The sequence below is a fragment of the Atractosteus spatula genome, chromosome 12, assembly GCF_055471065.1.
Source record: "Atractosteus spatula isolate fAtrSpa1 chromosome 12, fAtrSpa1.hap1, whole genome shotgun sequence".
Classification (NCBI taxonomy): Eukaryota; Metazoa; Chordata; class Actinopteri; order Semionotiformes; family Lepisosteidae; genus Atractosteus; species Atractosteus spatula.
This window is the reverse complement of record NC_142717.1, coordinates 16,610,883-16,755,061: the sequence shown is the minus strand read 5'-3', so window position 1 is coordinate 16,755,061 and position 144,179 is coordinate 16,610,883. Positions and strand designations below refer to the sequence as shown.

Below are 144,179 nucleotides of genomic sequence, written 5' to 3'. Positions count from 1 at the left end.
AGCTCCTGAGGAAATACTGTATGTGTCAAGAAGGTAACCAAAAATGATACAGTCCTGATGTTTCTGGGTATTTCATTCCACTGTAAGGGTGCTTAGGAGAGAAATGAGTGACATCAAGAGGTAGGAAAGTGAAAAGAAACAACAACTAAGTGACTAAAGGGAGATGAATGGGGAAGGTGAGAGTGGGTACACAGAGGGATGTGGAACTGGAGACAGCTCAAGACAGTGATGAATGGAATACATAAAAACAAGGACCTAATATGATGCAAACAGAAATAGTGCCAGTGAAGACTGCTCATGAAAATGTGTTGCAAGTGAGAAAAGGCAGAGACTAAGTGAGTGATTCTTTTGGATCAATGTCCTGTTGCGTGATCCACTTTCGGCTAAGATTTAGCTGTTGGACAGATGGTCTCACATTTTCCTCTAGAATGCGCTTTTATAAAAAGTAATCCATGGTGGACTCAATGATTGTGAATCACCCAGGTTTTGGATAAGTTGGACAAGTTGGACAAGATCAGAACCAGGAAGGCTAGCTAGTAGAGTAGTTACAGTACAGCAGTCAAGTGTAGAAAGAACAAGGGCTTGGAGGAAGAGGGATGAAGAAGGGATATAGAGAACAGCAAGTTTTGAAAGGTTATTGGATTCAAGCAATTTCTAGTTATTGAATGACTCTAAGACCTATGAATATTATAGAATATCAATTTGTCTTGTTTGACAAAATATGAACTCAAATAATATCTTAAAATTTAAGCAAGATACCACACAATCTGTTTTGATTAAAATACATTCAAATATACATACTTTTTGAGTGGTTTTAAGCTAACAAAGGCTAAGACCTATATCATAGTACAACTAAGGATATTCTATTGCATTAAACTGTATGTAATTTGACAATGGTGTCCTTCCCCATCAGTACTTCCTCATAGTGGTTTATGACCTACATTCAAAATGGCCAGAAGTAGCCTCCACAGGATTGGTCACAATCCAAGCTGTCACAGACTTCCTAGAATCCCTCTAGCATCACCACCAACAATGAGCTGCAGTTTGTGTCTGGAGTGTTTGAGTCTTTCTTGGCTGACTGGAGTATTCAACACATCCGCACTGCAGTCTACAACCCAAAGGCAAATGGGGTGTGAACCAGACTCTCACATATGGCATCAGAGTCCATCAGAGTCCTTGGTGGGATTTTGTCATCACTGTCAGTTCCAAGACATGCACAATAAAGAGCAGACATTTGTGAAACCTGTCCGCCTCAGTCCCTGGTTTTTCATGTTGTAAAAAGATCTTTGGACCATTTAAGTTTTTAAAGTATTAAATAAAGAGACATATACAGTGATGTGAAAAAGAAAATACAACCCCTTACGATTCTATGGTTTCATCTAATCCACACCAAGTCCTAACAGTTAATAAATCTAACCTCATGTGAAAGATAACACACACATTTTACTTTGTCATTATTTATTTAACAAAAAAAAATCAGCCAACATTCAGTCTTGTGTGAAAAAATAAGTACACTCCTTGGTTCAGTATAATGTGGAACCCATTTTAGCAGCAATAACTTGAACTAAGCATTTCCTGTAAGAGTTATTCGTCTCTCATATCGCCTAGCAGGAATTCTGGTCCACTCCTCCTTACAAAACAGCTTCAGCTCCATGTTTGAAGGCATTCGTTTATGCACAGTTCTCTTTAGGTCCCGCCACAGCAGCCACAGAGGTGAAGTCTGGACTTTGACTTGGCCATTCCAAGATCCTGATTCTTTTGGATCAATGTCCTGTTGCGTGATCCACTTTCGGCTAAGATTTAGCTGTTGGAAAGATGGTCTCACATTTTCCTCTAGAATGCGCTTTTATAAAAAGTAATCCATGGTGGACTCAATGATTGTGAGTCACCCAGGTCCTGCAGCTGCAGCAATACAGACCCTAATCATCATACCACCACCACCATGCTTGACAGTTGATATGATGTTCTTGTACGCAGTGTTAGGTTTTCGCCAAACTTGTTGTTTTGCATTACAGCCAAACAACTTGACTTCGGTCTCAACTCTCCAGAGGACATTGTTCCAAAAGTCTTTTTTAAACCTAAGCCATGCAGCAATGTTCTTTTTGGAGAGAAGGGGTTTTCTCCTGGCTATCCTTCCACAAAAGCCATAATTGATCTGTCTTTTCCTAATAGCAGAATCATGAACTAATGTTTATTGACAAAGGTCTGTAGACCCTGGATGTACAGTAGCTTGGGTTCTTTGCATTTCTGTGAGCATCATATGTATGATCCTGGGGTCAATTTTCTGAGACACCCACTTCTGAGTAGATTGGTAACTGTCTTGAACTTTATCGATTTGTAAATTGTCTTTCTCACTGTGGAATGATGGACTTCATATACCTTCCCAAACTGATAAGCAGCACTCCGCTTTCTCTCTCTGAGACAGTTACGGATATCTTTTAATCTAGGCATCATGTGTTACCACAAACATGAGTGCTCCACACGAAACTGATAAAGTTTGCGATTTTACATACAGGTGGAAGTATTTCCATATGATCAAGTAATCATGTGAACTTGTTTGCATAAATTATTCTAATTACCTTCTGAATTGATATGGAAGTGTAACGGGTTGTAATGGACGCTGTTATTTTATATCGTTTTCACTGGGATGTTATTTTGTTCAATCTGTTTATCTGTTATCTACCCGTAGAGTCTACATTCGGTTTCAATCGGTTAATTACTACTTATGTCTGTGAAACACAGCAAGAAGGAGCTTCCATTGCCTTTCCTCCTTCACACTAAAAGCCACTTATGAGGAGACACGAGGTGACTGACTGATTATTTAAATATTTCCCTCCTCAGGTAAAAAGTGTATAAAACACGATTGTTATTTGCGGAAAATAGTTATCCATTATTTGTAATTATGACAAAAGTATTTCCCGGTCTTATTTGGGTGTATTTGTAAAATTATATCGAGTTATTAGAACAAAGTTAGTAGCGCGAATCCTCGAGGTTAGCGTAAAGGCCATGCGTTTGGTACGTTAAATGTTAATGTTTTAGTGATTAGCGAGTTCGTTCATGTTCGGTAATAGCCTTTGTTTTATCTCACTGTTCCCGGTTTTCTACATTTATGAGTGCTTTTTTATATTAATAAGCAAAGTGCTAACGCATTTGTATTGCCAGCGAACGTTATGTTTTAAAGAAATACTAACGTGGTCTCGGGATATCGCCGATTTGACTGTGTTTTAGCGCTTAGTTCTTTGTTTACTGAAATGTGTAATTACTAAGGAGAAGAATGAATAAGGCTGTATCCAGAATATTTTTTTATATTTAATTGAAAACATTAAGAAGCATTTTTGTAACTTTCAACTTATTTTCTTTGTGTATAATGTATTACTGTAACCTGTTTATTCTATATAGATTCGCACTAAAGCCACTGATGAGGAAACAACGAGTTGAGTGACTGATTATTTAATAATTTTCCTCTTCAGAGGCACTACAGAAGCAGTAAGGGGTTCACTTACTTTTTCACACAAGTCTTCTGAATGTTAGCTGTTTTTTGTTTAATAAATAATGACCAAGTAAAATTTGTGTGTTATTTGTTGCATGAAGTTAGATTTATCTACTGCTTGGACTTAGTGGGGACTAGACTAAGGTCAGATATGTCTTAATATGGAAAACCACAGAATCTAAAGAGAGTGTACTTTCTTTTTCACATCACTGTATAATTATTAAGAGGTTATTATGCCTGGAAGGGCAGCAGCTTATAGTCATTGGTTGCCTAGGCAGACTGTCACGTTTCCACAAGAGACTGCGGGTCTTCCATGGAGCGGAGGGCACAGGCCAGATGCCTCTTGGTTCGGCCCACTGCCTATCAGACGAGTACCCAATCATCTAACTGAGCAGGTGCCTATTTATTCCAAAATTGTCGCTCTGGAAGTGCTCTGACTTTGAGCCCTTTTGAGGATAAGCTCTCTGTGTGTTCATCTGACCACAGACAGTGATCCTGACTCATGCCTAGGAGAGCCTACTTCTCCTCCAGGTCCTGTCGATGACCTTGCTTCCAGCACCTATAAGCACTTCCACACACTCACTGGCTTTTTCACTGTCGGCTTCACACGCCGACACTGCTTCTCTTTCAGGTCTTCTCTACACTCTGCGCCTCTGGCTGAGCCTCCCCTTCAATTCTTGAAAAATCAAAAGACTCATGCCCTTGGTTCCTGCTAAAAACCCAGTACAACTGTCTGCAGCACATAGCTGTATTACAGCCTCTGATCCCAGTGTTCATTCTGTACTCCTAAGCCACTGTCTGCCATCCCTTGTCCATCAGAACAGAGGACTCTTTGTAAGTATTTAGCAGTGTGATGAGTGTGATTTAAAAACTTGAGATGCCTTCACTGTAAGATGTTGTGTCTATTGTTAAATTCTGTATTTATCTCCATGTGAATTCTAAACATACAGCTAGGGAAAATTATCTCCCATGGGACACTGGTACTGTACATATACAGGAAAGATCTAAGCAATAATTAAAGCTTGATCATAATAACCAAACGAGCTGATTATGTTAAGTTTATTTAAAGGAGGTAAGCTGATCTACAGATGCAGCCATTCAAAGTGCACGGTACAAACCCGTACCGCAGGCAACTCACTACGTCATACCGCGTCATAACGCGTCATACTGCGTTATGTGATTGGCTGGCCAAAATGACCGACAGGGGCACTCATGGTGCATTGGTCGGTTGAGGAAAGATTTAATCATTTAATGTCTTTACTGTGCACGTTTTAATCCGCTTAGTATTGATTATTTATATGGAATTTTACAACTAAAGGGAAATTTTAGCATAAAAAGAAGAGGAGCATAATGCATCTGAAGGTCATAATTGATATCAATTTAGGAACATAAATGTAAACGAAAAGACTTTATTTTTTCATTGACAAAAAGTAATACCACAGCATTTCGTTGATCCGATCACGCATTCGTTTCCAATCATACAAAGAAAGTCTTGAGAATCTCCTATTCACCATGCCTTTCACATGCTCATAAAAGATATTAATTTAGGAACATAAACATATTACTGTATGTTAACTGAACTGTATATGGCTGGTCTTGATAATTTAAAGAAAAAATACACACCAGTATTTCTTTTCTCCCTAAACATTTTAAGCATCAAAGTTTTATAAAACGGTCCCCAAATATGCGATTGCTGTATAGAATGAATTTTAATTTTAAAAATTTATTTAACACGAAAATTAAGCTGTTTACGTTCCTCTGCCTGAGAATATAGTCCCTCGTTGCTACGCAATGCAGAAACACAGCCACAAGTAACTAGCATTAGCTAGCCAATATGATAAAGGAATAAATGACTTTTTTTGTTTATTTCTTTAGCACATTTATTTGAACATTTCCATCGATTGTATAAGCACTGAAAAGCTGTCCAATCCCTAGGTCGTCAGGTATTTTCTTTTACTATAACAGACATAAAAACTCCCTTGCTTTTAACAGAGCGTTTCATAATTTCTAAGAATGAAAATAATTTAAACTATGTGACACTTATCATTCAACGAGAGCTCAAAATATCACAAGGATCCTCAAGACAGCAGAAAAAGATACGTGTATCAGATACATGAGAATCCAAGCTTTTTTATCTACGCTTTCCTATCTACGATAAGAAGTAGTTTTTAAAATTTCTTTATCACACAGTAAAAAGTCAAAATTCTGGGGTGTGCGTATACCAGAGAATATGGCACGGCTTCAGAAGGGTGTCAGCCAATCAGATTTCAGGACCAGAATTATCTGTTTTATAATAGGGAAAATAATATGGAATCACGTATCTAAAGAAATTAATAATGATATTAATTTAAGGATCTAAATATCTAAATCTATGTATCTGTATAGCTGGTAGTATTACTATATTCCGCTTTGTAAACACGTTTTGTTAACACCCGAATCACAGCGAAAGAGAGAGAAAAAAATTGATTCTGTTTTTTGTTATGGTCTGTAGCTCAAATCCTGCTTAACTAAAAATTAGACACAAGAAGAGTATTATTGGACAATGTTGTGAGGTTCTGGCGGAATTTCTCTGTAAACTGAAGAGTTATAGAGGAGACACGTTGTGTATCGCCTCTTTTTACACTCGTAAAAAAAACATTCCAATGTTAATGTGACACAGAAGATATTATTACTAATCTTGGGCTTGTGGTGTATTGGTTGTTAGTGAAAAGATTTCATCATTTAATCTCTTTACTGTGCACATTTTAATCCGCTTAGTATTGAATATTTATATGTAATTTTACCACTAAAGAGAAATTTTAGTAGCTGAGCATAAAAAGAAGAGGAGCATAATGCATCTGAAGGTCATAAATGATATTAATTTAGAAACATAAACATATTATGTAAACTGTATATTCCTGGTCTTGGTAGTTTAAAGAAAAAATACACACCAGTATTCCATTTCTCCCTAAACATTTTAAGCATCAAAGTCTTACATGTGGTTATTTCGGAAACATTTTTACGTGCTCCTTCTGGCCATATATTACTGTACCTTTATATACTTTGTGAAAATTGATCGTTTTAACCTTTTCTGCGAATACGCTCTTTATCGGATTAAACAAAAGCATACTTTTAGAATTGGATTAGTAGGGAATATAATATGGATTCGCGTATCTAAATAAATTAATAACAGTGTAACTCTATTCATGTACTGTTGCACAAACAGTAGTATAAGACTTTTCATTGCTATATGCTTGTCACATGAGTGCCTTGGTGGCGTGATAGGTTAAGTGACTGATTTATAACCCTGAGGTTGAGTGTTCAAATCCAGCTGTCAATATCGGTTTTCTTTTAACAAAAACATTTCTTTGAAAAACCAAAATAGCAATTATTATTGACATTTTTTATATTTCTAAATATCACAACATGTTAGTACTGTATGTACACAGCCCTAAAGCCCTACATTAATGTTGTGTATTCGCCTGGCGCTGCGCGGTTATCGCATCTCTCTCTCTCTCTCTCTCTCTGTGTCTACATTGTTTATAAACGAACCGGTTTCACAGGTATTTTCAAAGTAGAATAAGGGCAAGTCCACCTTCCCCCACCGACATGTTTTCTTAGAAAAACAGATTCACAATGCAAAGCTGTGTCAGTCTTCTATGTAAAAAAAAATCGGTTTGAACATTGTTATTGGCATTATTATATAGGATGGACACTGACTCAGGCACTCGTTGAATGAAAAACGGTGCTTTATTTTTCAGTACAGCTGAGTACAGAGAGACACACACACACTTTTTCATATATAAGATATATATTTTATATATATTATAAGATATAATGATGTGTTCCTGCTTAGACATTGCACAATTTTAAAAGCTATAAAAACAAGTTTCGATAGTTAATAACCAGTTTTTTATGTGCGAAACACGGGTGATTTTCTTCCTCCTGATCAGCTTAGAAATCTGTGTACGCTGTAAGGTTTTAACTTTTTAATTAAACGTTTAAAATACACGTTTTGAATATAAAAAATCATATTCTGTTGTCTTTCTGGTATGTAGAACAGATCAGCAGGTCTTTTTTTCCCCAATCAGAGGCTCACCAAAATTCACACTCAACCACATCACAGATCTGCCACACACATACGCCTCAGGACGGTGACGTGAATATGAATCCTTTCATATGGAAACATTTTGACACTGCGCTTAATAATCTTAAGAAGATCAAGATCAAGCCTGTTAGCCTGGTTTTTGCCTAAAAAAATCACACCCGAGAATGTGAAGTAGCATTAACTAGCAAAGGTGTTTCACAGACGTAGGCATAGTACGTAATTCAGGCTTTATGAACTCTAATAATTAATAACCCTAATTAATCGAATCCCAGGTGTGAGTTCATAAAGCCTGAATTACGTACTATGCCTACGTCTGCGAAACACCTGATCATATACTCTAAAGATTTCAGTGCTTTGTGTATATTCTAATCGCAGTGGGGGCATGGTGTGTGGGGACAGGTTTGGTTGAAATTGCATTGGAGATCTGTGTTCTTCACACCTGAAACATTTTCTCTGAAATAGTTTTCTTCCCAGTTTAGCCGATCTTTTGCTACATATGCATGCTTACACAGCTCCCTAGGTAAATTATCATACTTGACTGAGAAAGCTTTAGAGAACTTAACATTTTTACTATCAACAGATTGTAAGTATGACGTTCACATTGGCATTATTAATTTTTCACTTGAGTGTATGGTGGAGTGTCATCTGTCAATGAGAGCAGACCCCCCCCCTTAGGCTGGGCAAATGATTTTTTTAATTTTAAAAAAATAAAAAGATAGAATAATATAAACATTTACTGCAATACATTTACTTTGGTGGGTAGCCACGTCAGCCTGCAACGTTTCGTCTGTGAATCCTTCTTCAGGTGTGAGGGTCTTCAGCTCAAAATGAAACACTTGGAGTTTGTAATGTAGGGCGCTCTGAACGAGTTAAACTTAAATGCAGGAAAAATGTATTTCCCAGAAGCTATACTGATTCTTTTGGAAGCCCGTTTCCACCAGGGAGTAAAAAAAAACGCACTATGGTATTCTCTCCGATGCAGTGCAGTTAAAAACATATCTCTGATGCTGTTCCTAAATTAATATCGTTTATGACCATCAGACGCTTTTTGCTCCTTTTCTTTTTTCTAATGGATTGAACAGGGAGAGGCATTTCATGATGTACTTTTCACTGATGAAACAACAGTGGCTCTGGAACAGTTTTCAGCCATGTCGTTTTATAAAAAGAGGAGATATGTGAACAAGCAAAACCCAAAACAAACACGTATGCCATACGGCGTACGCGTTACTGAAGCTAAAAGTTTAGCCTTTGTCACTAATGTAACCACTAAATAAAGACATAAATATAGAAACCCCTACGTTACCAACTGTATATGGCTGGTATTGGTATTTTAAAGAAAAAATACACACCAGTATTCCACTTTCTCCCTGAACATTTTAAGCATCAAAGTCTTACATGTGGTTATTTTGGAAACGTTTTTACGTGCTCCTTCTGACCATGTTACTGTTTACTGTTACTGGCCATATTAAGTTTAAGTGCCTGCGGGGACTTTTCCTGTCCGTGGGGGGTGTACTGTCTTTCATTAGAAGGTTAGTCTATTCTGAGAATATAGAGGGGGTGGAAAGTGCCCACGGTCATTTAATTAGTATTAAAATTCGCACTGATTCTCTTGCGAAGATATGGACATAAGAATATTCGTGCGTGGTAAAAAAAAATGGCATAGAAACGACAAAGTGAAGGCTGTGAAAACATTCACAATGTACTTTATACACAAAGCAAGTGTTCTCACAACTCTAGGAGGTTTCGTGAAAATGCTACAGGCGTGCCAAAATCGTTTTTGAACTTTAAGCTGACTTTACCCCGGTTTTCATTTTCAGATTGTGAATCAAAAAAGGCATTTAATTAAACACGCGTTTGTGATTTTAATCAATTACTTTATTGATTGAAACACACAGTCTGTACAGATACAGTACAATCACATTCTCCTGTCTTCCCGTGGTGTAAAACGAATTAGCAGGTGATTGAGATAACATCACTAAATAAAATAACATCACTTTATTAACCCTTTACAATTTCTTGCATTAGGAATGATCTTTTCGCATACCCCAGCTTGCTCTCCATGAGACACACAGACACAGCAACATAACAATGCTCTCATTTGTTCTCATGTGTAAAAAGAGGTGATAATTCTTAATAATTCCATGTCGCATTAACTAACTCTTCAGTTTATTCCGCCAGACAGTACATGGATATAATTATATTGTTATTAATTTGTTTAGATACGCGATTCCATATTATATTCCCTGTTAATCAAATTCTAAAAGTATGCGTTTGTTTAAGCTGATAACGAGCGAATTCACAGAAAAGGTTAAAAGACTATCACTTTTCACAAAGTATATAATCTTAATATGGTCAGAAGGAGCACATAAAAACGTTTCTGAAGTAACCACACGTAAGACTTTGATGCTTAAAATGCTTAGGGAGAAATGGAATACTGGTGTGTATTTTTTCTTTAAATTACCGGGACCAGCCATATACAGTACAGTTTACATACAGTAATTATGTTTATGTTCCTAAATTAATATCTTTTATGAGCATGTGAAAGGCATGGTGAATAGGAGATTCTCAAGACTTACTTTGTATGCTTGGAAACGAATGCATGATCGGATCAACGAAATGCTGTGGTGTTACTTTTTGTCAATGAAAAAATAAAGTCTTTTCGTTTACAAAGACAATTACAAAGAATGTGGAACAGGGTAATAATTTGAGTTTACAGCTTGTCCAAGGTCATTCATTATTAATACTATTAGTAATATCTTCGGTAAAGACTTTGATGCATAAAATATTTCTGCATAATTAAAATATTTATGATAAAGGTGGTAGGTTGTGTACTTTTATGTTATATTTATTTATGATAAAGGTGGTAGGTTGTGTACTGAGCAATCTTGCTTTCATAAAATATACCAACTTTTTAATGTATAATGATTAACATGCTGTAATACACAGTTTAAATTTAAAAGTCTAAAGAGTATACAACTTAAGTTCTCAATTGAATAAAGATTGTCCCTCAGCAGTGATCGGGATTCGAAACCAGATGTTTTCTGGTGACAGCTCAAATGCTGTACAAGAGAGGTTAAGCTTTATTAGCTCCACCTACCAGTTTTACAAGGTGATTCCGGATACTATTAACATAATCTAATTTGCATACAGTATGATGCGGTATACTGCGACACGCCCACGGTGTTATACCGCAGCATACCCCGCTTGTTTTGAATGGCTGCATCTGTACAACCGCTTCAGCACAGAAAAAATATTATGATTTTATAACTATATTCCCAGTCTTATTATGTTGGCTAATAATTATGTCCCTTGTTTGGAGAAATACCCTTTATCAGATAATCATATTAAGAAAGGACAGTGGGGCTCCTCTCTCTGCATAACACAGTGGAAGCAGAATGATTAATGGGATTTAAAAAGACCTTTTTATTTTCATGGTATATAACAAATAGGTCAATGTCAATGGGGATATCCACAGTTACATTGAAAAGAAAAGTTGCCACACTGCAAACCTGAGCTTTTAATACTGCAAAGGACTCTCAAGGTTATCCACATGCTTCATGGTTCTGATATACAATGAATGCATCACACAGATTTAGAGGAAGAAAGAGTAGAGATTATATCACAATAGTCTTCTATGCAAAGGTTTTCAGGTATCATTTTTATAAATTCCAGAGAATACATAATTTTCAAATATTTGCATTTTCCTTTAGCTAAAGTAGCATTAAGGACATTAATAAGATAGTTAATTTTATTGTATTTAACAGGTATTTTTAAAAGTGTCTATCTTTAAAAACTTCACCACAATATTCACAATATTTCCAGAGCAATAACTTGACACCTTATAAATTTGGTTTTCACAAAATATAGTAACACCCAATTTACCTGTTTTTTATATTATGCTCATGTAATTGAAATCCTGTTTTTTATGAAACAGGAAATATATCTCAGGTTTTGTGATTCTTGTGATGCTGAACAGGTTAAACAAAAATCATGAATACTGAAAAAACAATTTTAAATGCTTCAGTGGAGTTGTATTTGTATTGGTTGCACAATTCCAAAAAATGGAGCAGTTATTTTCACCGAGACTAAAATGTGGACACAACGTTTGCTCCTCATAAAATTTCACATCATACAATGGCCATATGTATGTTGTATATCCCAACAACAAATCACCCTTCACAATGGTTAGCTACAAAGTGCTTTGCAGAATTATATTAATATATAATAATATGCTATTCTTATGATTTCAGAATAAAAATATCTATCTTTGTAACCTCAGGTAAGTGAATTTTAAGCAAAGACTCAACTATGAAGACTGAAGAACTTTCAGTGTCAGTCATTGAAAATTGTAGGTCAGGAGAAGAATTAAAAAAAAATTGTAATGTTAGTGTGAGATGGATAAAAATACTGCAGAAATACTTATGTTTTACTTGTGAATCAAACAAGAAGTCTTCACCATATAAATATAGCCAAATTGCACACCGAGGCATTGAGGTTAAGCATAAATCCATTTATGTTTAGATCAAACAGTTCAGGGTTCTTTTTTTCTAGTAGTGAAACATTCATTTTTTTAATTTAACAAGAGAAAATTACAAGTCATTCAATTTGTGATGTCTGCAAAGCAGGAGGATAGACTGTGGACACATAGTCAAATAAGCTGTGTAGATAATCAGCATAACAGCAAAAATTAAAATTGTATTTTCTGATGGAGTCCCCAAGTGGGAGTACAGTGAAAACAGTCTAGATCTGATCACAGAGCCTTATAGGACACTGAATATAAATACAAAAATGCACACTATAATTTATTTGGATAGATCACTTTATTAGCCATATACAATTTCTTACATTAGGAATTTGTCTTTTTCACATACAGTTGGGGTTAAGGGCCTTGCTCAGGGGCCCAACGGAGTAGGATTCCTCTGCCGGCTGCAGGATTTGAACCGGCAAGCTTCCAGCCACAGGCACGGAGCCACCACTCCACCCATATTCTGTTCATATTCTGTCCATATTCTCCAACCATAGAATGTTCTGGGAACTGCTTGATAGGTGTGATTTGAACCTTCTAAATGATTAATTAATGTTTGATCATTAGTGTTAAAGGCTTCTCTTAGACCTAGAAGAACAAGAACAGTAATGTTATCAGTGTCGGAAGAAAATTCAGAGTAAAGCTTTTTGATTTCAGTGTGTAGGATGAAAACCAAACTGAATTAATTCAGTAAAATACCATTTAACATAAGCTAATCAAGTAGATGGTTTGCAATCACTTTCTCTAAACTTTTTGATAAAAATAGATTAGAGTTAGGCCTGTAATTATTCAGATAATTAAAGTCCAAATCTAGTTTCTCAAATAGTGCTTTAAACTCACTGACCTCAAATATAGATGGAGAAGTACCAGAAAGTAAAGGGATACTAATTATACTTAATATAGGATGAAGTAAGCGATATGAAGTCAGACTTTTACTACAGTAGCTGGCATGGGATCGTATCATGATTAAGATGATGGGTACCAATGTATTTTTCTTCATTATTAGTCAAACAGGGCAATTCAAAGCTAATAAGATAATGGAACAAGTAATAGGTTTATTCCATGATGAAAAAAAGAAGAAAGAAAACATGTTTCGGCCGTGGATCTGCCTTCAGGTGTGTCACACCTGAAGAAGGCTCCACGGCCGAAACGTTGTTTTCTTTCTTCTTTTTTTCAGCATGGGATAAACCTATTACTTGTTCCTTTGCAGCCTACGCATGCTGACGCAGCTACCCACCTGAACTAATAAGATAATGGTCTGACAAAACTGGATTGAGTTGCTGAATAATAAGTAGGTCAAGTATTAAGATTATGAGAGCATGTAGGACCAATGTAAGACTGAGACTGTGGCCTGTGCAATGCTCTGGCTAGTTGATTTTCAGGCATTTAACGGTGTCCTCTAATAACATGAAAGCAGCCCGCCATGGAAACCATCCAAACTGTTTATAAAGCCACTTTTTTGACAGCACACCAGTTTGTCAGCCACCCATAGAGAATACCCTGCTAAAGGATACATCCCCTCTGTGCAATTGAGGCAGGGGGCCACAGAGAAAATTAAATGCTGAACTAGTTTTTTGTGCACAGTGAAACATCTTTTTGATGTTTCTCATTGTTTAAATTCTATATTGTTCCAGCACCACCATGAAAGTTGAAATTTAATTGCATAGCACTTCATTTATCTGATTTGTCATCCGTACAGGAAGTGGCTTCAGACATTTTCATATCAGGGCCACTGTGCCTGCACTAAAGAGACATTGGAAACTGAAGACATGGAGATTCCTCTTACTCTGCATCAAATCAGCACTCCTTGAACCTCTTGTTAAAAACGTTCAGCAGCATGAAACCCAAGGTTCTCGAATCCCCCAGGAAAGATTTTCATAGATTAGCAATTGTGCACGTTTCTCAGTGAAAGTGTAAGTGTGAAAAATATATACCGCTGACTTGTTTGTGGTGTACACACATTAAGCCTTTGCGAATAAGTCTACATTTCTGAAAGTAGTCTGTTTCTGAGTCCCTTGGTACTTCAGGTTCCTTTACTAGCTTTATTATCAGACCATTTATTAACATTGTTAACATGTTCCTTTACCAGGTCCATTTACTAACTTTCTTAAAAGATCTGTATTAAGAGACACCTTTATTAACTTGACATACAACAGAAGTTGCACCAAGCAATTTGTAGAAGATGGGTTCTTGTGGGTCTGTAAAGTAAGGAGTGCAGTAAATTTAAAAGCCAGAAATGTGCCATGGAGAAGTTTGCAGCACATAGAAATTGATGAGAGTGGATACAGTGAAGCAGGAGTTCATTCCAAGTGAAAGAAAGGTACAAGTACAAGAACTGTTAAAAACTTCAGATCCCATACTTAAGAGAGGTCTTCATTCAGCAATCTCTGCCAATGTACTTTATTTCAGATGTGCTGTTCACACTTCATTATATGATCTAAGATAGTTTTTAGATATTTTGGAGATTGGTGATATTTATAGTTGAAAATATCCTTGGGTCATCCAGTAAAATAAATGTGCATAACCTCCAACTTGCAAGGATTTGGCCAAGAATATACCTGAGCAGTTGGTATAGACAGAGCCACATGAGTTCTTTGCTCTCTGGCACAGCTTTGGTGAAAAGAGAAATAATTCAAACACAATTAAACAGATTAAACATATTTATTAACAATGACAGTATGCACACTAAACTACACACAACATCAATATACAACACACATTACACACATTACACTACGTACAGTAGTGTACCATTCAGAAAAATCCCAAACTCCAGACAACAGGCAAAAGGAATAAATAAGCTGCATTCTAAACAAATATAATCTATTCCTCTCTGCAAACCTGAATGCCATAAAATAAATGGGAACCTATCACACTATTTTAAAAGGCACCTACTACGCAGGAGAGGTAGTTTTTAACCAAGGTATTCTTCACTCAGGAAATCCAAGTTTCCTAAAATCTACACAATAGCAAGCTATCTTAGCAAGGTTCAAATACTTGGCTCCTATCAGGTATTTTTTGATGATCTGGAACAAGGACCTCTCACCTATCACACGCTTTATATTTTGTGTCCTCCTGTCTTCTCTCTCTTTATGGCTTCTCTTTTCTTTTTTCTACCAAGGGCCATTTGGATATTTATAACATTCGCGGGCCATACAAAATTATCAGTTTAAAAATTAGCCTGCTGTATTTGGTCAAATATTTAATTAACTCACCCCTAATGTGATGGCTGGAACTGCCTCTCTTTGGTGAGGCGTGTTATGTTAGCTGGTATTGATGATGTTGCTACTCGCAACTGCTTATCCAGGTTTGCGTCGGTCAGTCTGGAGCGCAGTCGATCAAACAGCCACTTGCTATCATTGAGTTCCCTGACAGGTTTTTCCTTCATCTCCATGAAGTGCTTGACTTCATCCCGCAGTTCGTAAAACAGTGTGTTAACACTTTCGCAACGTGTGCACTCCCAGCCTGCCTGGCACTGACTGTCCTCTGAGTCTCCGCAGTACAGGCAGACGGGCCGCGGGCAGCTGACGAGAAGCATGCGTGTCTGTCCCATCATGTACTCGTATGTATCCTGTCTATCCCGTAATGGATGTTCCTTGCTTGTCCCTCAAAATTTACGTTATTATTATGATTCACTTAATATAAATTTATGTTGCTATGAAAAAAGCTCCTAGATTTATTGAATTTCGAGTCCCGCCTGCGTAGGGCTGGGCGATATGGCCAAAAACATTATCACGATAAAAAATTTCATATCAGTCGATATCGATAATTATCACGGTAAATGTCAAATCATTATTTCTTTCAAGTTTAAAGGCAGATTTTTTTCTCCTGAGTGAAAGTTGAAGAAACCAGACAGTTAATTGGTAAATTAAACAACTCTTTATTTTAAGAACACAACACTTCCCAAACAGCAGAAACATTAAACAAATCTGTTAGCTGCCCGCTCTGCAACACGCACCCGCACTCGCGCAGTTTTTAGTGCGCATGCGCGTATCAGCGTAAAGCATGAACATTTATCGAACTTTTGTTTAAATTATATCGAGGAAAATTATATCGCGCTAATTATCGTTATCGAATTATCGCCAGGCTCTACGCCTGCGGTTGCCTTGGCAGGGCCAGACCAAATGATTTTGCGGGCCGTATACGGCCCGTGGGCCGGACGTTCCCCACCTCTGCTTTATGGTCTGTTCTTTTTTTCCTGTTCTGTCTTGATCTTATCTTAAATGGTGTCTTTCTGAGCTGTTGATTGACACTTAATCAGTTACCTAGAACCTTATTAAGGGAAATCAGTGTAAACTATACAATTGCTTTGATCACTGAATATAGACCCTCTACATCTAAGCAAACAACCCCTTTGCTTTGAAGCTTGAAATGTTGATACTAGCTAGGCATTGCCCATTGTTTCTAGATTTTTATGAGGCATATCTATAGTCACCTACATCTGTAACAATACATTTACAATGTTTTTAACTAACTTTCTTATCTAGCTAGCTGTAATCTCCAAAATAGACTCTTGGTAAGACTCTCCAGAGTATGAACATTAGCCTCCAACATCTATAATTGGGTCCCCCTAGCTGATCATAGGTGAGGAATTGTGGTGCTCTTTCTTTCTAAGAGGTTAACTTCTGTTCCATTGTACTTGTTCTACTTCTGCCACCCTGAGTCCACCTCAGGTTCAGGTTCATTGGCATCTGGGCTATGATTCAGACATTCTGTCCTGGTCTGTACACAGCCTTCTCCACTGTGTTCTAAATTTTCATCCTAGCTACTGAATGTGACTGGGGATGTGGTTAGAACATTGTCATTTGCACTTTTCCCATGATCTGGATCAATAAGATAGATACTTTATTGATCCCGTGAGGGAAATTGCAGTGCAACAGCAGCTTAACACAGACAACACAGCAACAGTGTAACGAATGATACAATAATAATACAATACATACAATACAATCAGTACAGTGAGAAGTGCACTAAGAAGAGTTACTCACAGTCCAGAACACACAAAGAACAAACCAGAACAGAACAGTACACAAAAAAGTTGTATTGCACAATATGAATATAAATATAAATGTATTGCACAGGTCCCTGGCATATATTGCACAAAAACGGTTGTAAATGGGAAAAGAAAAAGAACAGATGTATCAGTTTACTGTTCAGTCCAGAAACAGGTCACTGTCAATGTTGCCTCTGCCCACACGAAAGGTGGATGTGTTGTATAGTTTTATGGCACAAGGCAAGAATGACCTACTGTAGCACTCCCTGTCGCACCGTGGATGGATCAGTCTATTGCTGAACGTGCTCTTCATTTCTACAACCATGTCATAGAGGGGATGGGAGACGTTGTCCATGATGGCCTCTAGTTTGGACACAATTCTCCTCTCAGCCACTACCTCCAGGAGGTCCAGGACAGACCCAATGATAGAGCTTGCTCTCCTGATGAGCTTGTTCAGCCTGTTAGAATCCACTGCTCTAATCCCAGAGCCCCAGCATACCACCTTGTAGAAAATGGCGCTCGCCACCACCGACTGATAGAACATATGTAGCATTTTACTACACACATTGAAGGACCTGAGCCTCCTCGAGAAGTAAAGTCGGCTCTGACCCTTCTTGTAAATGGCCTCGATGTTCTTAGACCATTCCAGTCTATCGTCGATGTGCACTCCCAGGTAATCTTACAAGTCCACCATCTCCACGCCACTCCCATGGATGTTAACAGCAGTAGGTTTGACCTTTTTCCTCCTGAAATCAACCACCAGTTCCTTCGTCTTTGTTACATTCAATTGCAGGTGGTTCTCCCCACACCACTCCACAAATCTGCTGACCAGTCCTCTGTACTCTTCCTCCTGCCCACCCTTGATACATCCCACAATTGCAGAGTCATCTGAGAACTTCTGCAGGTGGCATGACTTTGAGTTGTATTTAAAGTCCAAGGTATAGAGGGTGAAGAGGAACGGAGAAAGAACCGTCCCCTGAGGAGCCCCTGTGTTACTACCTGTTCAGACACAGTTCTGAAGTCTCACAGACTGTGGTCTACCTGTCAGGTAGTCAGTGATCCACGAGATCATGGAGGCATCGACTTGCATCTCCTCCAGCTTCTTCCTTAGAAGTAAGGGCTGGATGGTATTGAAGGCACTGGAGAAGTCGAAAAACATAATCCTTACGGTGTTGCCAGCCTTGTCTAGGTGTGAGTAGGCCCTTTGCAGCATGTAGAGGATTGCATCCTCCACACCAACACTGGGCTGGTAGGCGAACTGTAGGGTGTCCAGTGATGAGCTAACCAGGGGTCTCTGGTGAGATAAGACCAGCCTCTCCAGTGTCTTCATAACGTGAGAAGTCAGTACAACTGGTCTGTAGTCGTTGAGGACAGAGGGGCGCCCTTTCTTTGGTACCGGGACCAGGCATGATGTCTTCCAGAGCACAGGGACTTTCTCTAAGCGCAGGCTCAGGTTGAACAGTCGCTGGAGCACTCCGCTCAGCTGATCAGCACAAGCCCTCAGAACTCTGGGACAGACGTCATCTGGTCCTGTGGCCTTACCCTGGTGCAGCCTCTTCAGCTCCCTCTTCACTTGGTCAGCCTGGCCTGGGGGATGGTGCTCATAGCGCTTTCAGTGCTGCAGGTGTTAATGGCGGAGGTGTTGGAGAGTGGCAGCTGTGGGGGATGGGGGGTGAGTAGCTGTTGGGGGTTGTAGCTGTAGGCGGCCATGATTGTGGGGGGATGGAGGAGGTGTTGGGCAGTCGCAGCTGTGAAGGTTTAGGGAACGTGTGGCTGTGGAGGGATGGGTGTTGAGCCACATAGGGCCCTGAATCAAACCTGTTAAAAAACTGGTTCAACTCGTTGGCCATCTCCAGGTTCTCCTCCGTTGCACCCCCAGCCTGTTTGAAGCCAGTGATCTCTCTCATGCTGCTCCATACGTCCCTCACCGTATTCCTTTGCAGCTTGTCCTCTACCTTCCTCCTGTAGGCGTACTTGCTCTCTCTTAACTTCTGCTTTAGTTCCCTCTGTACACTCTTGACCTCTTCCTTATCCCCCCTCCTAAAGGCTCTCTTCTTGTCATTCAGCAGAGCCTTCAGGTTGCTGGTGATCCAGGGTTTGTTATTGGAAAAGCAGTGTACGTCTTTGGTAGGGATGGTGTTGTCTACGCAGAAGTTAATGTAGTCAGTGACACAGTCCACCATGTTGTCTATGTCGTCCCCATGTGGTTCACACAGCACATCCCAGTCGGTAGCCTCCAAAGCACCACATAGATCCTCCATAGTCTCCTGAGACCATCTCCTCAAAGTCCTCATTGTTGCAGGTTGGCGCTGGACAATGGGCTTGTATAGTGGTGTAAGCAAGACAAGGTTGTGATCTGATCTGCCAAGGGGGGGAAGGGCTGTGGAATTATATACATCCTTAGCATTGGCATATAATAAGTCCAGTGTTTTGTTTTCTCTGGTCAGGCACTTAACAAACTGGTTGAAAGTAGGCAAAGTGGTGGAAATAGAGACGTGGTTAAAGTCCCCTGAAATAGCTATAAACGCGCTAGGGTGCTTTGCTTGTAGCCTGGCTGTGACTGTGTGACGTCACACGCTGCCTCTGCGTTTGCTGTGGGTGGAATGTAAACAACAACAAAGATGGCGCATGTAAACTCCCGCGGCAGATAGTATGGATGCAGTCCTATGGCAACCAGTTCAATGTCCGGGTTACAGACGCGCTCCTTAACATGAATATGTCCAGGATTACACCATCTGTTGTTGACAAGCACCGCGAGCCCCCTTCCTTTCCTCTTACCGCTCTTGGTGTTTCTGTCCGCCCACACCGTCTGAAAGCCACCAATGGTAACATTCGAGTCCGGAATAAGTTCCTGCAGCCACGTCTCGGTGAAACACATGATACTACATTCTCTATACTCCCTCTGACTCCTCACCAATGCTCCCAGTTCGTCTGTCTTGTTCACTAAGGACCTCACATTTCTCATAATGATCGAAGGAAGATAGGGTTTAAATCTCCTTCTCTTCGCCTTTCGCGTTGCACCAGCCTTACAGTTTTGGCTTCTCCTCCTCAGCTCCTCCAGAACTGATGGCTTCTCTCCAGTGAGTAAAGCCGGACGCATTAGCGCGATCAGCTGGTCCCGCGTGTAGACAGTGCCTCTGTAGCTATCGGCATTGCAACCCGATAGAAACAGAGGTCTGAGTATCAGAAAAAACAAGAAAAATTATCTCAGCTTCCTAGTATCCATTATGTTGTGATCGCAAATCTATCTGGATGATGATCTGGATCAATAACATTATTAACATGATGGATAAAAAAGACCAGCTTCCTAGATTTTAACCCACAACTATCTCATTAGATTCACAGTAATACGGACAATATACTGTACACACTCATCTTCACTATCCGCGTCACTGGTTTCAACTGGGTTTTGAGGTACGATTTGTGTTCTGCTGTTGGATCTTGTATTAATTCTTTACTTTGATTTCTGCAATGTAGTTTCCAAGGGCAAGCAGTTGCATGAGAGCAGTAGATTTCTGTACAGTACTGTGTGGTTGCCTTTTCCATCCTCTGGCTTGAGCTCATAGTCTGGACTCTCACCATTCCTGTTGACCACAATGTAAGCCTAAATTCCCAGCATGATCTCAGTTTCCCATGTGTTTGAAGATTCTTTACCAGAACATCGTCACCAGGCATAAACACAGAACATATCATTTTTAAATCATAGTGGGCCTTACTGTGGTCAGAGGACTTCTTCATAACTTCCATGGGCTTCTTTCATCTGTTGTTTCGACCTATGCACGTAATCTGTGTAGTCAACAGTTTTAGTAGTGGGTTCCGCTGACAATCTGAACAAAACATTAATAGGCAATCATGGAGATCTACCTAACAACAACTGGTTACAATTATAGGCAAAAGTAACTTTATTTAGGGACTCCCTCCAATTTGATTTTTGGTCTTCTGGTAAAGTTTTTAATGTTTCCAACAATGTACGGTTCATGTGCACAACCAGGCCATTTCCTTGAGGGTCATATGGTGTTGTTTTGGATCTGACTATCGTGCAAGGTTGCCGCAATTTGTATAAAAGCTGGGTTTCAAATACACCTCCCTGATCATGATCATGGTGTCACTTTGGGAATCTAGATCTCAAGACAATATCATTTAAAGATTGCAGCCGGCCTTCCAGATTTATTGAGTGTTGGATAAGCTTGAACAAATCTAGTGAAGTGATATAAAACTACACAAATATACTCATAGTCACCATGACTTTTCTCCAGATGCAGGAAGTTTACTGATACCAATTAAAAGGGTTCCATTGTAACAGTACTGGTTAAGGGTGTATTGACATACCTTTATACTTTATTAATATAGTGATTAACATCACTTAGGATAAATGGGGTCAATAAAACCGTTGAAAACTTGAGTGAGTTGGACAGCTCTCTTAGTTGTAAGGTGTCCCATTTCCTCATGCAGTTCTTGGTATACTTCTGTTTGTAAGTGGTTAGCAAAACCAACTGATTTCTTGTTTCAATTTTCCAATATAGTGTTCCGTTTTACGTGAAGTTTATTCCATTCTGGCAGTAATAATGTCTTTTGTTAGATTCTCTTTTCCTTTCTTGATCATTTGGTCCGAGATCAAGATTTTTCAAATTCAGGAAGGAAGCTTCATGGTAGAAAAATCACAAGGAACGTGGGGAAGGGCTGACACATTGGAAGTGAGAGAGGTGCTCCATGCAGATTGGTTTGCATTCTACAGACCTGTGGAATGTACGACAGCTTCCATAACATGTGTGAAAGAACATAGGTTAATGGGTTATTGTCATTATACACTGTAAATGTCAATGCATGGTACAGATATTCTTTAAACGTCTCAGTGATTGACTACTTCAGTGCTAAAAACTCTTCCCAGATGCCACTGGTGATTTTTCTCAGCAGGAGTAAGGGACCTGGAGCCATATGCTATGACACTATAGTGACCTCACTGATGCTGGTACAGCAGGACAGGCCATCACTGGTGGCTACATCAAGCAATCATTGAGCTGGCTTAATACACCCTGATGTTCTGATATGCAGATTATGGGATGATTTGAAAGGATCAAAATTGTACTTTTAACTGTAGATCAAAGACCATTTGTGTACCACCTTTCAGCTCCTCTTGCTGTTTTGACCATCCTTTGGGATTGGTGATATGCACAAAAGGTGTACAGAGGTTTAGCTTTTCTTGAAAAGTCTTTGATGTATTTCTTGTAATAACTGAAAACGCCTAATACTCTACATAATTCACCAACTATTTCTGGTGCCTTGTCCTTCAGTGCTTGCACCTCTGCTGTGTTTTCAAGATCCATTTCGTATCCCTGTTCAGATATGATTATTTCCATATATTTAGCTCAGTTATTATAATTATTAAAGAGTTCACGTTTATCTCCTCTTATTTTAAAGCCATGTTCTTGAGTTTTCTAAAGTACTTTTGTAAGGTTTGCCACATGCTCCTTAAAGGATGTACTAAACACCAGGACATCATCCAGATAAGGGAACCAAACGTAATCTCTTAGGCCTTCCAAATATCCCTCCATGCATCTTTGAAATATGGCTGGTGCATTCATTATGCCAAATGAATGCAAATACCAAATCCTAACCCATTAATACAGACACAATGGTGTTATAAATGCAGTTAAAGGGCAGCTTTCTCTTCCAAGAACCCCTGGAAGAATCCTTGGTCGAAAACTGAAAACCATAATTTTCCACCTAAATTGTCAAATATGTCATGAATGTGTGGAATTGGATGTCAATCTGGAATAGTTTTTTATTCAGCTCTATATGGCAGTTTGATCCTTTTGGAACTTCTACTATGGTGTCACTAATATGGCAGGTCTCCCAGGCTGCAGCTTGTTATTTCATGCTCAAAAACTGCTGAATGTCTATCAGGATTGTATTGTATATGTGCCCAACACTTCACATTAAACATTTCCCCTTTTGGAATTGAACTCTCCATATGCCAAAGATACTCTGTGGGATGCCCTCTAGACCAGTGGTTCTCAAAGTTCTATGGTCCGCGGACCACTTACACCAAGTCACAGATGCGATGGACCACCTATGTATACTTCTTACCCTGTAAAAATCATCACCTATTAATGTACTAAAATAACAAATTTTGAATTAAATTTGATGAACAGTACTAATATTTTTACAAACAAAGCTGCATATTTTGCAAATGTTTTTATTACGTAAAAAGTTAATGTGAAGAATGGAGCTGCTTTTGTTGAGCAATCAGAGAAGTGATATCTGGATCCAAGTTGGACAACTTTAGTCTCATGTCTGGAAGCAGATGAAGACATCACATCAAGCACACCTTCTGCTTCCTTGCACATCCCATTTATCAAGCTGTTGGAATTAGAATTACAGCACTGCTGGTATGGTGCACAAATTACCTCACTCACATTTTCACTTCTATTCTGCATCTTACTCGCACTTACGCTATCGTTTCTATATTTGCGTTTCAGAGTCCCAGATTTGAGCCAGTGCTCCATAATAACCCTTCTGCTTCCACTTCTTTAAATTACACTTTGAACTTTCAAATTCAAAGTAAGATATTCAAAAGTGAGAACAAAACGGTACGAACAATAATCAGTGTTGAACGGTCGAACCACACTCAAATATCAAAACATAAACAGCATAACCATGCAACTGGTGATGCACGGGTTGACTAGGGTTCAAAAAAAGATTTTAGATCGGGTTGGGCGGTTTGATATATGACCAAAAGCAAAATATTGCAGAAAACCGATCATTTGTATCTTAAACTGAAGTTTTACCATATGTAAGCCTCAGTTGGTTGTATCACAAGGCAAAGTGGGAGAAAAAGTAAACAAACAAACAACAGTGTATTGCAAAGAAAAAAACATAATGACAACTTCATTAGAGCAGATCAGGACACATCTCCAGTCAGTGAGATAAAAATAAAGAAGAGAGTGACAAAAGAGCCAAGTAGAGGTGTTTGGCGAGCTAGTCAATACAACAGAAGAAAAAAACCCAGGTTACGTTACCTGCATCAATTGTAAAGCAGTTTACAAAAATGACAGTCACTAGACTAGACTACGTTAGTCTGTTTAAAGTGAGGAATCTGGATATGCAGTTTCAATAAATATTGATCAAATGAATGTTCGAATCTTGTTCGGTGTAATTTCTAATAGAGCGGGTTTGGACCAGCTCTGGGTCAGTACTTTTATCATTTTAAATCGGGTCGGGCGGGTGTGGGTAAAAAAAAAACATCACTAACGACAGAAGGGTACAGCCAAGGAGAATGAATGGAAACTTTGCCCTTTCGGCAGACCTACGACTAGGCTGGTGCTCGCCCCATTAGTGACACACACAGTCCCTTTAACGGCTGGTGGAACCCCGATACCTAGAATCAACACAAAATTCCCTCCTCCCACTTTTTACAGCTTGCAGTTCTTAACAGTGCTCCTAGGGGGAGCCCCTTCATAGCGGACGCTACAATATTCTTTCCTCTGTCTTAAACAGCGTAGACTTGCTTTAAGAAAGATGATTAGGTCAGCCCGCGGACAACCTGGCGCACACTCCTGTACCACTGGTTGTCCGCGGACCACACTTTGAGAACCACTGCTCTAGACGAACACCAAATGGGATCCAGCAAGATACAGACCTAAATAAACTATTAAAAGTGTTCCAAATGACCTGTGAACTGAGTAAGAAGAGTGAAGCCCGGCAGGCAAATGTACAACAGAGAAAGGGGCCATGTGAGTGGATAAACCTGGAAGATGAAAGAGAACTGATATTACAGAAACAATTAAATGATGAGCTGCAGTTATTGCCTCCAGACAAAGCTGAAGAATCTGTCATTAATACACATAATTCTCCAGTGAACTGAGCAAAAAGAGTGAGGCCCTGTGGATTTAATAAAAGTAGAGGAAGAACTTGGAATCTGAAATAGCGACATGTGAGACACAAATCTGCCAGTTGCAGTCTAGCCATGTTGTAGCCACAGCCATGGGGCTAATTCAAGTTCTACAAGTGGTATGTAGGGTGGTCTGCTTAAACATGCAATGGAGGGTGCCAATAATAAATGTTTCACTATCCAATTAGACATTAGGAGGCATTTCATATTGTATGGCCAGACAGGCGTTATAAAAGTGACAGGTCCTGTGTTATGGTGAATCTTTGTTTTTGGTAAAGATATACAGTAGTTCCTGGGGTCTGCTAATGCTGTTGACTTCAAACTCTCAACAATTAACTCTTTGAAAGTAGGCATAGCTTTACAATGATTCACATAAAAATACTTTCAGTTAATGTAATTCATGATTACAAGCCAAATTTTCAATGGAAAATGGCTATGCCAAAAAAGCTGTCTTTCATCTCTCTTTCATGTTACTTCAAAGACCAACTCATTAAATCCTCCCAGAGAAACCTTGGAGAAATCTGCAAAAGTCCTTTTTCAAAAGTTCAAAACCTTTTCTTCTTTTACCCTGTGAACTTCATACCCTCTTAGGCATCAACAGAAAAGATTTGTCAGCACTATGGCACGTCCACATTTACAGAAATAATGGGGTTTCATTAACGGTCTTTTCTAATGACTGAATAACCTTTCCACATTCACCTCAGTTCATATTAACCCTGTTAAAGCAGATGATTTAAGAGAATTGACTACTGCTAATTTCTTTTAATTGCTGTGTGAGCTGTTCACTGTGTCTACTTTTGTAGGGAGATTAAAGTTTAATGTTTAATACTTTAAAATGGAATTGCTATATTGAGGTTTTTGCATTAGGGATTTTTTCTTACTGTGGATCATATACTATATATTCTATCTGCCCAAGAGAAAGAGCTGTTCAGTGGGAGGGGTGATAACTATTTTTGACCAGATGTGTTTTATCTCTTGTTATCCCTTTCAGAGGAATGGTAGAGACAATGTAATAAGGTGAATTCTCAATTCATATCAAATTTTATGGCTATCTTGTTCTTGTAGAATTACTTTTATTACATTATATTTTAAATGTATACAGTATTTTGTATTCTTACTGTTAACTCTTTGATCATAGTTTTATTATACTTTCATTGTTTGAATTAGGCAACTGCAGTGACTAAACATTTACTGTATTCTTGTCATTCATGAGTTTGAGTGCATCAAAGAGTGATGGTTCATGCAGCGGTATTGTAAGTTACCATTGCTACCTCACAGCGCTGAAGCCCTGGGTTGAATTCTACAACTGGGGTCATATCTGTGTGGAGTCTGTGTGTTCTCCCCTCTGGGTTCTCTGGTGTCCTTCCAAAGTCTAGAGGCATACTGGTAGGTTCATTGGCTTTTAATTGGCACATATTCTAATAACTAACTCTAAAACACTGTTAGATCTGAAAATTTGTAAAGGGAAGTGTGATACATCTTTCTAAGAAATAAGACAAATTAAAGTACTTCAAAATTAAAGTAAAGCTTTTTATCTAGTGACACAGCTCCACAGAGACACACAGTTGGTTTAAAACTGGGACAAATGTCAAACTCCTTCTCGACCACAGGTCTGCAGGGAACAAAAGCTCAGACATACTCCAAATCTGTTCAATACACCATCTTTAATCACTAAAAAGATTCCATTACTTCTGGAATATTAGCCAGTTACATTCCCAGACCTAAACAATTTTCTGATAATAACAGGTTAAAAAATCGATTTTTTTTAGTCTTGAACACAAGAATACAAAGGTACACAATTCAAGTAATGATGATAATGTTTCTTTATTAGCCCCATACAATTTCTTGCATTAGGAATTTGTCTTTTCATATACTTCAGCTTTTCTCCATGAGACACACAGACAAGGAGAAAAGCTTGTGGTCAGAGCTCAGGGTCAGCCATTGTATGGTGCCTCTGGAGTAGTGGGGGTTAAGGGCCTTGCTCAGGGGCCCAACAGAGTAGGATTCTTCTGTCAGCTGCGTGATTTGAACCGGCAACCTTCTAGTCACAGGCACAGATCCTTAGCCACAGAGCCACCACTTAGGTACTGCTGCTACAGTAGTAGTAGTAGTAGTAGTAGTAGTAGTAGTAGTAGTAGTAGTAGTAGTAGTAGTAGTAGTAGTAGTAGTAGTAGTAGTAGTAGTAGTAGTAGTAGTAGTAGTAGTAGTAGTAGTAGTAGTAGTAGTAGTAGTAGTAGTAGTAGTAGTAGTAGTAGTAGTAGTAGTAGTAGTAGTAGTAGTAGTAGTAGTAGTAGTAGTAGTAGTAGTAGTAGTAGCAAGTACAGTTCCAAAGTACTGAAAACCCTCAACCTTGCACCACTGGATCAACACTGAAACCTGAACCAGAGGACCCGCCCACGAAACTAAGGGGAAGGGGTTTTGTAAGCCTGCCATGTACTATGATATCTAAATTCATTAAAGTAAAGGAACAAAGCATGGAGGAAAGTGGGTTAGAATAGAACACCGAAGAGAAAAAAAAAATTATATTTTCGTTGTGCATGAAAAATAGTTAAGTTCCAAAGTCCTGATGAACTCACAAACATTAGACTCATTATTCAAACTATGCTCATCTGATACTCTTGCCTCAGTGATCCCCTGGCAAAACAACATTTGAAGTGTGCAATATGGGTTGGGTTAAATTCACTCAACTGAGACGAGGAGCTAAGCCTCAGCAATTAAACCTACATGTTAGAACTGTCAGCACGTGCAGTGGGTGTGTTGGACATATCGCCTGCTTTCCCTCAGGAAGGAGTTAAAAGCTCAGAAAATATGATGTTCAGCAGTCTATATGTTCTGGTATGCGCTGTGTTCACTTTACACAACATATTCAATAGACTTTCTTGTTCTTCTGGTACCAATCTTTAAACACTCTAAATCTGCAGATCATGGAGTTCATAATAAAAATTCAGCATGAGGACAATCCCCAGTTCATGACATTCTGTCTCTAGGGAATAAATACTGGTCGCTAGACCACTAAATCACTAGCCATTCAAGATTCAAGGTTTCTTTTTTTGCCACATACAAGTGTATTGGAATGCTTACTCATTCAGCTGTACCCAGTAACATTAGAAAAAAAAAAGGCACAAATGACAAACAGACATTATAATACAGCCAAGACAGTACATAGTGCAAACAGTGCAGTACCTTAAAGTGCAGGTGATGATAGGTCATCAGGTTTTGATCCAGTGGTGAAGATGGGTTGTGTACTGTAACTTGCTATCTTCTGTCTTGCTGCTTCTCTGTTCTTTCTTTTATTTCTTCCATTCTTTCTCTTGGGATATGGGTTTTGTACATTCATGGTCACATATGTTGCTGGTCATTTCTCGAAATTTCCACACTAATAAATTGTTCAGCCAGCCATTCAAATTGTGCTGATATCTAGCTAAATGCCACTGCTGCTGTGCAAATATATTAATGCTTCTTTTATCTATGAGTTTATAGTACCTATAAGGCTCCCTTGGGCAGTGAAAGTCTCTTTCTGAAGTAGCAATGATTAATATAAAAGCATAACTTAAAACACTCTTATACACAACAACACAATCATATTGTCTGTCCTAAGCTATAATAACAGCATGTTATGAAAACATTCATTAAAAAATCATGTGTTCAAAAATAACAATATTTTCAGGAATGTGCAGCGCCATGTTCAGCCCTGTGACATGGTAAAGAAGCAGGCTTGTGAATACATCTCTTTTAATCCAATAGAAATGTTGCTTTCGATTTTGAGACATCGCATTCTACTTAATTCTCTATGTAGATCATAAATATTTTTGCAGTGAAATGTCTGCTGCACAACCTGTACTTATTTAGTTTGCTACAACATGGCGAATTTGAGTACTTTCACAAAATTCACAATTTTGTGCTTAATTTGAAACTTGTTTCTATATAGAAAATGTTTCTATAATGTCAATAAATTAATTTTGTTACCGAGATTTAATAACCAATCTAAGATAAGCTGCCTTCTAAACTAAATGCAATACAACCTTCAGATAAATCTCTCTGCAAACCTGGATGCTACAAAATAAATGGGAACCTATCTCCATTTTCTAAAAATGCACCCATGAAGCAGGAAACTAACAATCTGGTCTTTTCAGATAATCTTGAACAAGGACCTCTCGTGTAGCTCACGCTTCAAGTTCTGTCTCCTCCTGTCTCCTATCTCTCATGGTCTGTTCTTTTATTCCTATTTTGTCTTGATCTGATTTTATCTAGTGTCTTTCTGGACTGTTGATTGACACTTAATCATTTACCCAAAACTAGGGTAAACCAAGGTATGACTTTATAATTTATCACAGTATCTCGACCCCCTACATCAAAATAAACCTCACCTTTGCTCTAAACATTACACACTTTATCTAGACTCTTGGAGACACTTCCTAATCACCTATGTGACCTGTGTAAATGGGACTGTACAGCAATTTTATTAATGTAGAACTGTTCATGACATTTATGTGTAATTTCCTGTTGTACCTTGTTTACATGTTTTTGGTTGCCCAGTAGTGTGATCTAATAAAATGGACTGTTCATCAGAGAAATTTCCCATTGACATAAATACTTATTTATGTATTGCTGGATGTATTATGTAGGCTCCTGGAAAAACTGGCGCTGGTGTGAATTTATGTCTTTCTGTACCCTGCAATTTACTGGCGTCCCATCCAGGCTGTATCCTGCCTTGTACCCATTGCTTGCCAAAAAATGAAAAAAATTATTCTTTAAGCATGTTTCAAAGTACTTGTATAACCAGACCTACTAGAATTCGCTAGGAATCACAACACCAAGAATAAAGCATCATAGAGCTAAACTGTGGCTTAACCCACTTGGCTGAGGGCTGGCCTCCCGGCCATAGGACAAGGAGACCAGGACCCCCATGCAGGGTGACCAAGGGGTAGCTGCAGAAGTGGAGATGGGGTGAAGGTGGGATGCCAGAGACATGCAAGAGAGAGAGAGAGATAGGGATCTTGTAGGTATTTATAGCGTTTCGGAGAGGAATGGACTGTCAGGAGCAATTGTTAATTATTGTTAGCTGAGTCTGATTGAACTTGGTTATTGTCATCCCTCCAGAACTTTTGTTATAAGCTCCATTTAAAATCGGGTAATCCAAATAAATCACCCTTGTCTGACTTCATACTCACAAACTCCTGCCAAGTATTTTGTAAAGCAGTTTGAAGGAGAATCTTTCCCCTCTGATTTTATGTAAAAGAGGTTATATGAGTTTGAAAAACATTTACTCTACCATGTTTTTTGCTTGGTCTAGATCTAACATTTGGAGAGGAAATTCTAATCAGTTGAAGGTGCCTGGTACTTTAAAAAATATATTTCTTTGATTTGCATCTTGAATGGAATTGTGTTAACTAAGAGTTTGTTGATGTTTCGCTACAGTCATGTTTTTAACAGAAGGAACGTTTTTTTTGAATGCATGATATGGAGTTTATAACGAAAGTTAGAGAGGGATGACAACAGCCAAGTTCAATTGGAATCAGCTGTCAGTAATTTGCAATCACTCCTGAAATCATTTCCTCACCTAAAATATAAATACTGTACATTATCTCCCATCTCCCTCACATTTCTTCATCATAAATGTGATCTTTATGCCACTCTTACTTCAAATTGCAAAGTAGAACTTCTGTCGTAGTGTTTATTTTTAACAAACTGGAAAGGGTTGTCTCTTATGATGAGTCTTGCTCTCTCCGTAGAGTTTGTATAGTCACAGCCCTTCCATTTGCTTCGGAGGCTACTGTATTTTCGGAGTCAGTGGTTAGCAATGTTAGCAATGCCTTCTGCATTTACCATCATCTCTCCTTCTGTTCATTCCTCCACTTTATTTGAATAGTTTTCGATTTTCATTGCTGCTTTTTTTGGAGGCAACAATTGGAAGCAATGGGTCCTTATCCGTTCAGAGCCATCTATAATCAACAATGGAAGATCTGCTCAACTTATCATGACATTCTTCAGTCATCTCAATGGCTTTCTCTTTTGAATCAGTTTCTAATTGTTGCATCTCACATCCCAGGTCATTTCAACAATATTGTCGATTCTATTTCTCACTTTCAATTTCTGAAGTTCAAGTATGTATCCCTGCAAACCAGCATCCCTATCCAGCTACAGTATATCGGCTATCTAGCCAAGTGGGTTAAGTCAAATTTTGACTAAAACACTCCATACTCCTTTCAGTACAATTAATTCTTGGTTGTTGTTAGTACTATTGAAACACGATTTGCAAATGTTACAGCGAGATTGCTTGTCCAGAGTAGCCTTGGTTTGCAGGAGAAATAGGATGGTCGTGTAGCTGGTTGTTTTTCAAATTATGGGATGACAATGGCATGTCTCAGTCTCAGCAAGGAATAGAATCTTGAAAAAGACTTGGGGATAAGGCTGGCTGAGGTTGAAAAATGAGTGACTGAGACAGTAAAGCAGCAGATGGAAAACTTGTGGGTACAGGCTGAATGTGAGCCAGGGATTTCTGGCTAACATCAAAAAGCTAATTGTAATATTCATTGCAAAGTGAAATAAACTGCAGCAATGAAAAAAGGTAGGAGAAGGCAGAGCTGTAGCACCATCCATTCAAAAAGGTGTATGTGAGGAGAGAAAAAGGAAGGGATAACATATAGTATTTATAAAGTTTCAGGAAAATAAATGACATCAGGAATGATTACAAATTACTGACAGGTGTGGCTGATTGAATTTGGCTGTTTTCATCCCTCTTGAACTACATTTATCAATATTAACAACAAACAGGCAACAATTCTGAAACTTAGTTTCATATCACAACAGCCCTGGCATTGGTCCCAAGGTATCAACTTCAGTTAAGAAAAACAATCTCCTGGTGCAGACTCCTCCTAAAAAACATCAGTTCTGTAACCTATTAAGCAGCCTTATGAAATGTCAGAAGTCAGTTATATTTATTGTGAACAAATCATTGCCTAATTTCAATTACCTACAAAAATAATGTTTTGACAGTTATTTCATTCATAGAGCATTTTATTAACGTCCTTTGTGCATTTGGAATTTTTTAATTTTACAGTATTGCTGATTTGGATGAGTTTAATTTAGTCCTCTCAGTTTTACATCACAGCTCTGCATTGAATCTACTAGCTGAGCTTTGTAAAAATGACAGTCTAAAGCATATCGAAAGCATTTTTTACCAGACATGCTGCTCATTTACTATTGGCTCCATTGACCCACTTATTCAATCTCTTTTAAAAGCAGCTGAAATCCCGGTTGACTGGAAGTCCTTGTTCTTTCTCTTTTCAAAGAACACTATAAGCAGATCCTAACTAATATAGACATTCATCCATTCTGCCTTGTTTATTTAAGATCTTGAGGAAATTAACACTGGCACCCCGTATCACATACCATTCTACCATTCATTTTATCACTGCTGCCAGCTATCTATATCCTTATTCTGATCAGTACTCTGATCAATTTGTTCACTCTGCATATTAGAGAAATGTTTCATGTGCTCATGTTTATTTACTGACCTTTCATAGCTAAATCACCTGCCTTCGTAATTTATGGCAGTTTTCTGTGCCAGCTTATAATTTAAGATGCATTACATTTATCCAACTGAACATACCAGCAGTGACTTTGGATGCAAGTGAATTAAGTTTGCATCTGTTATTGACTGATATAATCTGCAAAGTGTGCTGAAACTATCCATATCTGAGGGAGTTTTCCATTGTATCATGAAACCTTTTCTTCATAAAATTTACACTTAACACAGGGTCTTATTTCTGTTCTTTTTCTTTCACTGCTTTGTTTACTGATCAAGATGGAAGAGTGCCACCTGCTGCTCAACCATCACTCATTACAACAGCAACCTGGTTTTCATTTGGAGATCTCCCATCTCAGTACTTACCAGGCACAGCCTTGCTTAGGTACTGAGATGTGATGAGATCAGACTATAATGTGGGTAATGCTGCTGTTAAATTAAAACTCTTTGATAAATAACATAACTAGATATTTCTTAATTATTTTATATATTTTTAAGCATTTTAGAGTTAACCTTTTAAATAAGGAAACCTGCCTTGATTCTTGAACACAACCTCTTTACCAGAGGCTTTTTTTTGTGTCTCTCCACTACCTGCTTCATAATTTTGACATAAAATCTCACTTCAAAACACATGGAAAAATATTATTTTTGATTGGAAACAGATCGTTCTGATAAAGCAGCCTGACTAAAAAATTGAAAGTTCATTATTTTGCAGGAATTAGCTTTGATCATGGGACCTGCTGGATAAGTGTCATTAAGCTTATTTTGTACATCAAAGACAAATTTCATTTAACAAACCTCATCTATGAAATATACTTTTCCATTTTCATTATATCATGTATATACACTTTCTAAAAAAATAGAAGAATGTCCTAAAATCTGCATTTACCCGTTTTTCAGTTGTGAGACAATTGCTGACAAATCCCCCTTTTACAGGAAAAAAGTATAAATGTTGTGAAACTATGCTAAGAATGCTGAGTTTATGCTTTATACTTTTTTCTAATAATTAATTGAATTAACTGACAAAAATGTAGATAGACAGATGGCCCATCCAGTCTATTTTCTCACCCTGGGCTCCTGGGAGAGACTTGCTGAAACTCTTACCAAGAATATGCGGCTTTCTGGTCATGTATGGATGTTGGAAAAACATTTTCAAATATCTTGTTAAATGTTACCAAAATTTTTGTCTATTAATATATGAATGATAAATACCAACATAAAACAAGTACCTATCATTTGTAGGAATACATTACTATACTTCAAATACTAATTCTTCATCATTGAAGGGATCATACACATTACATAAATGTCAGAAGCATCAATAGTGCACAGAAACAAATGTGAACCCGCGAATAATTATATTTTATATGTACTGTATTTTTAAATTACAATTTCTTACCATGTCATTATTGTTCAATAATATCATGTTAATTACAACAATAGGTGTTATATTTGGTTATTTGTATTTACCAATTCAACATTTTCTGAAATGCAATATACAAAAAGAACCAGTGTACGTGAAATAATAATTGGACCAATAGTTTACTTTGTATAATTGGGGATATAGATAATTGGGGAATAAGTAAACAAGCACTAAATTTGGTCTGTTCTAAATAATTATCAGAAACATTGTGAATTTGCTCTTCACTACATTGAGTTTTTAAACAGGAATTGGTATAAGGTCAAGGCTGAATGGGTTTCTGGCAGCTTTGTTCTTACAGTCAGGCTACTGTTCCCTCAGCTAAAACATTTTTGCCTATATATTGCATTTTTAAGATGTTGACTGAACTACTGAAACAGCTTAGTGGAAAATGTTGTGCGACAAAAAAGACATTACTGAAGATCTCAAAAGAGAGACCTGGCCTTCAGAGAATGGACCTGAAGGCCAGGTCTATTCTCAAGGACCACAGTCACCCTAACCATAATCTGTTTTCTCTACTATCGTCTGGAAAATGATACCGTAGCATACAGACAAAGACCAACAGATTTCAAAACAGCTTTTTCCCCTCAGGCAATAAGACTGCTAAACAAACAACCACAGCAGCCACCAGAGATAACCCAAACGACCACTGATAAATAGTCCCCTTGAAACTGGTGCACCCGTGTGGTTCCTGGTACTTCGCATTCTCAGGATATAAATATCACTGCTAAATACCTCCTATCCCTACCATATCTCCTTATGTTATCTATTGTGTAAATCTTGTAAATTGTAAATGGTAATTTATTGTATTCTACATTGTAACCTACATTGTATCAACCTCTGTTGATTGATTGCAAAGAGTAGTTGATGTTCATCATTCTGCAGGCTTACAAAACCATATTTAAACATTTGAGGTACCATCCATTCATTATCATACAGATAGTCAACAAATGGAAAATATTCAAGATTGTGATTTACCGTGTCATCCTGCCAAGAAAATCATCCAGGAATTTACAAAGAACCCCACAGTAACATTTAAGGATCTGCAGGATTCTCTTGTCATGGTTAATATCAGTATTCAAGCCACAACCATCAGGAAAAGATTGAACAGGAGTAGTTTTCATGGGAGGATAGACAGACCAGTTGAACTTTTTGGCCACAATGAGAAACATTTTGTGTTGTAAATGGAGAAAGCAAACTTTTCCTTCCAATAGAAAAACCTCATGCAGCCCATCAAGCAAGGTGGTGGGAGATTCATGATTTGGGGCTGCTTTACTGCCTCAAGACCCAGGCAGCTTGCCATCACCACAAATCTGGCATTTTGTCAGCAAAGTCTGGAGGAGAATGTCAGGCCTTCCCTTCATCATGAAGCTAAGCCCAAGGTGGGTCATAAGGCAAGACAATGTTCCAAACAGATCTGTAACAGAATATTGGAAGAAGATTAAATTTTGCCTAGTCAAAATCCAAACCTTAAATAATTCGGATATATCTTATTGCATGTTTAATCTTTAAGGAATTTTCATTTTTTATTAACAATTTCATGAAGATTTTCTTACATTTCAAGCTTAAAATATACAAGAATACAAACAAATGTAGTGGATTCACAAATGTTTTCTAGGCACTGTAATCTATTTGTTAATCTGCTAATGGTTTACAATTGAACACTTAATTATTTGTGTAATTACTAACTTCTATAGTAACCCTCTGGCTTCATATTCAAAAGAGTGTTGAAACAAAACAGGTTTATGAAGCTGACTTTAAAGTGGAAGCTGTGAAAATTAAGTATTACACAGTCTCTAGTCACATACTGAACTTTTACTTAATTGCCTTGCACATCAAATAAGACATGGAGATTGTGTCATGAAAGCGTTCTTTCTGGACCCTATGCAGATGACACAATCTGGGGTAGAGTGGAGAAAACACAGGGAAAAAAGGCATGCAAGGATCAAGAATGAAAACAAGGGGCGTGTCCATAGTGCGCTGGTGTTCGGGAAAGGTGTGGCCGAGGGAAACTGTCCAAAACTGAGTCCAGTGGGGAATCAGAGAGTAGGCAAAATCCAGAACCGGGCAGTCCATCCAAGACAAACAGAATTAAAACTGGAACCGGGTCTGAACCATCAGGAACAGGAACTTTAAAACCTTGACGGGACCAGGCACTTCCAGGTCCCGGACTCACCTGGTATGGGAACCAATGCAGAGCCCAGAACAGAGTGAGTGCCTGGCTTTTATAGGATGGGGGGCAGGAACCAGAGGCAGGTGCAGGGAATGAGTACTGAGCAAGGAGGGGTTTATGATCATGACAAATTGGTATTCCACTGTTTCTGTCTCCAATCAGCTGAGTGAAGATCTGAAGAACTATTAACAGATGATTAACTACTTAAAAGTTAATCTTCAAAAAATAAAAAAGACTGTTTCTTATACTGGTAAGTATTTGGTTTGGAGTTTTGGAAGTTATTATGTTTTGTGTCACTTTTTGTGATTAAGCAAAAATATTCCGTTTAGTCTAATATGCTAAAACTGATGTTGCTTGTGCATCTTAACACCAGAATCTCACTGATACCTCACAATAACCGATACCTTGCTTTGCTGGTTTTTAAATGATAATGGACCTTGATCATCACTTTATCAAGAGAAGCACATTCAACAACCCAGCACTCCACTGGGTTCATACACTGGGTTCTGTAGGTAGCAAAAAAGGTAACTTTGGCATGACAGCAGCCTATAGTGAGTTTCTAATAAAATCTATTATCTTAGTACCTTAGAAAGTAAAAAAAAATATCTTCTAGGCTAAACTGTATGAAGATATTTTTACTACGTAAGTATCAGAACAAAACAAAACTTGCATGAAAGCAGCACAGATGGTGTCATATCAAACATATCAAAATTGACAAAACATCCAATTTAGTTTATAGAAGCTAAAAACAGCAATTTAGGTGAAGCAGTTTGTGTTTTTAAGATGGATTTTCCAAAGAACCCTGGAAGAGGTGATAATGTGCCAAGCGAAGACAAGATAACTGTTAGAAGGAGAGAAATAAGGGCATTAGATACACTTAATTCTCTGGAGCTAAATGCAGAGGGAGTGACATAAAAAGAGTTTAATCTGCATTACTTAAATCCTTCTTGTATACCTTAGGAATACATCAAAAGGAGCTTCAAGGAGCTCAGAGCTGTTTTTTGGTAAAGGAGTTTTTTTATGATGTTGGTATCATAATATATTGCATGCCAAAAGGGTTGGACAGTACTGTATCTGAATTACTGCCAAGCTTAAAAAGACAAGCACCAGTTTCATTTTAAAGGTTTCAGGAAAAATAAACTAAAGTAATACTAAGTATTAATATGAGTAGCCTCATATTCTGTTCTGTCATTTAGAAAAGTCTAATAGGAACCAAAAAACAAGTCCATGTAAATGATTTGATGCATCTAAAGCATAATTGAAAAACTACCAAATAACACCACTTGTTGCTTTTCTTGTTATGGAAAAGAAAAAAGAGGAGGTTAGTCTTTTGTAAAAGAAAATCTAAAAACTAATGTGATTAATCATACTTTGTTTTTTCAACAGCCACATATTCTTAATTTAACAGCTAATGCTTTTATCCAAGGTATCTTACTTGTTATAACACTTGTTATGATGCATTATAATTACATTTTTAACTTTTTATAAATTAAAATGAGTATAATTTATACATTTACACAGTGCAGTACAAGATCTTATTTAGGACAGGCGATAAAACAATGAATGGAGTGTATCATGAATGCTGAAAGAGACAGAACACACTACACTACACTACAGTCCACACATTAGAGGCAGAAGGTGACTGTAAACATGCAGAAGAGCTTGAGTTGCCAGAAAAGTCTTGTTCACTGGACGCAGGTTTCTTTTCAGAGGGAAGATGAAAGAGAAGAGGAGGCTGGAGACTGAAGAGGGAAGGGAAGGTATGACTAGCTTGCCAAAAATGTGCCAACAATGTTTCGGCTGTGGAGCCTTCTTCAGGTGTGAGCCTTCACACCTAAAGAAGGCTCCACGGCCGAAACGTTGTGCTTTCTTTCTTCTTTTTTTCAGCATGGACTAAACCTATTACTTGTTCCTCTGCAGCTTATGCATACTGACGCAGCTACCCACCTGAACTACTACAATATAATATTTAGGCTTTAAATGTAAAAGGCAGATTCATAGTGATTTGTTTTACAACAAAAACAACGTGAAGATCCATTTTTATCCATTTAAAGTCACATTGGACCATGTTGTGGGATGTTTGAAGCATGTGAGTCAAGGTGCTATACTGTACATTTTTTAGATTCTTAGATTCCACTGCCGTCATTGGGACATTGTATACTAACAGTGGCCACAACACTCTGGGAAGCACCCCATGCTGATATACTGTATCCATGACCCGTATTCTCTTGGCAATCCACACTTCTCTATTGTGGTCATCCATTACTCAATCTGGATCTTTACTCCTGGTACATTGACTACATCTTTCAATGTGCTATCAAACCACTTCCCTAGACTAAAGAGTCTTAATGGAAAAATGGGCTGTTTTGTCTGGGGACTAAAGGCAGCACACAGAGAGGCCTGGGGTCCTGGACAAGGGATGCAACCCCAGAGTGAAATCAGGCATGAAGATATGCGGTGTGAAGTGAAGACTGGATGAAAAGCTCTACCAAGCTGAAGAATTGAAGAGGAGCACCATCAGGCTGAAGAATTGAAGATAAGCCATATCAGGCTGAGGAGACAAAGTTCAAACTGCCCAACTCAGCCCAGAGTGGACCAGAGTCGAGGAGCCTCACAGCACGTGGTGTCATTTAGAGCTGATTCCTTTTACCAGGCACCTGTCAAAAGGGCTGCATGGGTCTGGAGGGCAGCCCACTAGAGTAGCCAGGAAAGCTTTGTCAGGCTGAAGACTTGAAGTGAGGAATACTAACTACTTCAGCAGCACAGGATGAGGGCGATTGCTAAAGAGCCCTGGTCATCTGGACTGCGGACATTGATCCCATAATAAAGCAGGGCAATCAACAGAAGGTGGAAGCCAGCGAAGTGTAGTCCAAATTCCAGGGTGGAGGAGCAGCCCGGGAAACCTGCTTAAGATTCCACTCAGAGCAACAGGGGAATATGAGTGTGAGAGGGCAGTAGTGCCAGGGAGAACATGACAGGAAAAACGGAATAATGAAAAGTTGCAACTGAGGTGCCAAGGCATTATATAGGAAAAGGGAGAATTGAATAAATGGGCAAGCCCTGGAAAATCCTGAGTCCTTGTGAGAAGGCTCCGATTTCCCAGGGCAACTACCAGTCGAGAGTTCCTGCAGGACAGCAGTCACAACAGAAGTAAACTATATCTTAGACAATGAGGGTAGATCATATAGATCATGGCAGGGAAATGGCAGATGTACTGAATGAGTATTTCATTCAGGTGTTCCCTAAGGAAAAAGTGCAAAACATACCTCAGGCAGTGTTTTAGTTCTGTATTAAATAGTTTTAGCATAGAAGAAGCTGAAGTGGTTCAGGTACTAGAACAACCTGAATAACTCTACAGGGCCTAAAAGCATCTTACCGATTGTCTTCAATGAAACAAAAGATATTCAGAAGCCACTGATGCCACTCGTACAGTTACTCAAGACAGGATTTGTAACCATGCACTACAGAATATTTAATATAATGCATTTCCAGAAGAAGGGTGACAAAACTGGCCCAGGTTATTGGGTCAAGTTATTATAGACCAATAAGTCTAACTTCTGTTAAATACAAGATTATGGAAACAATCATTGGAACTAAAACAGACATAATATCCAATGGAATAGTCAACATGGACTTAGAAAAGGTAAAGGTTGACCTTGTCCAACTACCTTCTTTGAAGGAGAAACAACAGTAATTGACAGACAGAGAGCATGCGATCTGGTGTTATTAATTGTCAGAAGGTTTTTCATTAAATGCCCCCTAAACGTTAAACCCTCAAATTACAGGTGGATGGCATTCAGGGAAATGTGCAACTGGACTGACTACTGGTTAATGGGAATCAAATAGTACATTTTTGGGGGGTAATTGTTGAAACTGGATGACTTTTGTATTAGGACCATTGTTTTTCCTAATAGACATAAATAGGAATTCTGGAATATGTCACGGGGAGCAGAATCCGATTCCCGTGGAGCATGTAGTTTAAGACCCTATGCGGGATGGTATAATCCAGAAGTGACTGGAGAAGGACCTCAGGGAAGACACGGGCGAAGAATGGATGGGATGACGGACAAGGGGGCAGTGAAGACAGTGATCCAGTGCGTGGGGGGAGTGCAGGCAAATGAGGCCGAACAAAGGAAGTCCAATAAGGGAAAACAGGGCGCAGTCCAGGATCCAGATGCCGGGAGATCTGTCCAAGACTGAAATAGTTAAAAACAGGAACTAGGTAACAGGGATGTGGAACCAGGAACAGGAACACAGAAGTTAAAACCAGAACAAGGCCAGGCACTCTGAGCCCTGGACCCAGATGGTCAGGATGCCATGTGGAAGCCTGTGCCGTCGGGCCACTTCTTGACCCGCTGGTAGGCGGGCTTCCAGGCGTCCATCTTCTAATGCTGAGCCCTGAACACCGGAGACGCCAGATTTAAATAAGAGGGTAACAGGGAACAGGTGCACATAATGACAATAAATAATACAAGGTGGAAGCCCTCTAAAGGAGGGATGATGATCATGACAGAATAGTTGGTACAGTAGTCAACTTTTGATTATACAAAATTTGGAAGATTAGCCAACACTGTAGAAGCAGCAAATTAAAAATTTTTAAAAAATTCAAACTCGGCAAACAACTGTGCTTACCGTTTATGTTGACACCACTACTTACATTGGCTTCTAGACGATGTGAAGAAATAAATGCAAACAAAATTAGGCTACATAGTAAAAAAATTTTGTATTTGTATATTTTTGTATAATATAACAAATTTGTATAATCCACTAGTTAGGCCTTCTTTAGAAGGCTACAGTATGTGCAGTTTTGGTCACCAAGTTAAAAAAATAGCTCTGGAATCAGTCAGCAGAAGAGCAAAACAATTGTAAACAGTTCTATTAAATTCTTAAAACAATGTGGAAGTGCATCTAACAGTGAGAAGAGGAGGCATTCCTTTACCCAAAAGGTTGTGAGTATGTGGAACAAGCTACCCAGCTATTTGGTTCAAGATGGTAAAAGGCTGAATCAGATCAAAAAAACCAAACAGGCTAAATGTGCTGCATGACCTCTTCTCATTTGTAAGATTTCTCATTCTTATTAGTGTATGTGGCTAGTCAGTGACAAGACTTCATTATTGAAACAGAACTGCTCATCACAAATGACCCTTTGAGCAAACAGGAAGATGTACCCTATGCAGTACCTTAGGGGTTAAGAGATGAGTGAGAAGTCTCCAGAGGGAATGAGGGCTAGACAAGGGACAAGGGCCGGGTCAAGTTCCAGGGTCCATAATGAAGGTCGGTGAGAAGGTTTCCAATCCAAAAGGGCAAGACAGATGATATGGTCAAAGGAAAGTTCCAAGGTTCAATATGAGTAGAGAGCAGGATCCAAAAACAAAGGCAAGGTAGGCACTCCAAAGAACAACCAATACCAGGCGAACAGTAGAGGATTTTGGAGGGTTTAAGTATTGTGAGATGGAGGAGGTGCACTGATTGATGGAGAGTCGTGGTTGGCTGATTGACAGGAATGGTGTCGTTTGACAGAAGTGCTCACGGCATGTGTGGAATTAGTGCAGGTGTGCTTCCATGTGAGAATGTGGTAGGAAGAGGGCGTGACACTGCTGATACCAGCCTTATTTCCTTTTTTCAGATACTGTAAGTATACTATTTTAATTGCACATTTGAGAAAAATAAACATTTGAGAAAACTACAGCATCCCCAGGGTTGTACCTTGGAACACTAATTAATCCAAGTGACAAATAACATGCACACTAGGGTTTCTGGAAAATATCCATAAGCCCTCAGTGAATGTGTTGGAAGCATGCCAATGATTTACAAACCTCAACATGACATGCTCATCATGTAAGCCTAATTTGTGAATTTCTGTATTCAACAGTTTTGATCCCAAGTGACTTCAAGGAGAACTGTTGAATCTTCAATATTTTTCCCTGATTTCTACAAGTCCTTATGGAATTGGAAAATAGACAGCTTTGTTAATTATGTTTAAAATGTGTTTTGTAAAATAATTCCACTTAAACCATTCTCCAGTCACAATATTCATCATTTTAGGTTTGTTGAAAAACCCTCAAACAAAATTGTATTGTCATTGTAATGTAGCGGCAAGGCTGCTGCTCCCTTGCCAGTCCCTCTCTCCTTCATTTCAGTGGTGCCTGATACAGAGAGGCCATTCCATTTGGTTCATAATTAAGGTGTTTTTCTAGCTGATAGAGTGTCCTGATAAGGAACAACACCCAAAGCTGAGATTCTCCAGCAACCCTAATAAATTGTCATCTCTGGCACCTCAAAGTCTGGGAGATTCTGGGAGAGTCTCATCCCAAGTTGTTTACAAGGTCAAAGTGCATGGTTACTAATCATCAGCCAATCAGGAACTGATAGGGCAGGTTAACCCCACATGGGTCTCGGATGCCCATGAAACTTTCAACCAATGAACGATAGTAGTTCCTCCAGGTAAAACAGGCAGCTCAGAGCTCCTCAGAGCACCTCCTGGACATTCTCAGCCTCAGAGCTCCTCCTGGACATCCTCAGACTCAGTTCGGACCACCACGTAACGGCCAGTGTGTCCGAGTGCAGGACTTTACTTTGTTCTAAGAGTCAAGAACGGAGGTTGCCAGCATGTAACCAAAGGATCCACCCGAGGTTAGCCCTCATGAACCCACCGCGAAAGCTCACCTGATCAACAAGTGAACTACGGTCGGAACTGTGGACAGCTGAATATAAGTATTCAGAACTAGCGCTTCATCAGGAATGAACCGGTCTTCTTCCTGTCTAAAAGGGTGTGACCTGCTTGGACCCACAGTCACTTTTCTCCTGTGCACAAACTAGTAAGCCAACACTAACTAGCCAGTCTTCAGAGACCATCAGCAGCGCATCGCAGCAGGAATCTCTCCCACCATGTCGCATGCCGCAACAGCACTGCCTGGCACCGAGCCAGAGAGCACCGATTGGACACAGCAACAAGCCTGCCACTGCTTCTTTGTGTCCTAGGGAGATCTGAATCCACACAGATTGGATGAGTATTCAACATTCTGCATTACAGCTCGAGAATTCAATTGTTACCTCAACCCCAGTTGATATCAATTTAATTCCTATGAGTGATGTACTTGCTTTTGAGTATCTAGTGTAGAAGTTGTAACCAAGTTCATTTACGAAACGGTCTAAATGATATACTAAATGTATGTCCTCTTGGTTTGTAACTCTTCGTGATTGAATATACCTTTTGTATTCTGCTAACCCTCACGATAAGATCCGTTATGTTTATATGCACATTTTATTACTCGTGTTATAGTATCTGTGTGTGTGCGTTGTTTGAGTTATCCCGCAAGGTTGGATTCTAATAGCCATCAAACGAATCATTTTGTGACTTACTGCTACAATTAATAATTATCCCAGTAAATGCACAAACCCCTACATTTACTGGTGCCTAGTGAGAGGATGCCTACAGTAACATCTGATTAAATCTAAAGCAATTGCATTTTTTGTCTGCTAGGCTGTGAATTATAAGGGATTATTTTTGTGAATCCCTTATACTTCACAAAATTTGTTTGTTCTACTATTTTATATGGACCTCTCCATGTAGCCAGAAATGTGCACTCCAAGGTAGAGATCAGGACTAACACTTTGTCACCTGGGTGAAATTTGCATTTTCTGAATACTTTTAAGAGCTTCATTAAAGCATTCCACTAGCTGATCAGTTTGTGGGTGATACACAGAGCTTCTTATTTGAAGAATCTGAAAAGGCCTACATGACTCATTCATGATTTGTGACATGAACAGAGTCCCTTGACTGGTAAGGTTCTCCTTCAAAACACCAACTGTAGAAAACAAAAGAACAAACAGTGGCTTTAGAGTGTCGAACCTCAGAGATAAGGCTTTGGGATCTGGTATTTTGGATCACCAGAATGTATTTAGCCTTTAGGATACTTCACAGTTGAACTTCCCGAGTTAGTACGCAGCTGAGTACTAAGTTGCCGTTTAGTTAGTACGGTACTTTCTAGAGATCATCTCCAGCTCCGAGTTCAGTTGCAGCGAAAAAATGTGTGGAACAAAGTTGGAGTTCAGCTGAACATTTCAATTAATCTGATTAGTAGGTTAATACGTAGGCCATGTTAATATACAATTATTACTTTGTTTCTTGTTTATATTTAAACAAAATTTCCTGACAAATTAATGTTAGTTTTTAACTAAAGAACTGATGAGGGTACGTAGTTATTAATGAGATACTTAATTGCAATTAGTCACAAAACAAATGAGAACCGCAGCTGCACGTTTAAGACAGAACGCTACCATATTATTGCAGCTTTAATTTCCTTTAACGAGACACTCCAGACAAACAAGCGAACACATTCCTAAGTTGTTACAAAAGACACTAACTAATGACCAGTAAAGTTAACAGTTTTATTTTTAACAGAACTGGAAATTAAATTTATAAAATTATTTCAGCAAAAAAAAGAATCTCCCACAGAAGCTTGTGATGCTCCAGCACTGGCTTCCCACTCCACTGTGCCCCCTAAAACAAAATACAAGAGTAGTAAGAATGTGCATATGCTGAAATACAAAAACATTATATGAGGTACTTATTTGAACTCCTTTGGAATGTGCTCCATCTTCATCTTCCGAAGGGCATGTTGCTGTGTCATGACATTGCAGGCCTCGATTTCCAGCCTCTAACAGAGGCTTTTTAAGTTGGTCATGCTGGACAGTCATCAGTCTGGGAAGCTGGCATTAAAGCTACTAGTTACTGACTTCCAGGCATTGGTTCGCCTCAGTATTGTTATGGAGCCCTTTTTAGCATCCTCCACTGTCTCCACAACATTCTTGATAAGCTCAATGAAATAAAGTTTTTGAGCCAATGTGTAGTTCTGAACTCAAAGAGCCATTGTTGCAATTCTTTCTTATAAAGTGAAATGAGGCATTTATAGGCTATACACTAATGATATGTTATAGTCAGCTGTGATCTTACACTGTGATTTTACACTTAATATTGTTTGCAAAGCTTTTGAAGTGTGGTCATCATGAATGAGTTCTGCAAACTGCCTGTGCAGCAAATATTTTCTGATCAATGCAATATTTTAAAACCATTATTAAAGTGCTTCTATATGTCTGATGTAATAAATAAATTAGCTTCATTACTCAATTATCTTGGTAACACTCCTGACCTTCTGCCCTCTACAGTCTGCTCAGCCACAGCCAAAGGCAATGAGTGGGCAATTGGAACAAATGACAAATCTCCACAACATTTGTTCTCTTTTATAAAGTTATTACACCACATTAACAGAGTCACTCAAAATCTACAAAGATGCTGAGCTACTACGATAGTTTTATGTGCTTGAAGAGTACAGTCTTCCCAAATTATATACAGGCGATATCGGAATTTGTATAACCTATTCATTGCATTTAGCGAAGGGGAGTAAAAATGCGGTACAGGCTTTAAAAAAATGGTGTCAGAAGACTAAGATACTGAAGCTTCAACTGTGATCCAAGGGAAGAGGAGGGCATCCCTTGGACCCCACACACCACGTTTTATTAACTCTGCGTTATTTTGGTTTTTGCCAATGAATCTTTTTTTTGTTGTTGTGGCGAAATTATAAAACTACACGAGAGCACTGTTTGCCGCACAGTTCACAGAGTCGTTGCAGCCATTGTGTCCCTACATACGACCTACATTGCTATGCCAAACGAAGAGGAGCAACAGGATATCTGCACAGCTGTTTACACTAAAACCAGAATCCCAGGAGTTGTCAGTTGCTATTGATTGTACACATGAATAGATTTGTTAAATATTAGTAAATTACACTTTTTTTAATACACACGTATTAATAAACTTCATTATTAATAAATGTGGTATAAGTGCTAAGCAATTTTAGTTAAATATAATAAATTGGTCTTAAGGTGGAGCACATGTTTAGACTGCAGCTGTGTAGTATGCATGGGTTGAACTCCTGTTAGTATGCTCGAATTGACTACTGTAATGCTTTACTCGCTGGGGTATCTACTATAAATCTACTCTGAACGAACTGCAGTATGTCCAAAATTCAGCAGCCAGAATCCTGACCAGGTCTAGTGCAAGTGTTCACATTACTCCTATCCTGGAGTCCTTGCACTGGCTTCTGGTCAAATTCTGTGTAGACTTTAAAATCCTCATGCTCACCTATAAGGCTCTGCATGGCTTGGCACCTCAGTACCTGTCTGAACTATTATCGCCCTACTCCCCACCTTCGCTCTTCTAATTCTGCTCTCCTTACTGTCCCCCAAGCCTGTCTACATTGTATGGGTGACAGGGCCTTCTCCTGTTATTCCCCCAAGCTCTGGAACTCTCTGGCCAAGGATATCAGAGAGTCACCTTCTCTAAACTCCTTCAAATCCAGATTCAAAACCCTCTTCTTCAGAAAAGCCTTTACTTAACTGGTTCCATTCTTCACCCCTCTGCTTTTCTTAGTACCACCATCCACGGTCTCCTCTATATATTGTAATTGTGTTTTATCTTGTGTATTCTTCTTATTTATTGTTGTTGTCATCCTGTAAAGCGCTTTGAGAAGCCACCTTTAAAGGCGCTATATATAAAATAAAGTTTATTATTATTATTATTATTATTATTATTACTTTCAGTTCATTGCAATTGGCCCACTATGTCTATTAATTCAAAAGAAGTACTTATCATAGGGAGCATTATCAGTCTTCTGGCACCTTGCACCTCATGCAGTATTCTTCTATCTATTATAATATATGGTCAAAATAACTGTTTCAATAATAATAATAATTCCTTGCTACTCCAAATGCAAGTCTTTCTGAGTTTCTGCTAAAAGTTCAGTTTGCATCTGTTGGTGATTGATTCATTGTTCTTTCAGTTGCAGCTGATTAGCTGAGCTCTTAATGCCTCCAGTTATACCCAGATTGCCTCATTCTGCACTCCAATGGCTTCCTGCTTTGCAAGGGTTTGTTTAGGATTGATTAGGATTAAAATTGATGCAAAGGTTGCTCTTTTTTTCAAGAAGAAAGAAGGGACGGAATTCAAGAAATGATCAATAGGGGGTGCCAATTTGTGGACCACAGACTATGTCCATGTTATACCAGCAGCCATATCACCCTGCAACTCACACTAGCAAACCACTGAAGCTAAGCAGGTGTGAGCCTGGTCAGTATCTGGATGGGAGACCTCCTGGGAAAAACTAAGGTTGCTACTGGAAGAGGTGTTAGGAGGGCCAGCAGGGGGTGCTCACCCTGCGGTCCATGTGGGTCCTAATGTCCCAGTATAGTGACGGGGACACTATACTGTAAATAAGCGCTGTCCTTTGGATGAGACGTAAAACTGAGGTCCTGACTCTCTGTGGTCATTAAAAATCCCAGGGTGCTTCTCGAAAAGAGTAGGGGTGTAACCCCGGTGTCCTGGCCAAATTTACCATGCTTCCTAATAATCCCCCTCTATGAATTGGCTACAGTACTTTGTTCTCCTCCCCCCCTCTCCCACTCTGACGGCAGGCGGAGAGATGAGCCGGTTGGAGTATTTCTCGGTCGCAGCTAATGGCAACGTCAGCTCAAAGATTTGGTTCAAACCACCAAATGGAGACTGGTGTGCCGACAAGAGGACCCTGCTGATGCGGGATTAACGCTAGGAAAGAGAGAGAGACTATGTCCATGTTCTCCACCATATGTGATGCAGCACAGGTCAGGTCATAACAGGGTACTCAAAATAGACAGACACACCCCAACATTTTTTCCAAATTTAAGGCTGGTATAATTGGCCTGCAGCATACATTTGTATTCAATTAAAACAGTTCAAAAGTTGATCTGGATGTTGACATATTTACCACCAGAGTGCTGATCAGTTTTGAACTGTTTGCACATCCTGTAAAGGACTGCTGTTTTGCTTATTTCTGGTGCGCTGTTGCGATCGAGTGATAAAAAAAAATGATATTCATTTTTAGTTATCCAAAATGGGCAACAGATCACAGTACACTTTTGCATTCAAGAAGGAGGTGACCCTGTGTGCTGAACAGCTGGAAGGCAGTGTTAGAGGAATAAAGCATGGTGTTTATCTCAACATTACTTGCATTTTATCTTTTAAACTTTAAAGATTTAAAGACTTTAAAACCAAGATTTTTTTTTCATTTCATCCATTTCTATCTGAAAGGTAACCTGCATTGTAAAGTTGTTTCCCCCCCCCCCCAGTTTCCACAGTATAACTTTCTGGGTGCAGGTTATACTCCTGGATGGCTTATATTTGGGTAAATACAGTAATGGTCTTTCATTTGCAATATAAATGAAGGAATTAATCACCATAGGAAAAATAAAGTAAAAAAACTAGCTCTTCTTTGAGCTTCTCACTATACTGTCGACCAGGCAGCTAAACAGAACACTAAATCCAAAACAAAGCAATAACAGTACTTTATCCCAAATGATGTTCCTGCTATGATCCAAGTCAAGCACCAAAGTTCAGTTATCCACACAGAGTTTGTCTTCTCTTACATTTCAATTTTGTCTCCTTCACCCTCCTTGCTTTCACCAAGACAGCTTCTGCACTTCTGCCAGTTGGATAGTCTGCCTATATTGTCTGGAACAGTGCACACAGCTTCTCCCTGCTCCATTGATTGCTGGCAGCCACCAATTGTGCCTGGCAGCTCAAATCAGCCATCTTGATAGGGGCAAAGACATCTAAAAACTGTAGAACGTTCCAGGAAAAGTATCGCCCATTAAGGATCTTGCCCTTCACAACATTACATTCAGGGCTGGCTTGTAAATTGAGAAACAGACTTAAGAAATTGCAGATCATTTGCTTCTTAAATTATGATTTAACTTGTGAGGATTCAGTTAAATGAACAGGAAATGATCACAAAACCTAGTTATAAAATTACATTACCTACATTCTCCTTCAGTGGCTGATTAAAAAATGTCTTAAATGTCTGAAAAATTGTTTATTCAACTTTGAAGTACTGTACATATTAGGGGTTGTTAATTACTGTTTTGTTTGTTTACATTTGGCACTCTATCCAACTTTTGCTACAATACAGTAAATTATTATATAACATAAAACACGGCATCACTGTAGCTGAACTAATTTGTATTTACCAATCACATTTACAGTTACTATACAATGGAAATCTTTGTTGTGAAATTTACAATGATTCAAATTGACAGATGCTTTCCCCATCACCAACTGTCCATCTATTAATTTTTCTAACCACTTTATCCAATATAGGGTCACAAGTTCATATCTTCAAGCAGCAGGTACAAGCAGGATACACTCTAGACAGGATGCCTGTCCATCTCAGGGCGCACACACATACACAAACACACACACACTCACACCAGAGCCAATTTTCCCAGAAGCCAATTAACCTACTGGCATGTGTTGGGACTGTAGGAGGAAACCAGAGCACCTGGAGGAAAAATATGTGAACATGGGTAGAACATCCAAACTGCACATGAATAGCACCTCAGTAATTAAACCAAGTGCCCCAGCGATCCAAGGCAGCAACGTTAACTATTCCGTCATCACCAACTGTCTCCTTGAAATGAGCGTATGTTCTACAATTTCCTCTCCATTTTAATGAATATCCAAGAGGTTAATACAGGTAAATAGTTAGAAATCCCTTAAAATAACCTTTTCCTAACCTTATGGTTCACAACTGCATTAACATACTGTAAATATCAGGTGTCCCATGCCTGAACATTTTGGACAGCAAGTCAGTGGGGCTGAGAGGGCTGTATGAGTACCCATATGTACAAGTTTGGGGTGATGGGTGTTTTCTTATGGAAATAAAGCTTTGTGGTGGCATCTGGATACTATCAGGAAAGCACCCTAAATAAATGGGGGTGTGCCAGCAAACAGTCATTGTTGGAGACGGAGTTTAGCTGGAGTGCATTTTGTCACTCTTTTATCTCTGTCCAAGCACTTTTCCCTTTGATTCCCATGCTGTTTAGAGCCAAGGACCACAGCTGGCCTTTGTGTGCCTTAACTGCACTGGAAGTTCTGGATTCATTGCAATATGTTTCACAGACACTTTATATGTGTTATAGGTTGAACAAAGAGGAAAAGGCAATTAGTTGGATGTCTGGCATTCAACACTACTTAAAAAAAATTAGAATGGGATAAAAAAAAGTCATTATTTCTACCACACTTGTGATTGTGGAGAAAGATAATGCTATACTGTACATGTGTATAGGCATTTACTGAGGACCCTTATTCCATAGACTTCAGGGTCATGCATGTGGTTTATATTCATCTGTAACCAGATCATCCTTAACTGGTTTACCCCATGCATATCTTTAAATAATTGAAAGAGTGCTGTGGAAAAGCAGATTGCTGGTTAAGTGAACAAAGAAATAAAATACTTATCCATCTTATTGTTGGGTGTGGGCTACATAAATACTCAAAAGGCTGCATAATTAATAGTTCATTATATTAATTATGGACATAGGCACATGCAGAGCGACGTAAAACTCACATAATTATGTTAATTAAATATTAATTAACTTCTTTCAACCTATTTACAGTAGCCTTCTCAGCGAGACTGCTGCTTTGTTTCCAGTTAAAAAAGAAGTCTCACTTTCAGGTGAAGCCTTGCAATCAGGCTAATTATATACTTTTTCATTCTCTGGATTATTGACGCTTAGAACAAATGCAGAACTGTTCATTCTGGCTATAAATAGGTGTACAGTACATGAAGAGCATGCAGTAGAACCAAGACCTGTAGCAATTTGAGAAACCCATCAAACCAACAAAAGTAGGTAATACTATTTAACTTTTACTTCCACCAACACCTTGTGTAGCTGTGATAAGTCATATCCATTCCTGTTGCTAAATGACTTTTCTAAAAGTTAACTACAGTACATTCACGTTTTAAGAAATCAGGAGATTTAAACTGTGGTTTAACCCAGCACTGTTTCCGGGAGCCTTTCATCAACCTGAGTGGTACATCCGGTCATCACACCCAGTGTTGGGCTTGTTTTCTAGCTATATAGGTTTCTGAAGTGTTTGCAAAGTATCAGAGAAAATTCCAGAATCCGGATCACGCCCTTAGGTCCCTTTAACTAATTTGGGGCGTTTTAAGTCCTCAAAAAACCTTCACAGCTACACCCAGTCTTAATTAACACGGTCTGTCCTGAACAATCCACACATGGGTGCAGTTCAGTTAACCCCCTGGGATCCACCCTAATTCCCTTTGATTATCAGTAAAAAAAATAGAAGAAATGCAACTCAAGTTCAGAAAATTACATAGAGTGAACACTGCACAGGATCCTAGGCCCATTATAGACCCCTGGACAATTGTACCCCATATTTTGTCACACCTGTCTACTGAGAGAACTGAATCCTTTTCACCTGCCTTTTAGCTAAATGACACAGGAAGGAAAAAATCCAAATAAAGGGGTTATGCGGAATAAACTAAATTCAGTTTACTGTATATTTAAGTGTCAGTTCACTGAGATTTAGAAACACCTGTGTGTAGAAAACAAACCTTTAATGACTTTTACTAATACAAGTGGGGTGAATCCTGAAACAAACTCAGTCCTAAAAATGCAGGACTTGAGTATTTCTCTATTTGTCAGGGTATTCTGTCACATAAACACTGTACTGGTGTGCTGCTGTACACTGCACTGTCTGTGTCCTGTTCCTGCACAATGTGCATTTGCACACCCAGTCACTCTTAACTCCCCACTGGAACTGACAGCCACCCAAGTCCCAATGTCTTCCTACTTCCTATCCAGAGGGGCAAATCTATAGAAATGTCAGCAGCAGAAACAGAAATGGAAGACCTACAAGAAATCCTTGTATTGCTCATTGATTTTCAAAAATTAAGACCATTTTTGTAGGCAAACGGAACTGAGAACCATTAGGGAGCTGTAGTCATACAGTGTGCTTTGAAGAAAAGGTTTACAATTTTTTTTAGTAATGAACTTTAAAGGATGGACACAGAGCTTACGTACAGTAAGACAGATATGATATCAGTTGAAAAATAGATGGTGTTCCAGCACCTTTATCGCCCAATAGTATACAAGTTTATGGAAACAATTAGAACTAAAGTAGAGGATCGCCTACAGTATATGGAAATCACACCTGAATACTATATTACTGAAAATATTTTTTTCCTAGATATTGTTTTCTTTTACCACCTTCCCCATGAAACACATAAAAAGAAAGTCCTTTAAATGACATTTAAGTTTAAACATCTTGATAATATACTGTATGCAACAGTACAATTACTTTAAAAAAATGCACTTTCACCTGTATGGTACATTCCCTTTATATGAATTATGTGTTATAACATACTGCTTTTGCAGTGAACATTTACTCGAGAGAATTTGTCATTTCAGTAGTTAACATTGATTAGCTTTAAGTAAAATATTCATCAAGGAAATGTATAAATAACAAGCATCAGAATGTTCTTTTATCATCAGATACTGTATTTCTCTCCAAATGGAGCTGTGTTTTCACACTCATTAGGCCAACAAATTCCAATATGAAAATCAATGAAATCCAAAATGATTGTGTGAATTCCTCACCTCCTAAAATTCAAAGTTATGAGGCACAGACTAAACGTCATTGTTGGCATCACAATTTTATTTTGTTGTCATTGCCATTAATCATTATGGAGCTCAACAATCCAATATAGTGGTCTGCAGAGGTGCCTTGTTGTTTTAGGCTCTATAATATTAATCAATTCCCATACATTCAGAGTTAGCATTTTTCTGAAGGCTACACACCTTCAAAATAATGAACAACAGCTTAATCATTCATAGCACCCAAAAAGGAGAAAAAAAACAATTATGACTAATTTCTATAATTTATTCTTGCTTTTCAGAATAAAGTTTCATAACACAAAATTTGAAACACCTTATATTATATAGACTGAGCCTATTGTCTGAAAGCAAAATGCACCTTGCAGTACATGATGTTACTCATGGCATCCCTAGTAATGCATGTTTAATCTAAGTGGAAACAATTGTGTTCTCAAATTGCAGGAGCAGTCACTCCTCAATAGGCAATCTGAAGAATACAAGATCAGCCAATCACAAGTTCCTCTGAGATCAGGAAAGAGATAAAAGCCACCTATTGTATGAAAGTAGTGTTGGAGAGATGAATGTAGCAGGCTTAGTATAAGGGCAAACAAAATAAAAATAATCTTCCTACACAAGAAATCAGTTGGTGCTTTTACCAGATGTGTACTCATTAAGCTGGAGGTCTTCAATTTTAAAAAGAAGTGACAATTCATTTTGCCTTTGGGAAGAAAAGCAGCATTTTCACTTGAGAGGCCACACACCTGAGTAATGCCTTATTTCTCACTAGATGTATATGTAGGCTGTCACTTTAGCTGTTTTCTAAATCAGAACACGTTAGCTGTGTTCTAAAATCTGAAAAAATAATGAAGAAATGTTGTGTACATCTTAATTTTTATTTTCCCACACAATTTCTTATTGGCCAGTTGTTCTTTTTGGCCAATGTTTGGCTTCTCCCCTAGTCTTTTCAAGTTGAAATGTTTATGGATTTCTTTCTGGATCCTTGAGCCAAGCCAACAGGAGCCCATCTCATTTAGATGTAATTCATCATATCTGTACAGACATCATTTACTTGTAGCCATGAAAGCTGAAACCTTCTGCACAACATGTCCTCATTCACATGTTGTGTTGACAAAGTTAATGTTGACAGCTTGTATGTTTGTGGGTTTTCTCCAGTTTCCACCAACCAAAAACCAAATGCTAGCCAAGTCAATTTGATTCTGAATTGTAACAATTTACCCATGTGTGCCATATGATAGACTGGATATCCCATCCAGGTCATACTCCAGCCTTGTACCCTCTGCTCATGTGTGACAGACCTACCTCTCAGCAACTGGCTCATGAAGTCTGAACACATGGAAAATCACTATAGACCACATAACACTGTTTAAGTTTCTTTCTGAACCATTTACCATACACCTTCAGCAAGAAACTACTCAAAAACATCAATTTATTATGAGTTTCTTTATATAACAAACTAGTCTAAATTAACATTAAGGGGCGGGGCGGTGTAGTGCGGTGCGGTGTGGTGCGGTGAGGTGGCTCTCTGGCTAAGGATCTGCGCCTGTGGCTGGTAGATTGCTGGTTTGTATCCTGTGGCTGGCAGAGAACTCTTACTCTGTTGGGCCCCTGAGCAAGGCCCTAAACCCCAACTGCTCCTGGGCTGACCCTATGCTCTGACCCCAAGTTTCTCTCCCTGTCTGTGTGTCTCATGGAGAACAAGTTGGGGTATGTGAAAAGAGAAATTCCTAATACAAAAAATTGGCTAATAAAATGATCTTCTCTTAACCTCATGTAAGAATTGGGCTCTTAGCCCCTTCACCAATTATCTAAGCTATCAATCAATTAATGCTCCATAGGAGAGCATATATACAGACAATAGAGGCATAAATGAACTGTTAAGGCGGGCTAGCTGAAACCGTTACCCTCAATACTGTTGGCCTACCACATTCTTGTAATTGTGCATTGCATTGCATTGCATCATACATTGTGGGAGACTTCTTTGTTTTTCTTTGTTATATTTTCACCTTTCTGTCAAATAACGAAATGAAAATATGCCAGATCTCATATACTGTAAGTATTACAGTAGAAGTAATGGTCAGGAATTTTTTTTTGCTTTTTCATAATTAGTGCACAAAAATATAGGCTATTACTCACTTGGCTGTCTTCAAATTTGAAGGTTGATTACCTTTCCTTATATAGCTGCTGCAGTGTCTCCTTGAAGTTGTCCCTGACATGTTTCTGAAAAATGTATGTGCCAAATCCCTAGAGAATAGGGCTCACCTAAGCGTATAACCTGCATCTATATCAGCGTTACATTGCACCAGGTTCTCAATAACCTTCAGCAAAGAACACCAAGAATTAAAGGAGAACTTTATTAGTCCACCGAACGTGTTCAATTCAAGCATTCACATCTGTATTAAAAATGTTCACTTTAAATACATGTGTATACATCATTTGTAATTCAACAAGATGGGACTTCGTTGAAAGGTGGTGAATACTTTTGAAAAGCACCATACATTTCAGTACTGTTTGGATAGTTGGAATGCTGTGTGAAAGAGTTTGAAGTTGTGTGAGCCTGCAAGCTGCAAAGGAACAAAAAGAGATTATTAGTTAAAAAACAGAAAAGAAAACAGTATTTTAGCTCTCTGTTGGGTTTGGTTAATGGTTTTCTGAATGTGAACAGCATCCAACACAAATCTGATTGCATTCACTGCAGTTATGCCATTATTTGGATAAAGTAGATTGATGCTGGTCCAAGGCTGCATTTGTTCTGACGTTTGGAGGAAGGGAGTGCACTATGTTGCTCTAATTAAGACATACAGTAGTAGGGGTGTAATGTGGATTAGAAGCTTTATTGGTTTGACTTGCCTGGCTGAGGGAATGTTCACCTTTATAACTAAATTCACTTCCACCATAAATTTAGTTAAAAACTCCATTAATACAACAGAAATCATGTAGAGTACCCCGCAATTGCATTTTATTCTGAATAATACACATTTGTCAAAGTTGATTCTTTTTTTTTTTTCTTAATTTGAAAAATTTGCATAAATTTGGAATTTATCACTTCTGGCAGGTACATGATATGTGTCAGACAGGAATGCCATCTGACTACTATGTTGTTTGTTTCTTTGTTGTTTGATAAAAGAGGATAAATTAAAAAGTGCATCCAAATGTATCTAATCATTCTAAAAGCTGGGTCATTCAAAATCGATCACTTAAAGGAGAGTATGGTACTTTCACAATAGATTACACTTCACTTTGGAATCATTCTCCTGGTTGGTTTAAATGGAATCTCTGAATTTTTCTTGTGTGCTTGTGTGTACTTTGTGATTGACTGAATTTCCATCCAGGGTGCAGATTTTCCAAAAACCACTTATTCCAGGTAAGAGTTGCGGAATTCAAAAGTCATAGGAAATGAGGCAGGGTTACTTCCTAAATGAGATGTAATATATTCCAGGGCACATACTGTACATACAAGCACACAGATGTCTGGAGACACTGAGTAACCTAGTCATTATGTCTAAGAATGTATAAGGAAACTAGAGCAATCAGAGAACTTGCATATTCCACACAGAGTGCCTTCAGCCTGGAATCAAACCCAGGACCCTAGTGCTGTGAAGTAGCAATGCCAAATTCCACACCAGCATGCTGCCAGAGTGGATATATAATATAGTAAAAAAGTATAGTAATTGTGATTTTAGTCTTAAAAACTCAGGACATGGTGTAAATTCTGTAAACAAAACTTGAGAAAAAATATAACATAGACTTTATCATATGAAACACTAGTTAACATTTAAAATTTCATTTTAAGTTTGTTTGCTCTAAAGGTGCCTATGTATATATTTATCATTATTGATGGGTTAGTTTGTATAGAAAAGTTTCTTATCATAGAAACATTTTGTTTTGTGAACTTTTTGCATTTCTCTGAAATACAAGAGCTTCTACTGTAACCATAAAACACTGTTCTATATTCCTCATGCATTCATCCAAACTAATTATCTATGTGAGAATGTATGTTCACCCTTATTAGCATTGTGAGGATACTAATTGTTCTCTGACCTTTTCGTGGCCTAGAATGTATCCTTTTTAGCAAGAAACAGTGAACTGAGGGACAAAAATGCTTTGAGGCTTAACAAAGAAAATAAGATGAAAGCACACAACTAGAAATTAAGTGCAAATTTATATAGCACACAAAAGAGGAAGTTCTTTAAATACTTTTTATATTTCTTTTTATACAAGTATTAATTGGAGTATTACAATACTGAGTAACCAAACAGGTTAAGGGACAGAATGGTTTCCTGTCCTGTCATTTAAAATCTCTTGAGTGCTTTTGATTAGGCAGTATATTAGATAGTAAGTATACAAGACAGTTCTGATGATTCTTTAAATTGTGATTTCTTCTGATGAGAACATCTGCTTATTGTACTGAGACCAAGAAAAGCTGCATTAAAAAGACAAACTCATCACCAAAATCAGGACAAAAATATAATTGAACTGTATGTAGTGTAGATTATATGTTACGTGTTTAAAAGTGCTTTATAACTTGGTCAGAGCAATTAAACAAGTGTGAATAACCTGTTAGGAATTAAGATGTAAACAAACATAATTGCATTTTGATTAAATATAGTTGCATCATATTCATATTCATATATGAACCTTTAATGTACATTTGTTGTGTTAATATGTTGTTATGCTTTTGTAAAGCTATTTGAAACCCTAAAACCTACCTATTGAAACATAAAAGATAAAAGATTATGAATATTTATTATATAATAATAGAATCAGAGATAGAGCAATCTCATATAATAATATAATAATACAGTATTCAATCATTTAAATAGCACCAACCCACTACTATTTAGACAGAAGAAATGTGGAGTGCACTTGGTTATGGCGTCATAAGTATCACCTCTCTTTCAGGGAGTTTCATGGAATGTGCTCCTTTTCTCACTGACAACAGTCTTTCAGATGTACAGTAGCACCAGAAAGCCTCCCAGAGAGCTGATTGATCCTCCCTAAAATAATCCCCACAGATAAAGGGTAAATGGAGGAAATATGTGCAAATTGGCTACAGCAGTGCGTAGGTTAAAATAATTTACAGTGTGTTTCTTATCAGAGCTATTTTTGGATCTGGAGCTGCTTCCTTTTAATTTGTTTGATTTAGGTCAGAAAGTAGGACAAATTTTAAAAGCAAAAAATCTTTTTAGATTATATTTTCCCCCAAATTATATTTATACAAATAACATGTGGTTACAAATACTCACTATGATTATAGTATAAGATAGTACATCTGCATGGGGATGTGATTTTGAGTTTGGGAGAGAAGCCTTTCAAGACAATTAATATTTTTGAAACTTTCTTTCAACTACTTTTTGGGTGAAAGCAAAAGGTTAGCTGTTAATTTTTAGTTTTATGGAGGGATTTAAAATTCACTTAAAAAAATGTTTCAGGAATTAATGTAAGAGAAGCCTGGTATATCTTGCAATTTACTTAACTTATTTTATTGAGAGAAATGTATATAGTAAGTATAGAGTGCCCAGCAATCATTCAGTCACCATAAATTGCCACAAAGAGGCTGAAAACTAAATCAGTAAAGTTAAATTCACCAAATCACACTGTACTCTGAGTGTGGCATGTTACTGAATACTTGGTGAATTACAGGGAAAAATGGCAGAATTGTTTAAAAAAGGATAGATTTGAACTGGCATAATACTGCAAAGGTAATTCAAATAAACATGCCATTGGAGACAGTAAGAACATGAATGCATGCCATACTAATATGAGGTAAAAAACAAAAAACTAAAAAAGGTCTATCTTACTATTTAGTATGACTGAATCAAAACCAATATAATGTAGTGTATATAACAAAATATACACTACCAGCATCTTATAAAGACAGACCTGCACATAAGGAGAGCACACTAGGTAAGTCAAGTAAAATGACATGGACTGTAAGAGTAAATCTGAATACTACATAGGAAATTAACAGAAGTAATTGCACATACTGTACAGCATTTCTAACTATTAAGATGCTGTACAGAGATATACTGCATTATTCAAGAAGCATCTCATTTTTCCTATTCTTAAGCAATCTGTTTATAATAACACTTTAATGCCTAAGTTTATTTTTATTCATATTCTGTCCAGGAATTCTTGTTTCCACTATTTGCAATCCTAGTTACTAAGAGACCTTGAGAAAATTGCCAAAGAATACTGAAGTGGTTAACTCTACACACTGAAAATAAATATAAAGAGTGTGTCTCAGAGATCAATCAGAAGTGAGATTTTGTTCTCTTATCTGTAAAGACCACAAGACATTTTCCCTGCTCCCCCCAGCTTATAGTTGAAGACATAATGAATCATCTGCATTCAGATGGGCTTAGGAAGAAGGACTGTCTTATTTAGAATAAATTTATTCAAGCTTCTGAAATATTTGTTGGCTTTGATTTTGTATTTCAATTGAATTAAGTATTTATGTTTTCTTCTGTCATTTATTCTGTGTAAATTATGCAAATTTGAAATACAAGGTTTTACTTTTTTTGATAGAATTTCATTCTCTTTTGTGAGGCAAACACAAATATACAAATCAATAAGGTAGCATTAAAATCCTGTGCCTTATTTATCTAAAGTATTATTTCTTAGACTTTTTTATTAATTGAATGAATGTATTCATTCAATATGCTAACAAGGTCTATCTGAAGTCCACAAACACTTGTAGGACTGCTATTTTTTTATCTCAGATTAATTTTCCAAAGATTGGTTCTCAAATTATAAGCAGTAGATATTCAAGGTAATGTATTTGGTATAGGGAAGGCATACATGCTCAGATATGCACAATGTAGTTAATGAAGTACCTTTGGAATCTGTACTGGCATCACTGTTCTTCTCAATTTATATCAATTTTCTACTGTAGAATATGATATTGTAAACAAACTAGTTAAATTTACAGATGATACCAAACTAGGAGGATTATCAATCTGTTAAATCAGGTCCGACAAGGTGTTGAAACAGGCTCAGTGGAAATTAGAGTCAATGAGCCAGGATATGCAGCAATCAAGATTATTAGACTGAAGACTACTGAGAAATACTTCTGAGGACCTGAAACTAAGACAAACTCAAGGCAGGGTTAGGGACTCAATATCTGAGCCCTGAGGAATCATTCCTCAGGGCTTAAATACTGTGCGATGTTCCCTAATTGGCCTGATAGGCCCGTCCTGATCTCGTTGAGGATGGCCCCAGTGAGTCTCCAGCATGTGCGGAATGCGCATTGGCAATTGGTGGAGCTAATTTCATCAATTTCCCTACGGGATTAATAAAGTATTATCTATCTATCTAATGCAGCAGTGCTGGAGCTCGTTGGGGCATAACACAATCACTGTAGAAGCTGCAAAAGAAATTCAGAAGACTTAGCTCTAATTTAAGACTGGGCAAACACCTAGCAGAAAACATTTAGCATAATATTAACTACAGTTACTAGGAATTAAGTGTTTATGAAAATACACCAGTTTCATGATCTAGATACTGAAGCAATAAAATGGCATAATTAAAAGTGTAAAATTAAAAACAAGGGATATTATGTTGAAACAGTACAATGCATTAGTAAGGCCTCATTTAGAATACTGAATACAATTTTAGTCACCATGACACAAGAAGTACAGTATATTGATGCTCTGGAATCAGTATAAAAAAAGTGAGCAGATACAGTACATTGCTGGACTATTCTACATTGACAGGTGTAAAGAATTAACCTTTTTAGTATTTAATAGTTCTCTAGAGAAAGGATTGTAGGAGTATGGAGTAAGCTATCAAAGATATATTGTTGAAGCTGGTATCTTGGCTTTTTCATGAAATGGTTGAATGTAATCATTTGATCAGTTACCTATTAAACACCAAATGAACAACATCTGCTGAATAACTCCTTCTCATTTGCAAACATTATTATGGTCATACATTCTGATCTTTGTGTTCCTGAAATTAGTATTTAATCCCTTGTAGGTTACAATGAACAATAAACATTTTCTTCTCACAAAGAGCTTCCCAATTCAAGTGTCTAATATAGGGGTGGAATCTAGTCCTGAAAGGCTAGATGGTCCCTGGGTTTCTTTATACGTGAGCCCTTAAATAGCTAATTAAGCCCATTAATTAATTAAACAAGTTGCAGCCTTACTTTAAGAAGCTGCAGATTTAAACAGATCTATAAACCCTACTAACAGTGATCCTTAAGGGCCAGAACTGGGCTCCCTTGCTCTAATCTTATAAATTACCCTTTTTGCTAGTAAAAAAAGCGCATATTTAAAAAAAAAAGGATATTCCTTTTTATTCCTAATACTGTACCTTGAAGTAATAAAAAGTTGTGATTTAAAATTAAATGAGTGTACAGGCAGGGCAAACTACACTCTGTGCTATGAAGAGGAATCATTGATTCTACACAGAATGTCTAATTCCTATATCTGATTCCTTCCTATGGTGTCACATTTTGTGAAATTATTTGAAATTTACTACCTGACCAACAAACCTCACAGAAACAGGTGTTTTTATTTTAAAATTATAAAAAATTATTGCACAAATCCATTCAACCAAGATAATTGTGCACCTAGATCAATTTCATTTTGTTTAATGATTTTCATATTATTTTAGTTTTTTTTGTTTTATGTTTTGAATGAGTGTAGCAGGTTGTGTAAGAAATATTAATTGTTTCAAAGTGTCAAGACTACAAGCTTTAAAGCAACAAAATGTGAAAACTTTAAAAATGTCTGAATACTTTTGCAAAGCACGGTATTTCTGTGATGGCATTTTCCATGGTGACTTACGTCTAAACATTTATTGGACTGTACATTGTGCAAGATGCACATACTGTAGTTCTGTGTGGTACAGCAAAAACTTCAGTAAAATGCCAGAAATTATACTGTATAAAACAGCTTTACAACACATAAGATGAAGGATGACTAAACAACTGAACAAAAAACAGAAACTTAAATTAAAAGTTCAACAGTTTGTGAGAGTTTATGAATTTTGTTTCTGTCTGCCCGACAACAGATTGGCTTGCTGTCCAGGGTGTATTCCACCTTGTGCCTGGTGAATTCGGTTCGGTGAGGACGAACACAGAGACTCAGACTTGTGGAGTTAAGAACTGCGCTTTATTTCTTCTCCGTCACCACCTGCCAGCCGCACACCCGCACCCAGCCGAGAGGGAGACAGAAGACAAGCCCGCTCAGAGCGCGAGCCTGCCAGAGCACGAGCCCTAGAGAGAGAGAGAGAAAAGAGGGAGAGTAACACCCAGGGGTTACCAGGGAACTGTTTACATGGAAAACGGGTGATCTCCCCAGACTGTACGCCCGTTTCACCGTGGGACAGCTACACTGGTCAGCGGCCTTCCTAAACCCCGCCCTGACCACTTCCACTCCTGTCCTGCCCCTCACCGCGTACCCCAGCCGGGCGCTCTTTGGCCGCTGCCCGGGGCGAATGCGCTACACTGCCCCCACCTGAGATGTCTGGCGTCCTGCTGACGTTGAATAGCCTGCTTACGTCCAGCACACAATCCTGCAGCCTCTGCGGCACCCGGTGAGTGTGCCCGCTGCGTCGAGGTGGAGTCTGGCGGTCCGCCGCCTCAGCCCCCCGTGGCCCGGTGAAATCTGGACCTGGCTGTTCCTCGGGCTCCTCCGCGCCCTCCCGTTCAGGCGCCCCCTCGCGAGCCCTGAAGGGGGCCAGGCGGTCTCGATGAAGGACCACCACCCTCCCTCGCTTCCCGAACCGGACACGGTAGCAGACCTCCCCCACGACCTCCAGGACCTCTCCGGGTTCCTCCCATGCCAGAGCCAGCTTCGGGCTGAGGAACTTGCGGCGCCGCGGATTGTAGACCCAGACGAGATCCCGGTCTACAAGGGGTCCCCCTACAGCGCAGATCGTAGTAGCGCCTCTGCCGTACCCCCGCCTGAGTCAGGCGGCTTCGGGCAAAGCTGTGTAATCGCAGCATCTGCTGCTGCAGGTCCCACTCATAATCTGGCCCGGCTGGCTGTGCCAGCACTCCTCCTGGTGGCAAACCAAATGCCAAATCCACCGGGGTGCGCAGTTCCCAGCCCAGCATGAGTGCACCCGGTGGACTCCTGCACAGCGGTCCGGTACGCCAAGAGGGCGAGGGGTAAGCGGCGGTCCCAGTCCCGCTGGTATCGCGAAACCAGGGTGGCCAGTTGAGTGGAGAGCGTCCGGTTAAAACACTCCACCAACCCATTGCTCTGGGGATGCAGCGGGGTGGTCCGTGTTTTCTTAATCCCCTCTTCCCGCACCCCCAGCCTGACAAACATCCCCTCCGGCAGGGCGTCGGCTAAGGTGGACGTGCTCTGATCGGGGAGGGCGTAGGCCTCTGGCCACTTCATGAAATAACCCATCGCCACCAGGACGTAGCGGCTGCCCGCCTTGGTGCGCGGAAACGGACCCAGCACGTCCACCCCCACCTGCTAATGCCTGATAATAGGCCATAGCTCCCCTGCGACCCTGAACTGGTAGAATCGATTAGAAAATGGATGGTGGGATGAAATGATGATTAATTCTGCAATGTTGCAGTGCTAAAGGCCATGGAGAGGATGTGTTACAGAGATGTCCAGCTGGACTGAAATCAAGGACAAAGATGACTTTAATGATGGTGTCATTTGGAGAACTTTGAGTTTGTGCCTGGGCTTTCAGACTCACAGATTTGTGCAGCAAATGTACAATTATTTTAGACAAATCTCACTGCTGCTTTCAGATGTCTTTGTATATACAGTAGTACTACATTACTGCTTTTCATCTTGGGTTTTGCTTCCCCCTGTTGTATCAACAGTACCATTGCATTTTTACACTAACAGTTTTTATATGTTTTTTTCATAATCTGTACTCCACTGGCCTGTAAATAGTGAAAGAATCACTAAGCCACAACGGCTTTTGCAATTGAGTTCCAAGATTCTCTCATACTAAAGTTTATTTAACATTGGTTAATGTTTTTACCTCAAATTCCTTTTTGGTCTGATGCTGGTGGGGCAGGTTCTGTGGATACAAAAAGGATATCACAAGGCAAAAACTCCTGTTTTGTGTTTAAGGAAGGTTTGGTCCAATAGGTTTAACTCTTGCTAATTGTTCCAGTTCTGCCCTTCCCTTTGCAATCACCCGGATCGATGCATTTATTCTGAGTTTGTTATGACTGTGTTCATGGGGCTTTGCTTCTTCTAGACTATCCTATTTTTTTCTGGTTCCACAATCAAAACTGCCATTGATGCATCTGTGTTGATTTTTTATTTTTTAGTTATTTCTCTTGCTGGTCTTTGTGTTTTGGTTTACTCATACACATAACACTTCATTTTGCCATTTTAAATAATCAGTATTAATGCAAATATGATTGACTCTTGAGGGCAATGGAGAGCTTTAAAGGAATATTTCCTGCCCTCCAAATTTCATCAGTGAAGTTAGATTTATTCCTGAAGGCTTCATTAAAGTCATTAATAGAAACTGGGGGAAGCTGAAAGAAAACAGAATTCATTTTTTAAGAGCAAGATGTTAAACTCTGTCAATTTCCTTAGACATTAGGACATATGTTACTATGGGGAGGCTCCAAATCAGCCAGTAAAGTGAGTTATGGTCAAAGATTAAAAACTGCTTTCACTATAAATACAACAGGAAATATTTCAGTGATTAAGAATTGCAATGTGTCTCATGTTTCAAGAGTCTCTCATGCATTTCAGTATGGTTCTGCAGCCCCCTGGTGTACCAAATTGTACATGAAAGATGTTTATACAATTTTTTATAAATGTTATTGAAGTTATAGACCAGGGATGGGGACCTCCAGTTTTCAAGTCATACATGTGATGCTACTACTTTGTAAATAGTATACTTTTAAGACATATAAACACAGATCATTTGACATATCCAAGAATTCTGTTAAGAAATTAATATTATAGGTTGGAATGACCATCATAGCACTCTGCAGCTGTCTGGGTCTCTCACCCTGTTTTTAAAACATTTCATATGCCTGTGCCATAAAAATGTTTTACAAAACTCTGCCATATCATAATGCTAAAGGAAAAAGTAAAGCACCTTGCAGAGATAAATCATTTAGACATGTATACCTTAATAAATTAATGCGAACCACTGGCATTACAGCCAAGGCTATTCAACCTGAGCTAATATGTCACATCTTCTATAGCAAAGAAAGTGAATACTTTTTGATTTTTTGTTTTAAATTAAAAACATTTACTCTTTAAAATATGGCCATTCCATGATTTTGTGCTATTCTAAGCTGTAAAAGTTATAAATTGTAATATTACTTGTGAATGTAAGTTTTGTAGCACTCTCATCTTTGCTGTAAGATAACAATATCAGTTGCAGTTTCAGCTGCTCCTACACCGAATGCTGTTAGTTTAATTTTGGAAAGTAGTAAACTGTGAACAAATATATTAACTTTTATTATATCTAACATGTAGTGAAACATTACAAATAACCCTTTACTTCTGTTGCAAACTATGGACATGTTGCAACGGTTTAAAATTAAAATCATGAGCATCAATCATGCAGTGGCTCAACTGCTTTCAAATGAAGGTGTAATTGATGATTTTGCCTCCAGAAACTCTAGGTGAATTGATTTATTGTTTTTTTTTGTAAACCTTTCCCATCTGCTCAGCCTAACCTCTTTCTTTGTTATTGAGCGCACTTGTTTTTTTATTTCTTACTTAATTTCGTATTTATTTCAACAACTCCTTTCTACAAAAGTTTCAGTGCAGTAATTTGTAAGTTATAATTTACTATTTATTGTTCCTATTTATTACTTTCAGTGCTGATATACATTATCTTTGTAAAATGTTTGCTTCTTGTTCTTGTTTTTAAGTTATAATGTGCTCCTCAAATCTGGTTATTAATTTATGCAATTAATGTATTTAATTGTTCTAAATAGTAAAATAAGTCTGGGGTTGGAGCTGATAATAATAGTGTATGGGAAAATCGTGATTCCCTTTACAAGATCTTGTCTAGGGCCCCCAAAAAGATAGGGCTGGCCCTGAGTTGGATTACACTTTCAAATATTTTCAGCCACATTATTATGGGGGATTGATATTGTAGAGCCTCCTTTTAAAGCGTAGAAAGCCCAGTGAACCTTTTCCTTCAGTGCCCTCACTACCAAGTCAAAACTCCTACATAATTTTAAGTCTGGAGTCATAACTAATTGTCAGCCCAAGGTTTCTGTAGCTGGTTGTGAGTTACAATGTGTTGTTGTTTCCCTGAAATCTGGCTTTCTTCTGGAGAACCATGACTCTGGTCTTGTCCGGAAGTGTATGTATGGTGTAAATGTGATCGGATGCGCAGCAGTTTGCTAGGAAGCTGATCTGACTTTTACTCAGTACACTGTGCTCGGTAAGGAAGGCCAGTATTCAGGCATTCATGATACTGCAAAATACCATCCCCAGATAACTATTCACACAGATGCCCTGGTACTTTGTCTCCAGTCCTATAGATTAGTCTTTGGCTTTGGTTTCACGCCTCAGGGAAACACCTGGCTCTCACTAAGAGATTGAAGAGTTTGAGCATCTTGTTGTTGACTCTGTCTCAGCCACAGGCCTTTTGTGGTCTGAGGGCCTGGACTTTGTCTAGTAGATCCTACTCTGTAATTGGTGAGTCTAAAGGGTTTTGTGTGTTTTTTAATAGCCAATTCCAATATTTTCAGTTTTTCATCTATGTTGTTTTGGTCTGTATTTATATCCATCTCCTGCTCTATGCTTTTCCACAGCTTTATCCCAGAGGTCTTTTAATATTTTCATGTTGCCCATAGTTAACTCTTTACTTTCAGATGCATTACCCAGCAGAGGAGCCCTACAGCAACAGCTGTTTTTATTAAAAATAATTATCAGAATCACTGCAACTGAACATGGGTGGAAGCTAATTAGCTTGTGAGATTTAGAAATCAACTGGTTACACCAGAGCCAATTTACAATTGCTGTTGTTAAGGTTTTGTGTATACCTTTTCATCCCATTTTTCAAGGTTATCGTTCATATTTACCTTTCAGAAGGTATAAGCATCTGTTTTTCACTTAGAGGTTGTGTGTTAGAGTGCTTGCTACCTTGCAGTGCTGGTGCCCTGGGTTCAATTCTGGACTTGGATTGTTCTCTGCATGGAGTTTGTATTGTATTTTCTGCCAATTTTTGCTTGGGTTTTCTCTGTCCATTGGCACCTGGAAAAAATGGCTATGTGAGTGTGTGCATTTCTGTGCCCCACGATGAGCGAGTATTCCGCCTTGTGCCAGTTGCTTGCTGGGATAGGTTCGCAGGGGGAGCTGGAGCCTGAATTCAATAAAAAAAGAAAAGGCATGGATGGTTGTGTTTTTAAAATAAATGTTAAATAAATTCTGATTTAATTTGTCTTCATTTCAGGCAGTAAGGCCACAAAATGTGTTATTTTGGAAAGGCCGTGTAGACTTTCTATAGGCAATGTATATTACATCATTTGTAATTAAAATCGGATGTCACTGGAAGTGGGTGAATACTTTATTTTCAAAACAATGTATTTTAATTAAGCATAAAAAACATCACATTTCTAATGTAATCTTATTAAGGTATATGCTACTCAATGCAATATTGAAGATGAAGAGTACAGGAACAGCCTTGCAGACAAATGATGATCTGAAATGTGAAACTAGTAACCAGAATCTTTTATGAAATGTATGATACAAATTGAAATGTTTTACATGAAAAACTCAAACTCATGCAATTCAAAATGTTAAAGATAGTTGATATTATACTGTTAATAACTTAGGCAGAGAATCAAATACCCTTTCTCAAAAACCCTTAATGTGTCTCACTTACTAATGAGAGAAAGGAGATTTGGATGAATATTAGTGCATAATCTGTATGTTTTGTGTTTATTGTTTTCATTATGTTCTATATGAAACAATTATTCTTTTCAATATAAAGATGAATAGATCTTATTGTTTTATATGGATTTTTGGAAAAAAACATTGTTGCACAATTTATGGGAGGATAGATTTGATTTTAGTGGTTTTTGGTGTTTCTTGATTATTTTAATACAATTATTTTTGAATCTTCAAAACTTATTGGTGTCTGTATGGTATAGGGAAGGGGTTGTGTATTTCTACTGTTCTGTATTAATTTCTATAAGGATTTTTAGCTTGGTGATATTGTTTATATGAATTATGTTTCTGAATATATTAATAATAAATGAATAGACATATGTATATATCATTTCTAAACTGTTTGAAAAACAATTTCAAAGTTTATTCAACTCTCCATGTTTATACAAGCCCTGTAATCCCCCCACACAACATCTGTATTCAGCAAATTAAGTGACCATATTTTCAACTTTCACATGCTTTTCACTATCTTGTTTAGCAAGTTCATAATAAATTACTCACACAAGAGTTTAATGATTGTCTTCTCCCCGAGTTACACTGAAAATATCAATGTCAAAGATCGCAGTTACTAGAAGGCCTGTTACATAACTGCTAACTTTCTCATTGGTGGTTCAGCAAAAAAAACGTTATATAGAATGATATATCAGCTTTGCTATATTAAGAATAACAAAGCAATTTTAGCATTTAATCAAAATTCACAAAAAGATAGTAAATACATCTGGGCCAATTTACAGTCATTTCTTAAAGATATTCCTTGATAACCACTCAAGGAAAATTAGGAAGCACAAAAATCTTTTAGAGCCTGTTATTCCAAGAACGACTTGTAATATCCTCATAAGTACCTTAGAAAATGATGACACTGACTTTTGTGTTGTAATGCATTTTGTTACTGTAACCCTGGAATTGCATTGGATAAAGACTGAAATAGATTAATTGAATTAAACAGATGTATATACTGTATCATGACCCTGAAACAACTTCATAGACATATTATTTTTACCTGGTCTGCAATTTGTTTCTCTGTTAGGTTCTTATGTAACCAATGTGTGTACATAAGGCACAAAAAATAGAAAAGTGCAAAGGTACACAGTGTGCATGATACAGAAGTGATCTGTGTAAATCTATGCAAAGTTATTTCATTCTGGAAGAAAAATACCTCAATACAAAGAAACAGTCCATTGTGCTTGTATCTTTTGAGAGGCATTAAACATCCAATATATTCTATTGGTTCAATAGCTCATTTGCATACCTCTTAGTTTATATAATACAAATATTACATTTTCATACAGCAAAAATTAATATTAAACACCCCTTGTATAACCTGCATGTATGCAAATAAATAAGACTGCCAACAGCGTTGACTATATTACTATGACAAATGAACAAGGAAGTGTGCTCAATGGTTTCCTGCCAAATACATGTGACAGTGGTAATAACAAAAATCATAATAATAATTCCTTAGACATATATAGCGCTTTTCTGGGCACTCCACTCAAAGTGCTTTACATGTGCAGCCCCACCTGGATGATGTGACGGCAGCCATAGAGCACACAATACACTCACCACACATCAGTTATCAGTGGGGAGGAGAACAGAGTGATGAAGCCAATTCAAAAATAGGAATTATTAGGAGGCCATGATTGGTTAAGGCCAATGGGAAATTTGGCCAGGATGCCAGGGTTACATCCCCACTCTTTTCAAGAAACACCCTGGGATTTCTAATGACCACAGAGAGTCAAGACCTCGGTTTTATGTCTCATCCAAAGGACAGCACCTTTTTACAGTATAGTGTCATCGTCACTATATTGGGGCATTAGGACCCACACAGACTGCAGGGTGAGCACCCCCTGCTGGCCCCACTATGAGCTCTTCCAAGAACAACCTTAATTTTTCCCAGGTGTCCTATCCAGGTACTGACCAAGCTTAGCTCCTTAGCTTTAGTGGGTTGCTAGTTGTGAGCTGCAGGATGATACAGCTCCTGGCATTAATGCAATTGTTAGCATGTTTGTCCTTGATTGTAGTGGTTTTTGAAAATTAATGTTGTTTTAAAACACACACTGCCTTTAACTGATTTGGATTTGTATTTAGTATAAAGCCGTGAATTTTCCTTTTATTACACTAGTGTCCTTGTTTTGTGTACTATACATCAGAATGTGCATTTACAAAAGACAAACAGGACAAACTGCCTTTTCTGAATAGAAAAGCATGCGAAATGCATCATCCAGAACATTAAGAATTAAGAGTGAAGATAATCAGACTATTCAAATTGACTTTTGATTGTTCGTATTGTTTTTGACAAACACAAAAAAGAACATAAATGAATATTTAGGTTACATTCTATGTGGCTTTTGAACCTTTTGGGAAAGGTACACTTTAGGATTGATGTAATAACAAAACGTAATTTATGGTAATACTTTCTTTGGCTTTATGGTAGTCAATACATTTTAATAGTTGAGTTTAGCGTAAGAAGAAAATAAAAACCTTAGAATAATAAAGTATGCAATTCAAAACTACGATCCTAGCAGTGCTGATTTTAGGGGTTCGCTCTCACAGAAAAAAGATCTGTAATAAAACTTATTTTTTGTTTCAACACAGAAAAGTCCATTTTTAATTGACTAGCTAATCATAATATAAATCAGTAGAAGATATACGGAAACAAAGACAACATTTGAAGTGCTCCTTTTCTATCGCCTGTAAATGTTTATACTGACATTTAATCCTAGAAAATGAGACAAGCTAAAAGCATATCAAGTGAAGGCAAGTTTAAAAAACCGCTTGTTTGGGGTTGATAAACTCGCATTTCGACGGAAACGTGCACCTAAGGTCAGTAGTAATCAACTATGTCGTTGTTTACTGCAGAGACTACCCCCCCCCCCCGCTGCTGTACAGAGCTTTTGATTGTTCTAGCACTGAATGACGAAATGCGGAACAAGCTGATGGCAGTTTACTGTCAACTGTGTAATATTAATCAGCAGTCCAGCCTGGAGCAAGGAAGACACTGCTGAGATAGTGGTTAGGATGACGTGTCTTCAAAAATATTTTCACTTAAGTTACTGTGCTTGATACCTGAGGACAAAAACAAACCCTGGACAATACTTTGTAAATATCCAAAATCGCGTAAATATCTACATGATCATACAATATTCATAAAAAAACAACTTTAACGCAACACGCACTCACAGGATACTCGAAATAATTAATTAAAAATGTAAAAACTTTTGAACAATACTCTTGTGTTCAAACGATTAAACATTTTCCAAATAAAAGGAAACCCTTAACGAGTAACAGTCCGTTTACACTATTTTTAATTTGGCCTATAAATCTTTCGTCATGACTCGGGAATTCAAAATCCCGGTCTGATTTTACTAGCAGATATATGAATTCTTTCGTCAAAACCTCCAAATACTGAAACTGGAAAACACTTCTCATTTTTGAGTGAAATCAGAGACTTAGTTGAATGGCAAGTTGTGAAATTTAAATACCTTAGCATGTTCTCGTCTCACAAATCATTTAATGGACGTTAACGGTAGCTGAAGAGCATTAAAACAAAAACATACAGAGCAGACGTGGTTGCAAAACCATCGTGTTTATTTAAGACACCAAAAAGTCCTGAAAACTCAGGAAAATTGGTAGAAAATACTTCGTTGCGAAGTGTACAAAGTGAGTTACTTTACACAATGCAAACACAGTCATTTGATTCCACGTTGGAAATCTAAAACGTGACGTTTTTCCAAACGAAATGTTCAGTTTTGACTTGAAACAGGGCAACACCTCCCCCATACATAAAGACCTTAACCCAACCCTAGGGCTGTTCAGTTCTGAGAAATGTCGGAACACAGAGCGGCTTTTCTTGGAAAACTACTCTCCCCTCCACTACACAACCGGCCAACGTGCCAATTCTCAGCGGCTCCTTGCTCGCTTCTTTGAAAAAGAGACACCATGCAGTCAAAACACTGCTGTCTTGGAATCCAGCCGGGGAGGGTGTGCAGAGCAACGACCTTGGGGTTTCAGATTTAGCGCAACCACAACAAATCAAGCCCCAGTTGCTTTCATGTTGTAAACAAGGCATGTGTTGTTGTCAGCTCTGAGCAATATCCGCACAAAGAAGGCCGTTAAAAAAGGTGTGACCCACAGATTAACACCCATCGATCAGATGTAAACGTGGGTAAATTTCCACCATTTTACAAATTACTTGCGTGGAACAAAAACAAAAGATCGTCCTCACTAGCAGAAAAGACGGCACCTTTTTGTTTACGTATTACCAGGACGAAAAAATAACGATTGCAATACATCTGAATATTTTACAAAACGTCTTTTACAAACGTCTCCTTAAAAAACAAAAATTAGGGTTACCAAAACAAACCAATTTAAAAAACGTTTCTAAAAAATGCAGCTGCTTTAATTCGCTTATTGTTATAAATATATAAATCACAGGTAGTTGTAGTATTATCAATACATATTTGAATATTTTAGTTCCTCTTTAAAGGTGGAATACGTCTTCACAGGAAACGATTTAGTTTATTCTCAGTCCCCAGCCCCTCCGATCTTTTGTCATTAAGGACGAAGATCCACCGATAGACATCGCACCGTCATTTTCTTCATTAGCACTGCAGGCTGTCGGCAGGTTTGCAGAGATCCGCACGGTCTGCCGTAGAGAGCTGGAGGCGCCTAACAGCCTCCTTGATAAGGTTTCCAGACAAAATCAATTCTTGCAGCAGCTGATGTGGGTCGTCCTCCTGGCTCGACACGTCGATTTTCTTGCGGTTCCAGGCTCTCAGACTGTCCCAATCCTTATCGCTGTAGTCCCCAGGGATGGAGTAAGGACTGGCCCGGCTCCGGAGACCCCGATTCCGAAGCCGAATGCAACAGCCATGCTTTGTATTGCTGCTAGTGCGAGTGTGTGTGGCACTGCAGCTGTGCTTTGTACTGGTGCAAGTGTGCTTGTCGCCGCTGCTGCTGTGACTGTGATGAAGGCACGATGACAGCGTCTTCTGACTGTTGGCACCGGCGCTGCTGTGCAGCTGCAGCGCTTCGCCGATCTTGGTCACCAGAGCGTCCACCTCTTTCGAGTCAACAGTGACCGACTGCTCCAAAAGAATGTAGTTCTCCTTCCGACAAGGCATATTCGCTTTCCTTGTTATCCAACGTTTCAAGTCCTCCTTCAGGCGAGGGTTTATTTTTTTAAAAAATGAATGAGACCCTACAACCCTCCCTGCTCACACCACGCTCCTCAACGGAAAGCAACCACTTGGGTTTGATTTGTAAACAATGGGTGACGCATGATCCGGATTGTACCATCTGGTGCAGGGGGTGTTTTTTTAAATAGAGATACAAGCCTTTACTCAGTTTCTAATTATTTCACAGCGTGTTCTACAAAAATCTTTTGGGAACTTTACAATAGATTTTGTTTCAGAAGAATTTTAATTAAATTTATATAAAGAAATTTAACAAGTCTTTTAAAGAGCAGCATAATTTATTCTCCCCCTCCTTTCTGTTGCAGACAGTGAACCCTTAGCAAAAAAGGGGTATCTTACATCAGGATTGGTCTATAATGTCACTATGGCCTTACATAACGCTGGGTACTGCAGCATAAACGTAGTTGTAGAAATACAGGGGGAAAACGCAGATATATAGTATGAAAGATGTCCATAATGAATATTCGTTAAAGTGCCTCTTATGTTTTTTAGAAGGGGGTTTTTCGTTTTAATGGTACATAACAACAGCAGCAATACCAAATCCTAATTTCAGCAGCAGATTATTGTGTATAACTGAATGTTTAAACATAACTCAATACACAGTAAATTATATGTCTCTATCGAGAACTATGCAGATTATTTGGAGTCTGGAATTTAAAATGTTCGTTTTCCTAAATTTCTGTATAGAAATGAGCATGTATTCCTTTCTGATGAAAGATTAATCCAAATTAGACGATAGACTAGCATACTGCACGTTTCCTGTATTATTTAGCCCCCTTATCATCATCTTCATTATAGAAAAGTGTCTATAGATTCGTTTTCAGCCTATATTTATGTGCTTATATAAGATATATCTTGAATCTTGTTCCCGTCTCTGCAAATGGGAGCGACAACGCAATCATAACTGCTAGAACAAATATGAACTATTTAGCTCAACACATAGGGTCATACATTCGTAAAACTACTAGCTGTTTTCCCAGGCAACAGGAAATTTAATTTAATTCAAAATGTCGCATTGCTGAATTTTATCTTTAAATGAAAGCGAGACGGAAAGTAAAAATAAAATCCACGCGCACCATTCTGTATATTTCATCATTATATTCATACAGTAAAAATAGCCTATATATGGCCTAGATGTTTCTATACAAACCTATATATTTATATAGAAATATTTTGGTAATATTTATAAAGTAACACTAAACATTCCTCCAGTGTTACATTTAACGTTGTACCAATGCACTTCTTTTACAAATAATATACCAGTTTCGAAATGACATCAATTTGTAACATTCCTTTAAATTTGACTTTTATGTGAGGCTTTAAAAGCATTTTCTGTTGCACGAATACACAGCCTCAAAGCACTGTGAATTAAAAAGGAATGCCTTCTTTCTTAATAACTCAAACGGAGTCCAAAGGTTTAAGTAATGTTCAACTGTGAAAGGAAAGCGATTTTGCAAATTTTCTTTTTTGATCTTAAACACGCAGCAGCATGCTATGGGAATGGCTATGTAGTTTTTCTGGCTCTTTCCCAACTATCAGTTGTTGCAGTAACATACACGTGAGTTAAACCCCAACTGGAAATTGCTTGAATGGTATGTACAACACAGGAAACGCTGTATATAGTGTGGTCTACGCACACGTTACTAAATTTTAAAGGGCTTTTAAAAGCCGTGACGCGTTTCTAAGAAACCAAGGGTTTAAGTGTCCGTTTTTCGGTTTCAATACGATTTCTCACTTGTAAAATATAACACATTTAATAGCGGTGGCATCTGGCGTCTGATTTCTACGCATGTGATGGCAACATGGACACAAATGTTAAGCTACAGCGGTCTTGTTATCATCTCGCTCTGTAAATTACAGTATATTGATGTTCTTGGAACCCCATTGTCGGTGCGGAGGCCCTATAAGAACAATCACACTTGCCGGCAAACCCAAATGATCAATATGCCTTATCGGAAAATCGCTAATTTGTTGAACTGCATATTTCTGATCGTATTATTTATTGCAAATATACAACTGACTTTGGTAATCAGACTTCTTGTTTCAGGTTTTGTAAGATGTTAGAAATTATGAGGGTCTCTGAGGGCTTGCCAGAAGTAAAGGTCATGCCTGATTTAGCGTCGTTAACTGTATTCCGAGACCGCATTTATAATGATAATCCTTATTATGTAAATTCGAGCAAAAGGCACAGGGATCCCAAATCGCCTGATTCTGCTTTCTCCGAATTGGAGTAGTAGGAATAGCCCAGGAGAGAGGTACTCCTCCAAGTCAGTCATTGCCACTGATGTCCATATAAGGGAGAGAAAGCGAACAGATTCACGTGGTGGGAGTGTTTTAACTGTGCTGCTCAAGTTGTGCTGTTCAACGCCCCACGTATACTAAACCACATGCAGCAACGCTCCCTTGTTTATGATACTACATAGCAAAACTAAAAATAAAGCCCTGCTACAAGGAAAATACTACTTGCAGGGTAATAAGGATATATTTCATAATACCAGAGATTTATCAGAGCAAAATCAACTGGGTTATATTATTCATGACTGGTTGGTGGGGAGAATGGTGGTTTATTGTGATCAATAAAGGACAGAAATAAACAGCTGTGTCAAGTCAATAATTTCTGTCTCCTGAGGGTTACATAGGAGCTCAGAGAGTCTCAGAGGGGCAATAACTGAAATTATTGCAATAACCTCTTTGTTCAGGAGTTACTCAGAGGACACATGTGTTTTGTTTTGGGAAGGGGATGCTGTAGAGGCCTGGACTGGATTTGGAAGCAGTAGTTTAAACTTTGATATGAGTTGAACTTAAGTAATAAAAAGTTGAAATACTTTTCAATAGGTGCAATAGGATCAGAATTTAATTGTTCATGGTGTAACATTTGATTTAGATGACAGTGCTTCCAAAAGCTCAACCTTTCCCTGAATGGAATACAGTTATGATCCATTTGTTAATAAAGTGAAATAAAGAGTGTATGGACTCTTCATAAAGGACTCACCATTTGACAAAACCTGACTGATTGTCACAGATATTCAACATGCCAAGTGTGTATAGTCTCATATTAGTGAACAGACTTAGAGATTTTAACCTCGCATACAAAAAAATTTAGAGACCTAATTATTAAAAAATAAAACTGACATTCAAAAAGTAAGTCGTTTTTGAGTGATCAAATCTTTTTTCTTTGTTGCAAAGGCCAAACATGGTAAACAGATAAGTAAACATTTCTAGGAAAATTACATTTTATAGACATATCTGAGATGAAGAATTTGAATGTTTTTGGTGCTGTATTGTGTATTTGACTCTCCCACTGTAATATACCGTATCACTAATTTGTACTCCTGTTGAAAAACAGTAACACCAAAATGCCAAAGTATTACAGCTTCTTAAAGCTTTTAAGGCAAAACAGTTGCTTTAAGTGGTTAATAATTACAGTGTTATATGTGATCTTAGGAGGGTGGTGTGGCACAGTCTCTGGACTTAAGACTGGTGGGTTGTGGGTGTAAGACATTACTGTTGTTCTTGAGAGTGGTACTTTATCTTGCTCCAGACCACCCAAATGTATAGAGACTGCCATTGCTGGGGGTAATCCATGGACTAGCATCTCATCCACAGAGTGGGAGTCACATGCTATTTTGTCCTTTTCACACCACAGAAACCAGGATAACCTTGGGCCTGATGAGCGGCTGTTGCTTTGATATGGCAATGACTAATATGAGAATGATCTGATGTTTTTGTTCTGAGAATTTTAAATCCTTTAATTTACTGACAAAGATAATATAGTGGATTTCTATAGGATCAACAATTAAACACAAACCAGAGGAAACTAAGAGGAACTGCATTTAATACTCAGAGCAGGTGGCAATTATTTATGCAACGGTTTGTAGGAGCTTGGAACAATCTACTCAGCCATGCTGTTGAAGCTGATACACTAGTATCCCTCAATAATTAATCCCAGATCAATCAGTTACTACCAACCATAACAGCCTTGTTTGCAACCTTATGTTCTTAAAATTGTATTGAGGTGATTTTGGACTACTATATTTACCATTTACAAATGCATCCAAGTTTGAGAACAGACAAATAATGACAACGTATTTGTCAAAAAACCATGTTAGCATTTCCAGGGTATGTGTTTTAAGTTTTACCATAAGCTACACAAGTCACAACTCAGACTAACTCTGTTGTGCGTTGGTCAACTCATTGTCGACACTTTTAATTGATATCACATCTCTATTTGATTCATTCCCTGAGTCAGACCTTAAAAGTATTTTTGTACATAGGAAATGTTTTGTTAGAACTGTAAATTGCAATATTGGAGTTCTAATACACTTCTGAATAAGCGTTTGTTCGTTTAAGTTTACAACCAAGAGAAAATCCATAAGGCAAACAATATGTAAAAAAATGTTCATAAAATGCAGACGAACAACAGAATACAGCATTTTGTCAGAAGGCTAGCTGCATTACTGAATGAAGTTTACAGTAAATCATTAGCAGGCAATTCAGCTGGTTCCCTCATGGGAGTCATATAGCAACTCTGTTTAGTACTACAGTTCACATCAACACATCTACAGTTTGATACTTCTGTGGGATTTATATCACTTTTTTCTATTCACATGCTTTTTTTCTTTTCTTACCTTAAATCATTGTCAGTAAGGTTAACAGATTACCTTAGTAAGGCTAACTCCTGAGAACAGAAGCATGAGCTTGAAAAGAGCACACACTGTTGGCAAAGCCATCTCTATTATTAAAAATCTTAATAATAGTAATGATGTTACTTCTGGGTATTATATTATATGTATACTGTATGTATTAGGTGACAAGTTTATGTTTTCCTGATTTATTGTGTAATTTCAGTCTTTATCAAATTTAATTCTTTATTCTTTGTGGTGAAGCTGTGGTCATGAAAACTATGCTAGAAGTTTGCAGCCACTGTATCTGGGGCTATCACTGATGTGCAAGGAAGTGCTTTGTGGTTTGTTGTTCACTCTAACACTTGAGTCAGCTGAAAAAAAAACATTTGCAGGTTGTACAGGTCTGAAGAATTCAAGGAAGTCTAAGCACGGTTCCTGTACATAGTACATAGTAGAAAAAAAACACAACCGGAAGTTAATAATGCCTCAGAGGGCATTTGTGAAGTTCTTGGTGATTCACAGTAGTTATATGTGTTTTCTACTGCCTGCTGACATGTGTTGCAGAGACAGCCCTATTTAAACTTAAAAGGTGGTGTGAACTCTTGGAATCATACCTCAATCTTTAAAGGCTAATATTGAAAATAAAGCTTCACAGTGTGGCTCAGTGTGAGACCAAGTAATGTATCTGCACAGAAAGTGAATCTCACTGCACTAGGATCTACATTTATTAACACAGTGGCTGTTGAAAAATCCAAAGAACATAGATTTTATGACTTACAATAAATCACAGGTTTATCACTATTGAGCTATTCAATGTAAAAGCATGAGTATATGTTACAAGCATGTTGCTTTTTCCAGCCACTGGTTTAAATACTATATCTCATGTCATATGTTTTGTAATATATAAGAAAAAATCTAAAGTTGTCACTTGTTTTTAAAACCATATAGGTCATGTACAGTACCTGTCATTTGTGAGTCTTCTTTGTCAATACCATTCTAAACCCCAAAAAAACTTCAAATAATACTTTCAAATAGGAGTGTGCCTTTGCAAAAGTTTATATATGCTTACAAAGTGATCAGGCTCTTAAAAACTGTATGCTGTAAAACGATAACATTTGATATACATATATATTCAACTGAATCCACTGGGAACACATGGAATTCACAAATGCAATAGACCTCTACATGACCACCAGAAGGATGTATCATAACATTGAGGGTACCCTAAGGAGATCATGCTCTTCATTCCTTGGGTATAAATACCCAGCACTTTAGTGATGTTAGTGCTCCTAGTTGTGTACTCTGTACAAGATAGGTGTTATTATCGGTTTTCTTTTTTATTTGCACGTTATGGGAGTTTAAGGTAGATAACAGTGTGTAGTGTTTGTAGTCGGCTCCAAAGATGATGTATAATTACAGACTGTATAATTTTCGTTATTTTTGGATCTCTTTGTTTGAAAATGATATGTTGAAATCTTAATCTTATAGACATGTTATCAGTAAAGATGACAGAAAGGTGAAGAGATCTTCTAAAAATCATATTGCTCAGTATAAGTCAATTCAGTTTTCTCATATAACTAATAAGCTTTTTGTTCGTTTTGATCAATATATAGGGTGGGTGTGAAGTGTGAATTTTCCTTTTTGCATATGATTAGATTAGTTATGTAGCAGTGACTCCCGAAGAAGGCTCCACAGCCGAAACGCTGTTATTCTTCTCTTTTCAGCATTAAATAAACCTTTACTTGTTCCTTTGTATCATGGTCATTTTATTATTTTAGCACATTCAAAATAAAATTCTATGAGTCAATTGCATCGAACTAAGGCGCCGTACTTAACTGGGATGATCCACTAGTAGATACGCAGCTCCGGACGCTAGGTTCTTACCGATTGCAACGAATTTCGCTGCTGAAAAGAGTCCTCCAGCTCAGGACTAAAAATGTTTTTTAATTGCAATACATCCGAAGTAACAGTTGCTGCCCTCTAGAGGATGCTAGAAATACAGGACAATGTTAGTACAACTCTTGCTACAGATGTACTGTATGAATTCAGCACCGTACTGAGCGGGACACTGGATCGCAAGGGAAAATTTCGAATACAGTAGCAGTTTATTACTAATATAAATGATATCGTTACTATGACATATTTTAAGTGTCCTTCGCTGTGAAATGTATTTTTATTTTGTTATAATTAATATAAATTAATTTATTAAAATTGCATTCCAATTGCAACACAATTAGACGTAAGTCTCATGTTTTAATCTTAAGGAAGATGTCATCAGTACTACAACTACTAATGCACGTAGGACCTGCAGTATGCGATTGAGTTCTGAACCATATATTAAGATAAATATTCTGTCAAATAAATATAAGTAAATGGGTCGTGACCTTTAATAAGTACGTGCAGTCACATCTGGGTGTCACTTGAGTGTTTGCTCTGCTATTTATTGTGCTGGGACTGGGGATACTGAGGAACTGTGGGTACAGTGGATGCAAAGTGGTACTTTATGTTGTTAAATGTAAGGCTATATCAAATAATCCATCTGGTGTAGCTACGTATATATTTATTAAAAACGAACATTAAATTATAACGAGCATTTGGCTTTATACATGACAAAGTAATACATATGTATAAATGTCTACCCACATATTATTGTAGCGCATTCGCCCGGCGCTGCGGCCGAAGAGTGCCCGGCTCGGGTTAGCGACGAGGGGCAGGACGGGAGTAGTAGTGGTCAAGGCGGGGACTAGGAGAGCCACTGACCAATTGTAAAACGGGTGTACAGAGTGGTGGGATCGCCCGGATTCGTGTAAATAGTTCTCTGGTTTCGCAATCCTTTTTATACTTGTACCCAATTGCCACCCTATCCTTGTGTAACTGTATCCGAAAAGACCCCTGTGTATTGCATTCTTTCTCTACTCGCGCGTGGGCGCTGTGGGTGAGCTTGGTTTGCCGGACGCTCGTCCGGGAAATAAAAGCGCCGCTTCTCATTCAAACGAGAGTCTGAATCAGTGTCAGTCCTCGCCGAATCCGAAAACATTACAGTACCATACTTGCATCGGAACAGGTGGCCTCCAACTTTGTTTCACAAGTTTTTTCATTGAAATTGAGCAGGTTACTGGGAATGATCCCAAATTAGTATCGTACTAGCTAGTACTCAACCTAATATGGTTCCTTATTAAATCTGCAAGGTGCAGTATGTTAATTAGTACATCTAAATAAAGCGTGTTGAACACAGAAAGTGGAACCTCGTGTGACATATCCAGACGGATACAGTTCAGTGTAACACCAGCCGGTAGAACCTGCACAGGAGGAGGCGGAAGTCACCGTGTTGTGTTGTGTTTTTGTAAGACAGCTTTTGGAATTTTGGAATTTGAGCATCTTTTTACAGCAAAACTCAGGTGTTGTCTTCCACAGGAAGGGGTCCTCTGCTTTCTACATGGAATACGCCCCAGGTAAGGTGATATGCTTAACCCTTTCTTTATTGTTGACCTAATCATAATGTATTTCGTTGACTTGGCTTGCGAGGAATAGACATAATTAGGAACAAGTAATAGGTTTATTCCATGCTGAAAAGAGAAGAAAGAAAACACAACGTTTCGGCCGTGGAGCCTTCTTCAGGTGACCTGAAGCACACCTGAAGAAGGCTCCACGGCCGAAACGTTGTGTTTTCTTTCTTCTCTTTTCAGCATGGAATAAACCTATTACTTGTTCCTTTGCAGCTTACGCATGCTGACGCAGCTACCCACCTGAACTAACATAGACATAATTATCCATGTTGGTGACGCCCCGGGTGGTAATAATGTAATGCATTTAAGTACATAATAACGCTTCCGTTTTTACACAATTTAAGATTAAATTATGTTGTACCCTACGTTTTTTTGTAGAATTGTCAGTTTATTGCTGGATCTATCGACATTTGGTATGTGAAATGTTATCTGTATTATGTAATTGTTTAGCTTTATGGCACATAGTGCAATAAGTCATTGGTAGGTCTCAAGGTTTACAGAAAGTTTCCCACGAAAGAGTCGAGTTTGGGGATGTAGCTAATTACACGTAGAACTACCTGTTCGATGATCAGACTAAGGTACTGTGAAATTGCTTTAGAAATATCACGTTTTGTAGCATTTTCACATAGACATTCGTTTGTGGTGGAAACAAGAACTTATATTTGTTTTAGAAATATAATTGAAGTTAACATCATGGATTCAAGTAACGTTAGCCTGGAAAAAAAATTAATCAGATTTAATAATATGTGTTTTTGTTAAAGGTGAAATGTATGACTTCGACAGAAAAAGAGGTATATTGTTTTTTGTAATATTTATTTATTTCGAAAATGAAGTATCTCAAACATACAGTATGGGTGCATAGCAAGAGAAGGTGCTATCACCCTGAGCACTGATTTGGTTGTGACACTGATAGCAGATATTTAAGTAATTAAGAGCAGTGCAATGAACAGGTGAAATTCTGTGGCTTTAGAGCACTGATGCAGTCTCATGGTGTTCTGTTTATACAGAATATGGGTGACCAAAGTCCAGTCCACAAGCTCTAACAAAAATACTTGTCTTCAGGGCCTCAATGTGTTAATCTGGAACTGATTCTTTGATTCTGATCACTGATTACTTTTTCAGCTGGAGTTATGTGTACACTAGATCTGTTTCTGAACCTTTCGGCATAACAGAGAACCACAGGCTGTTTTGTCTTTGGTCTGTTATCTTCACCTCAGTTCCACTTTATAAAACATTTATCAGACTTATCTCGCAAAAGTGATGAATCAGCTGTTGATTTCATGATTAATTACATGAATCATTGTATCCAGCCTTATTTAATATGCATGTATTTTCAGCTGTACTTGTTTATTAAATCTAGATAAACACTATGTATAGGAAAGGGAAATTTGTTAGAAATAGTGTAACTGTTTTTCTCAGTCAAAGTGTACTTTTTAAATTACGTTCACGCAGCTTGATACTAAGTATTAATGATAGTATGTATGATTTTCCCACAAATATATTGAATTATAAATGGTTTTTATTGTTGTTAATATACAGTAATAATTTATTATCCATACATTTTCTAAATGCTTCTTTCAATTCTGGGTTTGGGGGGGAGTCTATACTGGCAAGCAATGGGCGTAAGGCAGGGTACACCCTGGATAGGACACCCGTCCATCCTGAGGCAGACACAGACACAAACAATCACTAACTCACACCAGTGCCAATTTCCCCAGAAGCCATTTAACTTGCCAGTTTGTCTTTTGACTGTGGTAGGAAACTGGAGCACCGAGAGGAAACCTATCAGAACATTGGGAAAACATACAAACTCCACACAGATAGCACCCCAGGTCCAGAATTGAGCTCAGGGCCCCAGCTCTGCGAGGCAGCAATGCTAACCACTGTGCCACCATGCCACTCAATTAAATTCACTATATTAAGAGATAAGATAAGATCACTTTATTGGCCATATACAATTTCTTGTATTAGGAATTTGTCTTTTCGCATACCCCAACTTGCCCTCTGTGAGACACACAGACAGGGCGAGAAGCTTGGGGTCAGAGCGCAGTGTCAGCCATTTATACAGCGCCCCTGGAGCAGTTGGGTTTAAGGGCCTTGCTCAGGGGCCCAACAGAGGAGGATTCCTGTGTCGGCTGCAGGATACGAACCAGCAACCTTCCAGCCCCAGGCGCAGATCCTTAGCCACAGAGCCACGGCACCGCTATTTATCTAATTCAATTACAGCAGTATTTCCGTTTCACATTTTTGTGTTTGAACATTGCTACTTCCAATATAAAGAAAGTGAACTGTCATGTTCATATCCCCTGTGTATATCTGCAATCTGGTTTGTTCTAATATTCCTAATGAGTTTGATTATTTTCTGTCAGAGACAGAGTATTGTTTTCAACAGAAAATCCAGATGTGTACCGTAGCCTCTGGTTCCAGCTATAATTCACACAGTAGAAGAAATGCCTGATCTGTTTTCTCATATGTCATAGTAATGTAGACAAAAGAGATAGTTTCCGATCTAATGTATTTGTCAGTAGAAATCACCTATTGAAGGAGCAGGAGACAGTTTGATATCAGAATGTTTGTAATCCAGCCCAGCCGATAATTCGGAACACCTTGGTTGAGTATCTAGAGGGCACAAGTAATCTTTTTACAACATACAACATTATATATGTGCAAAAATGTACTTGCAAATTTTCATGGTAGAATAGTTAAAGAAGCCACTTCTTCAGTGTGATTATTGAGTCAATAAGTTACACAGTTTAATAGTTTTCATCTTGTTCCCGAATTCCTTAAAGATCTGCTTTTTAATGAACTGCTCATTCTTAATCCTAGAATTGGCAAAATAAAATAATTGCAGAAATTTAAAATTGTTTTTTATTTCTGAATGTGCATGTCATATTGCATTATATAAAAAAATATAGATGTATTCATGATGTTTCTTAAAAAGAAACAGAAATTATCTTTTGAAAAGAAGTTAAAAGGGATCAAGGTTAAAATAGAGCATTATGCAGTAGTAAATTCAGTTTTGTATTTGCCAATAAAGTGTGACATTTATCTTTTGGTGTGGCACCTGGTTCTTTGTCCAGAGGTGAAATGACAGAGGTGAGACAGAGGAAGGAGCAGAGATGTCAAGAATCCACAGACAAGGAGGATCTGAAGTCTCCCTCAGCTTTACAGAAAGAGTGTACAGGTGAAGTAACATTTCTGTGGAGACTATTTACTGTTTCTTTATCTTTCTTTAATGACCAAACTAATATAGATTTTAATATTTTTCTGTGTTTAACTTCCCATCTTTGCTGGCACAATGTCATTAGGTCAAAAGAAATGCAGTTTTGAACTGGAAAAAGGATGACAAAAGCTTAACATTTTGTGTATGTTATCATAAACAAATAAAAAGAACAAGCTCACAGGTAACCTGGTGGATTTTTTTACGGTTCCACTGCTCTTTTTTTCAAAGCTACAGTGTGAAATTAACATTGAAGAAGTTAAAAATATATTTAGGAAATTGTTGTTATTAATTAACTTTCCTTACCTAAATGTAAACTTCATAATCATTGTAAGTTATCCTCGATAATGGTATCTGCCAAGACAATACTGACAAAAAAGTGAACAAGTGCATCCCACTTGCACACTGTTGCTCAGTTTGCTACTCTTTGCACTAATTTGCCCTAGGATGCAACAGCTAAATGCAAGTGCTCTCTGAGTTACTGATGAAGCTCTTCCTATTCTCTTCTTTACCTCTGTGGTTTTCCTGCTGCAGCCCTGGGTCACCTAACTCACTCTCTACAAAACATTCCTGGTCCTGCCCTGGCACTTGCAGGAATAAGTCTGTGACCTTCAATAGTAACCAGCTCCAGCAACATTTTGAAATCTTGTTAAGTCCGTGTATGTAAATATAGTAGTCTCTGGCTATGAGAGCACTGTTCTTTTTGAGGGGTAGTTGAACACTGACAACAATATTAGGTTGCGTCAGTGGTATTAATACAAATGGCGATTTTAACTGTGACATTGCAAATCGCAATATGAATTCATATGTGCAGCCTCTTCAGGTGGATGTTCCAGACTACGGAGGTCAGGATTATTGTTCTTCGCAGCCATAAAAAATATGAATTTACATCAATAGACATCAGTTTCCAAACACTTGAAAGGACGGCAAACTCAAACGGGGAAATATTTCAGCTCGCATGACTAAAATGTCCAGACATACACTTAACAGGACAAATCTTGAGCTAAATCACATCCACATCCACAGTAATAATATTTCACAAGATGTAGAACAAAGCTTGTATAAACACTATATAAAATTAGTTTTTTTGTCCTTTTTAAACAGGTAAATTATTTTATTTTAGGACTACAGTGTCAAACACTGGTTAGATTTAGACTCGTACTGCAGCTAAATTTCTGTGTTCACATACTACAGTAGGTGTGGCACTTGGGTGTAACTGTAAACTGCTTTAGATAGAAGTGTCAGGCTAATAATAATAATAATAATAATTGCTTACACTTATATAGTGCTTTTCTGGACACTCCACTGAAAGCACTTTACAGGTAATGGGGACTCCCCTCCATCACCACCAATGTGCAGCATCCACCTGGAAGATGTGACGGCAGCCATAGTGCACCAGAACGCTCACCGCACATCAGCTATCCGTGGGGAGGAGAGCAGAGTAATGAAGCCAATTCATAGATGGGGATTATTAGGAGGCCATGATTGGTAAGGGCCAATGGAACAATGGGAAATTTGGCCAGGACACCGGGGTTACACCCCTACTCTTTTCGAGAAAAGCCCTGGGATTTTAAATGACCACAGAGAGTCAGGACCTCGGTTTTACATCTCATCCGAAGGACGGCGCCTGTTTACAGTATAGTGTCCCCGTCACTATACTGGGGCATTAGGACCCACATGGACCGCAGGGTGAGCACCCCCTGCTGGCCCCACTAACACCACTTCCAGCAGCAACCTTAGTTTTTCCCAGGTGGTTTCCTATCCAAGGTACTGTTCAGGCTCGCATCTGCTGAGCTTCAGTGGGTTGCCAGTTGTGAGTTGCAGAGTGATATGGCTGCTGGGAAATACACATACAGTAATACATATCCTGTCCACTAACCAATTCTTTCTCCAAGTACCTTAAATGACTAATAATTAACATCTATTTAAGAATTTATCTTTCAAGGGTAACTTTATCAAAACCCTTTTGAAAATCTATATAAACCATATCATATCCTGTTTTTGTATCCATTACAGCTGTATCTTGTTCAAATAACTCTTAACAAGGTAGCTAAGTAAAACCCACCTTTCAAAATTGAGTAAGAGTATGATAACTTATTTATAATAACCTGGTTCAGATCTCTCACCATTTTTATGGATGGGCACTAGTTATCAGTTTTGCAGGCAATGTCTCAAGAAACTGCCTGAAAAGATTTGTTAATGGCCTGTGAATAACATCTCCTTTAATTAAGTACAGCTGGTAGAATACCATCAGGCCCTAGAGATATTTACTGTAAATGTTTCTAGTACCTGTAACACATCTTTCACTATGCTAATATTATTTAATAATTGAAATTTTCCTGAGCCTAAAGCATGTTATAAGTTTCTTCTTATGTGAACATTGTGACTTTGTGAGACATTAAGTTAATAACCAGCTTTTTTCCCTTTCTTTGTCTAAAGGTTTCCCACTTTATCCTTTATTTTTCCTTAGGTGTTGTAATACTGTAATATTTATTATAACCTCCATTTGCAATTTTTCTGTTTCTGCTTTGATCTTTCTAACATACTTTTTAGCTTCTACTTGTGTCATTATATTTCTTTTTTTCAACTGAATCCTGTTTATTTAATATTACTAGGTGCTTTTTTTCATTTTATATTTAACTTAACTGTTTGGGCCTCTGACTTTGAGCTACTTCCTTGTGGAATTAATCTGTTTTGTTCTTCCAGAAGAATATGTTTAACCTGTTGCTATCCATTCTCTAATGATTATTTATCCTGTTCCATTCAGCTCATTCAGCTCTGATTTGTTCTTTGTAGTCTGATTCCTTTGATTTGGACTGTATCTGTTTCAATTATACGGTTTAAAATTATAATTCGATTATGCTTTGAAGATAACCACAGTTCTCTCACCTCTGTTTTCTTCGCTCTGTCTTAGCGATTTGAACATATTGCCTCTTGCAGATGCTCTGACAGACTACAAAAATGATTGTTAGCCTTGTGTACCATTTAAATTTCAGTTTCTGACATCCCCATTGATTTTTTTCCCAAATAAGTAAGGAAAATTATAATCTCCCATGACAGCCATTTCTTCCTTTACGCATTCACCCCATTCATTTCATTATTCAAGATTGTGTTATGACTGATCTGAATTAAGTAGTCTTTAGCATTCTTCAAGCACAAGTAGTGGAGAATACTGTACAGAATAAGTTCCTATGATAACCAGTAAACATTATTGACAAAGATGCCCATAAATATATTTCTATGTCAAATTTATTGTTTCTGTAAGCAGAGATCTTATAGACCAAAAACTAGTCTATTACAAATGCCTTCCTACAACAAATTGATTCCTTCCTTTGTGTTTCTATATGTATGGAGTATTATTTGAAGTATGACTTGCGTTTTGTTTTCACTGCAAAATAGAATGTAGTCATTCCAAATGCCTAGGAAAAAGCCCCAAATCTGAGAGCAGGATGAGCACTATATTCTTTAGATTTCTAATTGAAGTTTATATTTTCTCCACATTTTTAACCTTCCACCTTGAGTTAAAGTTGAGATTTTATATGCAAGTACTAGGTAACTGCACTGATTTCACAGAGCAATATTGGCTCCTCCTTTGTACTGTACAGTATATCTCCATGAGTTTATACAAAGCAGAGATATTAGATGCATGTACACCATTACAAATGTTCTTGAACAAGAAGTACTTACAGTACTTATGTGAAGTATAAATGCTTCCAAGCATGCTTTGGAATCTGTCTTGTTGTCTTAAAAGGTAGGGTCATATTTTGGCACAACTGAAATATTTGAAATTGGAAACATACCGCAGACCTATTCTGAGATGATTAGAGAAAATTCCCCGTGGGCCTGGGATAAAAATGTATCCCAGGCACAGATGAGGAAAAAGGTATAGAAAGATTTTAATGTATTAAAAAATTTTTATCTTAATATCTCTTGGAGCATGGTGGATTGGAATACACTCAGTCACTGCCTAGATAAGGCTGCCCCTCCAAACTGAGCAGCCAGGCAAGGAAGAAACTGGTTAGGAATGCCATTAGGGAGGTCAAAGACAATTTTAAAAATCTTCACAGACTTCAGTGGCTGATTTTTAAAAGATATCAATGGGTCAGCAATACCCTGCTTCACTCTCCATGATAGATGCTTGTATATGACTGAAAAAAACATTTCAAATTATGCATGAGGTTTGCAAAAAAGCACCTAAGTGATAGTGCATCGTTTTGTTGTCAGACAAGACAAAATTGAAAACTTTTGGTCTAAATGCAAAGCATAGTGCATCGTACAGTCAACACCATCCAGTCAAGCATGATAGTCGTAGTGTTATGTTATAGTTCTGCTTCTCATCAGCGGCTAGGGAAGCTTGTCAAGACTGAAAACTGGAACTGGAAACACAGATGGATCTGGCAAATCTTAAGAGGAAAACCAGCTTCAGATCTAAAACTGGAACAAAAATTCACCTTTCAGCAGGACAGTGACCCAAAGGCACAAGGTCAGAGTTACACTGGAGTGGCTTAGGAGTAAGAAACCATTATTATAAATTATTATCCATACTGGGTGTATGTATATATGTTATTACACTAGAAATTAAACAGTCACGTGGTGAATGATATAAAATATGGAATGCAATAGGGCAGTTCTTCAGAATTCCACTAGTTTGAAGCACCCACTCACCCCCTTTCTACCCACTTTATCCAATTCAGGGTTGTGGGGGAGCTGGAGTCTATCCTGGTAACAACAGGTGCAAGGAAGGAAGGACCCTGCATAGGTCACCAGTCCAGCACAGAAGTTGTCAGCAATTAAGCAATAAAATCAGTCATGCATGATGATTAGCATTGCAATTTTGATGAAAATGGCAACTTGAAAATGCCAGGGCCCCTTAAGGTGGGTTCAGGTTGAAAAAAATATGTAGAATCCCTATTCTAATTCTATATTTAACGGAGCCAAATGACGTGTGGTCAGGGGAAAGGAGTGCTAGTAAAGTCCTGCTGCAGCCTGTTTCACTACAGACTTTATTGGCCCAGTCTGCAGGGGTGTCTATAGTAAAACTTGCCCTCACATAAATACATGCGAAGGAAGACACCACTTTTGAGGAGAGTTTCGTCACAGGTGAAGCACTGCATTTCAGACCTGTGTTTGTTGTGTTTACAGGGGATTCGGAGACTTTTCCAAAGGACATGAGTGTAAGCTTGGTCACATTCCCCAGCACAATTTTTACAACACGTCCTGTTGTCATAAGAATCTGTAATTTTGATAACTAAATATGTTTCAGACTAAATTTGCATTATGATTCACCTTAGATAACTGAGACTATAAGATTTATCTGGGCTTTGTAAAAACATTTTATGGTTTTTATAGTTGAGGCTTTTAATACTTCTTGTGTCACAGAATTAATTAACATAACAGAGTGTACAGTAGGTAAATGTGGATTTGTTGCTTTGTGCTCTTTAAAGGAAATTAATACAGGCTGGTATTTTTAAAAATACCAGTAAAATCAGCTGTCATCAGAGATGAATCCTACTGATTTTAATCTAGCAAAAAAAAAACAAGAAAAAGAAGGTAAAAAAATTGACATAATATTTTCTCATTTGTCATGTTTCTTGTTACCGAAATTCTGCCAGTCTGTCCTTTCAGTATGATGGAAAAAGATGTAGGAGTTGTCTGGCAATGGCGTGAATGATTAATACAGTATGCTACCATGATACAATCTGATACAATCTAAGAATCCTTTTTTGGGATGTACTGAACTACTTAAGTAACAACGTGACTGTTTTTGTACCTTTTTATCACCATTTTAATCCTTCTAAACTGGACAAGTTGGACATTTGGTATTGAAGCTGAATGACCTGGCTGTGCCCTGGGAGGCCATATAACCTGTTTAGTAGTTAGTAGCTAATTGTTCCAAGGATCTCATCCATCCATTTCTTGAAAAAAGCCAGAGTTCCGGCTTCAGCAATATGGCTGGTTAGCTTGTTCCACACTTCCCCAACGCTGTGTGGTAAGAATTGCCTCCTGTACTTGTTTAAATTAAATGCTCCTGTTTAAATGCATTTCCACACAGTTTCTACATCTTCTCATTCATGTTTCACTGTTGATCCTGAAGACTTCCACTGGGTTGACTTTGTCAGTACCTTTGAGGACTTTGAATACTTGGATCGGGCCTTCTTGCGGTTTTCTCCATTTAAGACTTAAAAGTTTTAGTGCTTTTAATCTGTTAATAGTATTGGATATTCCCTTAAACTTTGGAATGTATCTGTTTGCTCTCCTCTGGACTGGTTCCAGAGCAGCAATATATTTTGTGTTGCATAGTGACCAAATTTTATACAAAATTTTAAATGAGGCCTTACTAGTGCATAATACAATATTAACTTAATGCCCTTTGTAAAAGATGTCTCTAAATAAACACCTTAGAACACCTTTCGTAGGCAGTCTCTTCTATCTCATTTGGTATTTTGTGTTTAATTTAATTTTCTGCATGTAATAGTCTACATTATTACTAGTCTTATGTTCTAGTCTACATTAAGGATTATTTTCTCAGTCTTGAACTATAACTAAACCCTTTTGATTTTAATTTTCTGCTACCATAATGTTTGCTAATCCCAATTTGTGCATGCACACCTTTTATGTAGTTTGTTTTCTGTTAATGTATTTCATGTGTGGACATACAAGTTATATGCCTGTGTGGTATGCTTTTGTAGTTGCACATGCTGTCTTGTTGGAGTCTTGTCTCATTCCTTCTGTAGAGCCAGGACACGTATCTGCCTGTTCACTGATATTTGCACCATGTTCCACAGGACTCAGGTCTGCCATGTAGGGCATCAATGGTATAACTCCCATTCTCATCTACCAAGAAAGCTGGTATTAAATAAGCAGCATGAAATTGTACTTTATTGTCACGTTAAGATGAGCCCACAGCAAGATCACTAAGTGGCGTCACAAGACTTGTTCAAGATAGCGCTGTGCAGTCAGTTGCCATTAATCACTAAAAGTGGAATTGCCTTCTGACTAGACAATCCTGTCCCCATTTGAACCTCCCCGTTGATCTTAGTGAGGTGTTGTGACTTATGGCCTCACAGATCATGACCTGTCATTGATGGACATGTTATGGTGTCAGGTCTTGCCAAGTTAGAAATTACTGGCCATGAAAGCCCCAGGGAATGCTGTGCATGTGAATGCAACAAAGACTTTCTTTTGGCAAGTGGCAAATCTTCTTTCCTGATTTTCACCACATCATTCAACGGGTTAAAGCATCTCACCATTTCATAATGAGGTAATTTCCTGCTATCATGATCAATTAATTAAAATGATACCAAAACATTTAATAAATTCATAAAACCCATAGACTATATTTCTCTAAAAACAGCACTCTAAGAATGTATGTTTCTTTTGATGTTCAGTATATGAATATTGGTTTAGTATCCTTCATACTTCTTGATTTCATTTTTAATACGAGCTTGTGAGAGAGGTGTTACTTTATGTATAAATACACTGGAATTATTGTCACATATTATAATGTTACTATTTTATTTTCAAAATGAGGTTCTGACTCTCATTGATCATTTTGTGTGCATGCCCCTTTAAAAAAGTAAATGAGGTCATGGCCTCTGTTTACCATTGTGCAGTCCTTGTTTTTGACGCTCTTCCGTAACACTCTCACATGGTAAATGGAAAAGAATGCAGCAGTGTTCCTCAGCTAGTTACAAGAAAACAAGGAAAAATTTGGAAAAGAGAAGAGGGGATTTTGTCCACCATGCATTCACTAATCCCTTTAGGGCCAACTGTGGAATAGACTCAGCAAAGGGCAGATTGAGTAGTGCCAGAAGAGTCTTTATTTCCTTCCCTGGGTTCCAGGAAAATGTTATCCCCCCCTCTTTAGTAAACACTGCTTTCTGAACAACTGCCACACGTGCTGGAGCACTATGTCTGCACTGCGGTTGGTCTATATCCAGGATAACTTGAGCCAGCCAGCTACATTTATGAATGTGTCTACCCTCATCACCCACCTCCTGTTCAAATGCCAGCCGTACACGCTGTGCATACAACAATAAGAAATGCTTGTGTGTACTGGGCTTGGGGTGGAGAGTTGTAAATCATTAATTACTTTTTAAATGCACTTGTTTCTTCATTTAGATCAATGCCTGTGAATGTTTTACTTTACAGGAGCTACCAGTTTGGGATTGTACACTGTAGGTTATGGGAAACAATATAAAATAGACCCTGAAAAGCACAGAAGTCTGTATAAATCTAAGGATGTTTTTTTGCTGGTGTTATGACACTCCTGGATGTCCTCATTAGTGTATTCTGTAGTGTACAGAATACACACTTATACACAGTATTGATTCTTGGACAGGACTTATAGTGTATCTGTTGACCTATAGCTCTGCTTCAATATCCTGTAATTTGAATTGACAATTTCAATAAATATACTTGGATGTTTTACTGGATCAGGAACAGCTGTTTACTCTATCAAAATAATAGCAGCAAAACATTGATCAGTTAATTTGGTTGAAAGGACATCAGTAATGCAGGAAAGTGTAGGGACAAAGCATATCATTTCCCTTGGAATTAAATGTTATTAAAGATTTCTAATAATCTTGGTGTGCCTTGACCAAGCAGTCTGGTGCCTCTGCCTAAGTGCACAAAAATGTAGCTGATGCCCCTCAGATAAGAGATATCATAAAGTTATATCAGTGCTATACATTCAAATAGACTGGAAGCAGTCCAAATCAGGACTTAGACTTTTCTCCAAGATGCCAGCCCGAAAGAGTGAGTCGATAAAGTAAAAAATTCTGCCCAAGATATTCTATCTGAAATGGAAGAAATGTGTTTGCAAACCCAATGTTATTTTCACCTCATCAAAGAAATTAAGACATTTGGACTCTTTCTTTTTGTCAACGTCCAGAATATTCTGAACAAAAAGCTATAGAATGGAACAAACTGAGTTCCCTTTTTGTCTACCTTGTGCACTCCAAGAAGTCAAAATGTACACAGACTGTTTTAAAGACCAAAGTCCGCAGGGCCCTACTTTGGCAGAGCTGCCTGAAGCCAATGCAAGTAACAATGCTCTCACTCTCCTGCGTTGGGACCCCCCCAGCCCAAAGAAGCTGCTGTGGAAACTCAACTAGCTTTTTACCAGCGCAAAGTTTAAACTCATCAAGGATGTTTGGCCATTGGATTGTTGATTATAACTTCAATAATCCCATAATTCTTGAGAATTATTATTACAAATGCATGTTTGATGTTTACTATGCAATAGTAAATGCATATTTAGAGATTCAGAGAATATAAATGTGATTTAGTCTATGAGACTGATAAAACCTGTGATCTAGACTGCAACACATTACAATCAATGTATATTTTAATTCTGATCTTTGTAAAACAAGTGATCAGCCACTCCTGTTCACCACAGATTATATCACGGATTATGTATCTATTCTATTACATTGTTGCTTGTTATGCATGTTTTTTGTTTTATCAATAATTTAATATCTGTGTGAGAAACTGTAAATTATTGTTTTTGATTGGTTCCTAAAAGTCATCAAATACTCTTGCAATTTACTTTTTCAAGTTGCAATTTTTGCTTGTTACAGCAAATTAAAACCCCCAACCTCCTACAAAGGTATACTTTTTTAATGTTGCTCTTAGCTGTCAATTTGTGAATTAAATTTGTTTTGTTTACCCTTTTCAAACATTCCTGCTCTCTGCATCAGGAACTAGTTTCTTCTTAGTGATCTAAAGGTATCTTTTTTCTTGTTCCTTTATTTGTATTTTAATTTTTCTGTAGGACCATCTTGCATTAGGCTATTTGCATTTCATAGAATCATCGGAATAAGTGATATTAAGAATAAGGCCACATTTAGTTCTGAAATGACCCGTGTCTTTTTTATCGTGTGATGCAGATTGTATGTCTCCCACCCCCAGATTCTTATAGTTGTTATAGATTCTTATAGAAGATGGGCCTTGAGCATTCTTAGTTTTCTCAGAGTGAATAGTATAAATAACAAAACTAACTCACTAACTCTAAATTGTATGCTAGTTAAAGGGTAATCTGAAGAGAAACAAAAATGGTGCATAAACTGTCCTGAACAATTCCAAAGACATTCCAAAGACTCCCCAAAACATCTCAATAATGCCACAATTCCAATCTAAAAAATCACGCTCTTCTTAGCCAGGAAACATGACTTCCTCTTGTACTGGGTTTTTCCTTTAACACATATGTCTAGTTTTGAAACCAGCTGTTGTATGTGCATTATTGGTGCTGTGATAACAGTATTGCTTTCTTTTTTCTCCCACTCAATACTTTTACTTTTAGAAATCCATAAAGAGATGTAAAATGATTTTCTCTGTTTTTCCTGTATATGTCTAATTGACTATTTCCACTTTGCTTTTGCTTGGATTAGTTGTAATACTAGTTAACTAGGCAAAGGCAAATAAGAAGCTCTTTTTAAGTAGCTTTTAAAAAAAGCTTTTTGTTTTTTAAGACAGGATGGAAAGGGTGATTGTGGGAACTATCATAACCTTGCACAAGGATCAAAAGCCAACTAAAAAATAGTAAATCGTGAGCTAGTGTGCTGTTGTTGTGGTAATCCCTGCTGTTACTTATTAAAGAACTGTTTAAAAAAAAGAGTCAGAAAAGGGGACTTTTATTTGCCAAGTTACCAGTACACACAGGATAATATGCCCCAGTATTGAAAATAACGAATATGTCTCACAATGTGGAAATGAGGACTGGGTTAACCTAGACAGGAAGTAGCTACTCTAGGTGAAGGAGGAGTTTGTTTCCTGTTTGATTGTTGATCCTTGTTGTTCCTTTTTTAAGCTTTTTAGTTTTGTGTTAGTCTCTGTACAAAACTATTTGTTTTTCCAGGGAGTTGCTTCCGGTCTTCTTTAGAAGCAAGCAGGAATCATTCCTCCTACACCTTGGTCTTCATGATTGAATCTTTGAAAATCTCTACTTGACTAAGAAACCTTACTGCACACAGAGGCAATGCAATGATTTACCCTTGTACCTGAGCTAATTTAGGTTTAACATAGAAAAGGGGCTGATAATATATGTAATCAGTTTCAGATTTTAATTTTTCTTTGCAGATTTTGCAGACTTAACTTTTCACCCATGAAAATGTTTGAACATTCAATTTTCTTTAAAAAATATCCACTTTAAAAATGTACATATCATCATATATATAATTTATGATGAAACAAAATGGAAGGGTGTTTGAAAGGCATTATACATCTCAGTATTGCTTAAACAGTCAAAATGTTATCCCTAGCTAATAGGCCAGCAGCCATATCACCCTGCAACTCACAACTGGTAACCCACTGAAGCTAAGCAGGTGTGAGCCTGGTCAGTACCTGGATGGGAGAGCTCCTGGGAAAAACCAAGGTTGCTGCTGGAAGAAGTGTTAGTGGGGCCAGCAGGGGGCGCTCACCGTACAGTCCATGTGGGTCCTAATGCCCCAGTATAGTGATGGGGACACTATACTGTAAAACAGGCACCGTCCTTCGGATGAGATGTAAAACTCCTGACTCCCTGTGGTCATTAAAAATCCCAGGGCGTTTCTCGAAAAGAGTAGGGGACAAATTTCCCATTGGCCCTTACCAATCGTGGCCTCCTAATAATCCCCTTCTATGAATTGGCTACATTACTCTCTCCTACTGCTTTCCTCCCCACTGATAGCTGATGTGTGGTGGGGAGGAGAGCACTATGGCTGCCGTCGCATCATCCAGGTGGATGCTGCACATTGGTGGTGGTGGAGGGGAGTGGTGGGTCTCCTCCCCATTACCTATAAAGCACTTTGAGTGGAGTGTAAGCAATGATTATTATTATTATTATTAATAATTATTATTAATAATAATAAACACAGGTAGTCTAAGCAGAAAAGGGGAGATTTACTGGTAATAATGTAAGGATTCTAAATTGTGGCAAAACTGATAAATACTTAGGTTGTGAAGTGGCAAAGGAACAAGTAAAGGTTATTTTCATACTAAAAAGAAATAGAAAACAATGTTTTGGCTTATGTTTTATAAACCGTATAAAACTAAAATATTTTAGTTTTTGATTGTTTTTGATTGTTTTAGAAGTTTTTGCTGACTGACTACTTTTAGTCAAGAGTGAAAATAATTAAATTAAAAAATGTGTGTACAGTACATGATTAGTAATTCAATAAAATGGAGCATCAAAATACATTTACAAATGGGCTGTAGGAAAGCTAATGGAATTTACATCTAGGGAAGTTAGGCTCAGGCTTTATAATGCAATTACAATTTGTTCATCCGTTTTCACACCACCAAAATGATATTATAGCTTAAGAAAAAGTGCACAAAGATCAAAAAGAATAGATTTGTGCTAGAATAGTTCCCTGGGAAATGTCATGTACAGACAGATTAAGGAAGATAAATCTCCTCAGTCTGGAACCATAAGAGATCTGCTTGAAATGTCTAAACAATTTCCAGGGTGAATTGGGACTATTTCAAATCCACTAGTGAAGCAGGGAAATGGGTCAGAATAATGTGGGGAAGCAATAGAAAAACTGATTTCTTGTGTACTTTGGGTGGCAAAAAGTGTGTAATTTAAATACATGGAAATTATGCACAAGTTTTACAATGTATTAGTAAGACCTAATGTAGTACATTGTGTTCTGTTTTGGTCATCATATGAAAAAAGATATTATAATCTTAGAAAGAGTGCTTGTGGTTTCAGAGGAATGTCATATAGACCATGTTAAGGGAGTTTAATGTCTTCAGTCTAGAACTAAGGGGTTGAGCAGATTTGACCTAAGTATATATAAAACCTGAGGGCTATGGACAGGGTAACAAAAGTGGTTGTAAGAAATTAAATAAGGGCATGGGTTGACAACTGTATATAGAATTGGATATTAACTACACTTAGTCTTAGTCAGTGGTCGCTTCTGCTTTTTTCCCCAGACAGAAAATCCTGGTATGAATTCTCTGTTTCACCCATATTTTTTATATAGAGGAATACACATGTCAAGATGCAGACATTGATCACCCAAAGAAAGAGGAAAATACAGATCATCAAAAGAGACCATCATCCAGAAGGTCCCAGACTGGCAGATGTGAGTAGGATCAATTTTACCTACTCTTAGTTTGCATTTTTGTAGGGGATGACTCAAAAATCCTCTTTGTCAATAGAAGACAAGACAATCTTGTTAGGTTGAAGTAGTTCAGGTGGGTAGCTGCGTCAGCATGTGTAGACTGCAAAGGAACAAGTAATAGGTTTATTCCATTCTGAAATGAGAAGAAAGAAAACACAATGTTTCGGCTGTGGAGCCTTCTTTGGGTGTGAGAACCCTCACACCTGAAGAAGGCTCCACAGCCGAAATGTTGTGTTTTCTTTCTTCTCTTTTCAGCATGGGATAAACCTATTTCTTGTTCCTTTGCAGTCTTGTTAGGTGACTAACACTAAGGAAGAGAGCCTGTTAACTTGAACTGCAATGTATTCACATGTTTTACCACAGCTAAAACCACAATTTAAACTATCTTTTGAAAGAAATATAAAGGGTCTGTTGTGAGTAGGCGTTGATTGCATTCTTCTTCTGCTGTTTGTTAGATGTTTAATACATAGGCTTTTATTCATTAACATTCAAAGAAGCAATCTGAAGTAGGAGAATGTGATTTGGATTAGACACACAGCAGAATGGGAATTACAAAAAGGACATTTTAAGTACTTTAATCAAATGCTGTAAAGCAAGCAATTGCTGAATTCCAAAGACTTCAGAGTTTTCCATTGATTATTTTTCCATATAATTTTTCTTTTGGTTTTAAAACGTAGTTCTTTGCTAAAAGGAATACACAACTAAAATGGAAGTGTATCCATGCGCAAAACATCTGTTAAAAAAGTGAGTGATGATAGGGCAAAGAAAGGGAGTCAAAGTGAAATGTAATTCTATAGCTGAACCGCAGTCAGCTTAGCTTGGCAAGTATACCATAGGGTTACTGATTTAATAGCCACAACAGTCAAGTAATTCTGCTAATAGTCATATGCAATTAATTTTTTAAAAAATTAATTTATGATTAAGAACATAAGCAATTTCAAGCAGTCCTTCAGCCCTGCAGTCTAATCATGGTTACGTACGACGGTACGTGTAATAGAATGCCTGTGTGGAAACTCAGGGAAGAATTTGTGTCCACATTTTTCTCTGTTCTGCAGCTGTCCTGTTTCAGCAGTTGGCAAAGCTGTTCTTTGGTTGCCTGGCAGCTGTGATGAGTGGCATGATGTATGCAGTATACCTCTCCACCTACCATGAAAGGAAATTTTGGTTTTCCAGCAGACAGGTAAGTTTTCTCTCTTGTTTTATGTACAATCCTATGGTAGAGTCCCTTCCTATTATCTGGAAAAAATGTTAAAACAGGTTTGCTCAGAAATTGTATTTAATTTATTAACTCATACCAAATTGCTACAACAAAACAATATAAGATTATTTAGCCTTTTTAAAATTAATGTGACCAAAACACGTGGTTATAGTAATTTTCTCTAAATTAATATGCAAATAATTTTATGAATTATGTAAATTTAATTACATCCAATTTACTTCAGTTCCCACAGGTTAAAATTGGGGGGTTCAGACAAGGTGAAATGAATGGCCAAGCCAATTCTTTACCATGGGTATCAAGAAATCTGTTTAAAACTGTACTGTCAAGTGTTTTGTGCACCAAAGATGTGGATTAGTCCCAAACATCACATGCTCTATAATTGGTCATATTAGATGTCCATCTTTCAAAATTATACTTAGCATCCAGTATAATTATTTATTAAGTATTTTTGGTATCATTGTGGTTAATTGATCATTCGTGACTGACTATAGCATGCTCAAGTGTTGCACAGGATGATTTAATTTTTTTGAATGTGATGTCTGGTGAAAATCAAGATATTAAAATAACAAAAGGAGCCAATATGTCCCACTTATCAAGAGAATAATGCCATTGTGCCATCTGTATGTTGGAGGGACCATAAGGTGGACTCGCCAGCAGTGAGCCAAGTCCTCTTTTGCAGTTTGTTGTAGGCCACCCTGTGAGTGAGTGTAGCTTTGAATTGCAAAACAGTGCATTAATTTTGTGTACAATAATACATTAGGAGGAGGTCCAAGTGTGGTGGTCTGGGAAGAAGTGTAAAGTCATTACATGTAGCTTGTGCTACAGTTATCAAGTCCTGGGACTTCTTTTAGCATCAGAATCACCTTTATTCGGCTAGTCCATTTCATGTACAATGAATTTATTCTGGTGTACTTGGTGCTGTAAGAATAGCATACACACTGTATATCATACATAAGCAAGACAACAAGCATCATAAAGACAGTGTACATATACCTAGGAATTCTGGTTAATCAAAAACACAGGAAAGAAGCTGTGGAACTACCAGGTGGTTCTGATTGGTAACCTGGGTGGAAGGGCTCATCAGCAAACTTTCTTGTCCACATTTTTGCTCTGGAATTATACAATTCTTCAGTGCAGGCCAGATGACAGCCAATGTCCCTCTCCGCAGAGAAAACAAAACTGCCTTTGAAACAGGTAGACACGTTGCCAAACTGCTACAGAGGGAGTCAGAGTGCTCTCAATAATGGCTCTGTAAAACTGTTTTAGAATGGATGTTGCATGAGAGACACAAAAGTTTTTCAGTTGGCACAAAAAGTAAATTCTCTGCCGTGCTTTGTTTGTGATACTGGTAATAATAATAATAAAAATAATAATAATAATAATAGCTTACACTTATATAGCTCTTTTCTGGACACTGATAAATAAGGGCCTAGCTGTATCCAATGCCTTATATCACTGAGATAGTTGAAAACCCACTGGAAGAGGAAAGTGGAACATTCGACCATAACAATTAAAGGAGTTCTGGAATAATGGTATTAAAGGCAGAACTAAAATCAACAAAAAGGATTCTACAATAGATGTTGCAAAATGTAGTCAAGGCCTAGTTATCAACATCATCCACTGACCTTTTGACCTTATATGCAAACTGTAGAATGCCATAAATCTGTTATAATCTTGAGATAATGAAGTATCATGCGATCAAAAGTTTTCATTATAACAGAAGAGCCACTGGTCTACAGTGATTAACACAAGCTAGTTTGTCTGTCTTTGGTGCAAGAACAATAATGGATGATTTAAAGTCGGGAGAAGATCTTATACTATATACCTGGAAACAGATTAAATATACTGGTGAACGCTGTGGCTAACTGCTTTGCTGAATGCTTTAATGTAACAGGGGAGACCAGTCCGGCAGCTTTCCCACAGTTCTACCTTGCAAAGAGCTTTTGAATTGTCCATTATTTAATATTAGAGGAGAGGAGCGAGTGCTGGTTTCAGGTAAAGGGAAGAGTGAAGCAACCAGACAATTAAGTAGTAGAATTTGAAGATGTCTGCGAAATTTATGAACTATGATCATCATTAAGGAGCCTTTGTTTTTCAAAACGACAATAAAACACAGATGAAAGCACAGTGTGCATCCCTTATTGTAATCAAGGGTTTTACCTTCCCTAGATGAACAGTTAATCAACTGGTTACAGGTAATAGTAAGTAGGGAGGTCACTTATGGTTAGTATGGATAAAGTCCCTCATAATAATAAATGGAGAATTTGAATGTTTTTTTCTCGAATAATAGATGCAAAATCTGTGGGAGAATATAATTTTTTGCAGCCTATATACAGTAATTCCAGCAATGAAAAACAGTTTTTGGAAAGAACAGGGTCATTGTTTTGTTCAAATAAATACACATGCTGCCACCTTTAGATTTCTTGCTGTGGTTAGCATCAGATGTGCCCTAAATAGCCAGGTAACTGCAGTTATAAATCAGGAATATAGGTTCCAAGCCAACTTTCAGTAAAGCAAAGTGCTGAATTAAGAGACTAATTCCGGTTTGTGGAGAAAGTTGTAGCTCTTCAATTGCGTTACTAATACACAGACGTTGGAGAGAACACTACATTGCAGCAGGACAGTTCACATCCTTGTGCTGCTCATGTAACAGTGACTTTCTTGCAAGATCAGAATTTAAGAGTTACGCTGTGGATGCCATACTTAGCAGACCTGAGTCCCATTGAACACTGATGGTATGAGCCGTGAATATGTGGTATCTGTGGCTCTGTGATCAGTGAATAGGCATTTACTTGTCATGGCTCTAGGAAAGGAAAGGGACAGAATCTCATTAGGCAGCATCTAAAACTTGGTACATAGCACAACGCAAAAGTAGTTTCTATAGGTGCACACCTGATGAAGGCTCCACAGCCGAAACATGGTTTCTTTTCTTGTCTTTTGAGCATTGAATAAACCTTAGCTTGTTCCATTATAAATATATGTATGTCATGTCTGCTCAATAGAACTTCAGTGCTCCTCAAAAATAGTCATTTTCTTTATTATTGCAGTTATAAGTGATAAGTGTTACTTTTATTTTAAAACTCCTATTTTAAAACCCAGTCTTCAGTAATGGCCATGGATCTGGGATACTAATTTTTAAAGATAACATTTTTTATCTTTATGAAAAATTAAAGGTCCGTTAAATATCTGAAATTGACTTTTTCTGTCTGTTAGGAGCTGGAGCGCGAAATTACATTTCAGAGTGGCAGTGGAGTGTATTACTATTACTACAAACACCTGCTGACTGTGCCCTCATTTGAAAGAGGTAAGTCACCACAGTAGTATTCCCAAAACATAGACAGACTATAGGCATGTATTCCTGACTGTGTCCTTAGGATCTTATCGAGTCATATAGTAAGGGGGATATCACTGTTGTTAAATAGACTCGCCAGAATTATTGCCAGATTGCTAAATTGAAATGAAGGCACCACATGAAGCCCACTACAAATGTCATACACGAAGCTTATTATTCTCAAACATTAAGTCCAAGTGCATTTGTCCAGCCAACAAGGCAGTTGCCATCAGTTACATTTCAGGGATTCAATTAGCCACACACAAAGCTGTCACCTTTGGGATTTTAATTTAAGTCTTGCGTACACAGTGCTCCTTTTTGTTCTCTACCTCTATCCAATCTCAGTGCTCATGTGTGAAGAAGTCACAGATCTAGTTGGATAGTTGTGTGTTTCTGCATGAAAATGGTTAAGAAAAATGGGAGACCTTTGCTCATACTTTCTCCTCCAAATTCTGGAGCAACAACAGTTATTCACTCACTGAAACTGTACTTTATGTTTATGATTTCATAAACCTTAACTGTTATTGAAAAGGAGAAAAATAAAATTGCGTGATTCAAGAGAAATTGAAAAATTTCTGTTCATTGAAACCAGTAGAAAGCCTATTTGTATAAGTAGGCTGTTGCTAAAGAGAAACTGAAATGATCACAAAATTTTTTTTTGCAGTTTTTGTATCGCCTTTGCCTTTTCACTGTTCTGTTTCTCAGTTAAAAATGCAAACTGCTGATTATGAAACATAGCAAGCTGCTTGTTATGATCACACTGTATTAGTCTTATCAGCCCTTCAAGCAAAGTTTTCAAGCTGGATCTCTAATCACAGAGTCCACATAACTTGCATTTCAGACCTACAATTTGACAATTGATTTAGATATATAGATCACCCCTTGCAAAGATAATTCTTTTGATTTTCATGAAAAGACTGTTAGTAAAGTGAAATTTAATGATAATTACATTTCCTTGACTTTAGATTTAAAACCTTATAACACATTTACAACTCGATAAAGCTCCCAATATTACACAATGCTACCTTAAAGAGTCCTGAATTGTCAAAATAAGAACATCGCATGTGTATGATCATTTACAGCCAGGGAAAATGCTTTCCTTATTATCTTTCTGCAATAAAAAAACACTTAGCAAGCAAGATCACAAGGGAAGCAAGGACGAAGTGAAGCAACTTTGTTGCAGCTTTGTACAGTTAAAAAAATCCTACATTTTGAGCATTCATGTAATTGAGCGGGTATATACAGTTGCTTATTTATTTTTACCAGTTATTGAATGAGATGTTCAGACGATTTTCAACAGAACAGAGATTTATATAGTGTCCAATAATCCCAATTATTATATTTTTAAAATTATCACAACTATGAATGTTAAAAATATAACATATAGAGAGGGTAATAATTAGGTTTTGTTAAATTTTCATCTTCCTAAGGCGCGCTGATTGCATTTCAAAGGGATTCATTTTGTTGTAAACTAAATACAAAAAACACATCACTATCAATAGATAATAATATGTAATGGTTGTAGCTGGTATTTTTGTAATTTATGGTGAGTATGGCCTATCTGGCTCAGCAAAGAAAATAAGTTTGACAGATAGAAACTTATGTTTAAATGACCATGTTGCTGGGCTATTAAAGAAATAAAGCAATTTTTTTATCAGTTACAAATTGTGCTGGACAATTTAATTATCCTGTCTGCATACTAATTAGAGGTTTTGAGGTTTTTTTAATGGTACTATAGACATATTAGATTTTTAAATTATTTTTATGTTTTGTCATGTTTTGCTTTTAATACAAAGAATTTACATTTTTGAAATATGAAGTTTCTTAAATATTAACAAAAATATTGTTTCAAATGGGGAGTTATGAAAATGGTGAAAATCAGGATTTGACTGAGCGGTTTAGTCAATAAGTAAAATAAATGTTCATAACCCCCAACTTGTAAGTGGTTTCACCAGAATATACCTGAGCGGTTATATAATTGGAGGCACGTGAATTCTTTATTCTCTGGCACAGCTTTGGTGAGAGGAGTAACAATCTAGGCACACTTGGTTGAACAAATATTTATTACAATGACTAGACACAAATTACACTACACACAACAAAACATGCAACACACAAGTTATTCTATGTACAGTATTTACAAATAAGGTGTTTCAAAGGCCTAAAAATTGTGGTCACTGAGAAAACCCCAGAGTGCTCCTAAGCATTAAAAGCTTAATGGAATAAGTAATAGGTTTATTCCATGATGAAAAGAGAAGAAAGAAAACACAACGTTTCGGCCGTGGAACCTTCTTCAGGGTCTTCGCACCTGAAGAAGGCTCCATGGCCGAAACATTTTGTTTTCTTTCTTCTCTTTTCAGCATGGAATAAACCTATTACTTGTTCTTTTGCAACCTACGAATGCTGACGCAGCTACCCACCTGAACTACTTAAACTCTTAATGCCTACAGAGGCCACATAGGAGATCAGCTGCCTTCTAACTAAATGCAATGCAACCTGCAGTTAAATCTGTCTCTCTACACCCCGGATGCAACAAAATATATGGGAGCCTATATCCCTATCCATAAAAATGCACCCTGAGCAGGAAAGACATTTCTAACTGAGGTATCTTTTACCAATGGAACCCAAGTTCCCTACAAGTACAGAATAGCACACTCTCTCTAGCAAGGTTCAAATACTTAGCTCCAGTCAGGTTTGGTTTGGGAGATCATGAAGTAGGGCCTCTCACCTGGTGCAAGCTTCAAGTCCCCACTCTTTCAGACTCTTGTCTCTCCACCCCTGCTTCCCTGCTTCTTCTTGTTCTTCCTCTCTCTTTGTGCTCTTAATTGTGATCTTATATTGTGTGTGTCTGTACTGCTCCTTGACAATCATTAACACACAACTTACCTAGCTATACTAAGGTAAACTTTACAATTGTTTCTGCTAAAGGGACCCCAGACCTCAGCAAACATCCTCTCTGCTTTGAAGTTAGAAGTGTTTACTCTGCCAGGTGTCACAAACTATCTAAAATTTAAGAGACACTTCTCAGTCACCTAAAGCTGTAACAGTATTATCAGTCTTTGATGTGGAATTAGTTATTCTGCTACCAAAGCTGTGTTTATAGCATTAAGTGTTTTGCTATATTAACAGTGATTTTCTTCTTAAAGAGCAGGTCACTGAGGGATGAACTTCTGTTCTGTTGCAGGAGTTTATGAGCTGACGCATGATAACCGAACAATATCAATGCAGACCATAAATGCAGTGGAGCACCTGTCATTGTATCCAGAGCTCATCACTAGCCTTTTATATAGAATTACTGGAAGCCAGGTAATCCTCAAATTCAGAGTTTTTCCTTTGCCATGTTGATCTGCAATCCCTCTTACTCGATACATTCTGAAATCCAAAATGGGTTTTTCTTCCTAGAGGTGATCTGTTCTAACACATTCATGTCTAAGCAAGGAAAACAAAGCAGAGAGTGTGGTATTGTTAAATAGTTTTATATAAGAATCCATCCATATATTTTCTAATTTCTTTATCCAATCCACGGAGGAGATGGCACCTATACCATTAAGTAAAGGGCGCAAAGCAAGATACATCCTGGACTGGATGCCAGTCTATTGCAGTGCACACACAGAGTCAGACAAACACACACTCGCATCAGTGCCAATATTGCCAGAAGCCAGTTAACCCATCAGTATGTTTTTAGACTCTGAGAGTAAACCAGAGCACCTGGAGGAACCCCACGTGAACACCGGGAAAATAAACAAACTCCATGCAGAAAGCATCCCAGGAATTGAACCCAGGGCCCCAGTGCTGTGAGGCAGAAACGGTAGCCAGTGCACCATGATGCTGTCTTTGATATAATAATATAAAATAGAATTCTATTGTATACTGCTGATGCACACATAAGAAAGTCTAACTGCAATGGTGAAAAGTTGTGTTACCATGTTACTGAGTAAAGCTATTATTGTTATTTTCTTCAACTTGAGTATATAAAACTGTACTATATAAAATGATTTTTGTTAGAGCTCAAATGCAGTTTTATGGGAATGATTATGTAATTGTCCTCTGATAAGTATGCTCCTTGTGAAACCATGAAATCTGTGGTTAGGATTGTAATCAAATGTTCTTTTCTTTAGGAGGTGATAGAGCCTGTGTATTTCTACATTGGTGTGGTGTTTGGCCTGCAGGCCATCTATGTGACTGCCCTGTTTGTCTCCAGCTGGGTGATGAGTGGAACGTGGGTGGCAGGAATGTTGGCTGTTGCATGGTACATAATTAACAGGTAAGAGACTCCCAGACAGCACCATTTCCTGTACTTCAGCCTCTTCAGGCTCTGGAAAGAACAGAAACACTAATCGAAGTACGGCAGTTCCTTATCTTCTCTGCTTCTAAATCACTTTCTGGACATCAAACTGCATAGCTGAAAGAAGCCACTTTATTACCAAGTGGGTTTAAGTTGTAGCAGTTCCATTTCAAATCAGCATTTTTTTTGTTTCATCTTATTTTTGAGAGTTAGTCTTTTTTTGTAATACGTTAAATACATTGTTGTAGAAGATGCTACTGTTCTATATGTTTGCACTTCACATCCTTATACAATATTTAGACTTGAGAAGTATTTTAAGGTAAGACATAGCAAACCAAATTCATACATGAGAAAGCATAACGGCTCAGGAGGTTCATAAGATCTGCAGTTTATTATTCTTATACCTACCCAATTTGAATTATGTGTTTTTTCTTGGCTTAGCTCATAGCAATGATCCCCACATTTGCACAGGGGGGAGGGTGAGGAGCTTTAGCAAGATTCCTCTGACCTGCCCTCCTTCAAGCTCCTTGTCTTCTAACACAACACAAGCAAAGCAGCCTCATACTGGAAGTTCAGCGCTGATCAGAGGAGGCCTCTGGGAGTCTGTCATCATGGTTATGGCTAATGACATGACCCAGTCCCAAATGCCTGTTTCATAGAGCTCAAAATTTACTCGTGCGAGTGCTTTTTTCTGGAAACACGGCTCAACCCTTGTGCACCCCCTCACTGTGTTTGAGAATTGTACATTTGTTTCCAGGGTCCTCCTGGAAAATCCATAGAGGTTTCTGGACTCCTGGTTAAAAACAGCTAGAATAAGCTGGAATGGTCTTTTTATCAATATAAGTTTTTGTTTTTGTGTTTTATAATGTATTATTTCGTAAAATGTTGAACTGTGTTTTCAGGCCTGACACAACCAAGGTAGACCATGCCATTCCCCTAAGAGAGAACTGGGCTTTGCCTTACTTCTCCTGCCAGGTCACTGCCTTAACCGGCTTTTTGAGGAACAACATCAGCTCAGCTACAGAGGTGAAGCATGGCAAACACTTGTGCTGACTTCTGTTACAATATAGTGAACTTAATTGCTTTTAATTTTGGGAAAACAGGCTCATAAATGAGACAATAAAATGGCACTTAAAAAAACCCTCAACATAATATTGTTTTTTAATTGCTTTGGAATCACTAAATGTATAGATGGCCAGATTACTAGGGCAAATCATCTGGGAGTTGTCCCAGAATGTATTGCATTTGGTACAGGATTTTATATGAGGCTGTTGAGCAATATTAATATCAATGGACTGTAGTGTAGTGGTTCATCCTACAATTTAAAGTCTAATGGTCTCAAAATTGATAAAGAGCCTTCTATTTAAATACTGTATTAATGTTATTTTGTGCAAATGTTTATCTTGTTATATGAAATATGAAAAAATGAAATGGACATTTTGAATGTTTTTCTTTTAATGTACTCATCTTTTTAAATTTGAACGAGGTAGTCAATTTTCCTTTTATATTTGAAATCATATAGTACTAATAATGAAATGCAGAGAAAGCCTGACTATGTAGTATGTTTAATAATAATAAAGTAGGAAGACGACTTTTGCTTCTTCCAAAAGTATGTCACGTTTTATAAACCAAAGCTCCACAAATAAAGGATAAATTCCTAATTTTAGCCTAATAAATATAATTTAATGCAAACCTGATATAAAATGCCATTCTTGCTGGGGGTTAAAAACTACATCATGAGCGGCCCTTAGCAGAACAGGTGCAATATATTCTGCACAACTTATTTTTAAAGCCTCTATTACACCAGTCAGTGTGCTTCAACCACAGGATGAATAGAACCATAGCAGGAATGAGATTAGTTTAATGATTGGGAGTATCATTTGCATTTGTCTGTGACTTGTCTTTTATTGCAGATGTTCTGCTACCTGCTCATTAGTGCTTCCACCTTCACCTTTATCATGATCTGGGAGTACAGCCACTATGTGCTCTTCATCCAGGGCCTTGCGCTGTTTTTACTGGACAGCTTTGATTTGGTGCCACCACGCAAGGTACTGACACGTTCAGAGAGAAGCCATTTTTAAGAAAGGATCTTTAGAATTTATTTTTCAAAGAGATGCCTCCTGAAATTATTGTGATCATTATTATCCTTTACTTATTAGAAGAATCCTTTATCCAGGGTTACTACAGTGTATAAAAAGACATACATTAATTGTAAGTCTAAAGCAAACAATAGATACGATTTCAAGCAAGCACTTTAAAAAAACTGAAGTTACAATCATGTTACAATAGATCGACAGTAGTAAGGAGTAGGGCTTCGGATCTATAATTGCAAGGTTATGGGTTCAAGTTCCAGGTGGGGCAATGTTGTTGTCTCCTTGAGCAAGGTACTTTGGTCAGATTACACCATTAAAATGCCCTGTGGTGTAAATGGTGTTGAATAATGTGAAACAGATAAAAGTAAAATAATAATACAATAAGACAAGATAGTGTTAGTAGTAGTTTAGAAAAGGAAATTAGAATGAAACAGGTTTTTGTATGAATAATTTAATTCATTTATTATTGCACAATCATGTGTCTTCATGACAAAATAAGGTAGAATTATATATTTTTGTAATTTGCAATATTTATGTGGCTTTGTGATTTCTACTCAAAACAGTTTAAAGGGGCTTTATGAGATCTAAACTAAGTGCATAAAGCTGGCACCTTTTCTTTACATTTGTGACTGTACACATGTCAGGCAATAGTTTGCAAGTTTGTTACTACATAAAATGCATGTGCTATAAATATTGGCCTTTATATCGCAGTACTGGTCTGACTTGTCTTACTGCAAAAATCTGTTTTCCTCTTTGTCTGCTCTTATTCACAGATGGAATAAATCCTGTGGAGTGAAAAATACCCTTCTCTTGCCCTGAGCAATTAGTCTGTGTGACACTGTTTGGATTTGACAGTTCTTCTTTGTCTCACAGGGCTTCTCCACTTTCATTTGAAATTGGCATTTAGGTGAACAGAAGAGCATACTCTAGCTTTGTAGTGTAGTTGTGAGTCGTAGATGGTATAGGAAGATGAATGCAAGGGTGAGAAGTCAAGTTCAAGTCCCAATTCATGACAATTCTTAAGCTTTACAGACTGATGTTGCAATAAAGCAAGTCAGGAAGCAGTTATTTTTGTGTGAAGGGCATTATTGACTTTAGTCTTTTATGTCCGTCTACAAGACATTGTGGCCTGAGAAAGTTTATATATAAAGTTTATATCCAGTGTCCTAGAATTTGAATTGAAGGCCATCTAATGCGAGTGAAGTGCACGTCAGACAGGATACTGAATATGAAGTGAAGATGGTGTGATAATATCTTTTCATATAGTGCATTCATCCCTATTCAGTCCTAAGAAGTTGAGGTGATGCTAGTTTGAAAAATGAGCTACAGTATGTCATTAGATTACTTTGATCACCATTGGTTTGGTGGCTGTAATCTGGCTATTGTTGCCCAAGTGCAATTAGCTATTCCTGGGACCTGTGGGGCATCTGCGATCTGATGTGTTGCTCCTCCAAATGGTGCTGACTTCCCTGGATCGCAGAGTAGAGCATGCAGTGAGTCAAGCAATGATTAACTGAGTGCTCTGATGCTCCTTGTCACCTAAAGCAGTCTTGTTAATTTTTCTGATGATGTCTTGTAACTGTAAGCAGATCAGATTAGTAGATGGCACTTCCATATTGGTTGAGACCCTGAGACAGTTTTGGTTGGGGTCCCAAGTTATAAAATTTGTTAGTGACAGTGGAGTCTATAGATTTCAGTGTAACACTCTAAGGTCTCTGCATCAGATCCTATTCATTTGTCTTTCTGGCTTTAGTTGGAATAAATTATTTTGAAATCTAAATTGTTTTTTTTTATTACTCCCCCCCATGATGTCCTCTGAAGGTGGCTGATGTGCACAAGATCTACCTATGCTCAGTGGCTCTGGGATATATCATGCAGTTCCGGAATCCCAGTTTGCTGAGTTCTCCACTGCTTTGTCTCATGATGGGATCTGTGCTTGCGAGGTACTTGCAGGTAGTTAGAGTAATTCTTAGACTTGTAGAGCTCCATGTCAATGCCTTGTTTGCAGCTTGCAAAGTGGAAATTTGATTTCTTTTTCAGCAAAACATGAAGAAGGGCCCCCTTGTAACCAGACTGATAAAAATACTGCTTCATTTCTATTTGGTCTTCACAATTAGCATCATGTTCCATTATGTTGTAAAGGTAAGCATTACATTGCAAGACTTCAGTTTTGTAGATGATATATAGGGTGACAATGAAGGTAGATGGGGTGTTCATGCAACATTTTTGCGAAAACTATGGACTGAATTGGATAATTTGGTGCATGTATTAAGGAAGACACAGGTTCTACAGCAGTACATACTGGAGGGCACTACCATCACCAGATACATGAGATGTGCAAGCCATCAGGGATGCCAATGGTTGTCACATTGAGGCAACATAGTGCCCTCTGGCTTGTCCTGTCATTTCCATGGGATTATGCTTCCAGTAGTCCCATTTCTGTGTGTTCCAAATGCCATTAATCCACAGTGTACAGTTTCCCTGGTGCAGTTGTTTGAACAGGCCAGCTAACTCTGTGAGCAGTTTTCTGTTTCTAAATGATCAGTCTAGTACTGGGGTTCTTAACCTGGGGGTCGCAACATAGTCCCAGGGGGGTACGACAATAAGCAACAGAGACGGAATCAACCAAAGGTTAACACACAACCAGAGGTAAACAATTAACTATTGTATACACCTGCACGGTTAAGACGGTTACATTAGCTGGGTGACTTAGTGGTCTACAGAGAAGGAAAGAAACCCACAGACCTGGCTACAACTCCCAGCCTGCTCTGCTGTGTGCCTGGCAAGGGCGCTACATTAATGCCTATCGGGTGGGCCATGATTGCATTTATATTTGTAGCACTTTTTTCTTTTCTGCTAGGTAGTCGTGATTAGCTTAGCAATGGAGTGTTTTTAAATAGGTGGCATTTGAAGATTGTGAGCTAAAGAGAATGTGGAGAAACGCACAGCAGAAAACTCCTAAAAAAGGAAGAAAATTAGAAAAAATGACTAAAAGTACCTAGTAAGGATAAAGTACGGAGAGGACGCATGACTGGTATGTGTGGTTTGTGACGAAGTGTTGTCTAAGGAAAGCCTCAAGCCCTCCAAACTGCTACGCCACTCTTGCAGACCAGACACTTGACCTTGCAGTCTAAACCTGTTGAGTTTTTTTAACCAAAGCTACAGGAGCTAAGAGACCAACAATCTACCCTCCGTAAAGCCACCACTGTGAACCAGAAGGCACTTCTGGCGTCTTTTGTCATAGCTAACTGGATTGCCAAAACTGGGAAGCCACACACATTTGGTGAGACTTTTTTCTTACTGTGTGCTAAGGAAATGGTTTCAATCATGTGTGGGAAAAGTGCTGCAGAGCAGCTAGCATGGATACCAGTGCCAAATGATCCAGTGTCTAACTGCATTGGGCATATGGCAAGAGACGTGGAAGAGCAGGTGATTGCTAAGATAAAGTCTAGTCTGTATTTTTCTTTACAAATTGACAAGACCACGAAGAGGGAGAAATTAATGATGATTTTTTTTCTGTCGTCCACTTTCCGAGCGTGCCACTGGCAATCAACTTTTTGTTTTGCTGGACACATATGTACGTGAGGATGAAATTGACTGGAACAAGTGTGTTTATATCTGCGCAGACAGTGCACGAGCTATGACTGGCAAACACAGTGGGATTGTCACGAAAGTACAGGCCATTGCTCTGTTCACTTTGTGATCGCATTGTATGATTCATAGCCAAGCCCTTGTGGCTAAGAAAATGCCCCCCGAACTCAAACAAGTAATGGATGAAGCTGTTCATACTTTAAGTTCCATCAAGGACAGTGCAACAAGTGCACGACTTTTAAAGATTATTCCATTATTTATTTTGTATCAATATACAGTCCCGTGATCCCGCCCCCAGGCGCTCTTTCCCCACGCGCTCCAGGCCTCTGACGCTCCACTCCATCCCGCTCTGACACTAATGTAACGACCGCAGGCTTCGGTACCGAATGGAGCAGGCATAGGACTCAGGGAATGGGGTTGAACAACACAGGGACAGGGATTACAGCGCCGCACCTACACTAACACACACACGAAGGGAAGAGACTGTCTCCCAGCCTCCGTTCCACTATATACAGTCCTGTAGTCCCGCCCCCAGGCGCTGTTCTCAACCCGCCTTGCGTGCGCTTGGCTAAAGCGCACTGCGTGGCGCTACAATATTATTATTATTATTGTTATTATTAAGTGAGTTGGCTTACAGTTTATACAACGTGACGATTCTTAAATCTGTATATGTGGAGGGGGGTCGCAAAATATTTTTAACCCCAAAAAAGTGTCGCACTCTCAAAAAGGTTAAGAACCCCTGGTCTAGTAGACTCGGAGATTGTGGTAAACAGGGTTCTACTGTTCTAGCATGCTATTAGTAGGTGTTGCTTCTGGGTCCCTTCTTTCTGTTTGACGGTGTGAAAGTTTTACTCAGTGGGACAGAAGAATTCATATGCAATGCCTGTAAAACTATGAATGAAATGAGTTGTAGACTGCAAATGGAGTTCTAGCTTGATATGTGCATATATGTTTTAAACAATTGGCTGGGTTTACTACCATAGAGCAAGAACACTAATATTTTTGTAACCATTAGCATATGTATTCTGTACTGTTTTATCCTATTTTAGATTTGTAGTCAAAATTGTTTTATTTTTATAATTTTAGAGAATTATTCCTGTCAGTGAAAGTGACCATATATTCAGATTTCTTGAAGTGAAATTTGGATTAAACACCACAACGTAAGTTTTTTAAAAAATAATTAACAACTAATATTTAATATGTTAAGTAAGTTAACTATTTTTCCTACTTCATTTAGTTCCCAATCATGAATACTAAAGAAATTGGTGTCAGAAATTAAGAAAAGTAAAATAGTTGCTAAACCTTAAAGGAATTTTTGACAGATTTTTCTTTTACATACAATATTACGAGTATGAGCTAGCTCAGTGGATTGAAGGTTGTATATTTGTGTATGTTTTTACATTCTGACACTTGATTTTGGATAATTCATAAATAAAAGTAATAGAAATTATTCTGAAACCTGCAAGCCTTTTTTTCTGAGAGATGCTAATGTTTTTAATGTCTGAATCATCCAGAAGGATGAAGAGTACTCCAAAATATGGAATCTTAAATCTCCCATCATTAGAAGTTTCTTTATACTTCTCATTACATTAACTGTGACTTTGATATTTACTTTCTTCTCCTTTAGAGACTTCATTACCAACATGCTGCTGTGTCAGGAGGCTTTCCAGAAACCCAGTCAGGACTTCTTCCTCAGACTCACCCAGGCCTCGGTGCTTCCCTTCTACATACTGGTGCTGCTGGTCTGTCTTCTGTCTGCTGTGCAAGTGATCTACAAGAGGTTAAGGTATGGTTTGGCATATTTAGACAAATAGTATGTCACAAACTCAAAGTATGACCTGTGAAGTTTTAAAATTAGGCATTACTGTCATTTAATTTTACTGTACTGAAAAAAGGAAATCTGAAAATAAAAGATGAGAGTTTTGTCTAGGGAACTCCTGTCTTTGGTGACAGCACAGTGAGTTTTAACGTCAGTGATGATGTGCTTCAATAAAAAAGAAGAGGGATTTTTCAGTGGTATACTGTGTCCTTTGACTTTTGTTTTTTACAGACCAATCGCTTTAAATGATCAGATTGAAAAGACCTTTTTTATAAACAATTTCACATTTGAATGAAATATTCTGGCGTTAGATATTGGCTTTTAATCTGTAAAATCTTCTGAGTTTCAGAACACAATGCATTTATGTGTATAATGACTACTGGTGTTGCTTTAGCAGTTTGATTCATACATAATTCACAGTGCTAATTACATACGTGGAACTCAAGATAGTTTCTTGTGTGTCATTAGTTGTCAATCTACTAAAACGTCTGTATACAAGCATAGGAGAGCCACATTTCATTTGTGTATTTTTATTTATTGTTATTTGCCTGCTAAGTAATGAAATTTGACAAATTGAGAATTAACAGATCAGAGATGTGTTTGCTGGCAACACTAGTGTCCTAGCAAAATCAGGGTGTTTCTAGGACAAAGCACTGAGGTCAGAAAACAGTTATAAATAATACATTTAGTAATTTGTCATCATTTTGCCCTTATAATAGTTCACCTGGAGTTGATGTTTTAGATTACTGTGGTACTGCTATTGGTGCTTTGTTTTCTTCTGTAATAAGACTGAGCTAAATGAGTGTACAACTTGACTATGGCAGTGGGGAGCCAATGAAAATCAACCTGAAACTGGAAGATGGGAGAGTAGGAGAGCAACCAGAGGTCATCTACCATGTGTTCCATACCCTTCTCTTTGGTGCACTGGCGATGGTGTTTGAGGGGTAGGTTAAACTTGCTGCTACTAAAACTCAAAGAAAGAGATACTATTGTACGAAAAAACATGGTCCACTTCTGTGCAAATTCTAAAATAATAAATCTCCTCCTTGGCCACTAGGGGGAAGCAGATACTTGTTGAAAACGATAGCTTTCAGTAGCACAGGTATAATTAAACTGTATTTTGAAAATCTTAAAATAACAGATCTTAAGCACCATTTATTGTCTGCTTTATTAAGCTTGCATACTTTGCCTGCAATTAAAGGTTATTATATTGTAATCAAGTAGCATATTTTCTTTGGTTACACTATATTTTTTAATTGAGTAATGTATTGCATTACACATTTACTCCACTACCTTACTGTCCTGCAAAAACCACACTGCATAGACAATTTTATAGTTAAGTATAAGGCAGTAATATGCCGTTATATAGAATATTATTGTAACCAACTGTAAATCAATTTTGGCAAAGGTGTCAATAAATGAACCCAAGAGAGAACTGAATTGTTAGGGAACCATTTTTAATTGGCATCTTAATTTGAATCAGAAAAGCAGGTACAAAAGGTCCAGATTTTTTATTTTTAGTTTATTCATGCATAATTTACCATGCATGGTGTGTTAAAAAAATTGTATACCTGTATTGTTTAGTATAGTTAGGATTTAAATCACATGATGTCTTGCTTTCTGAGGTGCACAGAATATCACATTCAGTATTCAATAACACTTTCAAGGAAGTCAGAACATTGATGATTAGCTCTTTGATGACAATGATGTTGGTTGAAGTCCTGCAGCAGATACTTTATTTCTCAACACTCAGTTTTGTGTTAGCTTTGTGTTGTGTACACAAAGATAACAAGTAGGCTTTGTGGTTTTAATTGTCTAAGTTTTAAAAAAAACCTGTTGCACTAATTTGCAAAACAGGGAGACATTCCTTGGTTTTTATGTGTTTATGACCTGGTACTGTAGGTACAGTATGGTGCTCATTAAATTCAGGAAGCTGAAATATTTTTCAAAATGTGTTTGATGCACATTTACTTAGATTTATGACTTTCCCTTAATGTTGCCATCTTCAGGATGAAGTACCTGTGGACCCCCTACATATGCATGTTCACGGCGTTCGGAGTGTGTTCTCCTGAGCTCTGGGTGACCGTATTCCGGTGGTTAAAGCTGAAGTCAGTTCATCCAGTTGTACTGGTGAGTGAAGCTTAAAGGGTCTGTTGGATTAATGCTCAGATTAAATCACAACTGCAACAGACCAGCCACTCCCAATAATAATAATAACAACAAGCATGAAATGTGTCATGCTGTAGTATGACTTTGACTTTACCTGCCTTAGGCATGAACTTGCTCCCTTGTAATTTATTTCACAAAAAAGAAAGAACAAACTTTTCATGTTTATTTTGGTTTCCTTCCATCATTTAGATTGTATAATTAGCATTAAGACAAAATATTAATAATTTTAATGCATATGTACACCTAAAAAAAAACATTACACTCACGGCAGACTATACGATAAGCTATTTTATATATAAATAAATGAGTAATCTTACATTGTGCCACTGCCCCAAGGTGTTATTCTTCATCTACGGTGTAATAAGGTGTTTATGCACTGCTACCCATCCATAGTATTCCTCTCTTCTGTAATTGATGAAACTGCCTGCTCATGCCTTAGCAGTTAACTGATTCAGAGTTGCTTATCTGTTTTGCTTTGCATCTCAAATCAATGCGAGGAAATTAAGGTTGATGCATATGTGCTTTTGTCCACAGTTGTCCCATAGTTTTTCCCTCAGACTTCCATCCCAATTAGCCACTGTTTCTCATACAAGATCAGCGAGTTTAGCAGTCTTCACTGAAGGTCCTGACAAAAAAGTCCCAAAACCACCCCTCTCTAAACTCACTGAGATCCCTTTTTCTAGCCATGATAGCCAAAATAATGGGCAAGTGGGCCTGCCCAGCATTATACATAACTCTCAGCATGATGGGATGTTAATTGCTTCATTAACTCAGGAGCCACACCTGTGTGGAAGCACCTGCTTTCAGTATACTATATACAAAATTTCAATACATTATGATTCTATATTGTAAAACAATAAAATATGACCAAGTCCAAGGGGTGGTAAATACTTTTGATAGCCACTGTAAAAAAACAAAATAAAAAACAAAATAGGCACTATTAATGATATGTGAGATGCCCTCCAGAATTATTGGCACCCTTGGTAAAGATGAGCAAAAAAGGCTATAAAAAATGTCTTTGGTGTTTATCAACTTGATCTTACACTGAAAATAGGAGAGAAATCTAACCTTTCAGTGAGGTAAAATTATTCAAAGGAAAAAAATATCCTTATAATTTTTTTTCTCAAAAACACAGGTGTCACAATTATTGGCACCCCTAAAAATTCCTATGAACAAAATCTAATGACATATATTCCTCTTAAGCTCTTAAGTGGTCATCCATGACCTCCTATTTCACTGGCGTATAAATATGAGGTAACATGCAGGCCAAACACCCTTAGTCATCCATCAACATGGGGAAGACCAGAGAATACAAAAATGAAATGAGACAAAAGGTTGTTGACCTTCATAAATCAGGCAGTGGCTATAAAAAAATAGCTTCACACCTGAAAATACCCATCTCCACTATTAAGACAATAATTAAGAAGTTTCGAACAACTGGAGCTGTGTGAATCTGCCTGGAAGAGGACGCATGTGTATTTTGCCCCAACGCACAGTGAGGAAGATGGTTCGAGAGGCAAAACGTTCTCCAGGGATAACAGTTGGACAATTGCAGGAGTTGGTTGCATCCTGGGGTCACCAAGTCTCCAAAACTACAATTAGTTTAGCCACCTCCATGCCAACAAACTATTTGGAAGGCTTGCCAGAAGAAAGCCTCTGCTGTGATCAAACCACAAACGTGAGCACCTGGAGCTTGCTAAACATCACTGGAACTTTGATTGGAACTGGATTCTATGGTCAAATGAGACAAAAATAGAGCTTTTTGGCAACAAATACCAAAGGTGGGTTTGACATAAAAAGAGTCAAGGTCATGTAGAAAAGAACCTTATCCCCACTGTGAAATATGGTGGTGGGTCTGTGATGTTGTGGGGCTGTTTATCTTCTCAAGGCCCTGGGAATCTTGTTAGGATACATGGCATCATGGACTTCATCAAATACCAGGAGATTTTAGATCAAAATCTGGCTGCCACTGCCAGGAGGCTAAGACTGGGTTGTGGTTAGATCTTCCAGCAAGACAATGATCCAAAGCTTACCTCCAAATCCACACAGAAATGGTTCACTGACCACAGAATCAAGCTTTTGCAGTGGCCATCCCAGTCCCCAAACCCCATTGAAAACCTGTGGGGTGAGCTGAAGAGGAGAGTCCACAAGCAAGGACCAAGGACTCTGCAGGATCTAGAGAGATTTTGTATGGAGGAATGGTCTCAGATCTCTATATATGTGTTCTCCCACCTCATCCAGCATTATAAGTGAAGACTCAGTGCTGTTATCTTGGCAAAGGGAGGGTGCACAAAGTACTAAATGCAGGGGTGCCAATAATTGTGACGTGTTTTTGAGAAAAATGTTTATTTTTTTATAAGGATTTTTTTCTTTGGAATAATTTTACCTCACTGAAAGGTTAGATCTCTCTCATATTTTCAGTGTAAGATCAAGCTGATAAACAACAAAAATATTTTTTCATAGCCTTTTTTGTTCATCTTTACCAAGGGTGCCAATACTTCTGGAGGGCACTGTAGATTTTTCTATACAAACACACAAGTACGGTATATTATTAACTGTCATCTTGTTTTAAAGAAAACCAAAAGGCCCCTGACTGTGGCAAAAAGATTTCAGGGCTTGGTGCTAATGTTTACTTTTAAGGACTCTAAAGAAACCTAAATATCACTTTACAAAACCTGTGTTCTGTCAGTTGTTTTTGGTCTAGAGGTATGAGGATTTTGGACCCCAAAATGAAAACATATGTTCCTTTGGTTGTATTTTTTTAGACATGTTAAGTTTGCCAAATATTCCTCTGCTCTACACCCTCTAAGTTTGGAATCAGCAACTGTTGATCAGCTTCTCATAGGTCTACATGCCTTGGCCTGTACAGTGAGAATGATGACCATAAGGTTGTTAGAATTAGCCAGTAAATTGTAAATATACTGCTAGCTATTTCTAGTCAACAATTATTCCAAGCACGTTAAGAATCCAGAGAATGCCATCCTAGAAATATAATGCTCTGTATAGCAGAACTAATCACGTTAAATTGTCTTAATTACTTCATGCCCTAAGTGTCACACAGTCTTCCACACTGGAAGAAGGCTCCACAGCTGAAACGTTGTGTGTCTTTTCTTCTCTTTTCAGCATGGAATAAACTTTTACCTGTTCCTTTGCAGCCTACGCATGCTGACACAACTACTTACTTGAACTACTTATACCAACATTGTTATTTATCTAAAAAAGATCGATAAAGACTTTGTCAACATTCACTTTAATTCCTCCTTAAAGTATCATGTAATTTTTCTCTGTTCCAATTGTTAATTATTTTACCAATATGAGCAGGTGCCCAGTGCCATATTACAACACAAGAAATGTACTCAATCTTAAGCTTGTTTTAATTTTTTCATGTAATTTTAAATGGTGTACAGCTCCCTGGCTTGGAGTGCACTAAAATTTCCTTTCTCCACAAAGCAGCCCCTGCCAAATGCACTATAATATTCTAACACTGAAATTCACTATGTACCTCTGGCTTAAAAATATATAGTGTTGTCACCTAATAGCACTCTCAGGGTTGTTTTTTTTAATTTTTAAAATGAATATTTGTTCTGATTTATTGAACAGTCTCATGTGATTGTGCACACATTTGTTGTGGCACTGTTTTTCCCTTGTGGGTGTTTAAGCCACAGCGCAGCCTCAGGGTTTCATTAATAAATTTGGGTCATAAAGCATCACTTCTGCAGAGGAATTTAGGCTCTTATGAAAATGAACTCGCCAACTAAGAAGCAACAACTCGGTCACAGTTATCCGATTATATATACAAAAACAACAGCCATTTGTATTTTAGTGCTCTGCTGGCACTCCAGAGACAAATGGCAAAAGAAGATTCTCTGCTTTTCAGTGCATTTTAAATATTAGTCTGTAATTGTTGAGCACCATCAGTCAGAAAATTAGGAATCTGACTCTGGCATCTAACTGGGCTTTTAGCATCTCCCCTGTATTGATTGGGAAACACAGATTCATAGCAATATGAATTGTGATGTTTTCCTGATTGTGAGCAACCATCACCTTTTGACATTTTACCACCTATTACTGAGTTCCTGGCACAAATGACACAATGTTTTTCTTCTGTTTTCTCGTTTGATTGTCTTCCCAAAGTCCCAGGTTGAACCCTGTGTGCAATTTGATTGCTGTCATGAGTTAGATTGCTGTGCCTTGTAGTTTGTGACAGCCAGCTTTAATGCTCAGCCATCACAAACACACAGGGTGCTGTTTCCATCAGGGCTGTGAGTTGTTTACCACTTTGTCCCTAGCTTTTGAGGCCACTTCTCATAGACCATCAATAATTTGTGCTGACTTCAACACAGAAATGCCTTTCCACTCAAACTTCAATAAGCCATCTACAGTCAAAGCAAAGGGAAGTGGGTCACTGTAGCCTTTATTCAAAATGCACCCAAAACCTGTAATGTTATTTATAGCCTTAATAGGAGATCTGATGTATTCATTTCCTGTGAGCCATGTCAATAGCAACAGTTCAGAGACTCATTTTACAGACATGTCAGGGATGATGAGGCATTACCCTCTTAATTAATAGAAATACATTTCTCTCCCACATATTACACTAGATAACATATAGTATATAGATCCTGTGAAGCGCAACAGCAGTTAAGTAGGTTAAAATGCTTATATTGTTCGTTTTTTAAACTTTTGGGAATGACTAATGAGAAATAAGTTATATTTTGTAAAAATCTTGAATTGCCACTTTTTTGTTTTACACATCAAATTTACACAGCAGCCAATTGTGTGTGTTTTTACATCTCAGCTCATGGCTGTGAACACTGACCACACACAGGGGAAGATGAGAAAGTGTACGTAGACTTCTGTGCCAGTGCCACCTCAATCAGTTGTGCACCACTGTTTGGGGAGTCCTCATCACACTCAGGCAGGGGTCTCAGCATAGCTGGCTAATGACATGATCCAGGCTCAAACCTGCGATCATAAAGCTTAATTTTTGCTCGGTTGAGAACTTTTACCAATTTAGCTTTTCGGGTGAGCTCATAAGTAAGTGATTTTAATGAAAAGGTAGGTTTAAATGTGGAACCACAACAAATGTGTCATCTCTTCCTTGTGTCTTCACTAAAGCACTCTGTTGATCAGAGTTGTCAAAGGGTCAATCATTAAAATCATCACTTGCAAATCCTTTTTCAGCAAATGCTGAGTTATTTATGTAATCTTTAGTTTACTAGTTGATTAAAGTAGAAGTTAGAAATCCTAAAATGGGAAGAAATTGAAGGGTCACTGTTGCACTTTTGTAAAGCTATTACAGAGTTTTGAATGTACCAGAATTTCCTTGAAGTGACAATTACAAATTCTTAACATTTGCCCCTTTCTTATTTTTTAAACAGGCTCTTATATTGAGTACTGCAGTCCCAACAATAATTGGATTCAGTTTGTGGAGGGAGGTAAGTTCTACCACAAAACCTCAGCAGGTAAATGAAATTGCCATGGACCACAGTGTTCCTAAGAGATTGCAAAGGGTATTTTGCTATTGCTATTATGCTTTTGCTATTAATATTTGTGCAAAACTACTGATATAATGTAAATTTTATATCAAGTATAATTATACTATTTAGTTCATTAGTACACTCATACCCTGGTATATGAATCTAATTTGTTCCTGAAAATCTTTTTGGAAGGTGGAAGATTGTAAATCGAAAATAAAAATTCCATTATTTCTTATGGGGAAAATTCCACCCCATTCTGAACCAAAGACAAGTTCACTCAAAAACCACCCTAAACATATAATATGATATAGATCATTATAGTAAGCTTAGTGCACAATGCAGTTCTACTCAATTAAGCCAACTATAGCTGTAAAATAATGATATAATATTTACATATTTCATTCTTTTGTAATAGATCGCTATCCAAGCGATTATCTAGAACAATGTGCATACTGTTGTTGACTATTACGCTAAAGAATCTTTTTCTCTTCCTTAAGACCCCATAATGAACAGAAACTACAAAACAAACACAAAAAACACTTTGAAAATGTGAGCACAAGCTTTTGTTGTGATCGTAAACAAAGCACTGCTGCCTCACACCGTCCAGAACCACAATGCCTATCGCCCACGCAGAAACAAACAACTGTTCAGTGGCACTGAATTCAGATGTTCGCAGAAGATTCTCAGCCAAAATTGGTCACTTTCGAACTTCAAAATTCGAATTGGCAAAATTTCGTTCTTATAACGAATTCTTCAGGTTCAGATTACCGAAAATATATACAGGTGTATGAGTGTATTTTTAAAAGAGTAAAATGATTCCTAACTCGCATACAGTGTAGTAATAATGTCAAATATCCATGACTATAATGTATTTAAGCACCAGCCTTTTCCTAAATTCAATTTTCATCTAATTCAAGGTTTTAAGCAAGTTTAATGTTTAAATTTAAAAGATGATTTAAAGCTGCAAGCTTAATCTTCTGAGAAAACAAGATGGTAAACTACATTTCTCTTTGTGCTTTGAAAGAAGTCTTAGTCATCATACCTTGCTTGTCATCATGTTTGTTGGAAAATAAACAGTAAAACCCACCTTAATTGCCAACTTAGTCACATCATGAAAAAATACTGGCAGTATTCAGTTTTGGTTTATTGGGAGTACTGTGCCAGAGTCAATAGTATTTTAAAAGAATGTGAAGAGCACCCATAGGAACCACTCACTGTCCAAGTAGTGTATATATGTTATTAGTCAGATGTGACTGTGATTCCCAAGCACCACAGAGGCTGGGTGGGAAACTCAACACACCGCATTGACCCCTCTGACCTGCTCAGTGCCATCATTGAAAGTTGCAGACTCTGCAATGGGGCCTGTTCTACCATTTCACAGATTAGATACTTCAGCAGCGTTTTTTGCCAAACCTTTCTGTATCCTGATACAGAACTCAGATATGCTAGCACAGTTCTGTTTAACAATAGCAGTGTGCAATAGGAGTGTATGCAATAGTTTTAAGTGATTATTCTAAGCTACAATGTAAAGGTTTTGTATTATTGTTTGCAAAAAAGCCCCCTGGCATTTTTTTAGACCTAGGACTTTTTAAAATATCTTCAGATTGTACTTCTTTTAGTTAAACTTTTGTGTTGAATTTCCTGTGATTGAATCAGTTAATCACTGTAATTTGTAGAGATAATGTTTGTTCTGTTGTCTGCAGAGGAAATTAAATAAAATTTATGATGACATATTGTTAAGACAAATATACATCCAAAAAAATTAAACTAAATTCCAATTTAGTTGACTTGTATCTAGGTTTTGGCAAGCATTAATTAAAGCACGCTTTTCTCTGTTTTGAACACCAAAATCAAATATTTGATTGCGGCCATTCTCCAAAGCTCTAGGCATAGAAAAATGAATGTTATACATGCTCATCTTTCATTTAGCAGGACAATTTTTCCAAGTTTTTTTAGACATTAGCGTGAAAGTTGCAGCTAGAGCATAAATTAGTTGCCAGCCCTTATTTTCTATATTTAATGTTGTCCATCTCTCTTGCAGTGTTAGCATACTATTCAGGTTGTACAAATATATTGCCTAAAGCACAGGACTATTTTTGGTTTTTACAGAGGCTAAATTGCAGTGCTTCCCAAAAGATTGCTTTGATTAGTTTTTAACCCATAGAGCACAGTAGTTACGAGATGTTGCTAAATCTTTTCACTCTGTATTAAATGTGTCAAATAAGTCATTTCAGCCGCTTTAAAAAAAGAGAGTGAGGGGCTTGAGAGAAGCTTTAGAAATCAAATTATACTTCATGCGTGCAGTTTGTTTTTGTCAGAATTGCCTTTTGCAGGCCAAATTTTGACATGAACAACGTGAGCTCACATTAATGCTTCTGGAATTACTCATAGCCAAAGTGGCAGTTCTTCCGGTCCAGTGCAACTGACAGAGCTGTACATTTCAAACCTATTATCTTTCCTTTAATATAAACACACAAATATTACAAGAGGACTTAAAAAGAACAACACAAAAAATTAAAAGTGTAGATTATTTTGTCTTTACCACTAGATTATTTTTCTATTTTATTGAGGCACAGCAGCATTAGTCATTACCCTGATGAAATAGAAACAAAAACTTTTTAAATTTTTTTTATAAAATACAGCAGAAAGATTTATGGATTCTTTCCTACAGTATGTCAACTAGGATATTAATATTTCTGGAAGACACTATATGCCCCATTATGAGACACTGAATTTATGAATTGTCATATGTAACCAATTACTTCATGCGTCTTTAAGGTTATGTGTCTGTAGGATCACTGCGTTTTTCAAAATACTGAATCCACCACTGAAGTGCAGCACGCTCTTGGGTGACATATGACTACCATTATGCAGCAGCATCCCCACTAAGAAGCAGATCAGGTGGAAAATGATACATATAAATATTGGGAAAAAATTGCAACACCTGGGTAAATGGTGGACACCAAGTATATTGAAAGCAAGGGTTCCATACAGGTGTGCTTCAACTATTAATTAAAAAAAATAACATCCCATCATGCTTAGGGTTATGCATAAATATGCTGGATAGACCTGGTGGTCTGTAATTCCATATAAAATGTCAGCAAGAGGTGAATTCAGTGACTTTGATAGGTGGGTGGTGGTTGGGATGCATTTGGCTGAAGCTTCAGTGAACCAGATTATAATAATAATTGCTTACACTTAGATAGCGCTTTTCTGGACACTCCACTCAAAGCGCTTTACAGGTAATGAGGACACCCCTCCACCACCACCAATGTGCAGCATCCACCTGGATGATGCGACGGCAGCCATAGTGCGCCATAACACTCACCACACATCAGCTATCAGTGGGGAGGAGAGCAGAGTAATGAAGTCAATTCATAGATGGGGATTATTAGGAGGCCATGATTGGTAAGGGCCAATGGGAAATTTGGCCAGGACGTCGGGGTTACACCCCTACTCTTTTCAAGAGACGCCCTGGGATTTTTAATGACCACAGAGTCAGGACCTCGGTTTTACGTCTCATCCGAAGGACGGCGCCTGTTTACAGTATATTGTCCCCGTCACTATACTGGGGCATTAGGACCCACATGAACCGCAGGGTGAGCGCCCCCTCTTCCACCTCTTCCAGCAGCAACCTTAGTTTTTCCCAGGAGGTCTCCCATCCAGGTACTGACCAGGCTCACACCTGCTTAGCTTCAGTGGGTTGCCAGTTGTGAGTTGCAGAGTGAAATGGCTGCTGGATAGCTTATTGATGTTTCAGAACCAATGCAAATGTGAACGTGGAAATCCAAGGGAAAGATATCATCACCAAAGGCCAACAGTGGGCAAAAGTGCATAGTCCAGGATCATAATATTTATCTATTTATTCAAAGTGCTAGCCAAAACTGGTGAGCAAGTGCAGATCAATAGATTGCAAATTTCAACCTGGGGTGCAAGCAACTTTATCAAAAATTGTTGAGAATTCCACTGATACCATAGTTAGATTGCAGTGCATAAATTACTCAACACATCTGGAAATGCATGTTTGTGAGTCCAGTGTTGTAAGAAGCATAGGCAATGGACTACTTAATTGTGGAGAAATGTGATATGGTCAGATAAATCATCCTTTACCATCTCGACAAGCAAGAGCATGTGTGGTGCCAGCCTAATGAACTCTACAGTCCTGAGTGCTTGATCCCAACAGCAAAGGGTTCTGGTGGTTCTTGTAATATTGTGGAGCCATTTTCCTGGTATGGTTTGAGTGCACGAATTCCCATAAAAGGCAGGGTCAACAGGGGGAAGGATGACAAAGCCCCCATCCACAGACCACATGTGGTCATCCATTGGCTTGATGACCATAGACCTGGTGTTATCCATATGTCACAGCCTTCCCAGTCACCAGATCTAGATTCTAGAACAACATTTGAGACAGTATTTTCCATCTTCATCAACCAGGCATGAGTTCATTGACCTTCTCATGGAAAAATGGTGCTGCACCCTTCCTGCAGAATTCCAGAAGCTAGTAGACTCTATGCTATTGGACATACAGGCAGCACACAGTGACACAACACACTACTAACCGACTTTACATTGGTTTTTCAGTTGTCCATTATCTGTACTTCACTACTTAAGGACGAAATTAAAATAGGCCCGACTAAGCAAACACAAAGCACAATTTAACCGCAGGAAAACAACCCTACTCTGGGCGGTGCCATTGGATTTGTAATGATCAAGTAGGCAGGACCTTGGTTTAACATCTCCCCTAAAGGACTGCACCAAAAAATTACTGTACCCGTTCACCATACAGGGGTATTGTTTTATAAATCTCTTCTAGAGGAAAGCCGGCTACATTACTTACAGCAAAGAGGTTTTCCCAAGAGGTCTCTCATTCTATGATTGATTAGACCCAGCTTTGCTTACCTTCAGAGGTGTTAATGCTGCTGATTGAAAAATATGCAGATTAATATTAAGGCATGTCCATGTTGTATTGTAATTTGCTGAGTTGATGCATCATGTACCAAATGAAGCAATGACCTTCATCAGTTTTAGGATTAATTATAATTGGCAGTGATTTGATTTTTTAAAACTCTAAGCTTGGTAATTGTGCAGCTTAGAGAATATATGGAGTTACTGATCTGAAAGGCTGAACAATGAATGTCTTGTTGCATAAAAGAGAAATTTTAATATAGCATCAGAAATGATAACTCTTGTTTTAATCACTACATAAGAAAGTTACAAATAAGGCTTTTCCACTTGTTTGATTTGGTTGGTTGTAGCATAGTGATCAGTGGATCCCTTCCATCATTTTCTTGAAGGTTCTAGAGGAGGCAGTTTTAACATCATGGCTTTCCAGCTTTTTTTAGATAACCTGGATCTTCCCTGTAAACAAGCTGGTATGAGCTTAATGGTATCAAAGTTTAGCTAAGTTTGCAGTCAAAATCTTGTTTACACTACTATTGTTTGAAGGGCCAATAGAGGACGCTCACCCTATTGTCTGTGTGGGTCCAAATGCCCCAGTATAGTGACAAGGACACTATACTGTAAAAAGGTGCCATCCTTCAGATGAGACGTACAGATGCAGCCATTCAAAATGCACGGGCGATACCGCATTATTTTCCGGTACGCTGTACGCAGTCTACCGCAAGTTACCGGTAAATACCGCAAGTTACCGGTAAATACCGCTAGCAAAATAATAGTATCCGGAATTTCCGCAAGGTGGAGATAATAAAGCTCAACCTCTCATGTTTGAGCTGTAGCCATCAAAGTCTTTAACGAAGATATTACTAATAGTATTAATAATAAATGACCTTGGACAAGCTGTAAACTCAAAGTATTGCCCTGGTCCACATTCTTTTTTTCATTGACCGTCTTTGTAAAAGTAACACCACAGCATTTCGCAATCACGCATTTTTTTCCAATCATGCAAAGTACAGTAATTTTTGAGAATCGATTCACCATGCCTTACACATGCTCATAAAAGAGATTGATTTAGGAACATAAACATATTACCGTATGCAAACTGTACTGTATACAGTATGTATATGTATATTTAATGTCTTAACTGTGCCCGTTTAAGTATTGAATATTTATATGGAATTTTACCACTGAAGGGAAATCTTAGTGCCTGAGCAGAAAAAGAATAGGAGCATACTGCAACGCGTGTGAAGGCCATAAACGATATTAATTTTGGAACATAAACATACAGTATATGGCTGGTCTCGGTACTTTAAAGAAAACATACACGAAACATGGTTTCATTATGACCAGAATCGGTCTTGAGATATTTTTAACTTGATTTACAGTATTTGAGAGGTATGTCTTGACACCGATACTACGTAAGTACTGCTCACGTACTGTATATGTTTCTAGGTTTATATTATGCATTTCATACGGTCAAATTACTCTTGAGCAACTGATAAGAAGCGCGAAACGGTATGCCCAGGGCGTTTTAGTTTCGTTTTGTGCGGGGACTGCTTTAACTATATCGCCGTGGATTGATTAGAGATATCAAGTACATACAAGTCATTTTTTAAATGTTGTAGTTTGTCTTGTAAAAATGTTACGAGAACATCATCTGTCAACAATTACACAGGTTCTGTTTCCATATTGCGGATTTTGGTTACGTAATATTATTTTCTAATTTAACGTTGTGAATATATGATTTGGGCAAACAGAGCCGCAAAGAAGTACATTATGGGTTGTTGTTTTTTTTTGCAGTTTTATCTAGAACAAGCGATGCTTAAACCTTTGTCTGATTCTTGTGAAACTATCCACACGACAGTTACCCACAGTAGGAGTTGACTTCAGTGATGTCACTGATGGGATGTTTCTAAAAATCCATCCTCTGTAAAACGTCTTCTCTAGTTGTCCTGCATATGTATTCGCTAATGAAGCTGTGTGTTCTGAGCCTGGATCTCTACATTTCTGTATGAACCAGCTTAGAGGGCTAAAGACAGCTTGTGTTTAAATTGAGTGTAAGGTAATTTATGCTTTTAAAGTCATGGTCAGCATTTATTATTGTACTGTGCTGTAAACTTGTTCTGTGCCTAGTCACATTATTTTATAGCGTTTTTATAGCGTTATCAAATCTGGTGGCGCTGTGTGTTAGTTTCCTGACTCCCATGGAACTACTGTACAGTATCACTTTATTTTTTAACAAACATTTCTTTGAAAAAATGAAACGTTTCCCTTGGTCAGAGATTAAATAAAACCTCACTCACACCAAACAAATTTATATTTCTAAATATCACAACATGATCGAATTTAAGTCTTTTTAATAACAATGAATAGTCACCTATGCGTTACAAAATAAACATTTATATTGATTTGAATCGCGTTTTGATTTAAATCGTAAATGCGTGTTTAAATATATGTGTTTAAAGGCGATATACTGTATAAAAGCGCTGATTCTTATGGAGTGTGTTCCGCCGGGGATTCAAAACATTTGTTTTTTTTAATCGCGTATCTAAGGAAAATTGCAGTATAACTTTGTTAATGCGCAAACAGTGGCATGTTACATTATAATTTGGGTGTCTCCCCTTGCCAGAAAGCTCTAAATTGCATTTTGAGTGCGGTTTTTGACTTTTTCTAAATTGCAACCCATAAATAAAGCTGATAAAGCTTAGACTAACTGTATTCTAAACTGTATTACAACGTAAATTGCAAAAATGCACTTGGAATCTGTCCAAGCCCTCCTACGAAAATTATTTAAACTGCGACACTGATCATTCATCTCTAAATAAACTTTATTTTATATAGCGTTTTAGGCGAATAGGTAATTAGATTGCTCATAAACCTAATCGCTTTTTCTACATAAACACAGCGTGATTGCTCTCTGAAAATGCTTTTCCTTTATATTTAGGCTCAGATTTCAACTATAGATCGCATTATTATAAACTTTCTTGGAAAAATGTATTTTATGTAAACCATGTTTGCTATTAATTCATTTAGGGCTAAAATACGTTCATTGTCTTCCAATCGAGTCGAGTTGACATTAGAAGCTTGCCACTCCCGGACTGTTACACCAACGCATTAGCATGTTAAAGCGACTTAATTGAGGTGCCCAGCTACCAGTTAACACTGTACTTCCTACTTTAAAAATACTTGTGAAACCGGTTTAATTCGTCACAGCCAGCACTCCTGCAGAGAGGGGGTTGTACTCTTAAAGTAGAAGCAGGCGAGATTTCCAGCGAAAGACACCTCCCCCCCCCCCCTCAAAAACCCAGTAAGCAGTAAGGCTTTATGTTGAAAATTGAGGTGGATTTTGTTTATGATAAAGAGAAGAAACTGGGATGGGAGGAGGGTTTGGTTTTGCATAAGGGGCGGGATTATGATAATTGGAGGAATTTGCGAGAGTATAATGGTTTGATATATTTGATTTTGTATTGTGGTCGTTATCTATGTTTTTGGTTGGTATTATGTTTATATGGTTGTTTTTGTTGGTTGGTTGTTATTATGGTTATTAATAATATGATCTATAGTTGAAATCTGAGCCTAAATAAAAAGAAAAAGCAAGTGATTAGGTTTATGAGCAATCTAATTACTTATTCGTTTAAAACGCTATATAAAATAAAGTTTATTATTAATTTGCTGGACAGAGCGGTGAACATTATTATGCATAAGACAAAGATAACGATCCTGATCAGTTTAGAAATCTGTGTACGCTGTAAGGTTTTTACTTCTTAAACTTTTAAAATACACGTTTCGAATAGAAAGAAATCCTCTTCCTGGTACAGTCGCATGAAGAGAGAGGCGAAACAGCCCTACACAGCCCTGTCGCAGTACACGAATATAATCATATCGTTATTAAATTCTTTAGATACGCGATTCCATATTATATTAGCAGAAAAGCTTAAACTACCACTTTTTCACACGCTATTTCACATGTTAGTTAAATTTAATTTATTTATATATTATATATTTATATCTCTGACCAAGGGAAACGTCTCATTTTTTCAAAGAAATGTTTGTTCACAACGGCGACTGTCAGAAGATAGGACACAGCGGCTCAGGCACCCGCTGAATGGAAAAGGGGCACTTTAATGTTCTGTATGGCTAATACTAAAGCCAATACTAATATTCAATACTTTAATATCCTTTTCTGTATGTTTAACAATAGTGGGTACTGGCCTAATTCGTCCCTGCTCCCGTTGTTAGGTGTTAATGTGTTGTTAAGTGTGAATTTGTAGCTGTTTCCCTGGGGTCTGGCTTTTTTTCTGGAAAACCATAACTGGTCTTGTCCAGATTGACTGTCGGCGCCCAGGTCTGACAGTGCTGCTCCAGCAGTGCCAGGTTCTGGCGCAGCCTCTGTTCTGTGGGCGACAGCGGGACCAGGTCATCTGCACAGAGCAGGAACTCAATTTCCATAATTAATTCAGATCAGTAAATCAAGGGACAAAACAATTATTGCGCCCGGGTCCTCAATGGGCTTTGACGTGCTAATGCGTTGGTTTAATAGTCCGGGTGTGGCAAGCCTCTAATGTCTCCCGACTTTGAAAACCAAGTAATAACTTAACTATATGTGCAAACGTTTCATATGTTGCCGTTGTGGATGCCTGTGGAGTGTATCTTATTTGCCGCGCGCCCTCCCCCCCTCTTTCCCTCAATTCAATTCAATTCAAGGTGTTTTATTAGCATGGCAGATGGGTTCAATCAGTGTTGGGTATTTACTTTGCTTTGAGATTCCACTTTTAAAGGTGATATATACATTTTTGACTAAAATAAATTGATATCTTTGTCTTCTAAGCTCTCTGTGTACAGTGGAGCCTCCTGTCCAGCCAGCACATGTCCACAGACATTCACAACAGCGACATATCATAAAACGTTTGCACATATAGTGTGCAAAAATGCACTTTATTTACTAAAAATAAGACAGAGATACTGTATCAATTTATGTTGCATTAGCCTGATAATGATTAAAAAAACACATATAATTAAACACGTGTTTGCGATTTAAATCAAAACACAATTTAAATCAATGTAAATGTTTATATTGTATTGCATACTGTCCAGCCTCCATTTCTCTATAAAAATTTACTCTATTACACACACACACAATAGAAGCAGGAAGCAGAAGCAGGGACCGTTCGTGTCGCAGTACACGAATATAATCATAACGTTATTAAATTCTTTAGATACGCGATTCCATATTATATTAGCAGAAAAGCTTAAAACTACCACTTTTTCACACGCTATTTCACATGCTAGTTAAATACTTCGATGCTTGAAATGTTTAGGGAGAAATGGAATACCGGTGTGTATTTTTCCTTTAAAGTACCGATTCCTGGAATCTGACTGGCTGACACCCTTCTGAAGTGGTTCCATAAAATCTGGTATACGGAAAAGAAAACATTGATAAAAAAAGCCTGGATTCTCATGTATCTCATACAAGTATCTTTTAATACAGTCTTTGCTGTGCTCTTGAGGATCCTTGTGATATTTTGATCTCTAGTTGAATGATAAGTGTCGCATTTTAAATCATTTTCGTAGTTAGAAATTATGAAACGCCCTGTTAAAAGCAAGGGAGTTTTTATGCCCGTTGAAGTAAAACAAAATGCCTGACAAAGTATGGCTTGGACAGATTCCAAGTGCTTGTACAAATGTGCTAAAGAAATTATACTTTGAGTATACAGCTTGTCCAAAGTCATTCATTATTAATACTATTAGTAATATCTTCGGTAAAGGCTTTGATGCATAAATATTTCTGATAAAGGTAGGTTGTGTACTTTTGTCCAGCTGAGCAATCTTGCTTTCATAAAATATATACGCGATTCAATATTATATTCCCTTTTAATCAAATTCTAAAAGTATGCTTGTTGACTCCGGTATCTCTTTAGTTAAAGACTTCGATGCTTAAAATGTTTAGGGAGAAATGGAATACTGGTGTGTATTTTTTCTTTAAAGTACCAAGACCAGCCATATACTGTATGTTTATGTTCCAAAATTAATATCGTTTATGGCCTTCACACGCGTTACAGTATGCTCCTATTCTTTTTATGCTCAGCTACTAAGATTTCCCTTCAGTGGTAAAATTCAATATCTACAACAGGATTCTCTGTGGTCTTTAAAAATCCCAGGGTGCTTCTCGAAAAGAGTAGGGGTGTTACCCTGGCATCCTGGCCAAATTTCCCATTGGCCTTTAAGAGTCATGACCTCTTAATAATTCCTATGTATAAATTGGCTTCATCACTCTGTTCTCCTCCCCACTGTTAGCTGATATGTGGTGAGAGTACTGTGCGCACTATGGCTGCCGTCGCATCATCCTGGTGGATGATGGTGGTTTCCATTACCTGTAAAGTGCCTTGAGTGGTGTGTCCAGAAAAGCTCTGTATAAGTGTAAGGAATTATTATTATTATATCAAGAAATCCTTAAAAAAATGTTTTTTTTTATCTGCAGAGACAGGGCTAAGAGACAGGTAAGCACAGAACTGAACACAGGCAGGTATACACAGGCTGTTTCTGATGATTTACTCTGGTTAATTAACTTCATGGTAAATCATTAGACTCGAGTCACGGAGTATATACAGTATAGAACACAGAAGAAAGAAGAGAAAAAAACAGAGGAAGGAAGACAGGGAGAGAGAGAGACAGAGGAGAAGACCAAGAGAAGTTTATTGGCCATATACAATTTCTTGTATTAGGAATTTGTCTTTTTGCATACCCCAACTTGCTCTCCATGAGACACACAGACAGGGAGAGAAGCTTGGGGTCAGAGCGCAGGGTCAGCCATTTATACAGCGCCCCTGGAGCAGTCGGGGTTAAGGGCCTTGCTCAGGGGCCCAACGGAGTAGGATTCCTCTGCCGGCCACGGGATACGAACCAGCAACCTTCCAGCCACAGGCACAGATCCTTAGCCACAGAGCCACCGCACCGCCCCAGTAGGAACATCACTATTATTCTCCTCTTCCTTAAAGCTCGTGTCATACAAGAGGACATTGTCCTGATCAGTCCTGGACACCAGATTCTGACCAGTTAATCTAAACATTATTACAGAGAGCTTGCTGTCTTTATATTATTGACATTGTTAAATCAGACTAAAATCTTCAGACTAAAATTTCTCTCTCCTGGTTTGATGATGCATATTTAGAACATGGTGATCTTTCTAGGTTCCATTTGTTGCAGGCTTATTTCTCCTTTTGGTGTGTTAAGGTGTTGTATAGTGTTTCTAGGTTATAGGGCTAGAATAATGGATGTTTTGGGGCTGTATGATGTAGGCCTCTAGAATGCATTCGTTTGTACATATATGTTTACATATAACTTTGTGTGTTGAGTAGTTATTTTTGTTGTTAAAAATTCTCTGTTTTTTGTCCTGTCTTATCACCGAATCTGTGCTGGTGAATAAAAAGGACTCACATGCCATTTCATATGTGCCTCACCCCAGCCTAATGCTCAGTTTATATTCTGACCTTGCTGTTTTATAACAAAGAGGTTCTTATTAACTGTTCTAAATACATTTTCCCAAAGGGATCCAGCTGTGGTCTCATTCTCTTGTTTCACTTTAGTACAAAATAGTCCATTGGATTGTCTTTCAGGTTTTGAAAACTTGTATCATGTTCCATAAAAATTCTCTCTATGTAAGACTTCTTAATCTATTTGTATATTGCACTCCTATATTGCATTAATTTTAATTTTAATTTAATTTTAAACCTAGAGTCTTTTTTAAACTCTAAGGCAGTAATGTCCTTTTCGTAGTCCAGTGGAATCAATTCTTCACAAGTGAGGTTTGACTTTTGTTTTGTACAGTATAATCTTAACATTTGAATTGTACGCTGCCAGTATGCAGCATTTTGCAGGAAACAAACAATTATAAGACCCCTTAAACTCCTAAATTTCTGTCATGGGCTGTTTAATGTAGTTCTGGGCTGCCTGTCTAGTATTTATATTATTTTCATTATAATCAGTTAGGAACCTGAAAAAAAAATCGTGCTTTTATTCCTATTGAGTTTTGGTTTCCCATTTCTTGTTCACCTTCAGGTTAATACTGTAGCTCTCCCAGTAATTGACATATTGTCCGTGTCCCTCTTCAGTATTTTCCCAGGGTGATAACGGAGCTCTCGGAGCTACAGGAGGTCTATGATCCAGACACGGTAGAGCTGATGAACTGGATAAGGTAAGCAAGCTTGTCATCTTTGTTGTTTTTTTTTATTTTTAGGAAAAAAAAGGCAAAAGCTGGCTAAATTGAGCCAAGACAAATGATCAAGTCTAGAACCCTTCGATATATTGCAGTTAATATATCCACGCATGATGGCTGTCACTGTCCCTTATTATAAAGGAAGCGTTCTCTAAATAGCAAGTAGGTGTGTTGATTACTTATTTTTTTAGATCAGTTTCATTGTGGAGGCTTGATTGACATATTCAGGCAATGAGTCAAAATCCAAGTTAATCTGTTTTTTTTCTGATTCCCAGAAGCGTTTCACAGGGCCCTAGTTATGTCAAAAAAGAAGAAAGGGCTTCTAGTACTGCAGTGTGGGCTAACGTGAAGAGAACTGGAAGGAGGGAGAATTGCCTTCTATGACAAATAAAATCATTTTTCAGTGTACCATTAATCTTTTATACTGCTCTTAAATGGTTTTAAATGAGGCTTTTTGCTAAGATTGCCTACCGGTCCCACTGGTACCTTATTTTCAGAACAGAACAAGTAAGTTAAGTGTTTTACCCCTAGGTCTTAACAGCAGTGAATTTCCAAGCTCACATCACGCACTGACCAGTGCCCACCTTTTTATTGTTTTTTGATCAGTGAGTGTTTTTCCCAGAATTTACTTTACTTGCTGCTTTCAAGATGTTAAGAAAGTTTACTTCTGGGAAAAGAAAATCTTGAATTTTTTTAAAAGAGCCTGAAATATCTTCTTTTTGCTGTCACACATTTTGGTTCAGATTAATATTATTGTATTCCTTTTTTTCTGCCTCCATCATAAGTCATGGATGGAGCAAATTCTCTTGGGAGTCTCAGAGTTTTTAGTTAAACCTTGGAGGTATTAACAGTGCACATCAATTGGAGTATCTTTCCTTTCCTCCAAGCTAACTTGTCTCCGAACAACTTTGGGTTTTTTGTGCATGTTCTCATGTTAACATTTCTTTCAAGGACATCAAAGTCAGTCAGCTTTCCCACCTCCAGACTTTTTTTAATCCCAATTTTTTATTTTTCAGTGGAATTTTATAGTTTCATGGCATAAACCTGCCATGAAATCCTCCAGAGGATGATGGGTATATTACTGCTCCCTCCAACAAGATATTTTCTGTTGTTTTTTAAATGTTTCTGCTATTGTTTTTATCTTTTATCAGTGATGTGAAAGTGTGACAATAGACACAAAGTATACTGCATTAAGTGGCTTAGAGGCATATACTTAGAAGGTACATTTGTTTACCAAATAGTTGAACACATTCAGACAGTGCAGAGCTGAACGATGCTCATAGTTTGTTGTTTTTTTTTGTTTTTCATTAAAGTGCTACTTTTAATACAAAAGTGACCTAGTAGTTTGTCTCTCTTTACAAAATATTTACTTACACCATACTTCAAAATTTGTCAAATTTAAAAAGGTAGCAAAAACATATAGCTGACATTGGATGCCTCTAAACCTCAGACTATTAATGTTTTATATAATTTTATATGTAACTTCAAGTCCCCATTCCTTGTATTTTATAGCTTTGACTGGAATCTCCAGTTTAAAATTGCTTTGAATTTAGAATAATACTTTGTGATGTTTTATTTACCAGTTCACTATTTGATTATATAAAAACATGTAACAAGAACAGCTTCATTGCAGTCAACATCTTCATCAGGGCTCCAAATTAGTATTATAGATCAGCACAATATCAAGCCTGTACACACCTGGCCAGTGCCCCCTTTTGAAAAAACCCTAAGAACACTATAATTTGCAAACCTTTTTTATATCAGATTTGTTGCATTTTAGATCGGCAAAACTCAAAATCTGCTGGGTCTTGTTAAATGTAATTTCATTGTGCATCAAGTCCCCAATATGACCTTGAAGTGATTCAATTACATGCTGTAATTATTTTGCCATATTTCTTTTAATTTAAATTATTAAGAATGTTTTTATCATCTGCATAGGAGCTAGCCAAAGTGCTTAACAGTGTGTAAAAACAGCAGACCCTATACATCAATAGTATTGACTGAACAAAAAAGGTTTTTACAGTGTAAAATGGGTCTATTTAGCATTTATATCATCCATGTGTATGTGACCAATGATGGTGTTAGCTCAGCCATCTTTGTTCCGCCATGGTTTTTATAGTTTTCTTCTGTGTTCACGTGAACCTTGTGTGAAGTAGTGAGTACACCCTGAGGGACACAGATGCCCAGTGGAGACTGTCTGCCCTCACCCATCCCCCTCTGTTGCTAGGAGACAGGCTCCAGCTGCGACAGTGTTTGCAGGAAGCCCTCAGCTAATGGGAGTGGTGAAGCTGTGCTCAGGATGGACTGTGACCAGTTTACCCCTCTACACTGACGTCAATCTGATGAAACGCAATGAAAATGTAAGTGTCTCACTGCTGCTTAGTACAATCATTGAATGTGTTGCAGATTTTTGGGGGGTAGTTTGGAAAATAGTTATCATTGTCATAGTGAAGTGTGAGATGTGCGAATTGAAAATGTATCTAAGTGTTTATACCAGGGGGCTATCAAGATGAGGTTTGAATCACAACTCCCAGCCAACTGATTTTGTAAGATGCCTTTAATAAGCCTGTACAAGCTGTACTGTAATATATATGTTACGACATGGCGGGTAGATGGAGAAAGTCGGGTCTTGCTGACAGGCTGAGAAATCCAAATGCTTGATCCCAGTGAAGATCCAGTGAAGGCTCAGAGACTGACAAGAGCTGACTAAAATGGTAAATCAAGACTGGAGTACGTAGGCAGGCAGAGATAGCTGAACAGGATAGGCGATAGCAGACAGGTTGATTCGAGACTGATGGCAAGCGCAGTTATCAGGACTATAAGGCTAGAGGTATGATTACATGCCACTGGTCCGGCGCTTGGCTGGACAGATGGGGTGCTGACAGGCAGAGCGGGTTCAAGACAGACAAATACTTGGGCTAAAGTCAGGCTGTTTTTTTTTGGAAGTGGGCTAGTTGTGCTGTGAGCACTACCCGTGCCAGAAGGTAGCTCAATTACAAAGCACCGGCCCATATGCGGATCGAGGTTTAAATGTCCTGGACTAATGGAATAATCACCTGTTAATTGGAGGCAGGTGGTTGAGATAAGTGGCCCGAGTGAGTCCTCACAGCCCTGGAAGGTGTTTGAGTCCTTATGTGAATGCAGCCAGTTTCAGTGGAGTCTGATGTTCATAATCTCTGGCTCATATGGGTGTAAAATATGTATGTGTATTTAACACTTGTCTAATAAGTGGAATTCCAGGAGGCCTAGCTGGAATAAAAGCTTGAGAAACATTTTCTAAATCTAGTGAAAGAGACAATTTTATCACCAGTTAAGTCAGAAACGCGAGACTTGTAGCACAGTAATTTTGTAAGTGGTCAGAAAAATGAGACTGACTAGTCTTCATCGAAACTTCTCACAAGGTGGGTCTTGCAGAGTACGGCAGCCTAGTTGAGTGAAATCTCAATTAAATCTCCTGGTCTTGTGTTTTCCTAATTCTCTTTTAACCAGTAGAGGGAGACATAGCCAGATTTGCTATGGCTGACTGAACACCCTTTTCTGAAATTCCGACAAGTTGGTCATTACTCCTGCATGCACCACAAGGCTCAGTCTGCTTCACTTTTCACATGGTAACAGGAGAAATTAAACCACCTTCAAATTATAAGACAGCACATCTATTTTTTTAATTAATATGACATTTATGTTTTCATTTTTTCTATTTATCTAATTAGTGGAAGGATTGTGGATAATTTTTTGGGGTAGTACAGATGAATTCTTACTGAACAGTGCAGCTTCCCTCCATCTTATAAAAGCTGTATTGAGAATGATGTGACTGCAGACATTTCCATGGTTACTGCACTGAGGGTTGCTGCCTGTGCTCTACAGAATCCATTCCATTACTGATAGCATTGTGTCAGCTTCCTTTCAATGGAGGTAATTCTGCTACTGCTGTCTCTTTGTGAAAAGATTTGGGTCAGTGTTGGTGACCCAGCACATAAAAAAACACTCGTACCTGTCAACATATAGATTTTCATATTTTCTTCCAAAACATCTCACTTCAACAGAAGAGGTGCAACACATTATTTCTTTATTAGACTTCAATGTGATTCTCTTTGTTTGGTCCTTCTGCCTTGTTTCATGCAATGCTATGTGCACTCGTTCGATCCATGCACTTTTCTTTTTTTTCCTTTTGTGTATTACCTTTCTATATAACATGTTACATGCTTAAATTGTTTTGAACTTCCTGACAGAATTTATTTTGTTTATATCGCACATTTATATGATGAAAATTGCCAAGTTGAAAAATTGCAGATTTGGATGCTTTGTCAGAGAATTATTTGACTTGAAAAAACCTTATGGGTACTCTGCTCATGTTTTTAAATTCAGGAAATCTCCTTTTCCTTATGTTAGGTTGTGGTGAAAAACAATCAGGTTGAATCCTTTGTCCCGTCCTGCTTCTCTAAATTATTCAGAATTACTCAGATGGGATTTTCTGAACTTGCTACAGATTGCAGTATTATAATTGTACATTGCCTGAGATGTAATGATAAAATGAACTCAGATTGGCCAGATTGGAGTGGATAGTTTTTGTATCATACACCAGTGGTCCCTCTGCCTGGCAGTGTTTCTGTTTGACCTGCTAGATATGAGTGGCAGCTGTCTCAGTCCTCCAGCTAACATAAGCCATGTTTTTTAGGTTTCAGAATTACTGAGCCAAACATGGTGGACAGCCTGGCAGACCATGCCTCAGAGTCCAGGGTGAAGTGTCCTTGTCAACACAGGGTTGTAGTAACAGTTGATATTCACAGGCAGATTTTTATTCAAAATTGAAATGTAAAGGAGAGAGCAGTTTCTTAATTACAACTTTGAAAAGAGGACACTAATATCAAGGTTTTAGGCTAGCCTGATTATTTGTTGATCTAGTGTCCTTATCAGTGGGCAAAAGTACAGCAAAGTTTCTTTTATTTCATATGACTTTGAGGAGGATTTGTTTAACATTTGCACTAGAACTAAGGTAGCTGGAGCAATTTGTAGAGAAATAATTACAACACCCACCCACAGGACATGTGAAGAACATTGTAAGTCACACTTATCCCGGAGTTCCAGTTCTGAAGATAGTCACATGTACTTCTCATCCTCTGGGTACTGAATTTCTAAGTCCTGTAAAAATGAGCCAAGTGTTTAGGACACAGTGCTCTTTCTCATACAAAGAGACATCACATTTCATCTGGATGCATAAGCACCTTGTTCACTTCCTTCTTTGAATTGTGGGAAAGTAAACTAATTTATTATCACTTCTAGTACAGTGCATCCTTTTGAAACATGCATGTTTCAACAGTGTGAACAGTGATTTTATTTTTTATTGTGTTTGAAGAACATAAATAGAAGGATAAGTAGAAGGAAACTGCTGGTTGATAATGGCAGTCAGTAGCAATGGCTAGGGCAGAGCACCAGTATTTGTGTTTCCAGACTTTATCCTTTACTACAGAATTTACATTTGAGAGCCATATGTTTAGGACAAAGAAAGGTTGTTAGGAAAGTGAAAGCAAATTCAATTCAGTATAAGTTAGCTATATAAACTTGATGTTTTTTTTAATTAAATGGTGAAAAATGAACATGCCCTTGCCATGAAAAAATGTCTCACTCAAGCTATCTGTGTTAACAGATGATTTTTAAAATATGATGTACCCCTTCAAAATCTCAGTGTCTCCCTTAACCTTTCTGAGCTAGCAGAGAAATGCCTACTTACCCGGCTGCCTACTGACAAAGCTTTCATCTGTTTTTATTAATATCACATCTTGAGCAAGTAAATGCTTGTGATAGAGCTGTTGAATCTGCCATGTCCTGACAATGCAGAGTGTGTATCCCAGTATGCACGTGCTCTGTGTGTGATTGAATATTTTAATTGTATGGTGCAGAATACTTTTGTCATAACTTTGAAATTGAGGAGTTGCAATGCATTATTAAAGATTAAAAATCTTCTGTGGTCTTTGCATTTCCAAAAAAATAGAATGTCTTTGATCAGTTTGCTGCAAATGCATGTAGTGCCGTTTCTCAGAGAAATGTCATCTCTTGTTATTTTTCCACAGGTTTACCAGGTCTATTCAATGCGCCCAGCTGAGGACATTTATAAGATCCTCACAGCCTACAAAGCTAGCTATGTAATTATAGAGGAGGCTCTCTGCAGTGAGATGAGTCAAGCAAAAGGCTGTCGAATAAAGGACCTGCTGGATGTTGCAAATGGTCATGTGAGTAGCAGACAGCGCCAGAAAAAAAGCAACAAAAGTATTAAAAATGCACCAAAAACCTTCCTCTCCTTTGGTTGTCATATTAGATATTTTAGTGTTTAAAATATGAGATAACTTCTCAGTGCTCAGTTGGCTGAATCCCACTAGTGTGTGATGTCCAAGGTATCCTTAGCATGTCATATAAGAGTAACTTTTTGGTTTGTGTTTTTCTGCTGGCTTTTCCTCCAGCTGCTATGAATTTTCTTGTAAGGCACAGTGGACCTCACAGTGTGGCACACTGTTTAATACAATATATGTGTATGGACAGGCCTAAAACCTTAGTACAACCCACCCATATGTAGGTCTAGAGTATGCAGTGGAAAGCCCCCAGGTTGATCATCAAACAGTAATTCCAAAGAAAGTCGGTATACAATACACAAAATAATTATGGATTTTAAAAAAATGAAAAGGATATATCAAAATGGAGGTTGCCATCAGTATGTTCTTTTACCATTGACTTTTCATGTAAGGTCAGGCTTGCCCTGAGGCACATGGCAAGGCACTCAGTTTCTGTATTGTGGGAAGCAGCAGGAAACACATTTGAAGTGCCACAAAAAAGGCACAGTTTCCTGAGTGAAATAAGAATGTCTTCAACAGAGCCATCCTGAAGTATCTGATTTAGCATCTCTTGCACAGATTAGAAAGGAGAGAGGAACTGCTCATTAAAATGGTGTGCATGTATTGAATCCCTCTGCCTATAAGCTCTGGGAGTTTATCCCCACTACTTTTGTGGAGTTAGAGTTCTAGGCAAGGAAATCTTTGCAGTGCAAAGTTAATGATTCAAAGAGCAGGAGGCAGATAGAGGAGTGTAGTAAATAGGATTAGACTGTGTTGAAGAGTTTGGATTGATAAATATGTTTTTTTTTAGCTGAGCCTACTAAACTACACCTCAGCAGTGTCTTCATATCTGCTGAAGATAATGTTTTACTTTTTACAATACAAAATGTATCATATTAATGTAGTTAGAGTCAGCCTTGGCTTGGGTATTACTCTGACCTCTTCAACTAGCTTAGGAGCTGTCATTTATGATTAGCAAAAATAGAATCTCTGTTTGTTTAAAGGTTAGATTAAATAGAGCTCAGGGTAAAGCAGAAAATATTCTGCCTGTGTCTTATACTGTGGCACCTAGCCAATGACCTCATTGTATTCTGAAGACACTCGCTTAGGCAACAGCTTGTAATGAACAGAGTGTTACAGGACTCTGCTCCTGGGCTATGCCTAATATATTGGGCCTGTTTGTAATATTTAACATTTATTTGTATTTATGAGTCATTTCAACCTGTGTGTTTGGCTTTTCATTTCAAATACAACACTGATATCACTCTTATTACTATTATCAAAATGAAGTAGTTCTGGCTATGAGATCAATAATGCCAATTTCACAGTTGAATGTTTTTTTAAAAAGAAAAAACTCTGAAAGTGCTTTTCATTTTTGAGTATTAGCATATTTCTCTTGCTGAAAATGTATCCCACATTACCTTCTTGAACTGTGGGCCAAAGACTAAAAACAAGGACATATTACCTTGTTGTGATGATTTGTTTTCATTAGAAAAAAGTTTTTACCATAAATGCATATATTTATGGTAAAAAACTAGATCAGAAAGCTTAAGCTTAAAGGAAAATGTGTTCTGAAATTTACATTTGGTAGCCTTGCAGTATTGTAGCTACTACCCAGAGTTCATTGCTGAAAGCATGACATTGCCAGTCAAGCCTGCACTGTAATGACAGTCAGACTCATGTGAAAATCTAATTCTTAAAAAATAAATTTATTCATTTTTACACAGGTTAGATTCACCAAGGGCAATTCTATGGTTAATAGGTTTTTGTTCCTCTTAAATGCATATTTTAATGAATTTTTTAATATTTTTCAAATATCATCAAACAGTTGTAAAATATATAATTTGTGCTTTTGTTTATATCTTCTAAAAACATTCTTACATAACAGGATGTTGACAAACCTGCACAGGAAGGGTATAACTTAAAAATAGGTTTGTCAAACGATCTGAGTGCAAAAAACAACCAGAAATATTATTTTTCAAAAGTCAAAATAGAACCTAAAAGATAATGAGTTTCAATGGTGGATAACCATTGTTTTTGTGAGCAGGTTATTTTACTCAGCTCTCAGCAGGTTACTTTTCCTCAAACTCAACAGAAACTGGGATAAGCTTCTGGCCTATAAGCTTCTGAGTTCAGGAAGGGCTTAACTTAAAAATAGGTTTGCCAAGCCATCTGAATGCAAAAATCAACCAATTGGTAGCCCGCACAGTGAAATGTACAGTATATAATAATATGAATGGCAGCAAGACAACATTAAAGCAGAAGAGATGTTATGAAGAACAGTCCTTATCCAAAGAAGAATAACAAATACAATTCTGTCTTGGCTCTCTTTAAAATGACTGATGTCATCTGTGTTTTTATGTTCTCTTTTGTTTAATCCCTTGAAGGTGATTTATGAGAAAGGAGAAATGTATGCCTTTTCAAAGTACGGAAGATTCTGCCACGAGATCAAAATGAACTACTCCCCTTACACCAACTACTTCACCAGAGTCTTCTGGAACCTCTCGTACCATGTGTACAGAGTCAACACTGTCATTTCTTTCCAGTACTGAAGGGAACAGGAGCCAGAATAGACTGCCTCTGTTTGTTTACTTATATCTTTTTGTATCATTTTAGAAATGCTTTTATCAAGTCATTGTTAATTTGAAAACATGTAACACATAACATATTCTGTACGCTGAACAGAAAGCATAAGACAGAGGGAATAAGGGTTCTCTCTTACCTTTTAGCAAATATCCAAGTCTTTAGTTACAGTCCCAAGATTTTTATTCAGGTGATGGAAACTAAATGCTAGCCTATGTGTCCTCAGAAGAGGAGAGGCCAAGTTCACTTGGTGTGTGAGACTGAGTGATGTAAGATGGGACGCAGCATTCGGAGCTCAACTGTTAGCAGCAGAAGGATGTATTTGAGATTCAAGGAGAGCTGATCTCAGAAATTCAGCAGTAGTGAAGCTTAGTGAAGCTTTGATACCTGAAGAAGGCTCCACGGCCAAAACGTGTTTTCTTTCTTCTTTTTTTCAGCATGGAATAAACCTATTACTTGTTCCTTTGCAGCCTACGCATGCTGAGGCAGCTACACACCTGAAGTAGTGAAGCTTTGCTCCACGGTCAAAGTACATCAGATCAAGTGGGATAGTCCTTTAGATTGCTCAGAAAGATAAAACGATGCTGAGATAAAAGGGCCACCTCAATTTACAGCTTGACATTCCGGTTCAGAGAGATGGCTCAGTCTGTCATACCCTTGCAAGGGACTGAGCTGTTATTCCCAACACAAAATGTTAATGTACTGGAGAAAAGTTTAATTTATTTTTGTTCTCTAAAACATTTGTGTTTTTAAACCTCTTTACCAACCTTAGTAGTTGTTGTCATTTATTCTTATTAGTTTCATGAAGGGTTTGTTTACTACTATATGTAAAATGTTCAAAAATATTCTCTTTTAAGTTCTGTATTTAACATAAAGATTGCAACGCTAGTAATAGCCCTATTGTTCAGAGGGTCGGTGTACTTTTTGAACCTAGTAAATAGTTAATAGATGCCTGGATACAAGATACTCTACATTGTGGTCAGTGATATCACTCATATCAGCCATATCACTCTGCAACTCACAAATGGCAACCCACTGAAGCTAAG

The 144,179-nt window shown here is 37.8% G+C and overlaps 2 protein-coding genes across 2 annotated transcripts; one reads left to right on the top strand and one right to left on the bottom strand.

The window, feature by feature from the left end:
- Positions 1–71,047: 71,047 nt before the first annotated feature.
- gbp (glycogen synthase kinase binding protein) lies at positions 71,048–72,744 on the bottom strand. The gene has a single exon (XM_088929566.1). It carries the CDS (start codon positions 72,601–72,603, stop codon positions 72,082–72,084), a length of 522 nt encoding a protein of 173 aa, XP_088785692.1. The 5' UTR covers positions 72,604–72,744; the 3' UTR covers positions 71,048–72,081.
- Positions 72,745–83,888: 11,144 nt separating this feature from the next.
- On the top strand, positions 83,889–143,901 carry LOC148822728 (putative C-mannosyltransferase DPY19L4). Its single transcript, XM_088929298.1, has 19 exons — positions 83,889–83,990; positions 96,992–97,093; positions 98,188–98,312; positions 101,565–101,655; positions 104,867–104,988; positions 105,801–105,946; positions 106,870–106,993; positions 107,881–108,015; positions 109,882–110,013; positions 110,101–110,202; positions 112,738–112,811; positions 113,279–113,437; positions 114,295–114,414; positions 115,480–115,600; positions 121,021–121,077; positions 134,124–134,206; positions 136,455–136,587; positions 140,296–140,454; positions 142,938–143,901. The coding sequence occupies exons 1-19, from the start codon at positions 83,894–83,896 to the stop codon at positions 143,100–143,102; spliced, it is 2,247 nt and encodes a 748-aa protein (XP_088785424.1). The 5' UTR covers positions 83,889–83,893; the 3' UTR covers positions 143,103–143,901.
- Positions 143,902–144,179: the final 278 nt, after the last annotated feature.

What these genes read in the sequence shown, in the direction of transcription:
- gbp (XM_088929566.1), bottom strand. Translation starts at nt 72,603, where the DNA reads ATGCCTTGTCGGAAGGAGAACTACATTCTTTTGGAGCAGTCGGTCACT.
- LOC148822728 (XM_088929298.1), top strand. Translation starts at nt 83,894, where the DNA reads ATGACAGAGGTGAGACAGAGGAAGGAGCAGAGATGTCAAGAATCCACA. An exon ending in ATTTGGTGCCACCACGCAAG is followed by an intron (nt 108,016 to 109,881) that starts GTACTGACACGT and finishes TGTCCTCTGAAG; the next exon opens with GTGGCTGATGTGCACAAGAT. An exon ending in TGATGAAACGCAATGAAAAT is followed by an intron (nt 136,588 to 140,295) that starts GTAAGTGTCTCA and finishes ATTTTTCCACAG; the next exon opens with GTTTACCAGGTCTATTCAAT.